This window comes from Electrophorus electricus, chromosome 9, assembly GCF_013358815.1.
Source record: "Electrophorus electricus isolate fEleEle1 chromosome 9, fEleEle1.pri, whole genome shotgun sequence".
Classification (NCBI taxonomy): domain Eukaryota; kingdom Metazoa; phylum Chordata; class Actinopteri; order Gymnotiformes; family Gymnotidae; genus Electrophorus; species Electrophorus electricus.
Genome location: NC_049543.1, coordinates 8,246,877 through 8,368,772, shown reverse-complemented (window position 1 = coordinate 8,368,772; position 121,896 = coordinate 8,246,877). Strand labels below are relative to the sequence as shown.

At 41.2% G+C, this 121,896-nt stretch overlaps 4 protein-coding genes, 2 long non-coding RNA genes and 1 pseudogene across 7 annotated transcripts in view; 5 read left to right on the top strand and 2 right to left on the bottom strand.

The window, feature by feature from the left end:
• The first annotated feature begins 662 nt into the window (after positions 1-662).
• gas1a (growth arrest-specific 1a) lies at positions 663-2,853 on the top strand. Its single transcript, XM_027028449.2, has one exon. The coding sequence runs from the start codon at positions 1,227-1,229 to the stop codon at positions 2,019-2,021; it is 795 nt and encodes a 264-aa protein (XP_026884250.2). The 5' UTR covers positions 663-1,226; the 3' UTR covers positions 2,022-2,853.
• A 23,232-nt stretch (positions 2,854-26,085) lies between these two features.
• Positions 26,086-34,538, top strand: LOC113589775. Of its 2 annotated transcripts, XR_004776498.1 has the most exons (4): positions 26,086-26,171; positions 29,969-30,404; positions 30,929-31,222; positions 34,353-34,538. It is a non-coding gene; the product is annotated as an uncharacterized LOC113589775 (long non-coding RNA). The 2 variants fall into 2 exon arrangements; XR_003412024.2 differs by lacking the exon at positions 34,353-34,538 and having other exon boundaries at positions 30,929-31,494.
• An 11,939-nt stretch (positions 34,539-46,477) lies between these two features.
• Positions 46,478-58,950, bottom strand: tars1 (threonyl-tRNA synthetase 1). The gene is made up of 21 exons (XM_035530122.1): positions 58,759-58,950; positions 58,115-58,198; positions 57,739-57,929; positions 57,369-57,492; positions 56,687-56,808; positions 54,467-54,584; positions 54,304-54,368; positions 54,124-54,202; positions 53,751-53,897; positions 52,667-52,765; positions 52,149-52,315; positions 51,518-51,680; positions 50,847-50,984; positions 50,530-50,607; positions 50,326-50,426; positions 49,996-50,100; positions 49,781-49,853; positions 49,551-49,665; positions 47,578-48,860; positions 47,038-47,102; positions 46,478-46,798 (listed from the first exon to the last, which is right to left on the bottom strand). Exons 1-19 carry the CDS (start codon positions 58,816-58,818, stop codon positions 48,712-48,714), a joined length of 2,178 nt encoding a protein of 725 aa, XP_035386015.1. The 5' UTR covers positions 58,819-58,950; the 3' UTR covers positions 46,478-46,798; positions 47,038-47,102; positions 47,578-48,711.
• A 13,778-nt stretch (positions 58,951-72,728) lies between these two features.
• On the top strand, positions 72,729-74,881 carry LOC118241992 (annotated as a pseudogene).
• Positions 74,882-82,033: 7,152 nt separating this feature from the next.
• On the top strand, positions 82,034-85,760 carry si:ch73-337l15.2 (glutathione hydrolase 6). The gene is made up of 4 exons (XM_027028647.2): positions 82,034-82,143; positions 83,157-83,458; positions 83,594-83,707; positions 84,493-85,760. The coding sequence occupies exons 1-4, from the start codon at positions 82,034-82,036 to the stop codon at positions 85,758-85,760; spliced, it is 1,794 nt and encodes a 597-aa protein (XP_026884448.2).
• Positions 85,761-90,108: 4,348 nt separating this feature from the next.
• tmem8b (transmembrane protein 8B) overlaps positions 90,109-121,896 on the bottom strand; it is a 96,660-nt gene continuing 64,872 nt past the window's right edge. Inside the window, exons 6-13 of the mRNA XM_035530385.1 lie at positions 117,921-118,300; positions 108,397-108,493; positions 107,659-107,782; positions 106,810-106,952; positions 105,389-105,567; positions 104,650-104,796; positions 103,926-104,042; positions 90,109-90,447 (exon numbers count right to left, since the gene is read on the bottom strand). Of these exons, the coding sequence (XP_035386278.1) occupies positions 90,109-90,447; positions 103,926-104,042; positions 104,650-104,796; positions 105,389-105,567; positions 106,810-106,952; positions 107,659-107,782; positions 108,397-108,493; positions 117,921-118,300 (1,526 nt within the window). The remainder of the gene's footprint in view (positions 90,448-103,925; positions 104,043-104,649; positions 104,797-105,388; positions 105,568-106,809; positions 106,953-107,658; positions 107,783-108,396; positions 108,494-117,920; positions 118,301-121,896) is intronic.
• The window catches only part of LOC118242042, a 41,617-nt gene continuing 26,520 nt past the window's right edge, over positions 106,800-121,896 (top strand). The window contains exons 1-2 of the long non-coding RNA XR_004776528.1: positions 106,800-106,837; positions 107,210-107,307. This is a non-coding gene — a long non-coding RNA (uncharacterized LOC118242042). The remainder of the gene's footprint in view (positions 106,838-107,209; positions 107,308-121,896) is intronic.

The window sequence follows — 121,896 nt, the reverse complement described above, 5'->3', positions numbered from 1 at the left end:
AGGCCAAAATATGTGAGTACAGAATACATTTTTCCAGTTGATTGCGCAATGGGAGATTTTATGTTTGCAAACTGTAATAATCTAAAAAAGAAGAGAAGACATTATGGCAGAGGCTACAGTTTCAGACATCTCTAAGATCTCTTGAAAGAAATCTATCAATACTTGATTTATGCTGTTGGATAATCAGATGCATCCCAATTATGCTAATTCAAACGTCTGATCAGGCAAGATAAGAAACGGCAGCATCACACCAACAGTAAATTATTTAACGAAAACAAATTAACGTGTTTACAAAAGAATAAACAAATTATTATACACACCTTTGTATATGAAAGTTGTAAATTTCTGTCTTTCCAATATTATATATACTTTTTGGAAGAGAACCCTGGAGGGTATTGGTTCTTAAGGAACCAGTTCTTACTATGATGATTGCATACCGTAAAAACAAATTTGCAGGTCAAAATCCTGTATATAGCTGCAGCAATTCGTGACAATGTAACAATGCTGAGCTTCGCTATGCTTTTCTCATGCTGCTGCAAGTTATTGGTAGGACGTTTTCTGCTCCACGTCCCGCCCCATACACCACCCACAAATGACGTTGATATTTACGACAACATATGGCCGGGCCAATAGCAGCCCCGCAAACTTCCGTAAGACTCGGATGGATGAAGCCAATGCGACAGGATAACAGAGGCAAGTACGTGAATTTGACGCGGAGCACTTTTATTATTTGTTTGCGTCCTCATGCATACTTAATGAAGGATGATAAGGGCACTCCCGTTTTTTCTTCAAACCACGGGTCGGTACAACTTAAGAAAGCGTGAACTTGCTCGCTCGGACGTTTAGTTCGTTACAGCAGCGAGAGCACAGAAGACTGACTCACAACTTCGCATTTTTCCGTTCTTAAGGGCTGTTCGGAGAATTATTTGAAGTTATGGAGGAACTTCTTTCAACGAAGTTATTGATGAATTGAGAATGAAGCAGTTTGTTTGGAACTGCTGAATAACAATTTTAAAAACATACATTTTATTGATTAAGGACTTGATCACCGAATATTTCCTGAGTCCCTACTGAGTGGAATCACCTCAGCGCACCATCGCATTTCAAAGCAAACTTTTGCTGGATCTGTCTTTCTATAACATGGTTTAAAATAAGGACCTTTGCACCCCGGTTGAAATGGAAAAATGAGATACACTTGTTCGACTTGACGCCAGCCGTACATAGCAATGGCAAGATTCGCGGGATCGATACGGGACTCTTGTATGTTGATCTGGCCTTTTGCTTGCGTGCTTGTATGTTTTGCTTATTTTTCCATCGCCTCTCCAACCCACGGTCGTCGGCTGATTTGTTGGCAGGCTATTTTGAACTGCCACTCGGAACCTGAATGCCACTACGCATATGGGCAGTATTTGCACGCATGTGATCCCATACTGAATGGCCAGAAGAAGAAATGCCCGAGTCACTGCATCTCCTCGTTGGTGCAGTTAAACCTGACTAAAAACGGCCCGGCGCTGGAGGACTGCAGCTGTGCTTCAGATAATTTTTGTAGGGACACCAAACGTGCCATTGAGCCATGCTTGCCGAAAACCAGTAGCATGGGTTGCACTGAAGCCCGGCGCCAGTGCGAAAGAGATTACCAGTGCCGGACTGCGATGGGTGATTATTTGCTTCACTGTGGTAAACTTTTTAGCGGGGCGACATGTACGAACGCTTGTCGAAATGTCATCGCAAATATGCGAAAACTACCAAAAGCCCAGCTCCTGGATACTTGCATCTGTGACGGGACAGAGCGGACTATATGCGAGTTTGTGAAAATAAGTATGAAAAATCTTTGCTTTGATTCTCCTCCTGTTGACGAAGAGGGCTCTAGTGGATCTGATTATGATGATGAGGATGACGAGGACGACACACCAGAGAGAACGTCTGTGGGGAGCACAGGTCTTCGCGCGGGGGCCTGGGGTGCTTTGACTGGGACGGCATCCATTTTGGTTTTGTTGCGGTTTTTTGGAATATTAAGTTAAAAATCCACGACTGTTTAATGAAAATGTCACATTCTTCTCCAAAGAATACATATGTAGCTTTGCATGACACTTGGGCGAGCTTTTGTCCTGACGATTGTCACATTTGTTATGTCACGAATCTCTATGCAAACGTATTGTTCAGAATCTGAGTTGGCCCGTGTAAACATACACTTTCGATATTTATTTCTGTGCTAAATTCTTACCTGGAAGTAATGAAGCAGTTTCCAAATATGAAGCATACATTAATATCTAAACACTACTGCATTAAAAACTATATTGCCAATATTATAAGTGCTATTTTTGTCAAACACAAACTTGAGAATGATGTATGTACACCGTAAAAAAATTATTTTGTTACCAAGAGAGTTAACAATGCGAAGCTTTAATCAGAAAGCTCTGCACTGTCAATATTAAACTAGATGTGTAAACTATTTTTTATATAAAGATGCAATTGACATTGAGTCACTGAACAACATCTGTAAAGGTATTTGGAATGCTGGAATGAGAAGTATGATAGTACTCAAGCATTCAGTTGAAAGTACTAAATATAAACATTTTGATATATCAGAGTCACATAAAAGCAATATTTTGTAATATAAAATTTCTATGAAAACAAAGGGTGATGATTCCAGCTTTAAAGGGAAGTTAGATATTAAGTGGCCTTGATTTTGCTTTTAAAATACTGTACAGTGTAAATAGATTTTTCAGAGGATCTTTAATTGTTATATAAAGATGAATTATTCACTGTGTAGAAATGTCTAAATCCACTGTATGACTGCCTCACTGTTGTACTTTTTATAGAAGGCATAAAACAAAAGTACAAAGACTAAAACGCCTATGTGTACTTTGTTTGTTGTTTGTTAATTGCATCACGTTAAGGTGATGCACTGTGTTAACAATTTTGAGAGAGCATGTTAATTTCCAGTGACTAACTCCTCTAAATTCAGGCTTACCCAGCACTGCTTGTGATGAGCAGATATAAGTATATACACAAAGAGCTTGAAGCATTGATACCCTTGGCTTTGCAAACAGAAGTGTTTGCTGAAGGTCTGAACTCTGACTTTTGGATATCTTTAGAACGTTAGCACCAAAGTGAATGGCTTTTCCCCAGGGTACATGTGCTGTGCCCAGACTGAGGAAAGACAGAGGTTTGTTTACTTTTCTATCATTGTGTTTGCTTAACAGCCTCTGTCTATATGCAGTGGCTGTGAACAAAGTTAGCCAAAAGGCAGACAGTAGCATCGCTACATGATGTGGAAGATAGATCGTCTTGATACAGGTTGTATATTTAGTCGTCTCTGAACCCGAGCGGATTGCTTTGTTAGACGTTTGAGGGGAAAGGCCTACCAAGTCATACTGCATAGGGGAGTAACGGGGTTTGGACAGTAGGCCTGACAAAGGTCGAGAGCCTTCACTAAGAAAACTTATGTTATGCTGAAGTGGTTTCTCTAAGAGAGTTGTGCCACGTTGCCCGTATGATGTGGTTTAAGATGTTTCCTTGGCATCCAGACTAAATTAACTAGCCATAAAGAGAGGATTTTGATTACCTGTTGTCTATATCGGTCAAGGATATAGCTTCCCTAAACTCAACTAAAAGCGCTATGTTTACCTTTTTGTCAAAATATTTGATCACGCATACTGTTTTGATCAAGTGCATTTAAGTACCCAGACTTGAAGATTTTCACATTAGAAGTATTCCCTATATGTCAAAGCAATGAATGATACTGGTCTAAAACCCTGCAACAGTGTGAAAGAAACCAATAAAATATATAGATTTACATTACAGACTGCCGAAAACCATAATATTGTGGGATAGCAGTTGGTTGTAAATTGTACACAACTAATTAAGTTTTAATAACATTGGCAAATTCAAGTATAACCTATGGCTTCAAAGTGAAGTAACACCCTTTTGTTAGATGGCATAAAAGTTGTTGGGAGTCTTTTCCCGTGGGAGGAATATGACAAGTTTTGTCTTTTAAAGTTTGTTTATACATTTTGTTTACTTTGTTACATGCAGGTCATTTAAGCAAAGCCACATGTCTCTCTGTCTCTGTCTCTGTCTCTCTCTCTCTCTCTCTCTCTCCTTCTTTCTTTCTCTCACCCCCCCCCCCCCCCCCCCCCCATTACCCTGTAAACTCACTGGTCTCCTCATTCTTCCCCTCTCGTCACTGTGGTCTGCAAAACGGAGGCGATTGCTGCAAAATGTTTTATTAGAGAGGGGACAAGAGGCCTTGGGTGTGCTGAATGGAGGAGAGGTCGAGTGGCACTTTTGTCATGGTAATCTAAAGCACATAATGGCCCTGGCCCCACAATACCCAGGCACTTCATTCCTCAGAGGCTCGCTGACACCTCTTCAGAGCCGAGCCACGGGGTAGCATGTGGGAAAGATCTGCTGGCTCCTGGTCCACACACTCCATGTGGGCATCACCACTGCCTGCCTGCGTCCTGTGAGACCCATCCACCAGTGGGGGCCATTATCGGAGCCTCACCCCCTCAAACGTCGATATTCTTTCACAGCGCAATGTGCTTGCTCTCAATTTCGACCCCATGAAAAAACATAAAAAAAGAAGGGCCCAGCATGATATGCATGAAATAATAAGAGAGGGCCTCGTTTGGACAACACGTGGGAATAGCCATAACGGAGCAGCTAAGTGAGTGGCGAGTGACGAATGCCAAGGCAGTTTTGTTTTTTTTGCAGTAAATTCTCATAAAGGGTCGAGGAGGTGGAGCGCGGAGGAGAACGACTGTTGGGCAGAAGGGTCCGTATCGGTGCGTTGCAGTGTCATCACAGGTATGCTTCCAGCCTGCTACACGTAGAGGGATGGATGACCTTAGCATTTGTTCTCTTGCTTTGGCCCACATCACCTCAGAGCCATGCATGGTAGACGTGTACAAAGAGTAACTAATGAAATATTACAGAAAGTAGATGTACAGCATCCAAAAGTAGAACATATGTATGGCCTACAGAATATATGTAATATGCCACAATAGATGGTGAAATCAGTGTGGAATGTTTATCTGTACAAACCTAACTATAAAACATATATTTTTATCATTAGTGGTTTCTCTTAAAAATCTGAGATATACACACTTTATGAACTCACCAATTGTAATGTAGTTAAAACAAGGAAATCTCTCTTTTAATTGTGAAGGAGTACATGTTCAAAGTCTTGAAAAAGGAGGAGCACATGTTACAAAGTCTTGTAAATTGCAAAGTAAATTACAAATACTCTATATACTCTATATGGTACAGTACAGTAGAAGAACACTAGAGCTATGCTAGAGTCAGGTCTGCATTGCCTATATTTAACTGGATGTAGAAGGTAAATCTAACTCTAGTTTAGTAAGGATGTTTTTTTCTAGCAGAAGAAAACTTCTTTTTTTTAGGTGCCTTTTTGTACCTCTTTATATTAGCAATTTGTAGTTATTACATGTCCTACATTCTACATTACGTCTTAAATGAGAAATTGTATTTAATGCAGTGTCATTATTTTTGAGGTGCTTCCCTAATATTATTAAACCCAATAGCTGATCTCTTATGAAAAGCAACAAACATATCCATATGGCATAGTGCCTAATGACTCTGCCCTGGTTTACAAAAAGGCCTTACTTTTACAGGGCCTGGCCGCAAGACTGATTATCGTTTACAAGAGGCCATGTGTGTTTGTGCTACAGGTCTCCGGGAGTTAAAAGTATCTGTCCAGCTAATCCGTGTTTCAGTGGCTCCCGCAAAATAGATGCAAGGACGTGCATGACTCCTCTTATCAATCATACTGTTGATAAGCAAAGTCTGTCTGTTATTATACGGTTGTGACTTTGGTACTTTCAGAGGTACTGAAATAGCACTGTTAAAGTACTGATCGAAATGACTAAGCTTTTACAAAGCCCACAGGCAAACGCTCGTGTCTGGTTCATTCGCAATCCGCAACTAGACCTTTAACAGATCCTCTGTGATCACAAAACAGGACATGTCATATTAATTAACCTGTTGCAGATACTTTAGCCCTTCTAATGCTCTTCTAATGCTCTTTTGTCATTCTTTTTAATAATAAACCAGCATGTTGGGAATGGCGGTTCAGGCCTTAAACTCGACTGTTCCTCACCACACTGTCAATTCCCTTGTAGCACTGTGGAGACGAATCACAGACTTCCTTTCCTCCTGCTGGAAAATAAAGCAAATTATAGAATGATTACAGGGAGCACAGCAGGGGTGATGAACCTGGAGTCAAAAGTTTGGCCCAAAGTTTAAACTGATAAGCCACCATCATAGGCCTTTGTTGGAGTAATTACTCTTAGGTTAGAAGCGGTGATTCTCAAGTGTCGGCCTCTTTGAGTCTTGGCAGGAGGAGGTGATGGAGAAACAAGAAGACAGCCGGTATGTTCAGGACTGGGCAATAACCAGTGAAATGGAAAGTGATTTGGATGGGATTTAGGATAATCCTTTAAAGGTAACACGGGGTATTTGATGGAAGGGGCCCCCTGTCGATTCTCTCTCAAGTTTACTAAATGACAAGTGTGGACTAGAGTGGTTTCAGTGTTTTAAGTGTAAGCTAGCAAGGCCTGTTTATGAGCCTGCTCTCATATTCTCCAAAGGGGGAAAAAACATTAAGAGGGAAAATATAGATTTTTCTTCCCTTTCCTTTGCGCCTGATTGGGTTTTTAATTTTATTCTCTGAATCTATATTTGTATTCCAAGGTTTTTAAACTCTGCCACTCCCTAAGGCAAGTAAAGGAAATTCACTAAACTCACTAAATCATAACAAAAAAAGAGGACCTACTTGAACCTTCCCTCGCTGTGCTTTTCACAGGCCTTTGGCTCTTGCCAGCCAAAATCGGATTTTTTTTCCCCTATCCGAGCTGCCACTTTGATTCCATCACGGAAGACTTCTGTTGAGTTCATGGCTCTTTGAAATGAGCAACTGATCCTGAGCCCAGTCTCTGCAGAGGGGTACAGCTCTTTCGCCTGCAAGGAAAAAAAGAAAAAAAAAGGAAAAAACCCACAGGATTAAGTCAGTCACAAAGAGATCACGTACCTGGAAAGTTAGTGAGGGGCAGCTCTCGAACGTTGGGTTCCTTATATGGTACTATCAGGGATCTTGTGCTGAGTTTTGCATTCTGATTATTGTAGACTCCGAAACAACAGTTCTATATTTGTTACCAAAGATGTAAACGTGCACACACATTGTTGAAAGTGGGGCATTCTTGTTCACTGTAAATGTGGACAGAGAATAATATTTTGAAATACCTTCACCACAGTTAAGAGTGTAGAGATGAAGTTTGAAGGTTGTGATTTAGCTTCAGCTGTGGGCAAACTAACATTGAATTTTCTTGAAATAGGTATGTTTATAATAACTACTAAATGTTTGAAGTGAAATATACAGTTTCAGGGGTAATTATAATCATTGCATTAACAGCTAAGTAGCAGGATTGATTAAGGCAAGGTTAAGGTTTATGCAAGATGTTCTTTGCAGGTGCACTTTCAGTAATACCTCTAATCATAGAAGAATTAGAAATGTGTTAAACCATCAGTTATGCGGCGATTCATTCTGACATAGCCAGCAAAGCAATTCTCCATGTGCTTTAATAACCTGGACCCAAAATGTTTAGGGGTTTTTAGCATGTAGTAAAGTATACTAAAATGTATCATGGAAAAAGTGTCATTCTAATGTACCTGTTCTCACTATCTGTACTTCAGGTAATAGTCAGGCTGACACAGTGGGAAATATCTTTTGCTGCTTGAATTTAAACTCCATTTCCCATCAATCTTCAAAACATGATATCAACTTACCAAAGCCTCTTCCCCCATCTTGGAGGAATAATCTGAAGTGAATTGTGAGTCTGGGCTTCCTCTGGCAGGGAATAATGGCTGGAGAAGGAGAGGCCTTGTTTTTTATTTGTTTTTAAGGGGATAATGAGATGATAGAGAGGAAGGTTTTTTTTGTTGTTGTTGTTTTTATTTTCCTGTGGGCAACTGCCATGTAATTCATGTGACAGGTTGGGGAGGAGCTGGCAAGCAATGGTCTGGTCCTTTGCTGCGGGGAGGAAGGGCACAGTTGGGCCGGTTGCACCAACGATGCCGTGGTGATCGTTGCTAGGCTTGGGAGGCATCACAGATCAGGTGGGGTTGCTGGAGTAACTCATGGGTGTGCTGCGAATGCTGTGGATTTTGTTGCACGTTTCTTTTTGTTTTGTTATTTGGGATGTCACTTCTCAAAGTCATAGCCTTTAGCTTCAATGGGGCATCCTTGTTTGACCAATTCATATGAAACATAAGCCTGAACTGGTTAAAGGTCAGGTCAAGAATTTTAGACTTATACCACGTGTGTGTGTGTAGTATACGGAAATATGTTTTGCTGGAAAATCTGGTTCAAAATCACTATTTTTTCATTCTCTGCTTCCAACTCACCATGTTAGCAGACATGGTCTGTTTCAGATCCCCACTGATGGCCTTGGGTCATGAGAGCTATCACCAGGTAGGGGGATGTGTCCCATGTGTAGGGCAAAGAGAAAGACATGCCCCAGGAGGGCGGTTACAGCCAGGAGAGAGAAGAGTCAGTGGAATAGGTGTGTGTGTGTTGGGGTGTGTGTGTGTGTGTGTGTGTGTGTGTGTGTATATGTGTGTGTCTGTGTGAAACCATTGCCCTAACACTAGCCAAGTCCAGGTTTCCACGGCACAATGCATCATTTCAATCCCTTTGCTCACCATTAGCACCATTTACCAACACTGAATACTCCAGCCAGCAGTCCACTGGGAATATTCTCTCACCACTCCCATGCACCAAATAAAGGAGGGTCCACTTAAGAGCAAAGATGGGGTGGGGGAGAGAAAGGCAGAGGCTGAGAGGAGGATAAAAAAAAGACAAAAAACTTGCTGACATGGGACATAACTTAATTTCCACGGTCGCAGAGTGGCCAGGGTGGGGCGGTCTGCTGTGGATGACCATTTGAACTTCAATGGCTCCGGTGACCCTGAAGGGCAGCTTGAGTTTGTGTCCCACATGGCTCTGGTGGGAGGAGATGACCAGTACTGTTTATAGGCGTGACTTCTGGAAGCGATCCTTGTTCTCAACTGATCACTTCCTCTCAAGATTCAAACTCTCAATGGCTGGTGTGTAGTATTGTAAGTTAAACCCAAAAATTAAATTCTAAACATAACTTTGTAATTCTCCAAATGACAAGTTAAAAATGAACCTCTTCTAACTTTATACATTTGTTTTTTTAACTTAAAGTAGATAAAAAACAGATTGCTCTAGCATGATCATTGTAAAAGGTATATGTGGTCCAGATCAAAGTGACAATATCTTAGTGTGAAAAAAAGTCGAACGTTCTGTTTAATGTCATGTAGTGCTATGTGAACCACGAGTATCAATTACAAGTCCTTCCTTATTCTCTTTGCTCTTCTAACCCCAATTGTTCCATAAGAGCCATTGAGCTTCTTGTAGCAAGCCCACTTCCACCTGAAGGACTGGCAGGCTTCACCCCACACAGCGTCTCTAGAAAGGGCTTTTACAGCCTCGCTCCTCTGCCTCTCCATGGCAAGTCAAGAAGGCACTCGACAGCAATGGCCACAACTTACAAACCGGGGCAACATCGAATGATTAACTAAGTAGAAAATCAATCAAAGACAATAAACTAGAGGACAGCAGCAGAAAGATGGAGGTTAGGTGGGTGTGGGGGAGGGGAGGGGCCCAAACAGAATATATAATGAAGCCCAAGCTGGGGAGTTGTTAAGAGTTAATAGTCTCTGAGGAGTTGAATGAGAGGCTGGGGGTCTCACTCTATTAAGCCGACCTCAAGGGCCAGGGGCCAAATTGCACCCAGTTGTTGCCCTGAAAGAATTCATCCTTCACACATTCAGTTCACCCATTATTTTGTCCCTTTTCATGGCTAAGGCCATGCAGGAGGACCCAGGATCTAAAAGAATCACTACAGGCCCTGGAGGTGTGTGTGTGTGTGTGTGTGTGTTAGAGAGAGAGGGAGTGGAAGAGAGAGGGAGCAAGAGAGAGGGTGAGGGAGAGAGAGAGAGAGAGAGAGAGAGAGAGAGAGAGAGAGAGGTAGGTCATAAATATGTTGAATTGAGCGCAAGTTTAACTGGCTTTGTGTAGCAAACATAAATGATCCTTCAGAGTAATTAATTAATTCAGCATATAGTGGTTTGAGTTATTATGTAGTGAGACAACAGGCAGAATTGATATGGTTCCCAAGGAGTTTTCTCCCTTTTTGTATTACTCAAGCAAAGGGGCTGGTAATAAATTATATTTGTTGAAGTGTGTGTGTGTGTGTGTGTGTGTGACACATACATGTGTGACTGCAGTGTGTGTTAAGATCTGTTGTTGTAGTGTTATTGCCTGGTTAAGTATTAACTGGACCATCAACACTCATCAAACCGTCATCTCAGAAAGAGAAAATGAAAAGGAATGTCTTACTATGTCTTTCAACAGATCTAGTTAAATGTCCAGTGTACTTTCCCATATTCTTTCATTTGTTCCATCCCATTGCTCCATTATATGGTACTTCCAAAACATAAGACACATTCTTATAATACAAGGTGTTGCAATACATTTCTGTATCTTTTCCAGTATATATTCATATAAATTTCAGTGCAAATTATTATATACCACCATATATGGTATATAATGCAGTGTAATATCATACATATCCAATCTACATAAAAATATTTTAGATTAATATTAATGCAACATAATAATATGATGTTGTATGATAGAACATAATAGACTACTGGCAACTTCTCTAGTATTTGGTAGTATTAACTGACTTTATCCTAATGGCGTGTCTATGGGTGATACCCAATATGACACTCCCCCTCTCAGTTAAAAACACCATCAGCAGACATGCCTCTCTGAGGGGTTGCCAGCTCAACCTTCCTCAAAGAAGTGAGCATGCGTTGGCCAGAGCACATTGAATGGTATTGTGAAAGAGGTAGGGCAGCATTGCTCGTGGTATACATGTCTTCGTTATCCCCCAGAGTCCCTCCGATGCCCTGGAACACAGATACAGGCGCATTGGCACTGCCCCCACTATGCATTCCTGGCTAAGTAAGGGAGGCCGACTGTGAGGTCGAGTGTACGGGGACACTTCCTGGGCTTAGTCCCTGCACAGCAACACCATGGTCGTGTGTTTCATCCATTGCTTCCCTCCACATCTATCCTATTGTTCTTTCTCTCTCCCTCTATCTCGTGTTCTATCTCTCTCTCGCTCTCTCTGTTTTGTTCTCACGCTCTCTCGCTCTCTCTCTGTCTTGTTCTGTCTCTCTCCATCTCTTGTTCTCTCTCTCGCTCTCATTTTCTATTCTTCCTTCATGGCTCACAAGGCCCAAATATAAAGCCATATTCGCACTCTCATTCCACATTCCCCTAAGGCCAGCCTGACTGGGAAAGACAGTGTTTTGACTTTGGCCTCTATTGTGATATGTTTAAGCTCTGTCATAATTCAGCTTGTTACAGCTTTTCCTGTACTTGTTCACAGCTGTGGACCTGCATCTGAGGAACATTTTGTGTTTCTCATCCTTCTAGAAGACAAAATAATAATATCAAGTTTCAAGTTTCAAGTTTGGTTTATTTGTCACATACATAGTCATACACAGTATAACTCGCAGTGAAATGGTTGAGTGCTCTGTCCAAACTGAGGAAAAAGAAAAACATGGGTGCATAGAGAAATATTATACAAATATATATATACAATGTATGTACAATATATGTATATTATGTTTATATACACAATGTACAATGTATACATGATATGTATATATGTATGTACACAATGTACAGAATGTACAGTCCCATTTTGTAATTGACATATTTACAGTTATATGTTACATGGTGGTAATTGAACATATTTACAGTTATGTTACATGGTGGTGGTGGTGGTCCCCACAAGCTATCAATAATAGCTTGATCATTCTTGTGTTATTCCCTTGAGTGCACTGGTGCAGAGTGCCATCTAAATGGCTTATTGTCACTTGAGCCAAACTTTGTTCTGTTTTAAATTAAATTAAGTTTAATTGCCAGATTCCTCTGGCAGTAGCAACAGATGAATTAATCATTTGAACACTTTAATTATGATGTTGTTTGCTTTTTAGAGCTTGGCGCAACTCTCCAGTTAAAAATTCTTTTCAAACATTTCATTCTCTGGCCTTGCCATTTTGGTCAAAGGCCTTGCCGGGCAGATCAGATCAGCGGAACAGAGATGTGCTCCCTGATCCATTTTGTTGTTTATCCCATTTATCTTCTTCAGCCTGGATGGCCCTATCAGGTGAGCTAAGTGGGTACCCTTATACTCTGCAGGCAAAGAAAAGAGAGAGGGAGGCTGGGAAGGGATGGGGGTGGGGGCTAAGGGCAACAGCTGTTGCTTTCACAGAAACGTTTTTAACCTCTCCACTTTGCCAAGGCGCGTCCGATGTTAAAAGGCCCGTTGCCTAGGAGACGACCCTCATCCCCCCTCCCCCCTCCTGGCCTCCCCTACACGCCCACTCGTTCGTCCTTGGTTTCTGTTTTTCTCTCTCTCTCTCTCTCTCTCTCTCTCTCTCTCTCTCTCTCTCTCTCTCTCTCTCTCTCTCTATCTCTCTCTCATGCTGGACGGATATTGGTTTACAGGGTTGTGTTGGGCTCCAGAGCAGCAGATCCCCATGTGAAGGCCCTTGGCTCTTTGTTATGGCATGCCGATGAAGGACGGAGCTGGAATCTGGCTGACCCACCTCGCTCAACGCACCTGACGGGTGAGTGGGCGGAAAGCGAGAAATTTTAATCACGGATTCCTGACATCCTGCCTGGGTTCCGGGGGCCTGGACCCTGAGCCAGGTGTGTGCGTCTCGTGTCCTTGGATATTGGCCATCGGTGCCAATGCTGTTTTATTAGACTGAGTCGAGTTACTCAGCGCCGTATGAGTCAAGTAATGGTAATCTATGACGGATGTCTCCCATAGTGAGTAATTATGGTACTGGTGGAGTTACAAGAAGTCAGAAAAGTCATGGACAATATTGCCAGTTCCCCTTCTTACTCACACACTTTACTCTTGGTATTTAATAATGAAAAACAAATCCTTGCCTGGGCATTTTTACACACTATAGACTGCTGACTTACAACAAAGCAGGATAATTCTGCACAGGGCGGAAAGGCCTGCGTAACACCATAATTTGTAGGAACTCACAAAAGGGCCTTGTTTAGGAGTCATATTAAGTTATGCCTTCAAAGCTCATTGAAGAACTAAGTTTCCATCTGCAATAACAATCTAAATTGCAAATACATTAATGGGGCATAGACATTAATGGGACTGTGTCATTAAACCATGCTTATTATGCAGGCTGGCAAGGTGCCTTCACTTAAATGCCTCCCAATTAAAATGTAATTTAGACGCTTCATTGTATTTTGAACTTTCCACTTATGCTGGCCAGAATTAATTAAACGAAAGACCTGCTGAGAAGGCCAATTAGTTGCATCTACCATGAGGCATTCTAACAACCCCTGACATCCATGGAGCTGCTCTTTATACAATAATAAGACAAAGAAGGGGAGAGTTAGTTTGGTGTTTTGGTACAGATTAAAGATTTTTTCTTTTCTAATAAAGTTCCAAACTACTCTAATGCAGCCGTCCCTATGTGCCGATGACAGTTTTGTAGTAGAATGATGCCACGCGTATAAAGCTTGTCTATGACAAGTTGAAGCTTAATATTCTGTGATTACATATGCATTCTTACACTATTGAAAGATTTAAAGGATATTTTAAAGGCTCATATGCAGCTTTGCTTTGTTAGTTTTGTTTTGTTCATTTGAAACAGATATCAGAATGTCTAGTCTTTTTTTAAGAGCCAATCACGTGTATCTTAGATTATTTTATACGTGTTGGTTGCACTTTTGGTACACAATACACTTAAGACACTATACGGCGTCACCATAACACCTGTGTTCCACCTCTGCTGTTCCGTTCCTCATAATCTGCAAAAAATTCCACCATAACCATTTTTATTATCCTCATACCAGCAATGTCAGCTTCCCTGAAGCTGGAATGATGTCATTCGGTAAAACCTGTGGTTATTGATGGTAGACAGCTAGAGAGCACACATTACAGCAAGTCTTTGATTAAAATCATTTGGCAAAGCCTTCCACATCTTAGACAAACAGCCAGTGGGACATTTCTGTGGTAAGAACAAGCTCAACGTTGTGTTACTTATTAAAGGCTCCACGCTGACATGGACATTGCTTTTTGTCGTTATATATAACAAAGTGTCTGCTGTTTCGTTCAACAGCATGCATATTGTTCTTGTTTTTGTGTTCACATGAAGCAGGCCTTTTTGCAAATCTTACAGGATTTCTCTTGAACTTGACAGCAGTCAGGACTTCCAAGACAGCCAAGGTCCATTCCATTTGCATTCTATCTTCTGAGACGGCATTACACAGTATGAGGTTTTGTTGGCGTAATTGATTTTGAAGAACCATTTTCCATTCCCCAGGGGCAAGAAGAGAAAACAAACTAATTACAGTGTAATATAGAGCTGGTTTAGCAATTAGGAGTCTGCGAATCATTTTGATATGGCGCGTGTGCTTGTCTCTCTGTGGGAAAAACCACAACACACATTCAGCTGTCTTCAGTTGTGTGAACCACAGTGCTCTGGGCACAACCATGGAAGTCTTCTGGGAAATAAATAACTAATAGAGCTTGCCATCCACTGTGATTCCTTCCTGTATAAGACCAAAAAAAAAAAGGAAATGTTACTAAGCTGCGTTTTATAGGCACAGTTGCTGTAGCAAAGCAAGCCAGTGCTATTGAATAGCTTTTTCCTGGAAAGATCCATCATTGTTCCTAGTCTTTAGATGTGTTCTTGTTATGATATGACCTAAGAGTTGGTAAGGACTTGATGAAAATGGAACAAAACACCCTCAGTTCCCAAGAGGATTAGTTCTCTTTTATTGCAACTCGGTATGACCCTTGTTTTCATAAGCAAAGGTAGCTGAACCTGGTGTTTGGTGAGTTAGTTTCATTATGGTTAAGCACTAGCAGCAGCGGTGGTCGCAGTTAGCATTTGAATGGTGGAACTCGGCATCAGGTCAGAGCAAGAAGGCTGGTTGCATGTTTCGTCATTGCTTTCCCTTTTCTCTGACACACGAGGTGCCTTCAACCTCACAGTGTGCTTGTACAGTGTTTTTGACATCCAGGGTTTATGACAGCTTGTCAGGTCGACCTATAGAGCAGTGTAAGGTGCCGTTTCTGCAGAACTTAATCCTGTTTTATGAGTGTGTTCCAAGGGGATGCCATGACTCTAGCTCTCTGGTGCTAGCTATTTAAATGAGCTAATGTTCAACCTAAATAATAATAAACAGCAAATATTCACACGTGTAGCTTTTCACTCCACTTCAAACCAAGCCATTCCAGGACTGACAATGTGCTCTCAATTGCCAATATCCTTTCATTTCACTTAAAGGCCCCGGGGGGGGGGGGGGGGGACCCCATTCATCCACATTCTAAACCCTCTCTGCTCCAATATTCTTAACCAAATACAGCGGCAATGAAGAGGTCAAAGGGGGAATGAGGCACGTTTGCCCCTTTAGCCCCTTGATATATACCCTTACTACGGAACACCTGTTTTCTTCCTCTCCCTCCTCTTGGTTTACTTCAACCTTGTTTACTTTGGGATGTGTCCATTTCCCTCAGGCATTTCGCAACTCCAACTCTAAAGTTAAGTTAGGTGACCAGCAAGATCAGTCGAATTTTTAAGCCCCCCACCCCTGAACAGCTGCATGAAAAGCAGTTGGGTACAACACCAGCTCAGCTACATGCCTAAACAAACTGTTTAATTAACAATTATAGAGGGCCTAGAACACATCCAGGTCACATCACCACTGCCCTACTCTTGCTTTGTGTACAAGTGTGTTTAGGGTGTATGCTAAAATTTGTCAGTGTCATGTGAGTGAGTATAGAACCTGGTAAATCAGCTGTCATTCTTTTTGAGGAAAGGAAAATGCATGCCGTGGTGGAACCAAAAAGAGGTGTGCCCAAGAAAAATGGAGAAGTGGGCTATCAAACTTGTAAGCAGCTTCCCCAGGTTTAGTCAGGTTTCTCAGGTTCCGCTCAGCAAGCAACTTCTGGAGTCTCCTTCAAAGGTGCCATGCTGAGTTTCCCTTTTGCTCTTCTCTCTCTCACACCTACCCAATGGGCCATCCCTGCACCCCTCTTTTCATCTCTTCCTTAGTGGGGAGGATAGAGTCCAAATGTACTCTCAGCTTCACATGGAGGCCTTGTTAGTGCATCCAGCTGAGACGAAAGTCAACACACTCAGGAGAGGTGAGAAGCAGGAACAGAACCATGGAATGGGTATTATTTGGTAACCTTAGCTTGATCCAGCACATGAGAACAAATTTAGTCATGGTGAGATATAATAGCAAAGACTGGAATACTACTTGACACACATATGAGTACAAGCACACACACACACACACACACGAATTATGCAACCACGCAGGATAATTCTGTGAGCTGCAATGTCGAAGGCATAATCATGTCAATGCAAACAGAAGTAGCACGAGATTAAAGCAACACAAACACAGTCCACAGGAATGAAAAGCCCTTACAGCCCCCGCTAAACCCTGTGTGCTAGCACTGTCAGATAATGTTTTATACACGTATCACTATCACCTCTCAAATCCCTCTCAATCCTAAACTAATTCTGTTTATTGACCATAGTAATCCCAACTGAGACACTGCAAATAGCAACTTCCCTCATAGAAGAATCTGTATCTAACATATTCATCTACAGTGATTGCCACTCATACTTATCTGTCAGTTTAAAAATCACTTTAATGGTTTAAGGTCACTTTAATGGTTTAAGGTTGACTTACAAAGTGAGTGACAAGCACTAAAATCTAAAATCCTCTTTTAATTTATTTTCATTTAATTTATTGAGTTTTTGTTTTTGTTTCATTATTCACTCATTTCTTCCTAAGGCAGGTATCCATTCAGGGGGCCATGAACAGGAAGAAAAAGATATGAACAAATTAACCACTTGATCATTTTAAGGAATTTGAATCACTCACTTGGCAACAGCTGTTAAAACCCTAAAATGCGTGAAATGGCAAATTAGTGGCAAAACTAGCTTCAGTTCTGTTCTTAAAATACAGCTGAGAGGCAATAAGTCCATAAAAATGCCTGGAAATGTCATTAAAGTTAATTTCACCCCAATCATAACCTTAACCCATTAATTTATCAGTGTCAAAGTGCTGCATTAAGATATGGGACTAATAATCAGAAGTTTGTCGGTTCAAGCTCCACTATTGCCAAGTTACTGCTTTTGGGCCCCTAAGCAAGGCCCTTAACCCTCTGCTTGAATTGTACTTGGTCACAATTGTAAGTTGCTTTGGATAAAAGTCTCTGCTAAATGCCCTAACTGTATATAACTTGATATGCATTATAAGTGTCACATGTTTTAAAAATGTGCCAGCTAAGTCATTCTGGGTTGTACCTTATGCATCAAACATGGATCAACAGCATACCTTAACTAAATGGGTAGCCACTGTGCATTAAATGAGTCTGCTGATTTTCTTATGGCTAACATGGTGCATCTTAAGGACAACTCTCTGTGCCTGTGGCAGCCCATGCTAGCCATGCAATCATACACCGAGGTGTGTGTGGAGAAGTCCTCATTGAACAGATTAAAGGACAGTCTCATACTGGTCATTTGCCCCTTTTATCTGCTATGTTCGTATGAAGTTAAACTGATGTGTTATCAACACTGTTTTTCAAAAACAGTGCTATGGTTAGAGTTTGTTCAAATACTCAATTATATTAACTGCAAATGGGTCCTACAATTTTATATTGTTTCTTATGAACCCTTATCTCCATTTTTGCAGTAGATTCTATAAAAACAGTTGAAGATACAATTTTGCAACACTTGGAACACTTGCAACACCACTTAGCCACATAACTGCACAACCTAAAAAATTCCTAATGGTGTATGATGACTCAGACCCTTTACTGGAAACTGAGGGTATGAACTACACACTGCAACCTGATGACTGCAGATTTTGTGAAAAAGACTAGCAAGCTAACAAAGGACCTTAGCAATGTCACTGGTTATTGTGTCTTTTAATCATAGCTCAAAAAAGGCTGCATCTTTTGCATTTATTCGAACATTTAATGAATACTATCATTGTGGTAGCCTTAACATTCATTATGAAGGCTAATCTAAGCATAAGCAATAGATCTAGTTGTATATTCCAAACACACTCTAAACCCCTTTTTTATTCTTAGCTGAGTGTATGTTTGTATCCATAACTGGGACTGCAGTACTATAGAATGGCCATGTTAGGTGATGGAGCGGGCCTCTGTGTTGTCACTTGGCTAGCGTTGCCTTCACAATGTCTGCCAGCAAGAGATTTGTGTCTAACCCACAGCTTGGAGCTCTCAAAGTCCACTATACAGAGACAGCCACTGCTTCCCCAGACCTGAACCCTGTCCAAGTTAAAACAGCACAACTCTGGCTTGTCTCGGGATGACACAGATTGACGGTGACAAGCGAAGCTTTTTCTCGTCTGTTTTGGCCACAGCTAACTGGTGTCGACCCATTTGTTGCCATGTGTGGTTGGGATGTTTCCAGGCCAGATCCTAAATTAGAGTTCTATTCCTTTTCACTTAAATGGCTCTTGAAAATCCATGAGGACTGAAAAATGTCATTGCCCTTATCTGAGAATGTCATGAACGAATGTAACCGACTGCAGTCATGGGCAATCTGCTAAACGCATTAACAAGAAGATGTGGAAACCTTTTTCTCTGAATAGCAAAACTGCAATATTAATCTGTGCAATTCTTTATAATCTGCAAGATGGAATCAAGGAAAGAGTTGTCCAGATCTACAGAAACATCAGCAGATGGGGGACTGTCAAGTCATATATTTCAACTCCCGGGTCTGCAAATATCACTAGCGTGGAAAAGACGTAGATCCACTTAAAGTGAAAGGTCCAAAGTTGGCAGATCAATTGTTTTTAACACAATGTTGCCAGTACTTGTAAATGTGGAAGTTAAGAACAAGCACTTACATAATACTATTTTATTGCTGGCATGGTAAAAAATCTCAGAGAATGCCATATACATTCAAAATGAATATGCTGTTTATTTAAGCAAGTGCAATAACAACAGGGATTTATCTAGCAGGGAGGATAAATAGACACACATCATGATAATAGGGGACATACCTCAGGTATTCGATTAAACTAAAATTACATGATTGAACCAAACTAACACATATGCACAAACCAACAATTATGAATATTAAATTAGATTAAAGCTGAAAATATGGTTGTGGAGAGGTACACGGGACCCTGGGAGCCTCGTCGTGTGCTTCTCTGCTCTCCCATTGGTTATCCACCTACAGTCCAGTGGCAGACACAAGACTATAAATGAGACACCAAACTTTAAGATACTTGGAATGTGAAATAAATAATAATTCCTTCATAACTGTTATGCCTCATAACACAATAACATTACATAAGTCCATAATTAGACAACATTGAACAAATTAAACATTAATATTACAGTGTACCATGGAGTATTGTTTCCTTCATAGGCACAGTGAACAAAAAGGAATCTCTGAAGTCATATAAGCAACTATCAAAGCTGTAAATCATACTTAAATCAATGTTATCCTTTGTGGTTTCCCAGAAAGTATGTGTTGAATACCACAAGGGATAAAGAGGGTGGATCCATAAAATGGGGCACATCCATAGGCCTGTTAGCTTATGACTTGCAGCCTACGCTGTCCCATGCTGATCCCTTCTGATATTACCATAGCTGACCCCTATGTCACAGATCACAGGAAACATCTGAGTGAAAGATAGAGGGAGAAAAAGAGCATGGAAACCACTGGCTATGACTCCTCAGAGCAATTAAACCCAACAATTACATCACAGCAGAGAACTTGACTGTGTGCAGATACCACAGTGCCCCCTCCCTAAACTGGGCAATCTTTGTTCAAGGAATCACTACCTAACAGGATGTTGAACAAACAGGAAAGTGGTCTAAGGTAGCACCTGATGAGCACATGAGACTCCAGCTGTCCACCTCTAGGGCAGTGAGGAAGAACTGCTGCAAACACATTGTACACCACTATCAGAGACTTGTTCGTGCACTGGGCTTGCATGCTGGGTCTCGCTTGGTGCACCAGCCCATGAGGATGCACTTTGCCCAGGCTCAAATATCACCACTCACGTGGATGGGAGCCTGGGCTTGGTTTGTGGTTCTCTTTACCACAAACTTCACATCTTAGGCTTCTGGAAGTGCCATGAAGGGTGTGGGATATTCATGTCCAATCGATTTGCCTCCAAAACCCCATCCACATTCTCTTGTCATTTTAATTACATGTAAAGCTGTTGCACTCATACAAATATACTGAGGGCCTTTTTCCCAAGTGAAGTAACTAGGGAAGGATTTTCTAGGATGAAGTGCTTTGAATTAAAACTACACAATTACTGGAAGCATTTTCTGAATGCATTCACACTCTAGTGAGAAGAAGGAGGAAGGAAACTGTTGCTTGCAGCTTTGAAACTAGTACACTATTGTGCAATCGAAATCTCAGACCTTCTCGAGACTTGCAGGTCCATGGACTCAGTGTGCATTCCCAAGAAAGTCCACAGCTCCACTGTTTTAAGCCAGAGGGTCCACTTTGGATGCAGTCTTCAACAGACTTGAACTGCCAGGACACAGATGTGACATATTTGACAACATCATTTGAAAAAGGAAGGATTTTATCAGAGATTTTGATATCAAATTAATTAGCATATGTTGTATATGGGATGATAAGTGTGTTTAATTATAACTGTTTTAAACTTTATTATAACTTCTGATCTTCAACAATAGGTCCACTGGCTATGACAGTGTGACCTATCCTGTAATGTGCATTATGATAAATTGCATGCCTCTAACTGGTACTGGAACAAGGGCCAGACTGATTGGAGCTGGTAATAAACCCCTCTGCCTCCAAATTCCAGATGCAGTTATTAAATTCACAATACTATACACAACAGCAACAGTGATAGCTGCTTAGGTCTTGCTTCTGGTATTCTATTTGGTGTAGATAACCATGGAAACCAATATAACTGAAGTGAGTACCACTTTTTATATACATACAGTCAGGCAGCCTCACAGATTTGATGTGATTGCATCAACCACTTCAGCAAAAGTCACAGCATGTATGTCCAAAGTCTGAGACTGGACTCTACAGTCTGGAGAATTAGATTTGGCATGTTTCAAGTGTGATATTGAAGTTACATCAGAAGCATGGAAAAACCAGCCCTGCCTGGTATTTCTTGGGAACACTAACTTTAAAACATACTGTGTTGAGCAATACAAAGGTTCTTTTTTATTCTCTGTAAATATACTTTATCAAAAGGGCAACACAAAGTGGAAACAGCAGAGGGGAAATACCTGCCTTGTATTACGTGTTCTGGGAAAGGACTGGTCATCTGCCAGAGTCTTTCTCTCCCTAATCTGCTTTTATTCTCTTCAAAGGCAGGATAGAAATATTACAAAAAAAAAAAAAAAAAAAGGTTCCTCATATATTTTGGCCCAGGGGAATTTTGAAAGTCTTAACAATGTCCAGCATTAAAATGGGATGGGTTCAATTGAAGTCAGGTATTTACAACATGGTCTCCAACCTCTTAACAGTGTTCCTATATTACATTCATATTAGGTTTGAAATAAAGCTCACTTACTCAAATACTACTGCATTAGATGAGTACATATTTTACTATATGCACTCATCTAATGCACTATTACCTGAGTGCATATTATCCACATTATCTTGGCAGATGTATCTTTTGCTAATTTGGTAATTTGGAGTGTGTAAGATTAATTTTCTGGTTTTGACATTGCCTGATCTCAGTGGTATGCAGAGCTATAAAAAAAAACCAAAAACATGGGAATAGTGCAATGTGAGTTACAATATATTTAGATTTCATGATTGCATTTATCTAGCCAAGCTAAGAGTTTGTACTGATTTTGGTCAAAATGCAACAATTAATTAACTAAATAATTAATTGAACAAAGAAAAAAAATCTCTTTAGTGATCAGGGCTGACAGCTCTTGGTTCTGGAACCTTTAATATGCTAGGCATAGAAAATTTCAGATGGAATCCGAACTGATTTTACAGGCCCAACTGAACACAGCTCCTACTAGCGTGAGCTGAGCTAGGCTTTCCAGTGTCAGTTCACTCTCTCACCAATTTTGCTTGTTTATTTACTTTCACCAGCTGTGCGATGCACATCTATAAAGCATTATCTCTCTAAGTATATGTCTCAAATAGGCATAAAGTGGTTTATTTCTGACTGAATGCTAATCTGTGGCAGAGCTTTACGGTCCACTGCGTAGCAAACCGTGGTTTACACTGACGGCTGTCCGTGGTCCTTCTGTGGCATGCAGACTGACTCAGCTAGGACCACAAGCTGCACACAGAGCAGGGGCAGATGCAGAGATAAGGGAAAGGCTGTCCTAACTTGTATGTCGACTCCTCAGGGAGAGACAGAGGCAAAATATGGCTTAAGGAATTCCTGAAATATTCAGAAGATGCAGGAAAAAAAAAAACAGTTCTGAAACATGTGATCCTGTCTAGTATTCTCTTCTCTTTATGGGGAGATATATATGCACAAAAAGAAAAAAAAACAAAACAAAACAAGAAAATTAATAGGAAAACTGGTGAAAATGTTTATGACCACAATGAAGGCTGATGAGGATGAATATTGTCCTGTCTTTGAATATGTTCATATTAGGTTTGGTTATGTGAATGTGCTGTTTACAGACAAGTTCATTTCCAAGACACTTCCAACACTCTGCACAACACATTCTCACATTCATGAATATAGCTTGTTTTTACATCAAGCAAGGTCCAGCATTACAGTGTTAGGCCTCCTTTAATTCTAATAGCACACTGAACTATGCCATACTGAATTTATTGAGCTCCTACTGCAGTTCTTTCAATCTGTCACTTCCAAGCTGGTGCAGTTAAAGCCAAGCCATTCACATAAGATATGACTGAAATGGAGAATGCATTAGTTTTCTACAAATGCTTTGCCCGCCTATCACTCCACTTTTCCAGCTGCAATTTCTAACATTCTTAGACCATCCCCCAAGTTCATAAAAAACCTCAGGAATGGCGTCTTTCTGGATCTTCACGTAGCTGCACTACCTTGTTTTATCTTCTCAATTCCCTTGAACCCACCTAAAATTGTAACTCTATTTCCAATTTTTCCCACAGACATGCCAGAGGATAAGACTTTACTCCTATGCAAGCTTGGCAGAGGGCCACTGCAGACAGAAACCTTTGCTCTTACAGCTGCTTTTAGCAATGGGGTGGGGAGGGTGCATGAGGACTGGCTCATATAGAACAATTTGTATTGGACTATGATTGAGTGGTTGCCTGCTCTCATTTGGGAATGATTCCAGAATTCTTCGCTTCCCAAGATGGAGGAATTCTTTTAGACAAGCCCTCCAGCGTTGATGTGAATGCACTTCATAGCTCCTTTTCTGAATTGCCCTAATTCAAGTTCTAAATTGCCTAAAAAACATTGCTTTAAATAGATTGGTCTTTTGTCTCCACAACATGTCCACTGGACTCATCTGATTTCTATCTCAACTTCCATCCATTTTTAAAGAAGAACGATGCAGTGAGATAGATAGATAGATAGATAGATAGATAGATAGATAGATAGATAGATAGATAGATAGATAGATAGATAGATAGATAGATAGATAGATAGATAGATAGATAGATAGATAGATAGATAGATAGATAGATAGGGGCTGTTTTTCATCATGCCCCTGTGAAATGGAATGTGGTGTCATTCATAAACAATACCGCACTGGCATATAATTTTCATCCATTCCGTTAATCCTGAGCAGGCACGGTGGGCTGATGTTGTACGTGACAAACTGTTGACGTGTTCTAATGCACCATGGAAAGGTTGCTGGCACTTAATTGCCTGCGTGGGCATCTCCTTAGCCCGACTATGGAAGAGGGCTCATATGCTGGGGAAATGCATGACTGAGAAAACAGAGAGAGAGACAGAGAGAGAGAGATGGAAGAAAGGAGGGTCCTATCCACTGAACTGCTCTCATTTTTAAGATGAGAAAACCACAGTAAACAAACAGAAAAGTACATAAACTGTTCCTCTATCAAGCATCACGGTGTTGCCAAACCCAAATCTTTTTTTCTTAAAGCCGCCTACAGCAGTTCATATGCGGTACAGCAGTTATTTAGGCATGGAGGGACTTTGAGTACTACACTGTAAAAAACTGTTTTCCTATTTTACAACATTTCACTTAACCATTTTGCATTGTGCACTGTTTTTATTTATTTTTTTACATTAAATCCAAAATGTCACACGCTACAACAACTGACCCTACTGTTGTTTGATTTATGCAGTTTGTCGTGTTTACATGTTATAAATGCAGGCATGCCAAGACTTTGAGTACTACATTGTAAAAAAATGTTTTTCCTATTTTACAACATTTCATTTAAACATTTTTGCATTGTGCATTGCTTTTATCAACAATCGAACTGTTATTTGAGTTATGTTGTCTTGTCATGTTCACATGTTATAAATGCAGTTATTACATATAAATAGATAATAAAGCCACATAATTTATCTTCACATCAACTCAACCATATTTAGTCACTCTTTCAATTACAGTTAAAAATTCAGTTAAAAATATTTCTCCATAGCAGGATTCTACAGTGTTCAATCTAAAGTATTCTGTGATATTAACAATTGTTATTGTTGTAAATTGTTATTGTTGTAAATTAATGCTGATAATAATCTGCTTATAATAAATAAACACTACCAATAGTTGAAATTTAATAACTGTAAATTAGCTGTGTGTGTAGTTAACTGTTCATTAGGGACTTCTTAGTCTGCCTGGGAAATGGGCTTCTAATTTTTTCTAAAAAGTCTACATTTAAAAAGTCTACATTTTCAAGTCTAACTTATAGGTACTTGTAGTCTGCATTAGATACCACTCTGTGTCATTAGACACCAGTTTGTGTCGTTAGACACCAGTCTGTGTCATTAGATACCAGTCTGTCATTAGGCAACAGTATGTGTCGTTAAGATACCAATCTGTGTCATTAGACAATAGCCTATGTTTTTAGATACCAGTCTGTGTCATTAGCTACCAGTCTATGTCATTAGATACCAGTCTGTGTCATTAGCTACCAGTCTATGTCATTAGATACCAGCCTGTGTCATTAGACAAGTCTGTGTCAACAGACAACAGTCTGTGTCAACTGCACCTACACGCTGTCCATTTGGATTAGACACACATTCCTATTGTGTAACAGTCATATTGTTACTTTTATTTACAACATTAAAGTGAGTAGTTACTAATTCGTTGTTCAACAACTAAGTATTAAATGAGCTCTATTGAATAAACAAGCTTTGATTTACTTGTAAGACTGTATTTTGTCACACTTCTCCATGATAGTGTGTAAAGTCCTCTGTCCACCAAGAACAACAATGAACAATGAATTCCATAAATGCTCTTCACCTAAGCAACAATGAATTATTTTTAAAAAGCTTTTATGAAAAGTGGTAAGTTATAAGTATTTTACATGGAAATGTGTCTGTAACTGTCATTCTGTTTAGCAAAAAATACTGGGATACACATCCCTGTCCCAAAAGATTTATAGTAAATGTTATAGTAAATTGTATCCAGAATAATGCATTCTAACAATTTTTAAAAATCTGACTGCTGAGTCTGAATTGTCAACCACTTTTAGATCAGAAATCAGGCTAGTATTTTGCACTTTCATAATAATGCACATTATTTGCAGGCTTTTTTAAAAGTTAGAGCATTGAATAATGGATAGACATGCAGGACTGCAGGTGATGGCTGATTAGCTCAAGATTGTGGCTGCACAAACGAAGCACATTAGCAGGTCATATATAATCGATCCCTTATTCACAAAAGGTCACATGTTCACATATAGCCTGTGGCAGGAGAAACAGGAACATTTAGACTTCCTGTTATTCTACAGTGATTGGCTCATTAGTGGGAAAAACTGTCTGGTGCTCATTTGTTAAAGGACCCGCTATGGCACAAAACAAAACAATAAATGTGCTGCACTGGGCATTTATGGATTACGAATCGCTTTGGCTGGTAAGTGAATGTTTTAAATGGCTACAGTGATGCAATATTGCACAATATTGTGCAATATGTACTACTGTTCTCCTTCACAATACCCATAAAACTGAGGTAGAGTGGTTTCTGCTATTCCGAATTGGGGATTTATTTTAAATCAATTTGAATAATATAATGTATTTCTTCAATTGTATTTTATTGAGCAACTGTTTTTTGTACAAATTTTAATTTTGACAATTAAGTCATACAAATATGGTAATATAATGTGGATCTGCTCATTTTAAAAATAAAAGTCTAACAGGCAATTTTAGTTAAACCCCCTTTTTTGCCTTGTGTTTGAAACGTGAGCTAGGTTTATCAGAGCTGTCAGGGCATTCAACATATACATTTCAGAATATCATCAGATCTGGCTGACCACAATACGATGTTCATCTTATGATGTTAATTATTCCACCATGACATCTATTTACTTTTCTTCAATAAAGAAAAGCCACTTTCCTGCTTACGGCACTGTATACTCGCACATTCTACTGACATAGCCGCGCAGGGCGTTTGAGTAGCTGTTCCATCCAGCTCTCTCTAACACTTCTCATGAGAAGGATCTGCTTTGTTTGCGTAACTGTATCCATATGGCTGAGGTTTGAGTTCAAAACTGACTTCTAAGGGTCTTGGCAAATTTCACCTAACCTTAATGCCTCAGGGAAACCATCAGGGGGAAAAGGGAATGAGACGTTGCATACACTCACGCGCTCTCTTGCACCCAATCTCCATCTAGCCAATACAATTTGAAATGGCGGCTTATCGAACAAAGATTTGGTACCTGTAAGGTTTTTCCATTAGCGAAATTCCTCTTTGTTAGAAAATTGATTCCCCAACATGTTAACGGTCTTAATGTTCAGGTGTTAATGATAAATGTTCCTCTGAATCTTTACAGTGTGTAAAACTTTGGATAATAACCTTAATCACAAAATCATAAGAAATAACAGTGGAGAGGTTAAGCATTTTTTGCAATGCAAGGTAGCATGCAAACACATACAGCTCCTATAAAGCATGGACCGTATCACTCGCATAAAGTCACAAGCACATTCCTATGAGGTCACTGTGTTTAATATGCTAACAGAGAACAGTAACTGCTACGCAAGTTCTCCCTGCCTTCACTTTGCAACCTGGAGAAAGACCAGAACCCACAGAAATGAGCGCTCGCATTAGAAGAATGTCTTGTTATCTTCCCTAAGGCATTCCTGTGGTTCTGCCAGTCTGGCCCATAATCCCATGTGCTGCTCACAACAGTATACACTGCTCCAATCTGCAGACACCCTCACACACACACACACACACACACACACACACACACACACACACACACACACACACACACACACACACACCCCTTTCATGAAAATCCTCATGTTTCTCACACACATGCAGATACAGTAGGCTAGGTACACAGAAAGAGAGAGCATATGACAAGAAAAGGAGACAGAGAGTGGGAGAGAAAGAGAGAGAGAGAATGTAAGAAGAGCCATGACGGCAGCAGTTCCCAGCAGTGTTTGTTTAGTAAAAATCCTTCCAGCGTGTGCATAGTGATGGAACGAATGAGTCTCATGTTTGCAGAGGGGTGTGGGTGTGTGTGTGTGTGTATGTGTGTGTGTGTAGCAGCAACATTATATAGTCAGAACTTGGGATTATGACTTGAAAACTGCATTAATTTCAAAAGTAATGCTCCATAGATAAGTGTTTTATAGCACTGGCTGATACATATGATAATTATACTTGGGATTTATTTCCCAAAAAACATAAATCACTGTATATTCTGAAAAGTTTCAATACTGCATTAACATACTGACAAAAATGTTTAAGCATATACTTAATTCTTGTTGATAACACTGGTCATTGAGTTTGCTTAAAAAAACAACAAATGAACAAAAAACATTATACTCCATTACACTCTTATGTCATTAAGTATTGTATTGAAAGTGGATGCTCTCTGTGTTGGCAGAATACTGCTGGACATTGAAGAGGGATGCTCCTGAGGTCAAATAATGGCATAAATCACACATTGTAAATTTTAGAAGTGAGTTTGTAATATCAGCCTTATTTATGGATATGTAATATATACTTATTGTGATATTAAATTATCCCATCACTTAAACACATGAGAGGAAAATACCAAAAACAGATTCAAATTAAGCATCAAAACTACTATAAGATTCATTTATTTTAGTTTATGAAACCAAAACTCATTTGGATTATGTTGCCCAGTGAAGTGTCTCAGGTTTTCCTGTGTCCAGCTGGGGCTACAGAAGGACTGGCCCACCTTCACCTGGTTCTCATTCTTGCTCAGAGTTGCCTAATGAAACCTGACCATTTTTAAAAGATCCTGAGTTATGGGCCCATCAATAAATACCATATTCTGCCTTTGAAGTTGCCCAAGCTGTGGAAAGTGCTAAGATGTCATGTGTTAAAGTTATGACCTGATTCATTAAAACTAATCTACTCTGCTTGACATAGCCACTTTTTAATGAATGTGTACCTTTATTTATCCTGACAACCCGTGGACCTGAACTCCCACTTCCCCCCTTCCCCCCACTTTAGTTTGGCCCACATGTCAGATCCTTTTTGTGTCGTTATATTTTTTAGACCGTTTAAGCCTGAATAACGACGAAAAATAGAAATGGCACGATGTGTATTTGAGCCGTAGGCGGGTTCACTGCTGGTGGGTCTTTTACAGATGTCTGTAAAAGAGTGCGTTTCATTCCAGTGAATAAGCACTGGCCTCGAACTCCTGCAGGTTTTGTTTCAGGCATTTTCTTATTGTGACTGCTGGTGTGGCATAATGTAGAGGAAAGTGCAAGAGACACATTGCTTAAATTTGAGAAATTATTTATCTGTAATATGTTATCTATAATCTGTTCCAATGCAGTCTAAGGTATATGAGCCCCTCCTTTTAACCCATCTGATTGTAATGCAGAGAGAGAGAGAGAGAGAGAGAGAGAGAGAGAGAGAGAGAGAGAGAGAGAGTCATTCAGAGTTTGTTGTTCACATGTTTCTTAGCACATTGCATGTTTAAAAAAAAACAAAACTCTGAGGATGTGTGCATGTGCAGAATCTGTGCTGTGCTGTAAAGATCTGAGCACTGGAGTAACACAGAGAACCAAATAGAAAAACAGACCTCTTACTACCATCTTTCAGGCCCTCGGCACCCATGTTTGACCCGTGCTTCACCTCAGCTGGTACTTTCAGATTAAGATCTACACTAGCCCTTTGACAGCTCCCAATGATAATATAATGTCTCTCCTTGGTTACGAGCCTTCCAGCTGTTTTGGATAATGAATGACAGTAGTCATGCAATGCCGAGTGTGAGAAATGCCAGCACTTTCATTACAGTGTTTGTGTGTGTATATGTGTGTGTCAGAAGGATGTTAAACTAGGAGGGGAGAAAGAGGATGTAACATGGTACACAAGTCCATTAGAAAACACTCTGTGCTGTCCTTGACTGACAGACATACGTAACTAATGTGGTGCTGGGAAAAGGTTTCAGAGGTTAATAAGGAAAATGTTCAATGATAACAGCAATGATTTAAAAAATATATCCACATAGCCTAAATTGTGTAATTCATTTAGTTCATTTTAATTAATTTATTGTGTAATTAAATTGTGAAAGCAACTGATACGAACCAACAACTTAACTGAAAAAAGTGTACATTGATATTTTCATTTTTTTCTACCAAGTTGTAACACTAAGGTTGCCTTTGGCATTGCAATCTGTGAGCAAACTTTGTATTTGACATTCATCATTGTCGCTTCTTTTGAAGGTGGAGAGAGACAGAACCCTCTAGCTACCACTCTCCCCCTAACCTCACTGCAGAGCTGAGGAAGTGTGTCTGAACGGCCGTGGTAGCCCTCCCTTACAACTGGGAGGATTTTGCTATCAAAGCTCTGCATTGTTCAGGGGAACCTCACGCCTGAGCCATGTTAAGATGCCTAATATCGCACGCTCTGCGTTCTCCCCTTCCCAAACACTTGCTTTCAGACACATCACCTTCTCACCCTGCGTATAACAAAGTAACCCAACCTTAAGGTGACTGCACGGTCACAGACTCAAAGGCTGCCCTGGAATCCGCAGCGCACCCTGCACTCTGAGCCTTGGAGAGGAAGAACGATATAACGTGACAGAAAAGAAGAGGGGATTTGAGGGATGAGCTATCGCCCTGAACGTCTGCCACACTGCAGATGCTTGTAAGGAGTAACGTAAGTGGTTATAGTTCTGGGAAGCAGGCGTGTTGCTAACTGAAATGGAATCTCTAACAGGGGAGTGCTGTCCATCAGCAGGGTAAAGATGAAGTTACTCACAGATTGGAATGGTATTATATTCAAGCCTGTGCCAGCTGGCCCTGTGTAGATCAGACCAGCTCCTAATATTACCTCGGAGTACTGGGACACACTGCCTCAGTGTGTTAAAGTAGCATTTGCCATTTTGTGAATTGTGAATTTGTGAAATGTAAACTTAAATGTAGAAAGTCAACATTCCTATGTCTTCTGAACTTGCCATTTATCAGTCACAAACATGCTAGTGTTTGAACTTTACTATATCAAATTCTGAATTACATGTTCACCCATAATTACAACTTCCATGGCCCTAGTAACTTTAACAGGCATTTTGACAAGTAGAACCACCCCTATTTTAGCCTGCTTTTCTTTCATCAACCAAATGACATCACAGCTACAGGGACGTTGTGTGATCCTGAAATACCAACTTCCATTGTGCTCTCCAGGTTCCAGGTTGCCCTGTCATCATGACGAATTGGAGGAGCAAACCATCAAGCAGTCTGATTACAGGGTAGAACTAGTCACCTCAAAGGGTTTGCAACAAATTATGTGACTATACCGCCATCCTGGGAAAAAGTGCACGTGAAGAAGAGCCTGTCTGTCTGTTGCAGGCTGTGGCCTGAGGGATCAGCTAAGACCAGAGGGTTTTGAAACAGCTTGGATTGATGGCTTCATCTCAGAATGGCAGAAGGGCCTCATGCGTACCCGTGTGATGGCATCTCACCTCCACATGACCAAAGGTTAATGCATGGCCATATGTCATGTGTTGCTGTGCTAACTGATGTTCAGAGGCTTCTGAATTCACATATTCTGCAATGCTGTGAAACAGAGAATATCTTTATGATCAACAGGCTTAACATTTAAGCTACCGCTACATATTACTGCAAGTTGTTTATGGAATGCAATTATTTTTCTGTAATTTTATTATTACATATTCATGTTAAATGATACTAGTAGGAGTAGTTCAAATTCATTTCCTTAGCATTGTTTTATTGTATGTAACATGCATCACTCTGCATAATAAAACTTTACTTTCCATTTTACATTCAAGGTAGACATTAGCAAAATTACTTTGCAAAAATCTGAAAAGATCTCCTGTTATAGGCAGTGCATATAATAAACATACTCTACAGTACAGACACAGTGTAAAGCAGTGTAAAGCTTTTTGAACTAAGAGCACATTAGTAAATTTTCTTGCACATTTCCGAGGACATAGAAAAATGCTGAAAACAAGTTTACAATGTGCCACTCATTTTGCAAAAACTTAGCATTCGAGTAACAGGGGACCATTTCATGCATTAAAAAAATACCTCAGCATGCGAGCCGAAACTACTCAGAACATGGAACCAGTTCCAGCTGCCATTACTCTTTTGTGTATGACTGTTCTCTAATGCATCTGTCCCAGAATGTCCTGTTTTCAATTAGCATTAATGCAAACGCTGCTCATTATTTACCAAAGCCCATTTAACTCAGTCCAGTTGAGTGGAACTGTATTTACGAGGCTGGGTCCCGTGCTAAATTATGAGCAGTGCATTTGTTCAGCCAGCTCTCGGTTGCTCTAATCTGATGAAGGCTCTCCCCGTCCCGAGGTCAATAATTGGGTCTCGCTCCCCTTTTTGCACCCTTGTCTTCTCCAGCTGCAGGTTAGGACCTGCATCACATGCTCTATGAAATGCATCTCCCTTCAGGCCAGCCAAAAACATGCTGTTTCAGGCTCCGAGTTCTCCCACCACTATATGCTTTGCAGGCTTTCAAGGTCTCCAGACTATTCGGATTTCCAATAAAATTGAAAAACATATCAATTGTATGCTTCACTGAAGCATGCTACACTGCCATCCTTATGTAGCTGATCGTGATTCTTAAGAATGTCTGCCATCAATCCTTCTTCAGTTACACTTCCGTCTAAAGAAGAAACATTAGATTACACTTTCTACTGGACTAGAACTGTGATGGATTGCTGTATTTACTACACACTGTGCATATTTCTCCATCCTGTTATAGTTTTCCATCCTGTTATCATCAGATATGGAATACTAAACTTCATTGTCCAAACACAGATAGTTCTCACTGACTTCTCATTCTGCTACATATTCATCTAACATCCAGACACACTGGTTATTAGACGTGATTTTTGGTTATTGAAAAATTCTATATTTAATTAAAAACATAATTTTGTACCTGAATATGTGAGTTTAAAATGCTACAATTTGTAACATTCAAAACTGCATATGAACAAAGTGAGGAAACCCATAAATGCCACAGCAAGACTTAACAAGAACCTAGAGAATGTACTTTAGCTAAGGGGGATTACTGATGGAATGTATATAGTAATAAATATGTCCATCAGTGATTTGTAACAGGAAAGGCATTGATTACTTAGAATTTAGAGAGTAGTTGTCAAGTGTAAGGCAAACAACTTCATCGGGTTCTGAAATTTGTAAGATATTTGTGTTGCAATATGTGCTTTTTAAACTACATGTTCAAACTCTAGTCTGAGAACAAGCTCACTGTGTGACACCTGACCTCAGAGCTGCTGTAATAGTGCATATTATAAACCCATTTAGACTGGCCCTTTCTGTTCCATCACAGGAAACTCTGTGCTAATGGTCACTTTTGCCACAGCTGCACCTAAAAGCCACTCACCAGCAACAATGGCCTCAGAGTTATTCTGAGACTTTGTTGGGGCCATGAGAGCATTCCAAATATTTCCCAACACCCCCCCACCCCCCGCCACATACACACACACACACACACCTCAGAACGTCCGATTCCTAATCCCCTCAAAGTTCCCAGCTCAATAAAAGGGAATGTTGAAGGAAGGGGAAAAGACGAAAAGGGGTTGGGGAGAAAGCGAAAGCAGTCGTGTTAACCAGCTTACCGCAATTAAAATTTATTTAGGGCTTACAAGGAATCCTTTCACAGGCGAATAAATCAGCTGAAATCACATGGCTCAGGTGGAAGTGCGGCTCTCGGCCGTGTACTGGCAGGGGCCCAGTCTCCCTGTAATTATCCAGTCCCACCTCCAGCTTTCGGGCCTCCAGTTTAGAGGAGGAACGCTCCTCTCTTGGGCCCTGCCTGGAAACTCACCCTCCCACCCCCCCACCCCCCCACCCACATATTATATATGTGTGTGTGTGTTGGAGCAACTCTGGACTGGAACTTGACTTACTTGACTGATGAGGGGAGGCACTGTACAGTGCTCTGAAAAATAGACGTATTACTTTATAAAGACTGCTGATAAATCTAATTTGACAGCAGCTCTTTGGCAGCACTTACTGGCAGGTCTAGGTTTTATCATCGCCACAGTAACCATGTGACCTGGAATCTCTGTAAGGCCTACTCTCCACAACCAACTTGTCAACACAAGGCAAAATCTTTCCTAAATAGGCCAGCTCAGCCTTTGGTCTATTACTTTGAATGTATTAGGAAACAATGCTGCTTGCATTCTGTCCTTGAACTGTACTCTGAAAAAGCCATCTTAAAATTCTCTGCCCACAGCAGGAATATTAACACCTAATTGACTACAAGGAAACAAACAAGAAAACAAACAACATTTTCTGCTTAAAATAGAAATGGAACCTAAAAAGAATTAATAATGTAATAATTTGATTTATATGACTTTTTGTTGATAATAAAAATCAATTTTAGTAAAAGTGTAACCAGCACTCTTGAATCAGTTATTGAAAATAAGTTAATTGAGCTCTATTTATTCTGTCTACTCTTTCTCACCAAGTCAATTAGCTGAAGTTGTTTTTATGCCTATTATACACCTTCTAAATAAAAAAAATTGTCACTTCAGATGTGATCATTGCACACTTGCACATTGATGACTGTTCTTTCTTTTTTCTCCCTTTTCCTTAATGTTAACAGCCTCAGAATCATTAACAGCACGTCATGCCAGAAGAAACATACATGGAAAACAAGCTGCAATCTTATTTCCATTTCCCAAGAGGTGAAGTAAGAAAACGTTGGTTAATGCTGACCAGGGAAAGCCTGACAACTGTAGGTGATCTTGCTGGGCCGTTATTTGGCACGAGGGAACTCCACCAAGAGAAAACAAAAGAGCCTTCTCTCTTCGCCAAGCACATCTGTCCAAGCCCACCTCTGTAATTGCAAGGGTTAGTCTTTGGTAATTGACACATAAATATTAAACTGTCAAAACGTAAGCATTGGTGACATGCTCCGGTCTGAGTCATTGCCCTCACAGCTGTGTGTGTGTGTGTGTGTGTGTGTGTGTGTGTGTGCGTGAGAGATAGTGAGAGAGAGAGAGAGAGAGAGAGACTTTCTGTCTTGCCTTGTTTGTCCGGATTGGGGAGGGCTAACTGATGAAGTCATCAGCCTTGGCCACGTTTGTCATCACATCATTCCATAACCACGGCGTGGCAAATGAACTCAGCGCCTGTACCCATCATTATGTCAATGTCCATCACATTGGCAAATTTGTTGATATACTGACTTGCCATCCATTTGCTTTTAAGAGTAGGTGTTTATGATCATAGGAGGGTTCATTTCCTATAAGAACATGTCTTTCCTATAAGCACTTGTCTTTCCTGGCTAGAGAGGTGCTGACTTATGGTTACTGTTCATTTGGACAGTGGCTCTTTGTGTCATGCAAGCATTTAAATTCACTTGGTTTTGCAGAAGCAGCATTATATTTAGAAGAGGTCCATTTTTAATACTCTTAAATACTACTAAATACTAGTATATACAATGCCAGCTGATATTTTTTGGCAATAATGTAATCAGAATCTATGCTTTTACTTCATAAAGTTACCTTATTGTTCCTGTGAGTAAATCCTTGTCTAGTCCATGGGAGGACATTGTGGTAATAAGCCTACTTATGTCGGTTTATGTATATTATTAGCTTCTTTCTAAAAAGTATATTTATGTAGAGAGGATATGTCAAATGTTAATTCTGTTACTGTTACTGGTTTCCTGTTCTTGACCAGTTGACCCCCAAACCCCTGTTTGAATGGTTTGTTTGAGTTGAGCCCATTATAAAACCTGGACATTTGCCTCAGACAAAGCAGCATCTGACCCGGGTCAGCTCTTCTCTCGTCCCGGCAACGTTCAGCACACCTTTGTCCTTTTCAAGCGCTTAGGCCTTGAAAAGGAGCCAAAGTATCAGTATGTGTGCAGAAGAGGGAAAGCCCAACCTTAATCATTTCCACAAAGTAAACAGGATCGCGGCCGCAGGCGGGCGAGCTGCGTGAATCTCACGCCGGACGGTTTTCTGAGGAGCTTCGGCAGCAGCTGGGGGGGGGGGGGGAGTCCGTTAAGATTGGCAAGGGACCTAAATAAACTGTGCTGACAAGACTGAGAGCTGTGCAAACAAAGGATTAGGCGGGAGATGAAAGCAAGAGGAAACGGGCCGAGTTGCTTGTCTGCGGTACGGGAATAAAGGCCAGGCGACTGCCGTATGCGCCGCTACTGCCTGGGCGTCGGGTCCACACCCTCTTGTGACCTGCATTATTACAGTGGGAAGTGGGTCTTCAGTTGCCTCATGGAAGTGCTGTATTGTACAGGATTTGCCCATTTCCTTAGCACTGGTTTTGTATATGCAGTATCTCAAATTTCAGGACTTAATCGATGGGATGAAAGTATTAGAGAGAAAACCATATTTAAGTATGATAACGTGTGTATCATGAAATTCTGAAACTCACAGTGTTTATATTGTCAACAAATCCCTCAGCCCTGTGTTTTGTATGCCCTCACCTCCTCATTTCATACACATAAACCCCCCTGCCCAATGCTCTTTGTCAAATGGAAAAGTGCCATCCCAGAGAGGTGCGAAGCATGCCCCCCGCCCCCCCCCCAACAACTCCGTTGCTACCCGACCACACCGGCATCCTAAGCTAAAGAACCATGGTGCTCTGGCTCCGGGACCCCTGGGCGGCCTCGGCAGGCCTGCTGAGAAGCGTGACAGCAGGGCCTGACAGCTCCGGGGCCCTGGGCCTGGGGGACGCCACCGTCATTGGTGCACAAAAGAGCTCGACTGGCGCGCACCGGCCGTCACCAGCATCCAGCTGCCCCCACTCCCTGCGGGAGGATTAGTGGGACCGGCCGGACAAAGGGGCGTTAAGCGAAAAAGGCCCTCACTAAATTGGGCATCAAATATAACATTCAGTCACAGGGTCGTAAGTATTCAGTTCAAGTTCATTGAAAGAAAGAGGGTTGATATTAAAGGATGAGAAGGCCAAAAAGAAAAACAGCAGGAACAGTTCTAGGTCCTTAGGGCAGGATAACGTGAATCAAAATTCCATAACAGTACTTGCAGTCCTTCCTATTTGCATAGACCATTATAAAATACCAAAAAGAACTACAAGGTCTTATTGAAGCAAAAACCAAAGAATGTGCCACTCTTGTGTAGTCCATGTATAGGGGGTTGATTACTAAATTAAATTTGGGCTCTTGCCCAAATTACAGGGGTTTAATTAATCCAAGATTCGAGACAGACACATATTTGGACTGGAAACACACTACCGATGGCGTCCTAAGCCATGGAGCAGAGGGGTTTAGAGAGGGCAGATTTGGAAGCTGGTGAAAAAGCTTTCCACAGTCGCTCAGCGGAGCCGCATAAAGAAGCAGAGGCTCATTAAAGAGGGGCAGCAGGTGGATACACTCCCTCCGAAAAGGAAAAAAAAAAAGAAGAAAGAAGAAAAAGAAACCCAAAAGCTACCAGAATACAAGGCTGCTACTCCGCCTAAGGTTGCAGCTGTGGTCTCCCTGGTCAGGCCCACACTCACGCTCCAGCCGGCTCTCAGGCTCTGGGACGGCTTGCAGGGCATCCCTGTTTTACTTTCTGTCAAATGCTGCCCCACAACCACACTAGAATAAACACCGCAGAAACCTCTGCGACGACTCTGCCGTTGCACTACTTTAGTCCGTCTTGGAGTTAGCACACCGCTGGAATGGAGGCTGCTCGCATCTCCAGGAAATACAGGAAAACCCCCAATACACATACCAAACACGCTTAATGTGTTGAGAGGTTTACATTATTACGATAATTCTCAGACAGTAGAAAACCTTCTTTTCCATAGCCTGCTACATGTTAACTGCTACATTTAGCCAAATTTCCTGGATACATAATTCTTGCGTTTGCTGATTAGCATCTGATTAGCGTGTAGTCACCGGGGAAAGAAACCACACTGATGGCTTACGAACACTTTCGGGTCTTTATTCCGACAGATCCTACTGACTGGAATTTTTAATAAGATTATAAAAAGAAAAAAACATGAGAAAAGAAAAATCATTTCAGTCTATTACAGGGGATTCATAAACCTGGGACATCAAATATTATGCATTCACCTCTCTATTGAGCTTAAGTCAGGAACCCGTAAACAAAATAAAAACAACCCTAGTACTGTGTTATCACCGACACTTTATATTGGTATCACTCGCATCTGAGGTAGCTCTCACTCAGCTGCCTGGGCATGGTGCTACTCTACAGTACTCACTTCCAACCTGTGAAACCCTAAAGAAATATTTCCCTCTCTCCGTCCAACACGGTCCTAAATAATCCAATCCACTCAAAACACGGAACGTAACTTCTCCCCAGTGGAAGTCTACCCAACTAGCTATATACTCCCAGTACACAATTTAACACGATACCATATGCCAACACGGAACAATCGGCATCCCAGTACACAATTTAACACGATACCATATGCCAACACGGAACAATCGGCATACATGGGCCAGAGCGCTACCATAAACGCACACGGGATAATAGGGCAGCAGTGCCAACCTGTTGGGAGTTTGAAACACACAATAATTATATTCTCCTTGACACACACACACACACACACACACAGAAATGTTCACACACTCACCTCTGCTCACACCCTTTGCGCTAGGAATTGCTGACTCGAGCAGAATCTCTCTGTACCTCACAAACCTACAACGTGGTCAACCACATGGAAACGCGCCACATGTGAAGTACTCAATGTATTTTTCCATCAGTCATGTTTTCCATCAATATACCATATATACAAATATTTACATATACTGAGGTTCATTACCATTGTACATACAGATAATCCAATTTTATTTCTTCTTTCTAGCGACATCCAATCAGGATGACTTCCGATAACACTTATGGCGCAACCATCAATTCTATTTTTCCACCTTCTATCAAGCTTTCAGCGAGCAATAACGACATCACGCATTTTCCTTCTCAACACCTATCGCCACACCCATGTTCTGGTTCACACACACTTCGTATTTTATCACCTGGTTCTAAACTGATATCATTACACATTTGGCAAAGTTAAATTTCAACCATATTATAGAGATAAGGCGAATGTTAGGAGTATTGCTGTAGGACTCTTATTGCCGTAGGACTCTTATCTTATAGTATGGTGCATTTGACCAGTCCCTCAAAAGAAGAGGCAGTGTTGTTGACCGCTACATTAAACTATAAAGCATGTTTGAACCACGCCCAACATGGCACTCAAACCCATGACACTCAGATTAAGAGTATCATGCTCTACCAACTAGTGAGGCAAGCACACGTCTACTTTCTTAACAATATACATTGTTACATTCATATATAAATATCATCGAGACCTCAGGGAGCTCAGCAGAGAAGCTACAATACCTGATCTCCTCAGTTCTGTAGCTCACCGATTGTGTCTGCTTGGTTTATTATATTAATGAGATCCAGCAAGGTTAGGATATAGTCTCCCAGATCCCAGATCACTCATGGCCTACAGCATGTAGTTGTTTGTAGTAAAATATAGGATGAATAACCTAACGCTTTTTAACAAATCCACAGGCCCATATTTTATGCATTATAAAGTTAAAACCATGGTCTATTTTAATCCATTATGGATGTATGATAAAGCATCCCCTATTTCATGAAAGTGGGCGCTGGATTTATGACCGCATTTGCATGGCTTGATTTATTTTATCCTGAGAAGCTCCAACTTGCCTCCTGAATTTCTTGCTTCCTATCCAAACAGTTGGTGGTGGTGGGAGCGTAGCGATGCAGCGCCTTAACTTTCTGCAGTGTGTTTATGAAAACTGAGTGGTTGCTATAATCGCTCGTCCTCACTGGGGACCGTATGTGGCCAAAGCTGTTTGCATCTCAAATAGAGCTAGTGGTGACACAGAAGCCTGATCATTACCGCCAATTTGGTATTTTTCCCCTCTCAAACGTGCGCACAAGAGACGCATTGAAAAAGTTCACGAATGGAAACACGTCACTGTAATTGAGTCTGAAGCAGCGGCCGTCTCGTGGGAAAACTGCGCGTGAGCAGATTCTCGTTTGACTTTGACAGGCTTTGACATGCGTGCGCATTCCAGCCAGCAGAAAAATATATGACAACTATCATTCTGGATACGAATTCAAAACAGCAAAACAGAACAAAATAAAAGTCTCGCACAAGGTTTAACATGCCGTTTAGTCATGCCATTTGTCAAGTCTAAGAACAGTGAGAATATTTCATTTACAGTTACTCGGAATCCAAATTCTTGAGTTATTAGGAATAAGTTACTCTGTCTAGGAAGGCATCATAATTCAAGGCTGTGTTAATAATTTCTACCACATCCACAGCCAACACACTACAAGTCTAATGCAAATTGTTTTACAGTGATGTTGGATCCTGTGAAAAAGAAGGAAACAAACAAGAAAAGGTACAAACCAGATTGTCAGATTTTGTGATGTGGCAAGAGTGAGGTAAAAGTTATAAATAGTCCAACATTTGTATCTTATATAAATATATTTTGAACTCACCCCCCCACATGTATATATTCAGTTTAACTTTTGCACACACACACACACACAAACACACACACACACACACACACACACACACACACACACACACACACACACACACACACACACACACACACAACTGCACAGGCACAAACACAAGAAAAAAAATTCAGAAATTAGCTTCTACAGGGTACATTGGCAAGAAGTATTTAGTGTGACCTCCCATTACACTTGAGCAATATCAGAACTCTGAGAAGTGCTGAAAGAAACCTGGTATAATATAACAGAAAATTACCTCAGAAAACTTCATGACACTCTACTCAAAAGACTTCAAGATGCACCTGTATCTTCATGTATATGGGTCTTACTGTGAAATATATATATATGCTACCTATAGCTACTAAAGGTCCCCAAACTGTGAACTGTGGTTTTACCAAGTGTATGTTAAGCACTGACCAGTTTGACAGTGAAGTGAAAAAGTGCAGACAGTATCATCTGGAGCTGTTTCAGAGGAGGTATGGGCTCTGTGAATAACCTTCAAGTGATTCATAGGGCTCCTGGAGGAGAAAGATGGTGTCATCCCACACGCTGTCCGAGGCTTGAACCCCAGCTAGGGGCTGTAGCTGCCTCTTGCACACTCCAGTGTGGGTGCCTGTGAACAATGCTGTTCATGTTTATATTATCATTTAATGTGCTCATAACTATATTATGGTCATAACACTGCTTTACATTGTTTTATGTTTAGATACGAAAAGTAACATCATGATTTTCAGAACCCCTTAACGAATGCCCTTAGGGCCAGGTTTGGGGATGAGTCCTTTAATGAATTACAGGAGGGTTCAGAAGGTTGCTCAGGGAGAGAGGAGAGTCTGTCAAATCTGATCAAATCAGCCTGGGACCCCAGGATTGGACCTGGGACACACTTTTTTCACAAGGTTGAGAAATACCATGATGAGCTCTTGGGGTCCAAAGGAAGAAGAGGCCTGCTTTTGCATTACTCCATGTATGCTGACCTGGTTACTACGCATCACAGTGCAACAGAGGCTCATCCATTTTTTTTGGTGGGGGAGCTGGAAAAAAGCAAGAAACAGTTCAAACTCAGTGCTTCAGAAAAATACTTTACCCCCAATTTGGAATGTTTTACCCTAAAATTGTAATTTCTCATGGTGAAATACTTCTTTAACCTACATTTATTGCCACAAGACACACAACGCTGTCTATCAGCTTACATGGGCCCCCGGTCTTCTTCAGAGGTGAGCATGCGACTCTTCGGTACTGGCATTGAAATGTTTACAGGATTTTCTTCCAAAAAAGCAAGAGAAAAGGAGCAAGGAGCTAAGGTCCATGATAGATCCAAAAGCTGAGGCAGGGGCCCCTGAAAAGCCTTTATGGAAGTGCCAAATATGAATCACTGTAGTCCGGATGCCAGACGAGCCTTTCCTGTGTTGCTAAGAGAGCCCCCTAGCTGAGCTCCAGCCACAAGGGGGAGGGGGGTTGGGGGAGGGGGTTAACTCCCTCGGATGGCTGTACAGTTTCAGCCACGTTTGACATGACAAGATGCTCCTATTCCTGTAAAGGACTGCCTGGGTGGTCTCTTTGAGTTTTGGGATGGGGTAGGAGCAGGGTGGGTGGGGTGGGCAGAGCAGGTGGGGCAGGCAGAGGGGGTAGAGGGGTGGGCTGCGTTTTAATGCCGCCATCTATTAGCACCATCAGACCATGATTTACACAGCTGTCAGCTTGGACTTCATCGGACCCTTCGCTCCTGGTGAGTTGTGGGCATCGCAGGCTGTGGTCCGACCTGCCGAGCCTGGTGCTTTAGGAGCTAAAGTAAACCGTCGACCAGGGGTGGGAGAAAGAGCAGAAAAAGAACAGGAGGGGTGGAAGAGGAAAAAAAAACAACAGAACAGCCCACGCATACTTCTTGCATCCCAGAGCCTCTCCCAGTGAAATATGTCCTCCTTGAAATGCCTTGGTCAGCCAAAAAATAAAGCAATGTGGAGTGCTGGCGGTGCACAAAGGTAAAAGGTGAGAGCGAGCGAGAGAGAGAGAGAGAGAGAGAGAGAGAGAGAGAGAGAGAGAGAGAGAGAAATTGCTCTTGTGCAAAATGTGAGCACTTTAGAGTGTTGAGAGGTTTATTTACAGTCTTGGCTAATGGGGGGTAACTTCCTTAAAGTCAGACATCCAGCTGCAGCTACTTTGGTTAAACAAAAGTAAAAATATTTAATCTCTTTAAAATGCAACAAAGCATTCACTGCTAGAGTTGTACTATCAGAATGAACTATAAATAAAGACCTTGATGGCTTCTTTAACAATCTCAACTTTGTTCTGAAGAACAACAATTTGTGAGTAGAGTATTTTGTTTTAGCACACTGTGGATGTACGTAGACCAAGAATACAGGTTCCAATGGTTTTAGAAGTACTATTTAATAATGGTGCTACTGGATGGCATTCCTTTAGTGATTCAGTATTTTGTTGATATTATGGTTAATTAAAAACCTCCTAAACTCCAGGCTTATTTTTAAGTAATTAACCTTATGGCATATTACTTACTAATTGTGGTGAATGATTCAGTAAATACAATGAAACTAACATGAAAAGTAAGTAGTTACAAGAGAATGAGAAGGAGCAATGTAAAAGTGAGAATGAGTCTACACCCAGTCTACACCCATTAGGGGGCACGAACGGGTAAACCTTATGAATGTAAAACATCACATCATTGTGTAGGACGTACCTCATCTAAACTCACAAGTGTCAAATGCTCCATTCTCTCTATTATACCGCATGTGGGAAACTATACGGCACAAAACCACAGTACCTGCTCTTACAATGTTACTCAGATCAAAGATTACAACCTAATTAGCCGTCATCCTAATGTAAACCATAAGGTCTATAAATTCCTTTTTTTCCCCCCCTCCGTTCATTCCGTGAAGGTGTTAGTGTTGGCACAAGGCGCTTGTTAATTGACCCTCAAGATGCTTATTACGTGGCATTTTCTACAGCGGGATTAGGGGTCGCTGCCGAGATGCTGCGGCACATTCTGATTGGCCGTGCTCCTGACAGACGATTTATCAATATATCAATTAGGCCATTGACGGTCCAGATCATTCAAATTCGTGTATCTTAAGCCAGCACTGTTTCACAACCTTGGTCATACTTAAGACAGTTTTCATTCATTTTATGAGACTTGGACTGTTTTTTGAAACCATAAATAGCCGATATTCTTCAATTTAACCACCGCAAAACGAAAAAAAGTCCAAGATAAACTTACGTTAGGTTCGTTTAGATGCATATTGGTTAACAAATAAAGTCGGTTCAGAATACGGTCTGAGGGAAGTTAGTTTCTCTGCGTTTCTTCTTAGGTTAGACTCACAGCACGGCTGGTCTTCGGGGTTGAAAGCGCTGGAACGAGCGCAGGGTGTGAAGCCCGGTGTTTTGCTGTTTTGCTTAATTCGCGTCAGGTCACGAGTAGAATCTTAGTCTACTTTTTTGGTCAAGTTCGGAGAAAACGAGCTTCGCTTGATGTCACCGTCAAACTTTCCAGATGCGCCAGCGTTAGATGAAGCAATTCATAATTAGAACCATATAATTTGAAGACATTATAATATTAAAGATGGCAGTTAGGTTTGCCGAGCAAAAACTAACTCCATAAGTGGCTGACCATAATTTAAGGTTCTGTTCGCGGCGTGCCAGAGAGCGGGAGATTCAGTAGCCTCTAACATAGACCTGCTCATGTCAGTCTGTTTCTAGGTAGGTTAAGTGCTAAAGGGAGGTGTTTAAATTACGTCCATCGCCTATTTACCAGCCATCTTACAGTGCTGATGCTGATCTATGATGATCTGTCCTGTATGGTCTTCACGGAAATGTCAAAGGTTGAAACAGATTCAGATCAGCAGGCTAGTTTTTTTAGAAATAACAATCTTATTTTATACGGCTTTTCTCAATCCCTTTGGTATCTTTACTTTGCGAACCTGAAACAGGTTATTATTTATTATAATGTAATGCACTTCACGCCTATCTAAATACTATTTCCAATATTTCTTCTATAAACGTAAGGACTTTAGTTACACAGGTTTCGTATCGCTAATTCAACCTGCTAACTGACCCCCCCCCCCCCCCCCCCCCCCAAAAAAAAAGCAGAAAAAACATAAACAAAGATTTTTTAAATTACACATTTCGTTACAGACTTCTTCTATCACGGGAATGCGTATCGGCCGCTGAAGACAGCAATCGACTCTCTGGCCCCGTCCGTTACTCCAGAGCCATGTTGATGAGCCGTGCACTGGTGCACTGGTGCACTGGCGCTCCCTCATCCAGAACTTAACCCACTCAGGCTGTGCAGAGTGCCTTCTGCTCCACGAGTCGTGTGCAGAGGAAGCTCGGTTTATGCAGCTCAATGGACCATTATGACCCTTCGTGGCCAGGTGCCCAGTAGAGCATATGGGGAGGATCTGCCTCGAGCCAGGGAGATTCCTGGATTCATGAAACCCGCATTGGTTCTCTAGTGTAGCCTATGAAATCAGGGCAGAGGTCGCGTGAACAATGTTCTCACCAATAGGATGCGCTCGTCCGCTCATTTTTTTCTCTTACCACACTGGCTTCGTCTCCACAACCAAGAACAAATGTTTTTCTTTCCCACACTTCTGGGTGATCGTTTTACGTGTTTGGGCTTGTGGCGCCATCGTGTGGATTCAAATGAAAGACCAAATGCAGAAAACGAAACAGAACTGCACTTTATAAAATCAAATTTCTCATTAAATATACACATTATTATTTAAAAGTACAGGGTGTTCCGCACTAGTGGAGGTAACGCAGAAAACAGCGGAATTGCACTTCAAAATGCTGACTATTTGCTGTATGTGTGTTAGTGCTTATAGTGAAAGAATATCAAAGTTAACGAGAATAGAAAGTGTATGAGAACTTCAGAGCATATCGCACGTTCCATAGATTGTTTTAGACTATACCCAGAGCTATATGAGAAGCAAAGACAATGCAGGAATAACTGCATAATAAGAAACCACCATCACACATAGAGGTAGACATGGTATTACATCTTAAATCATAAGAAGACACACACAAGGTCAGCTGATTTTTGTAAAATACACAACTGTTATATATGCTCATATTGTACGGATGAAAAGAAATACCTCTGATGTACTGACACTTATCAGATGTACTGCATGTGTTAAGTCACAGTCCTGCTTCTTATCGCTGTTTTGGGAATGAAAGGCCATTCAGATGCGGACGCGTCGTTTCACTGGTGCAAGGCTGTAAGTTCCATGACAGAATCACAAATTGCATTTCCCAGAGAGCATCCGCCCCTTTGATTGAGCCGAGAAGGGATCTGAGATGCTTTAACCGAGCACAATGACTCACAGGCGTGCGCCAGCCGACATTTCCCCAGTAGGGTTTGTCTCTGCGTGTGCATTTATTCTCTTTCCCATGATCCATGGTCTACTAGTGCTTGCCCATCTAGAGCCTCGGGGTTTCTTTGCAGGACATCTGGAGACCTATTATATTTAATGGTGCCTTTGTCATTTTTAACACAGAGGCTACTGACTGCAGAATTATAAACTGGAATAAAAAGAAACTGGGCACAATGGTTTTACGTCTCATACATTTATATATAGATCATTTTATAATGGGACTTATCCAGACCAACTTACATATTTGTCAGTATGACAGTATGTGTGCTCCTTTGAGAATGAATGCTATGATGTCATCTTGTTAGCACCTTGCTCTACGTGCAGGTGAGCTATAGTAAAACATAGACTACTTAAAGCTCTGATAGTTAAGCCATGATCCTCAAAGGCAGCTTCCTGCTTATTCTCGATGCTGCCTTTACCTAAGAGTTGGGTGTGATGGTACAGTGACCAAATACACAAACTAATTGTTTAGTGATCGTCAATATTTGGACCGGGGATTGGATTCAAAGGCATTATTGGTACCATTTATGCAATTACTACACTGGAAGTTTTCCATCTATGGAGTAAACTTGATTGTTCATGACTAATATTAATTACTAGCCATATAATTAGGCTAACATTTCAGGTATGTCTCATGAAATCAGGATTCAGGTTTTGGCACACCCCAAATTTATTTACATTATGTTAACTTTTCTGCATTGCAGCTTCAGTAGACTACAGTCAAATATTGCTCTTACAGAACAGACTGTAAACATCTTGAAAAGCATTACTCTTTAAGACACAGCAGTTTTTTGCACTGCTTCCAGATCACAGATTTTAGTTTTAGGCTCAGCAGTTTTGTTTGTGTTTTCTTTCTTTCTTTAAAAAAAAAAAAAATCAAAGCTGTTATCTAAAAAAAATGTCCAAGGGTTTGTACTTGGATACTTCCTGGAACCAGTAACAACACTGTCTATTCCACTTTATTTGGTGACTACTTAGCCGCACTGGTATAGAATAATGCTGCTCCTTTCCAGTGTGGGTTTCTTCAACATGTCCATGGAGATGTCAATGTCTGTCAGTCCAAAACGTATAGAAGCCATTGTCTGGAATAGCTGGGCTTCAGTTTCCGTCTTTGGCCTAGCTAATTCACTCAAGGACTCTTCTACTGGAGTGAGTTTACCATCTTCAGGTACCTACAATGCAAGCATGGGATTAATATGAATGTCATTACTGTGTCCGTGAAAGTGAAGCCTAAAGTATTCAACAACTAAGATTTTCAAGTGACAGAGAAGATTTAAGAGTCTAACAATGAAACATCATATGCTCTACAGGCCATGTCAAGCAAAATCGTATAGCCTACCTTCAACAGCCTCCACCCTGCAGGGTGCAAAAGCAAAAATAATAGAAACACAACACCTCTACACAAGCTTACCTCTGCAGATATGCTCAGGAGCCATAGCTTCTCTTCATCTGTGAACTCCATTGTAGAACGGAAAACTATAATTAAGAAGAATATTTATGTGGTTAGTGGCATAAAAAAATCGCCAAACAGCTGATCTTGTTTTTCGGTCGAAAACAAGGTGCGACCAGCAGAAAAGCATCAAAGTGAAAGTGAAAATTAAATAACTTTTCGTATTTTTGTTTTTATTTTCATTGTAAATATATATCTTTTAACCACTTTACTTGGTGTCTATCATCGTTCCTTTGTTCCATTTTACATTCATAAGTAAATAACCTTCGATCATCAAAGTCAAATCTTGCGTTAAACTTACATTACACATACGGCATTTGGCAAACGCTTGATTTACACAATAAGACAGTTCATGCTTTGCTTTTACACTAAATGTCCTTCACATCAAATATTGGGGTACACACAGTATTCAGCCTATTGTTGTCGTAAACTATTTTTGCTGCGTAATACTGCAGCAATACCAGCTTGCATGCTGGTGCAATAGAAAGTGCAATGACTTACCGTTTTAATTAGATAATAACGTCTATCCCTCAGCCTCACTTGTTATATTATTGTCCCGAAGGCGTCTTGTCTCATTTTGGGAGTAAAATCTGTGGTGTTCTTGGAGCGTTGGCTCGTTTTATCTCCTAAAATGGACTGAAGTGTATATATTTTCGATTAGCTCTTTAAATGTATTAGAAGTCTTTCTCTTATTGCAGTCGGTTTTGCCTCGCAAATTAATTTCGATGAACTGACGAAGTTATCCTGAGAGTGCACACACACACACACTGCTGGGAAAATTCCGAGAAATGGAACGGATTTTAGGACGTCAAACAGAAATTGAAAGTGATACTATGTAGGGCAGACGTAGCTTTCGCTTGTCACTAAGAATTTGATGCCGTTGATACTGAATACTGTTGACAGGAACTACAAGCAAATATTGCAAGAATAAGATTTTATTTGCATAAGATTTCTAACTCACGATAGAGGTATCTTACAGTTTTAAACCTTATACCAAAAGAAGAAATTCCCCAATTTATATAATTAATAACGGTTGCCCACAGCATTCACTGAGCATTCCTTCAAACATCACTTAGATTTGAAAGTGTTATTTACAGTGATCAACGTGATACTACTGTACTACACCTTTAAACTTGCATTTATATCCAAAGCAGGATAACTATTTTTTAAAAACAAGTATAAGTATTTCCAGATAAAGAGCAAGAGAACATGACAAATGTGATCTGTGATTTTAATGTAAACTGTATAGCGAATGTGGAGAAAATTATTTAGCAGTGATATTCAAGTATACCAATGGTAACTGAATTTTCTCAGGGATGAATTACCCGCATGGCACACAGGGCACAACAGCTATTATTAAAATAAGAACCATCATTATTACTACAGCTGTATGACTGAGGGACACCATTTTTCATTACTGTGGTGGGAATAATATGAACCTGCATCTGTGACTTTGTGAGAGCCATCCTGCTAGCTGTCTTAGCCACAGTTAGCCAATGACACATTTGAGTGTGTGTAGGTGTGTGTTCGTTCAAATTGGCAGGAGAGTTTTGCCCAGAGCCTCAGTATGTAGTGACCCCATATCCCTGAGACTGTGAACTCCATTGTCAGATATGGAGAGAAGGCTGGAAGAGCTCAGAATTCCTCCTCGGCATTGCGGGCTCTCGACGCCTTCAGCTGCCTCAAGCGCTCCATGCATTCAGTCAGGCTCCTTTCTCCGTGGACCTTGTTGTCGCGAGTGCGGACGTTCACTGTGTCGCTGCTCTTTTCCTTCTCTCCTACCACTGGACATGGAATTAGCCATAAGAAAGATTAACGCCTGATGAGTCATGGCACCACAGCATTCCAGTCATCTTTATAACAACCACGGCATTATGGAACTAAGAGGGATGGCCAAGATCTAACGGGAAGCTCGTGTTCCTAAAAGCACTGCTGGAGGAGAAAGGAGGGCGGCTGCACAGAGCAATACGGGGACCTTCTTTCTGACCCGCGGCTACAAGCTCCAACTGTCTGAAGACGCCTTTTTTTGGCACGGACGCTGTGGCACGCAGCGCAACCTGCCCTGGGCGGGTAATCAGCGGAGTGCCATGCACGGCGAAGGCTCGCCGTTTCCGCCTTCCAAGTTTTACAAAAGCAATTAGGGCCGCTAATGTACGTGCGGCCTGGCACGCGTCAGTGGCTCGTTCTGCAGACTCTGTGCCAAGCAAGGATGAAGCTGTCCTTGGGGGATCCAAAATGCCTGCTTTACCATTCTGTACAAATTTGACTTTCAGTTCAGTTGGTTTGGGGGTGGAGAACAATAAAAAACAAAAACAAAAACATCCCCGCTCCCCTCTCCCAGCCCCATGCAAAAAAATAAAAATCCCCCAAAGCAAACAAACAAACCCACACACAAAAACAGCAACAAAGTGCAGGTAGGCATGTGTGAAGTTCCTGACATGCTGACAACACACGTCAGTGTCAGTCACGCTTACCTAATATAAAGTTGTACTGAGCTAGTTGCGCGTTTCGGATCTTCTTGTTCAGAGTGCAGCCGGGATCCAGGTCGACGTCCGTCATCAGGCCGACACTGTGGAACTCCTGACGCACCTGCCGAGAGAGAGGAGCACATTAGCGCTCCGCGTGGACGACTTGCCCTGGCCATGCTCGGCGGGGCTGGAGGCTCACCGAACGCTAAGACACCTGGCAGGAAATGAGGCCTTACCCTCTGGGCATACTCTTCACAAGCAGGTCCAACAGGCACAACCATCAACTGCCGCGGGGAAAGCCACAGAGGCCTGCATGCAAACAATCAGGAACTATTAACCTTGGGTCACACGAACAAAGGAATGGATATCGGACAGCCTTTTCTGCAAGATACTGCTACTACGACGCAACACTGCAGTCTTGCCTTCACAGATGTACATTACTCGCATGTACCATTTTCCGCCGTAGTTTTCTGTCAGGATGGCGATCATCCTCTCCACAGAGCCCAAGATGGCCCTGTGAATGATCACCGGCCTCTTCTTATCATCTCCATCATGACTACAGAGAGGGACATTAGGGTAACGAAGACCAAATGATTTCAAAGTCAACAGTAAAGATGCATTGGCCTGGCCATTAAAAACCAGCGCAATGAAAACAGGTGACCACAAGATGTCACTGTTGTACTGATAACAGCATATGAACAGCAGCACTCAGATTAAGAATTGGACAGCCAACCAGCAGAGCAGGCTACATAAACCTTTAAATAAAGTGCATGTAGCCTACCTGACGAAGGTTAGATTGAAACGAATGGGTAGCTGGAAGTCCAGCTGGATGGTGGCACACTGGTGGTATCTTCCAATAGCATCCTTGATCTGTATGTCAATCTGAACCAGAGAAATAATAATAATAATAATTTTTTTTTTTTTAAAACAACAAGAATCTATGCATAAACTGGGAATTGTGTGGCGTTTGAAGGTCCACTGTTACCTTTGGTCCGTAGAATGCTCCATCTCCAGGGTTCAACACCCACTTCTCCCCAAACTCATTAAGGCTGTTCTCCAGTTGCTGTGGTAATCAAAAGAAAATAAAAATGTTTTTTTTGTTTGTTTGTTTTTTTTAGGTACACATAGATTAACTGATTTAAACATTATTAAAATCTGAATTGTTTTTACAATGCAGATTACTGCAGATTTATAGCACCAATTCCTAAAATTCTGCCTGAGGTGGACGCTGGACTGAAACTAGTTAGTCTACACTGCCAGTAGTAGAAGTGGAAAACGAGGCAGCTGGAAGCTGATGGTTACCTTCTCGGCCTGATCCCAGAGTTCAGCTTCCCCGAGGAACTTCTCTGGCCTGGTGGAGAGGTTCAGCTTGAAGGTGAAGCCGAACACGTCATACACGGAACGCAGGAAACCCAGGCAGCCCTTAATCTCTGACTCGATCTGATGGGTACAGGACGCTCGCTTTCAGTCTTGCGGCTTTGTTGTGAGGAACTGGGTTCTAAAGAGTTGATTTAAATGCTCTGACTCGAGACAGAGTAAACGGGGCCAAAACAAATTCTGCAATGAGTAATGGGATCAAAACAGCAGATCGATGTACTAAATGAGGCCAGAAAGACATTTGGCTCACAATCTATCACTTTCTCAACCATGGAATCCTGTCCCAATGATTTTTTTTCCTGCTTATCAGGGATCATGAGCTAGGCTATAGTGGGTGCACACACACAGACAGACAGACACACAGACAGACAGACACACACAGACAGACAGACACACACAGACAGACAGACACACACAGACAGACAGACACACACAGACAGACAGACACACACAGACAGACAGACACACACAGACAGACAGACACACACAGACAGACAGACACACACACACACACACACAGACAGACACACACACACAGACAGACACACACACACAGACAGACACACACACACAGACAGACACACACACACAGACACCTGGTCCATGGAGCAGAAGATGTGGGCGTCGTCCTGCTGGAAGCGACGGACACGGGTCAGGCCGGTGAGAGCCCCGGAGAGCTCATTACGGTGCAGCACGCCAAAATCCGCCAGGCGCAGCGGCAGCTCCCGCCAGGAGCGCGGCCGATGGTCGAACATGAGACTGCAGGGGACAGGCGTTGGGGAGGGCCACGTCAGCAGAGCTTACCGTGCCAGATATGGGGCAAAGGCCTTTTCTAACAGTACACAGTTCCTTAAAAATGAATGTACCTGTGAAACACTGGTATTGGGTATCTATAATAAATCAATTTGTCAAATTGTGTTAAATTATTTTTAAATGATTAGCCAACAGTACTGACAGTAAATAAAACTCAACACACCAGCCAGAATGCTGTGTGGAAATGTGGCAATGTTCACTGGAATAGATGTCAGCAATCTTATTTAAAGACAGACTTCAGGAGTCATTTCTAAAGGCAGAATTCAGGATGTTTAAACACACTACAGCTCACAGTGAATGGAACTATGAGGTCAGTTGCATCATGCCTAGACCTCATTATGAGCCACAGGGGCATTTTCAGATGACTGATCTCAGGGCTCATTTTTAATGCATCACAAGGGTGGGTGACCGCACCAGTGTCCAGGGCAATTCATGGGTTTGAGGGCGAAGATCTCCTTCTCCACCTCGAAGGAGAACATGTTCTCGCTGTAGTGCTGCCAGTGGCCGGACATCTGCCAGAGCTTGCTGTTGTAGATATTCGGGGTGACAACTTCCTGGAAGCCCCTCTTCCTGTATTCGCTCTGTGTATCACAGTGAGTGTGGGGTAAACCTCAGCCAGACTGCGGCCCCCTTCCTGAACCTTGCACGACTCCTATGATCATTGATTACAATTGTGATTCAGCATAAGACACTTAATCTCTACGATGGCTGTGGGAATCATCTCAACAATTTATGATGCCGTAGTGGCAGTACTGAAGACACTAGATTCGTCCTGTACATACTTAAACACAGAGGGGTTGCTTTTTCAGCTAACCTTTTCACTAAAGATGTAATGCAGGCTAGCCAGTCATCCCTACTCTGACAGAGTCAGGGTTTGGTTTACTGTGCATGAAGGCAGCAACATGGCCATAGAGCTAGGAGAAGCAGCTTACCCGTATGAACTCTACCAGCGTGTTATAGATGTATGCCCCCTTCGGGAGAAAGAAGCAGCTACCAGGGCTGAGTTCATGGAAGAAAAACAAGTCCTGCTCCTGGAAAAAGGCACAAAGGTGTTGGTGTCCGAGAAACACAGAGGGAAAGAGTGTGTGAGAGCGTGAGTAAAACAGCCAGGCAGAGGGTGACGACGTGCGGGTGTGTCTGATTAGCCCTCTCCGTTTTGCTGTGACAAACCAGTCCGCGTGTGCCCAACGGTGGGCCCGCTGGCAGATGGCACATTAAGCAAAGGGACATCTGCTAGCCTTGCCCACACCTTCCCCCGTCGGATCTGTTGCCGGTTAACGGAGAGGACACAGGGACCCTGGGAGCCTGAAAACATCGCTGTTAAAACGAGAGCGTGGACAGCTTGCAGCCTAAGTCATTAGCGTACCTAGGAGACGCCCATCGCCACCCCCCCCACACCCCCCCGTGCGTGTCCGCTGCTGTCTGCCGGTTTGTCACCTACTGTTCGATAAAGCGTGCCGTTTCACGGCTAAGTCGTTTTTCTCCCCGCCCTCAGACAGATGTTAAACCAGGGGCTGAAATAAATTGGGCTGCTGCTGACCGTGCTTCTCCAGCAGAAATCCAATAGGTCAGGGCATAACGCATGGCCAGGTAAAGCACGTTCGGGGTATGCCATGGAAGAAAAACATGCTATTCTTGGCAAATGGGGACAATAAAGTAAAAGATGGAGAAATTCTCACAATATACTGGATGTACAGGTGTTTAAACTGTTGCTGCTGGCATGTTATGGTCTATGCACACGGTGTACACACAGCATCCACCTCTGAAAAATCACAGTGTAACAATGTTTTTTTTTTTTTTTTCCCTTAAAGATACAAAATAACCCCAATCAACTATAAGTATTCATAGCACAGAGCACAACCTGTACCAGCTGATGGCAACACCGCCTGCATCTGCCAATTTAGTTCTTACGACTGGCATCTGTCCTGCACCATCACAATAATCCTGCCTCAGTTTAAAAAGAACAAAAATATCTGCATAAATGGTGTTTATACAAATCTGCAGCTATGCCCATACCCGTCCCAGTTTGCGGTGGTCCCTGTTCTTGGCCTCCTCTTGAAACTTTTCCCAGTCCTTCAGCATCTTGAGGTCAGGGAAGGAGATGCCGTAGAGACGCTGCAGGCTCTCCATATCTGCCTTGCCCTCCCAGTATGTGGAAGAGTTCTGTAGCAGCAGAAGATTCCTGTTAGACAGTATAAGTGTTCTGGAGGACATCACTATATGTCCAAGCAACCAGCAGGACACTGAGGGTTACTAGAAATTAGTAATAAGGCAAAACAATTGTCTGTTAGCCCATCTTATTGGCATGCTGACAATGACAATTCTGTGGTCAGCTAGTCTGGACTTAATCTAATTAAATCTCAGAAGGTTAAAAAAAATGGGTCTGTACCTTATGGATCTTCAAGGCCTTGATCTTTCCGGTGTGTCTTACATGGGGGCCTCTACACAGGTCAATCAGTGGACCACACCTTCAGATGAAGGCAAAAAACAGCTCATGACACCAACTGCTTCCAGGGGTGGCCTGACACTAGAATTTCAACATATGAGCGAGTGCACGCCGTGGTTGTACCTGTAGACTGTAGTCGTCGGGGTGGTGACTTTCTCGTTCAGAATGCGGCACTTAAACTTGTTGTACTGCGGGGAGACGGAAGAAGACAGTTCAGCCACGGCGAACTCACACTCGCCTTTCACTGGCTCCCATGCCTCTTCAGTCGAAAGGCAAGAGCTCCTACCTCAAACATTTCCAGGAGACTCTCCTTCTTTATCTCCAGCCTCTCAAAGGGCTGCTTCTCCTTGATGATCTTCTTACACAGATTTTCCAGACACGGGAAGTCATTACTCGACAAACCTCTAAAGAGGTGTGCGCACAGGGGTGGAAGGTAGAGCCAGGGAGAGGAGAGGTAATGAAAAGGTTTTCAGGAATATTGGTTTCATGAATATACATATACATACATACATACATACATACATACATACATTTCATGAACATTCCTGTAAAATATATACATTAATGGATAAAGTGAGGAAGGATTAATGAATAAAGTGGTGAAGAAGGATGTTAGACATCTAGGTGCCATCGACAGAGGAAATGCTTTTCAGTAACCTTGCTGGGCACTCTGCAGCTCCTGTTTTGAAGCCGACACATATACACCATAAACAAGGTGCAGCTTGACAGTCAAATCACCTCGTAGAATATCATTAGCATAAATTGGCTTTCAGTAAGAAAATAACAGTACTTATTATTTCCTCTCCACACACTAATTTAAAGCCTCGGTAAAAGCTTGCAGTCAAACAAAAGGTCAAATAAAATAGTTTATAGTCAGTCTCTTCAAACTTACAGACTGGCACGATGGCCTTTGAAATTGTATTCCCCCCTAGCATCCCCTTAATATTCAACCACTGACAAATTCATTAGATTTAAAAGCCTCACCTACTCACAAGAGAATGGAATACAATTTGAAACCTACTCACTATTCAACCCCTGTCCTATAGTTTTTTCCTCCCACAATGGATATTAGACTAGCAGGTAAACAACTGCCTTTAACAATGTGTCTACCATATAAAAGTTATGAAAAATCTCTTAAACACAACAGGGTATATTGGTTCAAAGACCAGAGATTAAGTGCTTTAGCATTAGCATTTAGCAACATGACTGTCAAAAATACAGCTTTTCTAAAATAGGAAAAAATTAATTTCTTCTGTGCATCTGGAAGCAACATTTTGTATGCAACCTGTAGCATCCATTTCATCACCTTACTTTTGCTCTAATTACAAACATGTTGTAGAAATGAACAATATTTAAAAGTGCTAGGTAAGAATTAAGATTCAGAGCATGCAAAATGAACTGTATTACTGTGATAAATCAAGACTCTTCAGCTGCCCCATAAAACACTTAAGGCCCCTGCATACCTCATAGCTAAGAGCAACGTTCATCTGGCTTTGGCGGGCAATAAGATGGAGTTACAGAGGACACAATCAACCCGATGCATCACATGAGACTTCGCCTGCTGCGCTGTGTGTGCGATAGCACGACAAACTCCACTACGTAAGTGAGCCCGCGCTTGGCTGCTGCAAAAGACGTGTGCTGATGCCTTCTTTCTCCTTCCCTTTTCTTTGTAAACATGGAAGAACACGAAGGCTGCTTCCTCATCCTCGTGTTCGAACTTTCGCTTAGACGTCAAGAACTGCTGAGTCTCCATAGCCACTGCTGCCATCAGCACTTGAGCGGTAGGCAATCTTCTTCCAATTACTGTAAAAGTCAGAGACATTCGGACTGCGCCATCTTCAGTATTTGAGTACTCCTACGTGGCACCCCAAAAAGGTGGTTTCATCTTCATGCGACCCTAAAAACACTTTCGCTGGAAGCATACCGACTGCTTTGTGCTAAGCACAATGGTAATAATTATGCTTAAGAAATAATCGCAGCACTCCACTGATGCATTCAATCCACTCCCTGTAGTTCCCCGCATCAGATTTAAAAAACTCGACGCTTGCCGACAGTCAAAAATGAACCTGTCGATTTGTCTCCTGCAAGCATGCGTCTCAACCTGCACCTGTTGCCTCTTGTACAGCGCGACTCGAACCACCGAGACAGGGAAGACTCGCCTCACACCTCTTTTCCGTAACCAGATGGTGGAATGAACACCCACTTGCAGCCCATATAGATCTCTTGCCCTCTTCAAACACAGACCCACCTTTTCAAGAAGCACTTGAGTGAGCCATAGTCACTTCAGTGCACTACACTAATCAACATTCCTTCACTTCTCTACAAGAAAGAAGTACTTCCCTTGTGTGGATTCCCTCTGACATAGTTCTGGCTTAATGGTATCCTTAGCCTCAGGACTAGAATACTACCATAAGGATTTCCATGGAGACAACTTGCTCTGGACAAGAGCGTATGCTAAATGCTGAATTAATGTGAATTACACGGTGGTGCTTTAATGGCCACTTACTCATTTTCGAGGTACATGTCGTAGTAGAAGCCGCTCTCGATGGGAGGCCCGTAACACAAGCATCCTCCATACACTCTCTCCATGGCCTCCCCCATAATGTGGGCGCTCGAGTGCCAGTAGACCTAAAAGCAGACCCTTAACTATATTAGCTGTGATGACGCCCAGCAGCTGACTCACACGAGTCACCTCCACGTAAATGAGGGGTGCACAACTTCAATGACAATGGGCCTGGCAGCTAGTGCATTTTGGTCAGTTTTCTGCTCTAACAATCCTACTTGACCTGGTGTTTGTCTTAGGAGTTAAATCTGGGGGTCTTTGAGCAGGAAGGAGCCAAACTGTGTCAGACCCTGACCCTTAAGGACATGCCTTGTCTACTGCTAACTTAAATGGTGCCGCAATATCCCAAAGACTTCCACGTTAATGAAAGGTACCTTATCAGGCACTGAGATGTTACAGAAAGGCGTTTATGCACCAAGGGTCACACTTATTTGGGACACCAAACTCCATTTTCAATTACATTTTATGTAATAAATTATTAAAGTGCAAAAGGTTCTCGACCACTCCATTACACACTATTGGTCACAGGCATAAATCCAATTTAACACTAACCAAAAACACTTGGCTGAAGGGCACTGGAAAAACCACATGGAAAAAAGGGTAAAAAGCTTGAAATTGGACTCACTGCTTGAGCCTCCTCATCCTCAAATTTGAGAAGCTGCAGGTTGCAGTCACCCTCCAGGGCTCGGTCCAGGTCCCACACATCACCGTTCACTTTGGCAACCACCGTATTATCAGCAAGGCCTTGGCTGTTTAGAGACAGGTTGACAGAAAACACTGCACTCAGATTACGCACTGCAAAAAGGACCCAGAGGATGTTTAGTACGGTTCAGAAAACAGCCTTCAGCCAGGCGAGTGCGAGCACCAAATGCGGGTTGGGACTGCTCTTAAACCACAGCCCATCGAAGCAATAGGGTGGTGAGGGTTCCTCATTCCCATGTCTGGCATTGGATGGGAGTGGAAAACAACGGCACGCCTGGTGGCGCCATGCTCACCTGATGCTGCAGGCGACCTGGTACGGTGTGGTCTTCCACGACTCGCCATCCACCACCTTTCCGTCAGGCAGGGTGATCCTAATGGGCTTGCTATCCTTCGCTGCCCTCTCAGCCAACAGGGCATCATGCTCCGTCTTCAGCTTGTTATACAGAACCAGGCGGTCTTCTATATACTGAGGTGGGGGTTTCAGCTAGGACATTCACAGGTGAACAAAACAGTATACATGTTGAACATCAAAGTTCTTATTGTCAATCAGAAAAATGTTGCGAGTTGGATACCTGAAGAGCAACAAACAGTCTCACTAAAACGCACAACACTTAAGCCTACACATGATGTATATGACGTGCGAAGGCCAATCCCAAGTTCGTTAGCTACCTCGGTTCTGACGCCCACGTCTCCTCCCGCACCTTTGTTCTTCTTCTTCACTCCATCTTTACCAGCCTTGTCTGGCGTGCCACCCTGACAAATATGAATAAAGGGCGAGTCTGAGTGCTTCCACAAACATTGCAAACATGTTAATTAGCTTCTCCACCCGTTACACAGAGAATCGTATAGTTAAATACTTATGAAACATGAATATGGAATACGAATATGCTATTAAATATAAAGAAGACATCTAATTTGATTTAAATAACTTGCTAGCTAAGAACAACTGGGTAGATGGACAAGCTTCACGTGCCACTTTATAGCCTAACCTTCAGCAACACCACTATACTAGCTAGTGAGCTAAATACAAACTTAAAAACAACAGTATTGATTGCTCTTTTTTTAAAGAATAAACTAACTATTGCCAGCTTGGGTAGACTCGATAGATCACTAGTTTGTACTATGGTTAGAACCAAGTAGCTAGCGTTAGCTAACTAGGCTAGCATCTGTCAAGAACAGGAAGGTGCTGACAACGTACGACTAGCTAGCAAGTTAACCGCTAAACAAAACATGCACAGGCTAGGTTAGCTAACTAGTAAGCAAATATAGTAATGAAAGCTACATATGTAGCAAACTGTAAAACATAACGTTACCTGCTTTCCTTCCTCAACTCGCAAGCCTTTTATTTGTTCGGTGACAGCCTCGTCCGACATTCTAAGATGAAAAATAAACGCTATAATACGATACAAAAATCCGCCCAATCAGTTTTTGCCTTAAAAACCGGCTTTTAGGTAGCTAACCTAGCAGCGTGTTCTGGATATAGATATAGACAATGCTGATGCAACTGTATTGGGCGGGCTTTCTACGACTGACAGCCAATCACAACCAATTACGTAGCCGTAAACTGCAAAGGTTGGCGTCTCAGTGAAATGACGCAATGTCCAAGTGGCTTTGTGTACAGTGTGCATGAAAAATAAACGTTATATATAGTTTTTTTCACTTAAAAGTAAAGTATTTAATTGGCAACCTATTATATTCAAAACTTGAACTCTATCTATCTATCCTTGTGTACTTCACTGCCTTTTTTTCTACCTCTACATTGCTCCTTTATATATAGCCTTCATATTAAAACCATTGACCGGTGAAGAGAATAACATTGACTATCTTGTTACAGAGACATATCAAAGGTTAAATCTATGTAAGTAAACAGTCAATTCTTGAAGCAGGTAAAGCAGTAAAATAAGGATATGACTGATTTTGACAAAAGTCAAATAGTGATGACTATATGACGGGGTCAGAGTATCTCCAACACAGAAGGTCTTGTGGGGTGTTTCCAGTATGCAGTGGTTAGTACCTACCAAAAGTGGTCCAAGGAAGAACAACTGGTAAACTGGCAACATGGTCATGGGTGCCCAAGGCTCAGTGGGGAGCGACACCTATCCCATCTGGTCCAATCCTTTAGAAAGGCTACTGGTACACAAATTGCTGAAAAAGCTCATGCTGACTGTAATGGAAAGGTGTCACAATGCAGAGTCCATGGCAGCTTGCAGTGTATGGGGCTGCGTAGCCGCAGACCATTGCCTGAAATTTGTGCATGAGCATTAGAATTGGATGCCTCAATCTCATATACATAATGCATATTATATTAATATTATAATCCCACTGGAATTGTTGCAATGTTACTATGTAACAATCCAGGTATTATATTATCCCCATATTTTGAAGGGACATGGGTGACAGTCAATTGCAGCACAAGGCTCGACTGTTTGCATATCCACATGTTCAGTCCCCTCAGGGTGCCCATAACTGATTTGTCCTCATACCAGGATACCCATGTTTGGATGTACTCTGCTCGAAGGCATTCTGACTCAAACAGCAGAGACTCAGAAAATATTTCCTGACGAGGATCCTACTAAGGATAGAGTGAGAGCCAAACTGGCATCCTTTGTGAAAGAGGACAAGAGACCATGGAAATAGACCAAATTCACAAGATCTGGCAGCCGCTGAGCAACTGTGGTTCCCTCGAGAGGAGATTATATCGAATTTCTTTTAACATATCCAGAAACCTTTTACCCCAGAGTTCAAGCATAAACTTGGTTGCATGGGTATGATTAGTCAAATAAGGACCTGTCAGAATTATCTGACTGCAGTGTTCCAGCAGTGGAGTCCTGGTAAAGGCTGAGTTTGGGATAGGACTGGTTCCCAATAAGGTTACCTCCCTATCAAGAGGGACAACCCGAATATCAACTACCATGGCACAGGAAATACTACAGGAGAGGCCTGGTAAGAAACAAGAGAAAAGTTTGAGAGAGGGAATAAGAAGAATAGAAAGGAATATGTCACTTAGAGGAATAACTTGGGAAAAAAAAACTTGTCTACATACTGCATGAAAAGCCCAGCGAGTGGAACAGAGAGAGTTTTTTTTACAGAGACAGCAACTTCCTGTACAGAATTGGAGGCAGCTATTAGTACTCTACTTATTAGGATTTACCACTATGTAAGGTTAAATGTCTGTTCTTCTGTGCCTTTGGAATATTCTAGCCATTAAAAAAAACTATTCAGGTTTGAATTACGTATGTAGCTGAATACTGCAGATAAAATGGGCATGAAAGCCTGTCTCAGGTATATCTGGAAATGGGGAGAGAAATGATATAGGACAGCTCTATCTTCATGTAGACCAGGTCCCAGTTTCCAAGCCAAAGACATGATTTCTATATTAGAATGTCTGAATTCTCTTCTGGCTGGAAGTAGCCAAATGACCTAGACTTGTTTAATAAAAAAAACAAAAAAAAAACATTGCTTTTAATTTTTAAACAAGCCTAAGGATGTCTAAGACACTCTGCTTACTGATTCCAACAACTAGTAACAACTAATAATTTCAACTTTTGCATGTCCTTCCAAATCAGCATTTTAACCTCCCAGGTAATGACTGCTTGAATATAGTCCCAACCAGGTAAAACCTTTCCCGTTTCTACCAGATTGTACCACTACCACTATGAACAGTGGCTGAAAGTATGCGTCTTCCTTCAACAACTGATAGCTGTTGAATGAGTGCATATAAATATGCCTCTTTATTACCCAGGTGAGCCAAGAGAGGTGAGAGTGTGTTCAGGTGCAGACCGAGTGTGAGATTCAATTTCATGCACAGACACTTGCTTAAGAAGGTGAAGCAGTGTCAGATTGACCTGCGCTCTCCCAGACAGCTCTTGTAATTTTCCACACACTTGATTTGTCTCATGGGCCAGTAAGTGCATTTTGATGTTATATCACAGAGTTGTTACCTGAACGAGACTAACACTTTGCCTATGCCTACTTCTACTTTAGCTAATGGAAGCTTGAGCTGGAAGGACTACTTGCCCCAAGATTCTAAACAGTTGTGTGTTTTTCCTCTATAAATGTCAACAGGGAATTTAAGCTTAGAAACTTGCTTGAATGACTTTGTGATTTTTTTATTGTTTGGACAGTGTTGTCTCTATTTTAACAACCACCCTCTGGCTTCCATTATAAGTCTTAACTCAGTTGTGCATTCCGTGCTCGTATAAGCCATCAAATGTTTCAAGTCAATGGGTTTTTCGATTCTTTCTCAAGTAGAGGGAAATTTTTGGAAATTATTGTCTGTGGTAATCGACCCTATGCTATAGATGCAGTAGATAGATTTTAGATTGAAAAATATTGAAGTGTTCCTTTAAGCAAAACTTTTATCATTTTAATTTAATTTAAAATTCCCCCTCAGGGCCGTTTACTTATTATACTTGTCCGGTGGTTTTGCAGACACCTCTGAAGGTATTGCATTGCTTGAACCTTATAAGCTATTCATGAACTAATCAATGTAAGATGCCACTCAAAATGTGCACTTCTACTCTCATGTCGCCTGTGTCTTAGAAGCTAAAAACAATCACAAAATGTTAAGCCATTTAATCTACTGAATAAAGTGGATGAAAATGGCATTCTCACAGGCTAGTTCAAGGAGTCCTGGACTATAATTGAGCTCAATAATTCCCCATCAAAAATCTTTGAACTCTTTTCTCAATACAGGAGTCATCTTCCCAGGGAAACATGAAAGAGCCTGCTTTTTGCTCTCCTGGTTTGTTTAATTCCACCCATTTAAACCACTTTGGAGGAGATTAGCTTAAAGAGGTGATGCTGGTGAGTTTTAGATGGGGGTCGAGGGCCTCTGTCGGCTTTCAAAACAGCCAGACTCAAAGGACAGGCTGATGGCTTATGCAAATCATCCTTGAGGATGTTGGCAATTTATTCTCCCGAAGTCACCTGGGCCACAGCCTCACTCTGGCCTATAGAGGAAGCAGTTTTTCGAGACTCTAAAAGGAAAAGGGGAAAATAAATAAATAAAGGCAGCAAATTGTGTTTTGGGGGATTATTTTTTCGTGGTGTGATATCCTTATGCTAATTGCACAACTGCTTGGTGTGTCAGTTTTGAAATTGATTTTTAAGGTCTGCAGCTTCAATGGCCTTCAAGCAAACAAAGCTAAGAAAATGAACGGCTTAAATGTGACCCCAAGGAAACTTCAAAACACACATTGTTAACCTTAACTCAGGGGACAAAAATGAACTTGAATAATCCAACCTGTTCATCCCAAAAGCATGTGTCTTTGGAAGGATACTTAAAAGGCAGACAAAAGTTTGGGTGGACCAAGTTGTACTGTTTTATTGAAAATTTCAATTAGTTCTCTCCCCATATAAGGTCAGTAGCCTAAATGAAAAATGTAGCTAGCATCCAAGAAGTTCTACAGTGTCCAAATAATAAATGTTTGCAATGAAAATGTCAATTTTAGCAAAAGGTAAAGATTAGGGGAGATAGAATAACATATAATAACACTGAATTACACATAAAGTCTTGAAATAAACCAAGATGAGAAACAAATACCCACCAAGTCTATGTAACTGTTTACAAAAGAATGACTGACAAAAACAATTTGCATGATGTGAAAAATGAGTGGACTATTATCAAATCATGGTCCATTTTGGAGGTTCTGCCAGCAAAATATTCTCTGCTGCTGAACTCCGAGAGCAAACGGCCTTAAACACGGCCCCACTATATAATATATAGTATATAAAGCTATAATATAACTCCATCAGCTGTCAGTGGCAGAAGCCAGCAGCCATCATGGAGGACCAATACTCCAAATGCAGCCCACTAAGATTAACCACCTTAAGCACACCAAGCAGACAAACTTCGCCTCCTCTCAGTGAAAAGCCACCAGCAGACCTGAACTCTTCACCTTCTCGGAGGCAAACGAGGGAAGGAAGGAGCTAAGAGAGAGCAAAAACCACCACTAGCCTTTCCCTGCTGTACTTGACATAAGAACTCCAGGCTGGGTAATGAGTTCTTCTGTAGTGGGAAATCTCTCAGCACAGGAATGTGTTCTGAGAACACTGTGGCACTGAAGGGCAAGGGAAGACATCTTTCAGATGCATTTCAGACACTGTGCCTTATGTTTGTTTATTCTGTATTTAGGCTCCTTTTCTCTTGTATGACAACAGACTTTTCTTTTGGCTACTTTAGGGGCATTACTTCTTTTTGCTCTTGCTATTGGCTGGTAAGTAGTCATGTGCACTACTGCAGTCCAGGTGCTGTATCCTGGCATTGATTCTTCTTTAAACTGAAAATGTGTGTAAGTGTCCATTGTGCCAATTGGACTGGGAGTTCTGCACACATTACATTTTAAGTGAGTTTATATAGTTCATTAACTCCTTTGCCTAAGTACATGGAAAAAATCAGGGTTTCCACATAATGTGCTCATACTGCATAAAGCTGCAATATAGAAATGCAGGGCATGGACAGACTGCTGGCTATAATGCACTACATATGTCCTACTTTCCCTCTCTCCTTCACTCCTCACCCTCCTCCTCTCCTGTTTGTTTTCTCTTCTGTCCTCTTTTCTCCAGGGAGCATCACAATCAGCAGTGAATGATGAGAAAGGAGACCCTGCAGTGACAAAAAACATCTGCGACACCTGCCAACCTGCCATTCAACCACACACACACATGCGCACACACACACGCACGCACACAGACACACACGCACGCATGCATGCACACAGACACACACGCACGCACAAAAATAAACACACACACACACACACACACACACATGCACACAAATGCACACAAGCATGCGCACACACACACAAATGTACACACACACACAGACACACACACACACACACACAAATGCACACACATGCACACACACTGTCCAGTGTCCTCCCTCCACCTCTCCCCATTCTCCTGCATGTCTGCTAAAGCAGAGGGCCAGAATCCCCAATGCTCCAGGATTTTGTGCTCGTCAGCAAAAATATCTTTCCCATCTCCCACTGCGCAGTGCTGCTTTACACACTCAGCCTCTTAACTACTCCACCCAGGGACGACAGTGCACATGGATGCAAATGAATGGAGACAAGTTGCAGACCTGGACTGTGCTAGTGTTTTTTTTTGTCTGTGTGTGTGTGTGTGCATGTGTTTATGCTTGCATGTACACATATGCATGTGTGTGCGTGCATGCACGTGTGTGCGTGTGTGTGTGTGTGTGCGTGTACGCGTGCGTGCATGTGTGTGTTTGTGTGTGTGCGTGGCTGTTTGTGCTATAAGGGCCAACCTTGCTTCTCTCCTTGTAGTTTGAGCAGGCGCTGGTCCTCTACCTGTCATTTCCATTACACAAAGCAATCCATATTCCTTAGTATGTACACCGCTGCTGACAGCGGTGATGAACCTTTGACCTACTTTAAAGAAGAAGATGAGAGAGAGATGGAAGGAGAGTCAAAGTTATATAGACACCAAGGGATATTACTGCGGTTCCATAATATTTCATTTGAAGTATTAAATGCACAATATTCTGAATATCTTAATATTCCACCACTGATATATTCAAATTTTGTTTTTAACATTAGAATGTGTTTGACACAAGACACAAAACACAAAAGAGGGGGGGGGACCCTCCCCCAATAAGCAAAGGAAAAAACAAACAAACAAACAAAAAATCCAGAAGAAAGTGTTCATTGTATTTATTCAGGTAGTACAGATCTGAGATTAAACAAAGATGAAACTTGACAGCAGGTGGCAGTAAAGGTACTGCCAGTAAAGGCAGTAAAAGCACATGCACACACGTACACACACACACACACACACACACACACACACACACGCACATACACACTCAGACACACTTGCATGCACAGACATGTGCACACACACACATACACACTTGCATGCACACAACTTAGATTGCCAAGAGATGCATTCAACAACAGAACTGCTACATGGTGTGATTGCACTGCATAAAATCACTGAGGCGGGTGCACAGAGCATCACAGAGCATGTACAGCACGACTGATAAAGTATCAGTTAGAGTGTTAGTGTGCATGTTAAAGTGCTTACATGGCAATTTACTAGAATTTGTGAACACCATGTGCCATTAGTGGTCTTGCTCGTCTCTGGGGAATCTACAGGTGTTTGTACATGTTCTCAGATTTGGCAGCTGTGAATATTTGCTAGTGAGAGTCACTGAAATAGATTTTTGGGGGGAGCGGAGAGAGGGGGAGAGACAGATTGGTCACCCAGTTGACCCTTTCAATTTCCCAGTTCTTCAAAAAATCTACCATGCCATTACAACCCCATGCTACAACTCTTCATTACCTTCTCATGAATTTTACATCCACTGCTGAACGCAACGATCTGGAGTTGCAGCTTCACTTTTAGGCTCCCATTTTTCTTCCCCTGGACCCCTGTTATCCCACTGTATGGCTTCACCTTTGGCAAAGGCTTAGATAATAACAAGCTAGTCATCCCGCTTCGACTATTACTCAATGGGCCCTGAGTGAGCTCCCACCCGTGTCAGGTCTCTCAGTAGGAGCTGTCAGTGTATAGTCTCCAAGTCTGTGAGCCCTATTGTGTGCCCTTCTCCATGCGAAGCTGGAAATCCAGGGCCACAAACTTAACATGCCTAAAAGAAGAGAGAGAGAGAGAGAGAGAGAGAGAGAGAGAGAGAGAGAGAGAGAGAGAGAGAGAAGGACTGAGAAACAGAGAGAGAGAGACACAAAGACAGAAAGAATGAGAATGCGAGAGAGATGGAAGGAATGAGACAAAGTGAGAGTGAGACAGAAAGAAGGATGAGAATGAGAGAGAGAATGAGACATAATGAGACTGAGAGAGTGTGTGTGTGTGAGAGAGAGAGAGAGAGAGAGAGAGAGAGAGAGAGAGAGAGAGAGAGTGAATGAGTGGATGAGACAAAATAAGCAAGAAAGGAGACAGGTGAACAGTCCTGTGTAAAATAAGCGTTCTGGAGGTGTGGTGCTTTACTGTTAATATGTTTATTTCATCAGTGCATGAGCAAACAGAAGCATGCCATCTGAAAGCTTGGCTCTCGGGGAGCAATTACTGCTCAGCACGAAGACAGAGCACTTAGTGAGCGGAATGCCTTTGCCAAATTTGTGAATAAAATGTATCTATTGTCTCTAGATTAGTGTGAAGTGACAATGAGTATATTTATTTATTGCGTTATGCCCATCTAACATTAGTCTTAAAAATGTAATTTATTTTAACACATATAAAAAGTTGTCATCTAAACAGAAACCCGATAAAAATAACATGGTAGGGTGTATACCAAACAAACAAACAAATAAATAAACCAGTTACTGGTCACTGTGCTTACAGCTTTATTTTAAAAGCTGTTATAATATAATTTGAGACTAGTATATCCCTTGCACAGGGGTCGAGCCACTTCTTCTGAGTCCAGTGTCACCAGCAGTCCAGTTCAAGTCCAGATGGCTAGCCTATATCCAACACTGTCTTCTTGCATTCACTGCTGCTGCACACGATCTCCCCATTCTTATTCAGCGCACATGCTGCCATTAGAAGAAGAGCCATCACGGAAGACACGTTAAAAGTCGTCTTTTTTTCAGCTTCTTAGTCTAATTGTATAAGTTTGTATGCCTTATCGGGAACATTACTTTGATAAGGCAGGTCAAATAAAGCACCTCAAGGCAGGTGTGTGGGTCGGTTTTCCATTATGGGATCCTGTCAGCCTAGCGTCAAAGGCTGGTAATAGAAACGACAATTTGGCAGGTATTAATTAGTGGGACTTAAGATATCAGTCAGTGGAGTGAAATGAGTACTGTCACACATGTTTAAGACTGTGATTTGCGATTTTTTGAGATGGTAAAAGCTTTTTTTTAAGTAGGCCACACTTAAGGGTGGTGAACCAAAGAGGAAAAGAAAAAAGAAAAGAAAGACAAAGTGAAAATGGGTTCATAATTAGGGGGAATTGTTTCCTTTAAATGGCAATCAACCCGCAATTCAAAAGGCATTCGGCTAGGTTATAGTTACATTGATTACTATTCTCTCACTGGCTTCAGAGCAAGACATGTTTAAAACCAGAATTCTACTGATTGGCCAATTTAGGATTCAAGCAAATTAAATTGAGGTTTACAATAATGATAATTATTAACTGCAACTATTCATTACAATTAAAAAAAAATGTGTGTCAATTATAACTGCAACTATCCATTATATATTTTTTAAATTTGTAAAGTACATCTTTTGGTCATGAACTGCCTAAATAAATAAATCTATGTAATGCACAACCCAGTGGCTCTTGTTAATGCTTCTATGAATATATCATCCACTTCAAAGCCTACAAAAAGATTTCTGTGATCATAAAAATAGTCATTGTGTAAATGACATACAAAAAATGCAGCAGATTGCTTTGAAAACTAGATCTGCTACCCTCTCAGACTTTGCCATTTTCTCAGAGAGAATCATAACTGGAACTAGCCAAAATGTCACAATGCAGCTATTTGAGGACATGCAGGTGAGATGGCCAGCACCTGAACAGAGGCGTTTGGCTGTGGGTGACAACATTGCACACGAGACCACAAAGTCTGTTATTCTCAGAAGGCTGTCTCAAAAATGTCATGTCCACACATTGCTTAATCATTTGTGACTCTGCACGTATGTATTAGTTTGAAGGACAACTGAGTCAACGTATAATTGATGAACCAATGACAGATCCATAGATTTTTAACACAAATATTTTGTGTGTGATTGTGTTGTATTAAAGTGTGCCCAACTTGTTACTATAAAACATGGAGCCTCGTGCTTCTGCTAAAGAGCTGGTTTGAGATACAATATAGTAATCCTCAGAGGAAACCTGGCACTGTGTTAAACGTGATTGTAACAGTGTCATCCTATACTCCGTGCTGATCCTGAATCTGCACTGGATGTGCACTAATGAGGTCCCATGCTTATATACCACAGCTTCAGAGTGGGAGCACCAATCCAAAACAAAACCTCTGAACCGAATGTCGCACTGCACCATCCCATAATGCTCTCCTGCATGTGTGTGTTTCAGTGAGAAACATTAACAGTGATGTGAGATTTCTCTTTTTCTTCCTATACTGTCACAGTTTTACTTCTAATGTGTCCAATAATTTTGGGGTTCAGGTTTTATCAGTGTGAGTTTATTTACTTGCTCCAAGCTCATGGGTGACTAAATGAAATTCCCAGCTCGTCATCCCTACGTGCCGCTCAGAGACAAACAGAGCTCTCAAGGCTGTGCTGTTGACAGTTTTTGGTATGGGCCAGAGTTAGATGCAGTTAAATGGCACATTATTGACCGAACTGTTAAGAAGATGATATAACACTATATAATACAGGCTGGTCTTGGGGACTTATCAAGATGATGGTCTGGACCTCTACTAATCAAAACTATAAAACATCTAACCCATTCCTTAAGTTGTTATGACATGCTAACTACTATTGGCAACATTGATTGGGGGTATATGTCTGAAAAGCATTTAGGTAGAGTAACTGCATTTGCTCAATAAATCATATCTAAGATCACAGTATTTGGACTACTGTAATTCAGATAGGAATGTATGGTGAACATAGTTCTTTAGACTGCAGTTCTAATGTGGTACTCTCTGTAAATCTTGGGAAGCAAAAATATCCATTTTTGTCACTGAAACACCTAGGAAAGTGTCATGCATATGAAGTAAGGACCTATGTATTGTTAGCCCTGAGAAATAGTTCATCATGTATTTTTATGTTTATGTTCATCGTTGTTCTTCCATGCTACTTAATAATCAGTCAACACCTCGCTGTTGAATTTTTGAAGGACACTTCCATTCCTCCCTGTTTGCATTTTTGCATGAATAATCATAAGCAGCACTGACAACCATTTACTGGTCTAAATGGCTTGTGTTTACATGCATGGAATTCAAGCATCATGCCTTTTTAAAATGCACAGGCAACATATTTCCTATTATCTAAAACTTATGCACATTGGAACCTTCTGCAGTGGCTGTGTGAGGGAATGCGATGTCAGCAGGGCTCAAACCTCAACCTAATCTAACTTGTCTGCTTCCTCAAGGCAGAAAAGAAAAAGACCTCAGCCATCACTTGCCATTCTGTAGAAATATAGTGATATTCTTTTTATTTAATGTACATTCTCTGCCAGAGAGGGCCACAAAGAAATATTCAAAGCTTGCAAAAACGCTGTGGATTTAACTGTAACAGTGAACAGGGGAATGAAAAATTCACAATCGGCTTCAAAACATTAACCATTAGCAGGAATGAGGGGGTAGGAAATGCCTGGCACAAGAGTAACGGCTGCTGTGGCAATGGATCAAGTCTCTAGTATCTCTGGCATCGTTAAAAGCTTCTCTCCCCTGATCGTAACTCAGAGGATAATTGACCTCGAGGGCCCTTAATGAACATCACACATCGGAACCCACTGAAATGACAGTATCTTATCAACCAAGAGGCCTAGCAGAATGCAGCAGCCCATAGACACCAGCGTTCCATGAGCAAAACAACCATAGAAACTGGATAAGCGATAGTATTTAAAACAAGATCAACGTCTTTAATTAACACAAGGGGTCTTGTCTCATGAAAAAGGTTCTACGTTCCAAAAAGCTGCCTTGCTATTCGGAAGGGTTGGGCTGCTTAATTTATGCTGGCAGGCTAAAGTTGGTACGCGCTAACCTTTTCACCTGCATCTGAGCCGGTATCCTCACGCCGACGTTGACTAGGATCGCGTATTGATTGTGCGGCAGACACGGGATGCCCTTTGTGCTCTAATTAGCAAAGGCTTGAAAAATGAGTGCTGCTGTAGAGCAGATGAGAGCATTTGTCAGAGTCTGACGCTCGCGCTGCATTAACCCGAGCAGCCGCCACGCAGCTTTCTTCCTGCCGACCATGATCGTGGGGGAAGCAAGGCGTAAAGGAAATGACCTCAAGATTTGCCAAGAGAGCACAAGTCCATGCTGATATTAAATTAGATAACAAACTGGCAATATAATCTGATGGCAAATTATTTGGTATTAGGTTAGGTTTTTAAAGGAAAATGTTTATCTGAAGGCAGCTCTGTGGATGAAGATGTGATATCTTTCAGCCTATTGAAGTACTATATAGCACTGTAGATGTGATCCCTACTGATGACATTTAGGTTTGAGTCCCAGTGGTGCCGAGTACCAAGAAACCTGGTCTACGGATATGTTCATCTATGTTGACTTAATTTATTGAGAGGACCACATTGCACATCTGATTTTTAACTCCAGAGTCCTTCACAAGATGGACTAAAAGAGAAGGAATATTTTATTCTGCAATTAAATATGTAGGTGCAACGGTGAGCGGTAAGGAGGCGGACGCATGTGCTGAGAGGAGCGAGATTTAACAGGGGCAATTCCAAAATCAGGGTCATCAAGGCAGTCCAGGGTCACAGAGCCGACACGGAGAGTACTGGGAAACATCACAAAACAAAAACACACGAAGGCTAACTAGGGAAGCAGGCTAGGAACTAAGGCTAGGGAACACTCAGGACTAGGAAACACAAAGGCTAAGATAAACATGAAGACATGGAGCACAAAGAAATAACCCTCAAACATTAATTCAAATCATGAAACAATGAAACAGTGAAACCAACAAACAAACAAACAATGAACAGCCACAGCCAAGGCACATAGCAGTGTTTAAATACATGAACTAGAAACAAGGGACAAGTGTACGCAATCAGTGTGAGGACAAAACAAAACTATGGAACAAAACAAAACACAAGACACGGAAAACATGGTACATGGAAGGGACTGATCGTGACAGTAGGATGTCAGTTTCGACTTAATAATGATATTTGTTTATTAAACTATCATTTCCACTGAAACTGTTTTGAAGTTTTGAATGTTTTGTTTATATCATACTATCCACTGAAGCTAAATTTGATAAATGGCAGGAAAGCCATTAACTCTCATTTATAGTTTTCATTTTAATGTGGTACTAAAAGCCCCTTAAATGCCTAGTCAATGGGCCTGCAAATTGTTTGATCGTCATTGTTTCACTATTAATCTTACTGTTCTAACCATTCTTGACTAAGGCCTTAATAATTTGACAACACAACTGAAATGCTTGCAACACTGCCTAAGAGACAAAATATCTGCTGCCTCTCTGCTAAAAGGTTGCAGCACTTCCCAAGGACTGAGGCAGTTGTCTGCAGCTACACTTTAAAAGTTACGTGTAAAAGGTGCAAAAACAAGGCGTGATGGGAAAAGGACAGGATAAGTGTAAGCGGGACATCACGGAATTTCCACATGCCACCCTAAATCTCCATCCATATCTGAAAGGAGACACCCTTACAATAGGCTATATAACTACTGCGATATCTTCAGGGAGGGGTAGTAGTCTAATCTTGTAATGGCAGAAACCGAATCGGAGCCAAGGTCCGTGTAGCATTGTGAAGAAGACATTGCGTCAAGCTTGGAGGCATTAACCATTTAGCTCTACTCTGGCTGAGGGGGGTGGGTGGAGGGGGTGGCAGACAGAACTGCCAGATAATGGACAGGCAATCTTTTATTTAGCACAGAGAGATGGATATGAGAAAGACCTGCTGTATCTTCCCTTTCCTTGGGGACACCTATGTCTGTATTATCCTCTCAGCTAATTTGAAAATGATTCATGGTAGAATAAGGAGGCTGTTATCACAGCTGGTACAAATCCTATGCAGTTTGCATGAAGGGACAAATATGCTGTCTTTGCATTTTGCTGTAGATGAAATGGATGGCAAAGGTATTGGTAATTTTACTTTAACTTCATTCAAAGATTGCTCTATCGGCCTCTCAAATGGGTGAATGGTAATAAATCTGGGCGTTTCACATGGGTACACGTGATCAAAGGCTATATGAATAATTGCATATAGCCTTTGAACAAAATTGGGTTTATTGCTGCCAAGGAGATGTGTTTAGCATAAAACTCAATTTATCTACCAAACATTGAAGGTATATATATAGTCCTCTGCCAAATTATCCAGCTTTTCCTGATGCAAATTTAGGAATGTCTCTGCTGTTGTCTTGCTTTTTATTTATCTCTTTGTTGATGGCTGATTGTTGATTATTGTAGAAAGACTGCATTCTGTGGATGGAATCAACAATAAATATTAAACATTGTTGTCATGGGAGAAAAAGCTCACCCAAGCGCCGGATGCAAAAGGAGGAGGGTTAGGCGCTGGGCCAGCAACACGGCCCTGTGAAAACTTCTACCGCTACGAAAACAACAAGCGAATATTCTAAACTGTTCCATCAGCAAAGAGGACCTGGCTCTAACTTGATGACGGTGCTGGAGCAAACCCGCGAGGGTGTCCAACGCCCGATGCAGACTGGAACCTTCGATGCAAAAATGATTTCCAAATTAGGCACCTGGAATGTTAGAACTCTCTGCGAAGGTGGGAAGCTCGCCCAGCTTCTACACGAATTTGACAACTACAATCTTGACATATTGGGCGTCTCCGAAATGCATTGGACTGGATCGGGAAAGATCGTAAGTGATGGCAAGTCAGTCCTGTATTCAGGACATGAGGAGCACCATATTCATGGTGTCGGATTGGTGCTTAGTAAAAAGCCATCATGTGCACTGCCTGGATGGAAACCTGTCAACGATCGCATCATCACGGCGCGATTTCAATCAAGACATGCTAAAACTTCCATCATCCAAGTATACGCCCCAACCGAAGACTCCGATGACGATCAGAAGGATACGTTCTACGGACTGCTACAAGACACTATTGATGAAATCCCGACCCATGACGTTAAACTTCTCATCGGTGATTTCAATATGCAAATTACCGATGACTGTCGTGGCTTAGAAAACGTCATTGATCCACACAGTTCGGGGCGACAGACCAACGATAATGGTGAACGACTTCTACCCTTTAGCAATATGAACAATTTCTGCATCGGTAACATATACTTCCGACACAAAAACATCCATAAGAAAACCTGGCAATCGCCAGATGGAGCCACATACAATGAAATTGACTTTATCTGTATCTCTCGGCGATGGCGTTCAGCACTGTTGGACGTCAGAGCCTATCGCGGAGCGGACGTTGGATCGGACCGTTATCTCGTACGATCCTCAATTTGGTTATGGCTCAAACGGAGAGAACAAAAGCAACAACAACGTCCTTACGCTGTGGAGAAGCTGAAAGAACCTTCCGCGGTCCAACAATTCCAACTGGAGTTGAGAAATCGGTTGGAGCTACTCCAAGATGCGGACGACATCGATGAATATTGGATGGCATTCAAACAAGCAGTCATAGAAACAGTAAAGGAAACCGTGGGTTGCCGACGCGGGACACAGAAAGAACGTTGGATACGGGACCCAACTTAGAGCCTGATTAACGAAAGGAAAATCGCAAAGTGCCGACGCAAACAGGCAAAAGCTGACCATGACAAGGAAACCACAGCAGAGCGATATCGGTAACTGGATAGGGCAGTCAAACGAAGCTGCAAATCTGACAAGAAGGCATGGTTGAAATACAAAGGAGCTGAAGCACATGAGGCGGCTATCAAGAATGACAATAAGACGCTGTACCGCATTGTAAGAGAGTTGACTGGGGCATGGAGCAACTCAAGTGCACCCATCAAAAACAAGGACGGGGTGTTTCTGCTCACCAGAGAAGAACAAGACGCGCGCTGGGTAGAACACTTCAAGGAAACCTTGAACCAGCCCACCCCTGCCAACACCTATGACTTTGGCGCCACACTGCCACCTCCACACCTGGTAGTTAATCTTGATCTAATTACTATCGAGGAAACTAAGGTGGCTATTCGAACACTCAAAGCCAACAAAGCACCCGGCCTAGACGAAATAGCACCGGAAATGCTAAAGCACGGTGGAGACGCATTGTAAACACCCTCACAGTGCTGCAAATGCTGGCAAGATCAGAACATCCCAAGTGACTGGAGGAAAGGAGTAATCGTTAAACTCCCCAAGAAAGGCAATACCGCCGATTGCAACAATTGGCGGGGCATTACACTCCTCTCGGTTCCTGGGAAAGTCTTCTGCAGCGTTCTATTACGGTGCCTACAACAAGCAGTGGACGGAATTCTCTGGGAAGAGCAAGCCGGATTCAGAGCGAGCCGATCATGCAGTGACCAGATTTACACGCTTCGTAAATTCATCGAACAGTGCATCGAATTCCAGTGCCCCCTGCTCATCAACTTTAGCGACTTCAAAAAGGCTTTTGATAGCGTCCACAGGGGCTCCTTGTGGAAACTTTTACAAGCCTACGGCATTCCACAACGGTTTGTCAACGTCTTCCAGAACCTATATATCAGCTGCTGCGTCAGGACAGACGATGGCTACACAGACTTCTTCAACATTGAAACCGGAGTCAAGCAAGGATGTATCCTGTCACCAATTCTCTTTTTGCTCGCAGTCAACTACGTCATGAAAAAGGTGATCAACCTTCATCGTCGACCTAAAAACTATTGACATACGCTCATTGGACGAAGCCAGAGACGCTGCAGCCGATAGGACCCGTTGGAGAGCGCTTGTTGCCCAATGCACCAAGGAGTGCGGGAGGAACTAAAAGGCTAAAAAAATACAGCTAATTCTCTTTTGAAAGCATACTGGTAGTTAGCTGATGAGAAGTTTGATGGATGGTCTGAGTTGCTTTGTAAATGTTTGAGGGGAAAACCAATGAGCCAATGTGTTCAGACATGAGTGAAATACAAAAAAGCATGTTCACAATCTTCTTTGTATTACTTAAAAACAACATGTGGAAAGAATTTTAACTTACTAATCCAGAAAAAAAGTCAGTCACCATCTGAAAGATGCATGCCATAATCTCAATGGTATGGTAGCATTTGGTAGCAAGAAAATTTCTGTCCAAGATGAAGACATGAAAACCAGGCTGCTACCATGTGACTAGATAAACCTGTGAAACTTACTTGAGAATATATGATGTGGACAGCACATTGGCTTGTTGGTTAACATATCTGTCTCTGAGGACTAAGGTCTCTGGTTTGAGTCCCTATCTGGCTGGACTTTCCATGATCTTCCAGTGTATGAGAGAATGGTTTATTCCAGAGAATGTCTCTGGTTTATTCCTACAGTCCAAAAACATGGGGGTTAGGTCAACTGGACACCCTAAAATTGTCCTGGTATGACTGCATGTTTGTGATGGATAGAGCTCTGTCCTTGGTGTTATCCTCCCTCCCCTTCCCTGTATCAAATGCAGTCCCCAAAGCAGGCTGTGGTTTCTGTTTGAGGATACTTTTTGGTGATTGGCTGCTGCTTCTCATTGGTGTGTGTGTTGTTTGTATGTAATAGCTGAGTGTTGATTGTAAGGTGTAATAATGCAAATAAGAACTAGGTTGCGATGTGAAACCCCACCATTTGTACATTTTGACACAAATCTGCATGCCTATCCTGTCGGTATATACTGTATATAATAATAAACATGTCTGCTAGGATGATGTTGTAGTGGAGAGAAAAGTTTTTTCAAGAGAAAAGTAACAAAACAGATTCCATCCGGCTTGGACTCTCAACCAAGAGGTTTGCTGATCAGAAGACCAGCTAGCTGCAGACATAATAGAAGCATACAGAAGAGTTATCAGTTCAAACTACCTCCTGTTGGGTGCCGCTCAGCTTCCAACACATCCCTGTCTTTAACTGTCCATCTGTCTGAATACAGACAGTGTGACCTAATGCAGCAGTCTCTGTTTCCTTTGGCAGACATGTTGTGCTTCTCTATACTTTGCTAATGGAAAACCGAGGAAATACACAAGTTTAGATCGGGAAAACTTTTTGCGGCACTGTGAATTCATGTATTTTGATTTATAAAAGTCAAATGCCATTACACAGATTAAGATGTAAATCATAATAGAGTTATTATTAGGAAATGCAGCTCCATTAAAATATAACAAGACAGATGTTTAGTTTGGAAATACAGATTATTTCCAAACTATGTTTGGAATATTTATGTTCCAGATGAAGGTGAAATCTGTATTTCAAGATGACGGTGAAAATAGATTTTTCATGCATTTTTGTGCTGCATGTTTAAATTGTTTATTCCATTCCTTCAACACTATTGACAGGCATACCAGGAATTTACTTAAGCAGGTTGTTGCAAGACAGCCAACATTCAAGGACACACAAGGCGATGTGCAAAATGAACATTCAGACATTCATGAACATTCATTCTTCAGAGAAAAGATGACTTTCTTGACATGCTTTTCCCAGCAATGAAAACAGAAATGCAGCCCATGCAAGAGGTGCAATGCATAACTATATAAAAAGCATAATTTGTGTGACTAGTCTTGAGTGTAATAACTATTATTGATGTAGGTGAGGTGCAAGGGTGAAGAAATGTGGGTAGAGTATGAATAAATAGTGGTACAAGTACAATAGTGGTAGTAGCAGCATGTAATTGAAAATGAACTCCAAACAATTTTCCAGGTTACAGCATAACCACTGAATGGTGGCAGTGACAAAAAAATAGCACAAGAACTTAGCTCAAGGATAACGAACATGTCAGATAATAGAAAAGAAGAAGCATGTAACCACATGTAATTGTATAAACCATTTAACAGTCTATGAGCCAGCTACAGTTTAGCTTGGAAGACATTAAGAAACAGAAAAGAGGAAGAGTGAGACCAGATGTGTTCAAAAGCTGCATTCACAAATAAAACTGCACAGATGACACCTCTCGAACCTTCGCTGTGATGGCAGAGTGGTAAAGACTTTGGATGGGTGGGGTCATTGTCATTCTACAAGGCCCTGATGGAGGGGAGCTGGCAGCCAATCGCCTTCTCAGCAGCGTGAAGAACACACTTCTCCCTTGCACTGGAGAGGATAGAAGTGTGGAACCAGACAGCGGTCGAGGTGGGGAAGACACGCCCAGCAACACTGGAGAGGTGAGTAGGGACAACTTTGTGAAATTAGAACTGCATCCACTAAGCTTTCCTTGACGAAGGTGGACAAGTTACAGTCCCACTTCAGGGTGCTACAGACGGTCGCATGACTTGACCAAATTCATAGCTATGGCCAGGGCTGGGGTGGCAGGTGCACTGCATGCAGACGTCCACCTTCATTTCAACTGAGCTGAGCGTGGGGAGCTGCGGGTTGAAGCATGAATCAGAGCACCACTTCCCTGTAAACAGATTCATCTTTGCGGGAGAACCAGCTTGACCAAGTCCATGGACCAGCAGTCAGTACAGTGAGAACAGAAGAGGTGAAAGTACACACTGTAAAGATTGGTACAGTGTAACCATGCGTTTTGGCAAAAGACGTCATATAACTTTTTTTCAAAGCAACTTGTAGCAGAGGGTTTGTGCTTGAAGGTAGTCTATGCATTTATTCTTAAGATATCCTTTCATTTTGGCTTGATCAAACTGTCAAAAAAACTTTTCAACAGAGCCTGAACACAGAAAGCAAAAACCATTTTACTGCCCTTTCTGAAAATGAAAGAAAATATTTTTTTTACTACTACAAAATTTGCAAATGTCCTTAGTGTTGACATTTTTTTGATGACGCACCTTTTCTGGGCTCTTTCGCAGGAATAGTAGCTATAAATATGTTTCTTGGCTATGTGGATTTTATTACTGGCATTGGTTTCTCACAGTCACAAAAAGTCTCCATTTAAATATGCATGTGCAGTTATCAGAAACATCCATCTGTCTCAATTTAAACATTCACCTATCCATCCATATCTCCATCTATACCCATCTTACCATCTATATATCCACATCTCCATCTATATATCAGTATCTCCATCTATCTTCCTATCTATCCATCCCAAGTCTGTGAGATTTTCTTCTTCTTCTTTTTTTGCCCATGGGATGTGATGTTCAACATGGTGATGATGTAGTCAGTGAAACCTGGGGATAGAATATGAGGCCAGTATCCAGAAGGCGCAAATGAAGTGTTGTTCTTGAAGTACTTGTAGTATGTGCTAGTGTGAGGGTTCTTCGACAAGGGCCTGTCAGCGCACTTTAAACATATATAAAGCATGTGTAAATGTGTTAGAGTATATCAAACATCATTTGCTGCTAACTCAAAAATAAACCCTTAACAATCCAAAAATAATTATGGTTTTAATTATTCAGCAGTTATTACATTCAACTGCTTTTTAAAATTAATCTTTTTCAAATGACATTGCTCTGTTTTTTGTTTGTACATTTTAAGAAACTACATGAGACTTGAAGAAAACTACCACACAATCACAACACTTCAAAGCCAGCAGGATTGAAGACCTTCTGTCTTTTTCAACGGATTAAAAGCATTCATAGGCAAAAACAGACATAAAAGCAGTCCATCTAATAATACTGAATTATTAGTATTGCATAGTGTTTTATACCAAGGCCTGTGTGGTTTTAACCTTGGGCTTAGTGATGAGTGTTTCCCACTGGCAGGCCTTGCAGGAAGGAGGCTTCATCACTTCTGACATCAGAGTCGCTGCAATTGCAATAGGAGAGTGAAAGGGATTTATTTTACAGTGCCAGGCTCCGGTGGCTGTGGTGGGCGAAAAGGAGAACGGTGGAAGGACACCCAGAGGTGTGAGGGGAACAGGTCCCCACAAAGTACTGTCTGAATGAGTACCTGTCTGCACCTAACCCCATCAGACAGCTTCAGCTTTTGATCACTTTCCCTCATTCCTTTGTCACGCCACGTGGCCATGGTGTTGGAGAATATTTGTCCTGACAGCTCATTTTGTCCTGATTAGCTCATTCTGTTACAGACACTCAGGTGTTTCAAGGTGCTCTTTAAAAATAACGGGAAACAAAACTTTTTTTTTTTTAAAGTATTTGTTCTGTAACAAAATATATTCACTTAGGATTAAAATCTGCAAGACCACGTGCATATTTGTTTATCTCTTCAAAAATACTTTTTTCATTTCTTTGTTTATTATTTTGACTGTTCTTATAAACTGTGATTGTGTAAACATTCACAGGCAATTTAAATGCAGATGCTGAAATTTAAAAATACTGAACTTGTTTAAGAAATTAATATAATTATATATTATAATGTAGTCGCCGGGGAAAGAAACCACACCGACGGCTTACGAAAAGAAAACAAATGGTGTCATTCTATTACAGGGGATTCATAAACCGGGGACATCAAAAAAAAACATCTTAAGTCTTAAAAACATCTTAAGTCAGGAACCCGTAAACAAAATAACACAGTAGTAGGGTTGTTTTATCACCGACACTCCATATTGGTATCACTCGCATCTGAGGTAGCGCTCACGCAGCTGCCTGCGCACGGTGCTACTCTACAGTACTCGCTTCCATCCTGTGAAACCCCAAAGAAATATGTCCCTCTCTCCGTCCGACACGGTCCTAAATAGTCCAATCCACTCAGAACGCGGAATAGAACGTAACTTATCCCCAGTGGAACTCTACCCAACTAGCTATGTACTCCCAGTACACTATTTAACACGATACCATATGCCAACACGGAACAATCGGCATACATGGGCCAGAACGCTACCATAAACGCACACGGGATAATAGGGCAGCAGTGCCAACCTGTTGGGAGTTTGAAACACACAATAATTACACTCTCCTTGAGACACACACACACACACAGAAATGTTCACACGCTCACTTCTGCTCACACCCTTTGCGCTAGGAATTCTTTCCCTTGCTGACTCGAGCAGAATATCTCTGTACCTCACAAACCTATAACGTCGTCAACCACATGGAAACGCGCCACATGTGAAGTATTCAATTCAAGTATTCAATCAGTCATGTTTTCCATCAATATACCATATATACAAATATTTACATATATCGAGGTTCATTAACATTTTACATACACATAAGCCAAATTTTATGACCTCTTCTATCGACATCCAACCGGAATGACTTCCGATAACACTTATAGCGCAACCATCAATTCTATTTTTCCACCTTTTATCAAGCTTCCAATGTCACGAGGAATCGCCACACCCATGTTCTGGTTCACGCACACTTCGTATTTTATCACCCGGTTACAATAATAATACATTTCTAAGCTCTCCAGCTTTCCATGCTGTATATGAGGCAGTGTCATTTTTGTTAGACAAATAGGCTATTTTTAATAATTAAAAATGCATGTGCTCAGTAATATAAACTAATCAGCCTATTTTATTACTCATCATTTCATAGGAACAATTGAAAACGTATGGCCTAGCTAACTGAAATTACTCAAACAAAACTTGAAAAAGTGTAGATGATGTTCGCGTCTTTCACATTTACCATTTAAATAAACAGGACTATCTCACCTAAACAATATAAAGCATGCACCTATATCTGAAATAATTATTTGGGTGTTTTGTGACTGCTACGTCTACTGAATGATGATGTTACATTGCATGATTGTAAAACTTGGCAACTGATAATATTTATGTTTTTACAGTAAAGGTGACACGCTTCTGATCAGTCATTGCCATTGCATTAATGACTCACCTAAGTTTCCACGTGAGTTTCTGTTATGATTTTGTAAGCTTTGGTCTGTCAGGCCCCGTCCAGAACACAGCTTCACAACGAACTTGATGAACCTTCTTGAAAGTTCGATCGTGCCTTAGGGGACTGTGATATTGCTGAGAAACTGGCTTTTGTTGTTCGCCATTATTAATATACATAAACCTGCAGACTTCCATTCTACTCATTCATTTCTTTGTAGACAAGTTCCAGCAAAAACAATGTGTGGACACATTTCTTTGAATACATAATATCCAAATCACTCAAGTTCTAAAATCTCTAGAGCGCAATACCAACCACCCACGGTAAAAGTAAATTCTGATAAACTTTTTTTTTCGGTTGCAATGATAAGATGCACTGACGATCAAACTTATAGCAGACATTTGAAAACATTGTCATAACCTCACACCTGGAATGGATGTCGAAGCAGAGTTTGGACGAACACAGACGTTACGCGCATAGCCACGTGGGTGGCCTTTTGCTGTCTTATTCTTTAGTATGTTCGCTTCTTCTTCAGTGCCTTGGCGTGTCAGTGCCCTTACGTGATCGCAGTAGGGACTTTGCATTGTGCATGCTCACAAATCCCTCTGCAAATGTCAACAATAAATAAAAGGAGACGCTCTCCACCACGGTGTCGTTGAAGACGGAGCTGTGGAATCACGGACTACCTTGAAATTCACACCCCCGCTGCTCCTTTCCAGGTCACCAGGATATTGTAAATTGTAAGACATTCTCGTGCCGAAACCATCCTTCGCGATTCTAGGAAGGCCTTGTGAGACACGAATATATATATATATATATATATATATATATATATATATATATATATATATATATATATATATATATATATATATATATATATATATATTCTAGATAGATTGATTTATTGGCGCTCATCTAAAACCGACACTACATTTTATATAGTTTTAGTATAATTTAAGCAGAAATCGAAAATACGCATACCAGAATTTGCATTGCTCATCCTAACCGGTTGGTTTTGTTTGTGACAGGTGTGTCTACCAGGAGCGTGGTACTGTCAGGTGTACCAGGAAGTAAAAAGAAATCGTGTACAAAAACATAGCTTTCTATACTCTGTCATAGTTACGAGCAGACCTGCATATTCTATATAACAATATTACAGTATTAATGTCAGCCTGAACGACACGTTAAAGTAATGGTGCAAAGTACTGTTCGGTACACGAAACTAGCATCAGAGATTCAAGATGAAATAGAAACTGCTCATGGTGGCAGCGATGAAGACCAAGTGACAATCTACTTAAAGCAGTGAGTGACAACCGAAACGAGCGAGAATTTGATTTAAACCGAGCAGTATTAAAACAAGCGAGCAAAAGGCTTGTTTGATATGTCGTCATTGTAGCCGTTTACCAGATCCCATGTACTAAGTAATAATTTTTTCTTCGTGCTCAAATAGTGAAATCGTGTACGTGTGCGTCGAAATGGTTTAAATGCTCTTTGGCGATACAGACTACGCTGCTTAGAGGAACAAACTAAGCCACTGACTCGCAATAAATAGTGGAATAGCCTAATCACAGCTGGATAAGATCACTTTTCTTTGTATGGAGCTTTTCACAGTATACAGTGTCAAAAAGCAGCCTTGATTCATGAGAAAGCCTAGTGATCTTTTCATGGCCGCCACTGGATGGTGATCGTCTTTGAATTTCTTTACTGATCAGTATTGATCACACGGCCCTTCTAGTGTAGTAACTCCACTGCTAACGCAATATTTCATAAAAGAATAAACCACCTGCAAGGTATTCATTTTTTCTCTTCTCATCAAGCCTCAAGTTTCTCCGTTTTTTAATTTTTTTTTCCCATATTCTTATTTTGTGTAAAAGCATGCCCTTTGTATTATAATTTTGTCTGAGAAATCTTGAATGCTACAATAAAATCACATTCAGATACATACAAAGCAGGCCTTTTTATGGATCAAAGATATATTGTTCTAGGATATTCTGAAGACAGAGCCACCACAATTGACAGCCATAAGCCTTTGAATAAGTGTCCATCTTTTCAGCTTTGTTTACTGTGAGATCTTATGGCAGCTGAGAGGCTCAAAGTGATGGGCCATCCATAGAGATGTCTTGACCTTCTCATGTATTCTGAGCAATATCACAGACTTGAGCTATGGAGTGGCAGAGTGACATATACATCCGGAAAGACTCAGCTGTCAATCTGTATTGTCGGTTCATTCTTCTGCAATTGTCCATCTCTCCAGCCTTCAGAACTTTTCCCTCTCTTTCTTCTTCCATGCTGTTTGTCCCTCTCACATCCCATAGGCCTACCAACGGTCTGCAGGGAGAGGCGGGGAAGAAAGACACATGGGTCCGGGTGGTGATGGCCCTCGTTCTGCTGGGCATAGTCTTGGTCTTCATGATTCTTGAGTGCAATGGCTGGTGGTCAGGCCTCCAGGGTGCAGGGGGCAACAGTTCCTATAGCAAGATCATGAAAACCCAAGAGGAGCATGACCACCACCTCCACGTGGGGGATGCCAAGGGTGACGACCACAAAGGCGGAGATCATCACCATCATCATGATCACGCTTCACTGTACCACCATGCTGTTGTCCTGACAGCCTCAGGTTTAGATGATATGTTTGGGGTTTTTTCACTTAGATGACACTGTCTTGGCACTGTTATGGTGGATGATGAGAGAAAACACAAATTGTTGTGTTCTTGCCTGTCACTGCTTTGATGAGTCTTGGTTGTGTCTGTAGATAACTGTTCCAAGGTTGGCAAAGAGCTTCTCCAGGAGGGAGGAAATGTTGTTGATGGAGCAGTTGCATCTCTGCTCTGCTTGGGAGTTGTCCACCCCCACATAGCAGGAGTAGGTCAGTAAAATATCCTCCATTTATCAATTACAAATCAAATAATTTAGTAATACACAGCCCTAAATTGAAATAATGTGTTCCCACATTACAATCTAATTTGATTGAATTGACCATTTGGACCTTCAGACTTTGATGATATTACATTTATTTGGACCGGATTAGGTCTTATATGGCACTGATGCAATTTCAGATGCAATATGAGCAAACATTTGTTGTGCTTGGAAATGTCCTTTCAACATGCCACTGGTGATATTTGCATCTAAATTATAGTGCTTTTTGGTCAAGCTCATAATCAGTATAACATGGTAAATTTGTTATATTTATAATATACGCTCAGTCAAGCACTTAAGTAAAGTGGTATAAAAAGACCATTAGAGGTGTGTGTGTGTTCTTAAAGTGGAAAACTCATTTGTGAAAGGTCAAAGCAGATGTATAAAAAAACATGGCTATTTCAACTTCCGTAACGCAAGATCAAGTCCATTAAAGTAAAAACCCTAAGTTGCTTAAATAATATATAAATATTTGAACTTCTTACTTAAATGCATGTTTTTATTCTTACCAATTAGACCTGTAATTGTTTTTAGAAGATTAATAGGAGACTATAAAGGACATTGTGCATAATGATCATTGATTATTCACTTAATATTATAAATGATGGTTTTCATGTAATGGACTTGGAATAGTCAACTATAAATGAGAGGAAATAACGGATCTTTGGAACTTTGTGCTATTTTTCAAACTGTATAAATCATTCGAATAATTTTCACATCCCTTTGTCTTTTAAGGTGGTGCATTCTCGGCCATTCTGTACAACGGCACAACAGGATCACTCAAAGTAATATATTCCACTGGACCACAAGTGCCCTCAATGCCTTATGGAGTCCCATCCATACTGCAGGGTGTCAGAGAGCTGCACTCTCGATGGGGACATTCAGAATGGCGCAGTCTTTTCCAAGGAGCCATCGGCTTAGCTGAGGATGGCTTCCTGATCGACGGCATTCTCGGAAGGGCCTTGGAAGCTCACGAGGATGAAATCACCACGTCCGATCTATGTGACCTGTTCTGCAACGAGAGCAGACATCTGAAATCAACCGGCATGCTCATGTCCAACCGGAATCTTGCCGAGCTCTTGCGGGGTGCCAGCCTAAATGAGTCCCATTTCCCAGAAACGCTGGCCATGAAATTGGCTGAGGACCTCTCCCTGCATGAGAGGCCTGCTTTCTCCGCTGCCGTTCAACGAAGCCATGGAGAAATCAATGAGCCTCTTATCGCTGAGGGGGAGAAATACACTGTCCTTTCAGACACCTCCCCTCTCACGGGCTTGATGCTATCTGTTATATTAGAGCGAGTCAGGGAGCAAAGCGTGGCCTTTCAGGGAAGCGGAGATCTTAACAGTGTTGCTGCCTCTTACGCCAGCCTCTTTAACTTGACTTGGGTACTCAACAATACGGGCGAGAAAAACCTGGGCTCCACAGAGTTATTTGGTCTTAACATGCGGGGCAGTCACATTGGGGTGCTGGACAGGCGCGGCAATTTTATCATCATGTCGGCTTCTCTGAACGCCACATGGGGTTCCAGGCGGCTCCTGCCATCCAGCGGGGTTATCCTCAGCAGTTTTACCACAAACATCTCACACTCACCTTACGTCAGCTTTCCGTTAGTTATAAAGATCAGCACTGACAGCGACCCTGAGAGCGATGGCGATGAGGGAGACAGTGAATTGGAAGTCATTGCTGTTGCCGGAGGTCTTTCTGCTGTGTTTAATGCTGCCATTCTGCTGCATAACAGGGTTGACTTTGGAATGCCTTCGGCGGAGGCTGTTGGCAGTCCACTCCTCCACCTGGAGCAGGGAACCACTACGGCTGTGGCTGTTTGTCTGTCTGCCATTTCAAATGGCTCTGATATTTATAGGCTGCTCCCGGAGTGGGCTGGGAGGTTACAGGAGGTGGAGGAGTGCGCGGATGACTCCGTGTCCATGCTGCTGCGCTTCCATGCGGACCACGTTAGCACACATAGTGCCCCTGCTGTCACTGACCACACCGATGGCTACTGAGGGAGGCTCAATTACATGCCTTAGTGGTCCAACACTGCAATTAATTATGATATCAGTGCACTAAACAAACCTTCCTCCACAACAGAGGCACACTGTTGTCTTTGATTTTGATAACCTGAGGCTAATCAGATCGATGTAAATCAATCATCGATGTAAATCAATCGTCCACTCATTTACAGTCATCTACAATGATGTCACCAATGTGTAGTTACTTTTTGTTTAATGTATTAGCAAAGGTCAGCTGGGGGAAATGTGTTTTGCAGAAAAAGCCTAAGTGTGTTTTGCAGAACGAGCAAATGGCAAATGCAAAAAAAAGCTATTAGCTTTGCTTCTCCCGCACGTGGCACGGTTCAAAATCCACGTGGACGGGTACCAATATAAGCCTGCCTCCCAAGAGCCGCCTGCTCGTTACGTTAATTTAGACAGATGCTTGCAAGGTGTGTATCGATGCCTTGGTTTGCGTGCCTGGCTCTTATCAGAGTGCTGCCTAAGGGTTTACCTGCATTCCCCTCCTCCCTTTGATAAATCACGATTTTGCACACAGTGGGTGAATGGTCCTCGCTGATGGAAAAATTGCTTTCTTCGTTGGTGCAGTATCAGATTCGCCCCCTCAACCCCCTGATTGTAAAAGATGCGGGCCGTCTGCCACTGCCTTTGATTTCGACTCTCCTCTGCTTGGAGGTTTCAAATCACAAGTGTGGCAAAAAAAATGCAGGATGGAATATGCTATGGCTCAGGCTATTTTGTATTACAATATGCCAAGCCTGCTATGAGCCCTATCTGTAATGCCATGTTTAGGGTGAAACTATTGTCCTAGCTGATACTGATCAGAAAATGGTAATGGTAGTCTGATTCATTAATAATCTGATAATCCGATTAGTAATAAAGTGAAGTGCCATTGTCATCATTTTTTAGCTATCTGTGATGACATAAAAGCAGCAGACTTTTTCTGCCAAAGTTTGAAATGTTTACTTTGTTTTTAGTCTGTCATGATGCACTGAAACTATAACAATATGTGAATTTGCAATGAATTATCTAATTTCAAGAGGCAGATAATACAACTAAAAATAGTGTGCTCTGTGTTGCACTGAAAAGACTTTCTGTATGATCTGTACTGAATATCACTGCATACCCTGAAGTAAATAGTATGTTCAAATAATTTTTCAGTCTTTTCCCCTTCTGTTTTTGTCATTTCTTCTGCAGTAATTTTGAAAAGCTTGTCTGTATCAGCAGTAGTAGTGACTAGTAAGTCTGCTCATTTGCCATGCTGGCGCAATACATTTGCTTGTCACTCTGTTCTCAGTGGCTGCAGGCGCTATGAATATTCAGATTGTCTCTTAATTAAAATGTTCCATTTGTCTCCACCCTTTTGGCATGTTGTGACTGGGTTTCTGCCAGCTCGACCTCCTGCTGAGGTATTGTCACATAGACTCTACTCAAGAATACCGGATAATGAATATGGAATAAGTTAGGAATTTATAAGCCCATTTAGGGATTTCAGAACAGTGTGGCAACCCTATCCCTTAATTTTCTAGCCCTAAACACCAAAAGCTCTGAGGCATGTTTTTCTTGTAGGGTTCTTACAACTAATTTGTGTATATGCGTGATGTTATTATGAAAGGGCTTTGGCTCAAATGGAGTAGAATGCTTGGCTTTGGAAAATAGGGCATCTGGAAGGTACAATATCTGAGATTCAGTGAGAATGTAGCATCAAAAAAGATCTTAACAGCTTCATAATTGTGGCCTTGGTAGTGGATTATTTGTATCATTGTAGATTAGAAGTTCATCATCAAAGGACAGGCAGTGCCTCCAGCAAAAGTATGCTAGAAAGTAATCTGTTGACATGGCTCGGAGCGCATCTTTTATGTGATTAGATGCCCATTTCTGTTATCATTCTTGTCATTCACTCATATCAGCAGGGGAGGCTTAAAATGAGACCTCAGCTCTGCTGAGTTCCTCCCAGCCATAGTTACTAATAGCTACTGAGCAATGTTAGGTGACTGGTTCTGTATGCATGCGTTGCACAAGTATGATTATTTCTGTAGACAGCGTTGCCTTTCTGGGCACATGAGGAAAATAGCTGTGATGCATTTCTTCGGTTTTTATGGCTTCCTCAGTGTCCCTGTGCTCCACGCCATCGCTACACTGTTCCGCTCACCCATTATTATTTAAAAGAGGGAAGCAGACGAGGACTTTCCCCACGTGACAGGACCGTAGGGAGCGTGTAGCTGAGAAGGGAATCTGCACGATATCCAGTCCGCCCGTCGAAGATGGGCATAAACTGCGAGATTCATTTGTGCAAGAGGCATTTTGCAGGAGGAGGGCTGAATTTGTTTTTGGTTGTGGGAGGCCATGGTTTGTTAGGCAGATAATCCCCACACACTGCATGTGGAAATGGGGAACTAATGCATATGAAACAGATATGCTCAGAGAGCTCGCCTGTATCGGATGTGTCATAATTGGCAGTTGGCGATTCCACGCGGACGAGCATCTCTGCCATCATCATCGTAATAGCAGTTTAATTTAGAATCGCTGTGATCTCAAAACCCATGCAGTGCGTGTTCACACTGAATATCGTACTGTTTCACAATGGCCATTAGGAAGCTGATTATTAGAAGGAATGCTTTGATTACTGCTAGGTTGCTAAGCAATAAAAGGGTGTGGGGTGATTGTCAATGTGTTTACTGAGGTTCAACAACCCTAGTCCTAATGGAACATGGTATAAATACAACATCACGTGAGCTTTCTTCATACTTGTCAATTGGTTCTGTAGGGAAATGCTCGAGTAACTACAGAGCATTAGCAAGAAACTGAGGTTATTACGATTTCCTTCAAAAATCATCAAGACTGACACCTTGAGCACACGTGAAAGGCCAATGTGCTCACTGCATGAACACATGGCACGACTTATCATGCTCCTACACAGGGCCTACCTCCCAACATCAGTGAGCAAAATGCTCTTGTACCTTCTGTGAGTCAAAATAGTTTTTATTACATAAGGTACAAGTGCGCCGCTGGGACATGGCAGACCACAGATAAAGTGTGGACTGCACTTATCTGCTGGGGAACGTTCAAGGAAGGAGCACGCTCAAGGCTTTGCTGCCATCGTCATGAACAGCGGCAGTGTCAACACCACACGGAGGCCGACTTCGCTCCGCCGCAGCGGTGCGAGAGCCTCGTCTAGGAAGAATTATTTATATGCTCTCCTCCTCTGAGGCCTAACCCTGTAGACTCCCATCTTCTCAATATACTGGAGCATGACGCCAGAATGTGGTCCTCCGTTAGGAACTGAAGTGTGGCCCACCATGTTTCCCGACAAGGGTCTCACTTGAGAAACACTTGAGAAGCTACTTTGATAAAGAAAAAATAAAATGTTTATTTGTTTTATCAGTTGATAATGCATTAAAAGTTACCCATCTGACCTGATCCGCTCCAGGCAAATACAACAGCAAATATGAGGTTATTCATCTGAGGTTTGTTTTTTTTTTTTTTAGAAAAAACAAAAACAAAAACAAATAAATAACAAAACCCTGGTCTTGGCAATGGACTCTCTTAATCCTTCTGTACAGTGACTATTAGCAATTCTGCCAAGGCATTAAAATGCAATCCAAAGTACAGTCAGACATTCCACAGAAAACAACTATACGTTACATATCGTGTCACATAGCTATACTTATTTATATAAAAAAATGTACAGTATCACATTTTTGTGTCTCAGTGCAAGTTTAGGAAAGAAAGAAAAAAAACAAAAACAAACCTGTTACCTTCCTAAATACTCCTATGAGCTCTCTTTGCTAATGTCTTTCAAACCCCAAAGTTGTTTTGGTCATTTAAGTTTCCAGAGAACAATAAATAATTACATGATACATTTGTACTGTCAAATAGCAGCAGCATGTTCATCTCAGACTTTGAAAAGTGTACAGTAGTTACGAAAAACAGTGCAATACTGTTACCGCTATCGTCACAAACAACAGTGCATTACTGTTACCGCCACTGTCACAAACAGCAGTGCAATAATGTTACTGCTGTTGCCACAAACCACGCCAACATACTAGTAATGCAAAAAAAAGACCATTATAATAGTAATCTGATTAACAACATCAAAAGAAAAAATACCAAACAAACCCCCCGAATAAAACAAACAAATAAACAGCCCTCAAGTGTCTGTACATGTCCTCTCAGTCTGATGTTATTTACAGTGTAGTGACAAGTTCTCTGGCTTTGTTTTCCTTTTGTTGTTGTTGGTTTTTTTGTATTCCAAAGGGAGGAGTGAGAAGGCAAACGAGTGTCCTTGCGGCGGGCGTCGTTGGGGGTGGGAGTTGGGAGGGGCGGGGGAGGGGGGATGCTATCAGCTGGTGCAGATACTGTTGATGGTGATAATGGCTGGGTCCACCAGGCCCATCTCCTCATGCTCGTTGACGCAGAGCTGGTAGCCGCAGCCCCGGCGGCGCTTGAGGGGCGTGACCTTGGCGTCGGACTTGGTGCGCGGCGGCGGCAGCAAAAAGCCCACGCTGCCCGCGATCAGCATGTGCCAGATGCTGTGGATGTAGAAGTAGTTCTCCTCTGTCTCCACGAAGGCATAGAGGGCCACGGCTGAGGCGGCGATCATGGTGCCCGGGAACAGGAAGAAGACCCAGCGCTTCCAGGTGGGCGGGTAGCAGCGGCGGCGTCGGATGGTGCGCACGGTCTGAAATGTGCGCACATGCACGCATGCACACATGACCGCACGCACAACAGCACACACGCGCACACACATGCAAACACATAGATACCCAGGAGTGGGTAACAGATGCCATTTAGAAAAACAGTGCTGCTTGTCTGATAAAAATGATGCTCAGTACGGTTAAGGCTAAAGGAGGTATAGAATAAGGGTCTAATGTAATGATGTATGGCCAAGTATGTGTCATTTATGACTGTTACCAATTTCACTATATCACCTTGATTTTATCTTGAGTATACACAGCAAGACAGATACTGTAACATCAAAATCATCACATATGCAGGTTGCAGGACCAACCCAATCAGAGATTCTAAGTTTTACCATTAACTTCATGTCATGAATCTGTGTCATATGTGGAATCGATAGCCATAAAGTACTTCAATCTCCATGAAGCCAGATAGGAAAACTGCCCAGCTACAGTCTGTGCTGGAGACCAGTCCATGCCCAACTCACAGAGGCTGTCTCCCTAGACACCACAAACTCCATTATTCCCTATCACCCATGCTTTCACTGCCAACCATTATCGGTAATGCAAGCACTTTGCGCGGGACCAGTTCTCAAATGAGCACTCCCTGCATCGGGATGACCTACAGTCATGAAATCCACCTCCTTCTCAGACCCAGAGCTTCCCACTCTCCATGTCATTCCTTCCCCTGCCCTGCCACAACAGCATGGACTTGCTTGTTGTGCTTTGACCCTTTTTTTTTTTTTTTTTTGCTGCGAGCGGTTTCCGGGACTCTTTTACGCTGGTGGCTTTATCTGGCGCATGGCTTTGCCAAAGGCTGTGTGAACAGACTGGGGTGGCTAGCTCCACACTCTGCTCCAGCAGAAAAATACGTTGTGCTGTCTTCCTTGGTATTCGGATGTACTTCCACTCTCCACTGCCTAGTGTTTGCTCCCTAAAACAGCAGAACTAGTCTCTTGCCTGAGGTTATAAATCCATGGGCAGACGGAGGCTGTCCCTCAAGTCCCCCAGTCCATCTCGGAGTATGAAACAAGTGGTATGAAACATCCTGTGGCGTCATCGATTTAATAAGTCTTTGGCTGTAACTACCCCAGTCAAGCAATTATAATAGTCATTACTTTGGATCTTCAGAGAAGGACAGACTGCCTCACTTAGATGGATGTTTCATGAAAATTATGGAGTTAACGCTGTAAAAAAAAATAAAATAAATAAAATAAAATAAAAAATTACATGAGAAAAGTAGAAAAAGATGAAAAATCTTTTTAGTATCCAATTAGCATTCAATTAATCACTTAAACTCAAATAGGTTAAAGGCATATTATTCAGTATATCCTGAACTTTATTGGGTAACACATTCTGAAGGGCACTGTTTAGAAGGCTACATGACACCTTCATGATAGCTGACTTATAAATGCAGCTGAAAAGCAGTTCTCATAAAAGCTGCTTTTGTCAACTTTGATGTCAGGTTCCTATAACAATGTGATACAGATATTGGGTGATATTAGCATGTGTCTTGACACTGTGTAGTGTGCATTATGACAACACACTTTGTAGCTCATTAGTTTTTTTGGTATGTCAGGATGATGTAATGCTGATAATATGGAATAGCACCTTGCCAGGTGAGGCTGTTGTTAAAATTAAATAATTATGAGGCCTTAAATAAGATGCTTTGTAGTATCTCCTGTACTTGTTTTGTATGTTTGATTATGTATGCTTAATGTAAATGATTATGTTTTTGCCAGTTGTCATGACAACTGGCATGACAACTCAAGGCTGTAGTTACAATACATATTGGGGTGACACGTCCCCCCCAGTATTGAGATATAATCAAAATGCCCCCCCCCCCCCCCCCCCCCCCAATATCATAGCGGTTTGCTAAGTTACCTGGAAAGTTAATTAGCCACACATTCATGAAGCGTCCAACAGTCACGAGTATATTCAGCTAATGTTAGTTTTTATATTTCATTACATTTGTTAGAAATCCCACGTGAAGTCTCAGTAATGTGTCATTGTAGTGATGTATGTGAACATGTAGAGAATAATTTATTGTATACTCGTATAATATCCTGTGTAGCTGTACCTGTTTATGATAAATGGCATTATTAGTGTTTGCTTGAAAGAGTGAAAGCAGATTTTTATTAGTCAGCTTTTGTCAGCTTTCATTCACTGGAAGTCATAAGAGGAAGGGGGGCAATGACATTCAGCAGTTTTTTTGGGCAACCTCAGAAAAAAAGAAAATAAACTGTAAGAGAATGAGTACTAGACAGAGGATAGAAGTATAGACGAGAGTTGTGCTAGAGTTGAGTCTTTTTTTGACAAAAAATGGTCAATAATCCATTCCTCAGGATCATGGCAAGAAATACCAGTTGTGTACTGATAATATTTTTCATGTTCATTCAAAGTAGAGAGAGAGGGAGAGTATGAGGATACTGACAGGTCAGGGAGAGCAGTTGACTTGGAGGAGAGTGAGAAAAGGAGCAAATATTGATAGTGAAGCTCACATAATGCCATTACACTAGACTCCTATTAGCCTTCATAAATGTATCCAGATTATTTATTGTCCCCAGTTTAGTGATATTTCTTTCTTGTCCTCTCTGGTTTATTCAGAGTAAAGAGAGAGAGGGAGAGAGTATGAGGATACTGACAGAACAGGGGGAGCAGCTGATATGAAGGTGAGTGAGAAAAGGAACAAATATTGATGGTTATGATTAAGTAATGACTTCATAACATCCTAATGTTAATTTAAGATATTCCTCTAGTAGATGATCATAATAATAATAATAATAATAATAATAATAATATATTAAAAATAAATATGAACCATAAAGAAAAGCCCTAATTTTAAATAAACCAAAAACATTAAAACTAAAAAAGTAGTACCCCAGTGTATGTGTGGGGGTGTGGTAATTAATAAAGCAATTAAATACATAACTAAACATGAGAGAAGAATAGATGACTAGAGAGGAGAAGAGAAAATAGTACCAGAGGAGAGGAAGAATGACATGGGGAACAGAGCAGATGAGAGACTTAGAAAGGAGAGGAGAGCTGAGGAACAGAGAGAAGAGATGAATGTAGAACAGAGAAGAGAGAGGAGGAGAGAAGACCTAGAGAGGGGGTGGGTGGGAAAGAAAGGATAGGAGAGATGACTGGAGAGGAAAGACAAGATATGACTGGACAGGAGATTAGAACATAGGACCAGAGGAGAGGAGGAGAGCGGGCTGGAGAGGAGAAGATAAGTCGAGACATTAAAATGAGAGGAGAGCAGAGCAGATGTTCCTGATGCCCTCCCAAGTGTACTTGTAAGTAAATAAAAATATCAATTTCCTAATCCTTGGTCAAAATATCTTGACCCATTTTTTGGTTATATGAGTATCGTTATACTTTATTAGTCCCTTAATAATAATAATAATAATAATAATAATAATAATAATAATAACTTAATTTCATGAGTTAGTGAATTCCATGCCCCCTGGGTTGATTTGGTCCCCCGCAAAGTTCAGTTCATGGCTAAGGCCTTGTGAGAACTACATGTAGGTGTCATGTAGCCTTTAAAATGGTGCCCTTCAGTAAGTTATATTATAACTTAACTTAGTTATAATATTATATTATATTATAATATTTTAGTTATATTTTAACTTATATAAAAGATATGTAGTTACAATAGTGAGGCATGATTCTGGAACCCCCAGACTCTGAAGGGGTTAAACGTTACATTTGTTACATTTATTAATAATCAGTTATTATTGTCCATTTAGAATGTAACAATGTTAGCAACTTTCACTATTATTTCCCATGTACTGAACTGCTATATCAAAAAACAAGAAAATTGCCATTCACACTGTGACAGTACAGTCAGACATACTATGCAGATACACTTAAAACCTCAGCTACTGTCTCCCCACTGTTGCGTAACCCTCTACTTTTCTCTCGTACGTATGCCTCTATTAGTCATGTAGGTCTTTCCTGACAGTACAACACAGAAGAACCTTGACAGTTATTATATTTTATTATGGTTTTTTTTTGATGGTATTTCCAAATGGCTCATCAGTTTTGCTTTACCCATCACCTTTGTTTCCACACCCACACAGCTGCCAGGCTACGTCCAACCAGGTTCCCCCCTCCCCCAGTCCACAGAGCTATATAAAAGTCTTCTCCAGGTTTCCTCCTTAATTGCTGAACTTTTGACATAGCTGTGTTCTCTAGTGCAAGATTGCATTCCCTGCCATGCCGGGCTGTGAGTCGTGCATGCAGGCCAGAAAGCCCCCTCCTGTCTATTGTAGAATGCAGAATATATCCCTTTAACTGGTATTGGTTGACTTGAACTGTTCTGTGTGGTGGTACTTTCTGGATTTCACTCTTCGTGGTTCGATGCGTGCCTTATGACAAAGGTTGTCATCTGTGATTGATGCCCATATCTCACGCGCTGTATGACTGCTCATACTCAAAACAATGGGAAAGCTCCCATCACAAATTCATATCTCACACCTGAAAGTCTTTCATACCAGCACCACAGGATTTTCTCCTACCTCACAGAGAACCTAATACCTCACTTTGAAACTCAATGTTTATTGAGCTGGTTTATGTGAACTGACACCATTGAAAATTGCTTTAAGGAAAGTTGAGCTCAGTTAAAACAAGTTCACATGAAATGACAAATAGCTTTAAAAGAACTAAACTTAGCTCCTTGGTTGCTAAATATAAGCTCAGTCATCAAAGTGTCTGACAGAATGCCACAGTAATAACAAAATAGACCATTAGTACATCAGAAATGTTCTTTTATGTTATTTATTTATTTGCTTTATTATTATTATCATTAAATGTATATACATTTTGTGGGGATTCCAGCATACACTTATCAAATGTAACACTCATATCCCTGAAAACTTCATCTACTTTCCCCCAACCCCTCACCCTAACCAGAATTTACATGAAATAAAACCAATTGATTTAATAATGTTAGTAGTTTGTTTTTTTTAAATGATCAAATATAGCTTCAAGCCTCATTCCAGTGCATAATATGTATACATGTATATACTTCAAAAATACCAGGATTGTACTCATTTCCTGACCACCTAGCAGGCCGGACTAGGAGAGGCATTTTTACTGACTGACTCCCATTGTTGAAAGTTGTACACAGTAGCAGTAGCTAGCTAGCAATAGTCAGCTAGTAGAAACAAGGACAAAGACATCTTGGTGTCTGTGAAGAGTCATCATTGTCCTCTGATTAATCTAGGTAAGAATGATTATTTTTGCTTACATCTTTGCTTTGCTGGAATGTAGCGTAATAATGACTTTAATGGTGATAAGGTTTACTGTAATATTATTAAACTAGTATATTCTGCATTTTTAAAGTAAGTTTTTCCTCCTCACAAACATGAGAGGCCACAGGTATATTTATTGGCTAGCTCTCTAGGTTGCCGCTTTCAACATGATTATGAAATATGGTAGCTGTCCTCCATCACCACTGTGAAGTGTATGTATGAAATTATGTTTATGGAAACAGGGCCACAACTAGCTATGAGAAAACTGTTTTTCCCCTGTGCCTCCAAATTTGAATTTGAAAATGGAAACAGTGACGTTCCAATAATTATGGCTGTGTTATGTAGCCTACATTGCATAAAAGCTTATATCCGAAGATTTCCCGAACAGTAGTGACTCAGTTGGTTCTCTACTGACTTCAGAGGAGTTATCTAGACTTCTAAGTGTCGTGCTGCACTTAGCTATACTTAGCAGCTGTGTGTTATACTCAGCAGGTCAGCTAGAATTAGCTATCAGGATATGACGTGAACTGAGACTAGAACTCAGTGTTTGTACCTGTGAACAAAAAAAAAAAAGTGAGGCTTGATGTGATGCTTCTTTTACCACATCTTATTGCTAAAAGATTATTCAAAATTATATTTTTTAAAATGAATACTTTTTTTGTGATCAAACTACACAAAAACTTTACAAAAAACTGTACTGTCACGGACTGCAACTCCCCCATAAGTCACGTGGTACGGCCCGCCGCGTGCAGGGGGGCCCACATGTACTGTTTGTGTTGTAACCACGCCCCCCCGGGATTGCACACACGTGTACAGGGTTTAATGTTAATGTTTTCTTGCTAATTAAACCCCTGTCCGTGTGTGCTTCCTTTGTTGGTCATTGCCATTACGTATGTGTCAATCCTGTGTATTATAGCCGAAACGTTGTTTTGTGTAATCATATATTAATGTATTGGTGTTCTATGTTTAACGTTAAGTGTACAGTCATGTTTTATGTCAGTGCTATGTGTGAGTGCCACCCTTGTTGTACATATTTAATGTCATCAAATGTTTCACATTGCCAAGGGAGTCTGTGCGTCCTGACCCCCGTCCAGCGGCACTTGGGCCAGCAGCAACGTTACACACACAAAGACAGACAGGGAGATGCAGAGAGGTAGGCTAAATGATCCGGGTTTCACCTGGTATAAAACTACAAGGATATTAATATTAAAATCAGAAGTGTCATGCCTCTTCAAATGATCTGTAGTTAATTTGAATGATTATTTGGTTGTGGTAGCATAATAGACAAGCCCTTGTGCTTTCTAATAACATGCCGAATCATAGCAGAAGGTGGTGAATCAAATCCTCACCTTGAATGCGTATCCTAGATCACTCTGAACAAACAGCATCCACTAGCCTAAACTATCGGTGCATCTTGTTTGAACTCCATAGGTCTTCTTTCAGTTGCAAGTATCCTAAGTAAATGAGTTAATATACAAGCTATCATAACTAACATCAGTTATTATTAACAAGCGAGCTGTTTGGTGTGAAAATAAATGCTGTTCTGAGAGGATTTGCATACCTGCATAAGTGTTGGCTACTTGCACTCCTTTTAATGTGCTTGCTGTTGGAAACCTACCTTGTATAATAAATAATTCACTAAATGAATTTAAAAATATATATGTATTCAAAGATAAATACATAACTAAATAACATCAAATAGTCTAACAAGTCAAAGCTGTTTATTAAAGTAATTATGAAAGAATGGAGTGATAAAATAGAGTGTAAGTGTAAAGTATAAACAAAATTAGGTGTGCCACAGTTTTGTGTTCCACTTTGAAATGAAGGAGTAAGAGGGGTTTGAGGAATTAACTAAACATTATAGTAAAAACAAAGGAACAACACAATAGTGAATACAGTGGTGATTAGAAAGTGGTGTACTGGACCTACACCTGATCTATACTTATCTGGAAATTATCAGACAACCGCCACCTCTTAATGCACACTCATAATGTACTGTTATCGTGCATCTCTGATCCACTTCCTGCTGTTTGTATGAGCACTGCTAGCCAGTGTCACCCAAAAGAGGGTTTCCCATTTTACTCTGGTCCTCCCAAGGTTCCTTCCTTACACCCAAGGGAGTTTTTTCTTACCACTGCCACCTTTGGCTTGCTCATTCTGGGTCTAGACCTGGTTCCTGTAAAGCTGCTTTCAGACAGTGCCTGTTGTTTCAAACACTACATACAGAAAAATGAATTGACTTGAAAAATTACTTTGTCAAGTAACCTAGATCACACTTCTACAGCATGGACCTTTTTGATCCTGGTTACAGCCCTGTATGGAACAAAAATGTGAAAATTCGCATAGCTTGTTGATTACATAGTGGATGGAGCATTTTAAATATGATACAACCCTGCTTTGTAAGGGACTTGTTTTTTCTTGTAGGTGTCAACACTAGCTGGGTGACATAGAGTAGTCACATTTTAACGTAGCAATGATTTCTTGGAAACTGCTGTCAAGGACTTGAGGGGAAAACCTGCATTATAATTACCTTATTTTCCAAGATTTAAAGTTGTTAAAATTCTTTTTAGATAAGTGAGTACCTCCCTTTTGTTCAAATGTGCATACAGGAGAAACCTAAGGGCCTTGATATTTAACATTTATGGTTCAATGTGGCTGAAAGTAACAACTGAACGTTACAAAGCAGACTAATGGTGTGGCACTCTACACCTCAGATTGCTTGCAAGATATCTTCCAAGAACTGAGACAAATTTTTTGATAAATGCTGTGCACTGAACAGTAGTAGCCTGGTTAAACCACACTTGCCTGTTGTTCTGATTTTATTTTATGAATAGGATTTATTTAAATCATTAGTTTTTAATATTTTAAATACATTGGGTTCAGTTTTCACATTCTCAGACATATAGTCTAAATTTGTAAGGTTCTGTGGTTTACATCCATGATCTTGAATAAAAGAATAAAGTGCACTGCAGAATGGAGAAATTCTGACATTTATTCATGGATCCAGTATATTCACCAGAAGCATTCATCAGCAAAATAGACTTTATCTCCCACCATCAGGAAGGGTCTGAGCGAGAGTACATATTGATTGAATGATGCATAAATCGATGGTTGCTTGACACTTGGCATGTTGGAATACTGGCATTTTGCACCTCAAATCTAGTTACCACTTTCTGAATGCTCAATGCTGAAAACAATTAAACCACATTGAGAAGCAAGAACATCTCATACAGGCGGGCTATTTTGGGAAAGGTTTTAAGGCTGTTCACACCATCACTTGGCTGGTTGTCTTTTCTTCAGGCGCTCTGCCATATGAAAGCTATGCCTAAAATATTTATTTTTTTACTTTGGCAGCTGTGATTGAAGTGTTAAAAGTTCAGTGCTTGCTTCTATTTTGATAGAAGGCTGTGCAGGGCTCAGGAAGGTCCTCTACAGCAACAGCAGCTATGCAAATTTATCACAGGCCTCTTTGTCTGCTTTTCTCTCTCTCTCTCTCTCTCTCTCTCTCTCTCTCTCTCTCTCTCTCTCTCTCTCTCTCTCTCTCTCTCCTCCTCTAACCTACTTTTGTATCTCTACCTCTTCCATTACACATTTCTTGCTCTCTCTCTCTCTCTCTCTCTCTCTCCCTCTCGCTCTCGCTCTCTCTCTCTGTCCACCTCTTCCATCACACATTGCTACTGTGTGTCTGAAGTTCCCTGCTCTGCTCCACTGATCTAATCAGAATTGGTCTGTGCACACTCTCAATGTGAGGCATGGCAAAACAACACAGCCAACAAGCCAATATGAACAACATTTAACAGATAAACCCATTTTATATGCACTGGGCACTGCTGCGTTGTTACAGGCTAGATGAACTGTAGTTTTAGACTAAAAAAACAGAACAGAGGTATGCTTTCAGATATATCTTAACATAGGATCAAAGAAATGAGAAGTGAGAAGTGTTAACACAGGGCACAAGGCCATAAGCATAGGCTATTATGTACCAAATGTATGATGGTTTGGCTGTTGTTATGACACTGTTCAATACCTAGGGTCACATTTCATTCCATTTTCCCCCTTGAGTTGAACATGAAAGGAGCTTGCAGGACATTTCAGAACAAAGACATGTTAATACGGTTAAAATATGCTGTAAAACTACCTTAGTATGCAATAGATCTGTGTTTTCTTTCCTTCTGTGACATATTCCATCGCTTCCATTTTCTTGTCACTTTTATCATTTGAAGAATAGTGTTCCCTTTTTCTATATTTATCATTCTAAACAATCAATATTTCATAAATCTCTATTGGTTTCATTTCAGAAAAAGGACTATTAAAATTAGTTTGAGACAATAATACATAAACAGAATGGGGTCATTAAACAAATAAATAATCAAACAAACCTTGTGGATATGTAGGTACAGAACACATGTAGTATTTATCTGTACAAAACACATTCTATAAAAACATAAAGCTTTCATTGCTGTGATCCAACAACCTGCTGCATTCACATTTTCTGTAAATAAATCACCAGTACAACACAGCCCTTGCAGTTCTCCAAACCATTCCTCTGCTGTATATGTAAGTGTATCCATTTTTATATAATGAAACTCCTGATGCATGCTGGGTACAATGCTTTATTTCTAACCTTATTCAGCCTTCATGTTTTTCATATAAATGCAGAGGTAAGGGGAAAAAAAATAATCAGACTGAAAATGTCTGACACTGTGACTTTTGCTTTGATTACTCTTGTTCCCGGCACAGACTGTACAGACCGTTCCCTACCTTCCTCTCTCTGTCTCTGTGTTTCTCTATTGATTTGTGTGGTCGGTCGCCATATGCGACGCATGATTCATACTCGTCATTGCGAGCGTACCTCACAGAGTCAGTCATGAACTTCCTGTTGGGTCAAAATAATGCGTGTCGCCACCTCTTTGTCTAGCTAAACATCTACATTAGTGTCTGTAAAACATCACTGTAACGACTGAAAAATGAATAGACAAACACTATTTCTAACCAAATGTCTGTCCTAACTCATTGCCTTCGTGACCTTCAGGTTCATGTCATGAACATTCAGCTGTGATAAGGTACAATGGAAACAGCAAGTTTATTAAAAGGTTAATTGTAAAATTAATATTCAAATAAATCTGCAGTATTTTTTGTACAGTAAAGTGAGTAGTGTAGAAAATAGTATATATATATATATATATATATATATATATATATATATATATATATATAAAATCAGTGAATAGTATATCATATACTGTACTTACCAGTTACTAGTGCTGTATCCACATCTATAAAGGTCTGCATATATTCAGCAGATTCATTATAAACATAGCAGTGATCATCTGGCCATGTACTACATCCTGTATCAGCATTTTCCAATAAAACTGAGTTTTCTTCCAGTGGTATTTAAATGGCAACCAGTATAATATCTGATATTGTACTTTAACAGAAAAATCTGGATGTAGGGTAATCGAGCTTCATTCCTTAAAATTAACTTAACTAATTAAAATTAAATGCACATATGCAAGTTCACTGTGCAGTTTAACTTTTCGATAAAAAACAAAACTTGGTAATCCCAAAATATAATCTAACAAAATAACCTCCTGTTGTATATGTTTCAGTCATGCCCATAAAGCAAATCTTGAATGTGAGTGGAGGGCAAGGGGATCGTTTCCTAAAATAACTAGGAAACAACTGACAGCAGCATTATGTGCAATTATAACACCACCATTAGCTCACCATAAACCCAGCAGGTTTGTGTGAAAAAAGGTTACACAGACCAAAACTGAATTTTTGTGGAAAACACAGTACCATCCACTAACGCAGTACTTCATCTCAATTATTGATTTGGTTGATACTCTTAACCACAGAAACTTAAAATCAGTTTTCTAACCCAGAGGCACATGTCTTTGAAGCATCAGGGGGTCAAGTGCCAAGCACATGGGCCTTCCAGGCCTGGGATTCACATCCACAACCTTTCAAGTGCTGTGCTGTCACTAGTGTATTATTAAAATGGAATACTTGTACTCTTACTTAATTGCATTTCCAATAAAAATCCACACTTTTTACTACTTACATTTTCATCTAGATCTTTAAGCAAATGAAACAGAAACAGACTGTCGCTTGCTTGAATGATTACAGAGCAGTAGCCCTAACTTCGTTAATACTCGTTAAGTGTTTTGAAAGGCATATTTGTGGAAGTGCAAGCTGACTGACTGACACCCTCCAAGACCCCTTCCAGTCTGCAGACAGTACACTTAATTCTGCAGCTCTCACACTGATTCGCGTATTCTGTTTGTAGATTTCAGGTTAGCTTTGAATGCTACCATCCCCACAGAATTAACCAAGAATAGGAGCCTACAACACACACCAACTATTATTTACACGTCATTTTTATCTAAGTTGTAAACTGACTAAACAAGGTCCCATACCACATCCTTCCTCTCTGACGAGTGGCAAACATACACTTTACTGCATAACAATAATGTTTGTGGTATATTTTACACAGTCACTACTATTCAGATTAAAATTTATTTCTTGCTGCAAATGATATTAATTTGAGATGAACTATTATTCAATACTATGAATTCAATAATATTATTCAATAATATGAACCCTGCATTTTTTGCCAAACTGGATAACTTATGCAAGACATTGTGTACTGCAGTTTGGAATTGTATTGTAAATTAGTAAAAAAAAAAAAAAAAAAGGCACATTGTTTATGACAGTTCTGTATTATATTATTTTGCACCGTTCTTCTTAAGTTGTACTTTTCTGATGAAAGTACTTGGACATTTCTTTTTATTTTTACAACTGGCATGGATTTGTTGGCGAAGTAAATTTTTTATTGAGATTTATCCTTTGTAGTTTTCATAAACATGAAGGCCCTGTTAAGTTCATATGCACATCATATAGCATTTAAAATCATGAGTAGCGTTATTTCTTTATTGTAATTATTACTTTTATGTCGCCAATGTAATTTTAAGAACTGTTTTAGAAATTCCTAAGTGTGTACACGAACATAGTTTGACTCTTATTTTGAAAGGATCATAGACGTAGAGGAGCACAGTTATTGCTGAGGTGTGCAATTTAGGTCAAATTTCTGCCTATGACATCCAGGGCCTCATCCTGCCAGTGTGTGATGGAACACGTTATGTCAGATAAGCATCTGACACACATGCCTAATGTGATGCCTCCGTATCGTAAGCCCACGGCTTATGTGACATCTTCATTTAAAATAAACGAGGCAATACTCAAGGCAGATAGATGTTAAGGTAGACGAAGGCGCTAAGGCATGGGCGTTAATTGGCCCGAAAGAGACTGCATATCACTGTTGACACCATTCTAATTTATCTTGCTTCGGATCACCAATGCGTATGACTGAGAGGACGCTGCCCCCGATCCATTGCAGAGCTAATATTACTGTGTCTAAGGTTACGGCTAAGTTCTGTCACCTCCCCACGGCCATTACTTTTTTATCTGCTCACTCAAGGAAGCACATTATGGTGCAGAGGCGAGTTAGCGAAAGAACAAGTCGGCTGGTAATTGAACTATGAGGGCATGACTAATGCCGCTCGGATGAAGTAATGTCACTGCCCTGCGTTTGTCCTAGCTAGCATACTGCGTGTGATGAGAGTGTGCTACATTGTTCCACGCTAGTGTGTTCAGAGCAGAGCACGTGGAACCTGGTGGCCCACAGTAACTAAACAAATCGCAAATAAACAAGCCACATCCCCAAAGCGCCAGGTCGAGAGAGGTTCCGCACAAGCACTTAGCATTAGCACTTTACTGTCGACCCCCAGGCAATCAGAAAAAAAAAAACATCAAAATTTAAACTTTTTCTAGACTGTGCTGCATTGCTGTTCTGTTCACATTAAAAAAAATTACTTATCACATAAGCATAATATGCATTCACTGGGCACTGCCTGTTCTAAAGTTCAAAGAATGTTACTTTTACAACTTTGTCTTTCACAACTCTGCAGTTGCAGGAAACCATACAGACCTTCCTAGACCAGTTTCAGCTTGAAGAGGGTTTCATGCCAAATCTTTCCAAATATAAAATCCTATTTTAACAAAGCCACAAAGTCCTGACCTCATAACATCTACACTGTACGGCTGTGGATGCCCAGTGACGCATCTACCACACTTGCATTGTCATACCTTTCTGCTAACAGCTTTACAAAAACCTGTGAATCATTTACCAGTCTGGCAGTATTATCAGAGGCTCTTACCCAGGCAATGGCCATTATGCCCAAGGCAAAGAGGCTGGGGCCGAGTAGGTTCCACAGGCCGTGGCGGTCCAGCTGCAGGGCCATGGAGAGTGACATTGCTCCTAGCAGGTACAGGACCTGGTGGAGAGGAGAGGCATAAAGTCTCATGTGCTGAGTGTCCGGTTAGGAGCAGTCCGCCTGGGCCACCTTCAGCCTGCAGGAAGACTGCCGGTGGAGGCAGGTTCTGCTAGAAGCACCCCCAAGCCCATTCTCTGCTCCCTGCTACTATCGCCAAAACCCAGTTTTGGTATGATTTGGGAGATTTGATTAGCACGAACGTATTGAATCTCTCAGCAAACACACACACACCCACACACACACACACACACACCCTAAATTGCTCTGTCTGTGTACTGCAAAATGACTGTGAAATGTTCTTACCCATGAAAACAAATGTGACAAATTGCTAATATTAATTTCCTATATTACACTTCTAAATAAGGCTAGATAAAATATGTTCTCCTGCATATCTTAAGAAGTTAAGAAAAAACCTGTCCACTATAAATTATTCCAGTTGATGGAATCCTTGGTAAAAAAAAAAAAAAAAAAAGCAACATGTTATGGTTTTAGTGAAAAGTACTGCATATTCATTACAGTGTAATTGTCAAATAAACTGCAGCTGAACAGAACTGAGTTTCTGTATGACTCAACAGCTAGTCAAGCAGCCCGGTGTGGTGAACTTTACCTGTTTGATGATAGATTTGAGCCTGGCCATAGCAATGACAGTGACCCACACAGACATGAGGGAGCCGAGAAAATCACAGAACTGAAGGACATCATACTCCATAATGCAGAAGACCACTATGCCAGGCTGATCACAAGCATGGTAGAACTAGAGAGTGTAAAAAAGAAAGATAGCGAGAGAGTGAGAATCAACATTGGACAATGTGTTACTTTTCTTATCTTCCAGCAATCAAGGCCAAACTCCAACTCCCAAAAAGGCCTGCCCCCGGCCACAGCTGCTGCTCCCATTACCTGACCTTCTCCAAACCCCTGCCTGCTAATCATTCTCAACTGTTCCTTGGTTGTAATTACCCTCTGTATATTTAAGCCTGTCTTACATTAGATTGTTGCAAAGTCTTGCTCTGTGAATCCACTGCCATTCTGAGCTATTGTTGGTTGTTCCCACTAGTAATCTCTGCATGGTGCCTTCTTGTTCTCCTTCCTGTTTTTGCTCTTTTGGTATTCTGTTGTCCTCACTGTTTGTCTTTACTCTGTTTTTGATCCTTTGCTTCTTTTTGTTTTCTCCCTGCTGTCATTTTGGTTTGATTAGCATGTTCAATAAATTATGCACCTTGTTCAACCTGCTTGCTACTCTGCTGTCATCTTCAACCCTGACAATAGCTGAACAGTTGTAAATATATAATAGCCTATTTGGCATTTTATTGTACTACATGCAGTGAGGTATGTACAGAAGTTCTTACAGTGGAGAAGAACATTGTGAAGATGTAGACAGAGGCTTCCAGCAGGTAATGGCTGCGGATAGCGATGGCCACAGGCGGTACGAACATCAGGTTACTTAGGCAGAGTAGCAGGGTGGACAGCAGCTGAAATCCATATGAATAAGCTTCTGTGTTGTCTGTACAGGCCCAGCCATTCCAGCCTGGAACACACAAGACAGGTGTTAGAGGACTTGCTTTGAGGCTGAAGCTTTTAAAAAGGCTCCAGTGGAAAGGCAGTTGCAAGATCACTTGCAAGATGCTCCACCCGAGCAAACAACAACAACAACAAAACACCATCATTATGATGGTAAGATATTATCAGGGCTATTATTTCTGATTGCCAGCAGAGTGTGTAACACCACAACATGCACTATATTGCTTGGATAACTTGCTGAATTTAAATCCACACACAAACATGCACAACCATTAATATAAAAACTCTCTCTCTCTCTCTCTCTCTCTCTCTCTCTCTCTCTCTCTCTCTCTCTCACACACACACACACACCTGAATAATACCTCCACAACCGACTCAAACACCGAGACAAGAGAAGCACACATACACGCACAGCAGGTTCATAAATATAGATTGGATCCTGTAAGCCTGTCGTTATGTAAACTATGGCGGCAAAAAAGAGACGCATTGCACTCCTTTCTCACCAGCACCTTCCTTGCACATGAAATATGACAACAACCAAAACACTTTATAGCTGCCTAATCACTACAACCCCAAACAAGAAAGGCACAGCACGCTTTAAGATTAACCGGGTGTCAAAAGCGACGACCAGTCGTCGCTCTTTAAGACACTTGAGAAGAAAGGTTGCACGCGCACACAAAACCTGAGCGCTGCTTGCGCGAATTAAAAAGGGATTTTTTTTTTCTCCAAAACGGGCTGTTAGCTCGCAAATATTCAAGGACAGATCGTGCAACTGACAATAGAATTCGAACACCAGAATCCAGAGGGAGAAACAAAAACCACGACGCACGAGGGAGGTAATTGAGAGGCCGTGATTAGCATTTCTTAACATTATCGCGTGTCCTCTAATTAAACAACAGTTTGATTTGGGAGCTCTTATTCACAGGAAGATATGAGTGACATACTCGTGGGTGAATCATTAAACTCCACCTGCCAATTACCATGTGATTGGCGTTAGACTGTCGAGAGGGGCGATTGCGGTGAAATTACAAAATAGCTCAGCGATTAAAATCACATTAACCTTTAAACTGATTGCAATACGAAGTGTAGTGATATACTGCATAGATTGAAACGGGTTGAAAGCCTCTTGAAATTCCTAACATCGCATTCGTGGATGGATTATAAGATTCATCTGAAGGTTTTTTAAATCCCTAAGGAGCGATTCTATTTACAAAGCGGGGAGAAAAGTTTTCGTTTCAAGACTGGTCACCTGCTTTACACTCGCATGCAGCATACAGGTAGTTATTGGTCCGGAGGAGCTTGCACTGGCCATACGTGCCGCAGTCGTTAATACACGGAGTCAGATATGAGCGTAGATAAACTTCTGATGTTATATTGGAGCATGCCTCGAACCTGCAGTAGACAACAGTAAAGGGCATTAGACAGTATTGCAGATAAGCGTTCTCTCGGGAGCTTGTTTTAAGCAACCTTCCTCTGACTTTGAGCGAAAGGCATATTGAAACGTTCACCTGAGAATAGCTGACATGGATCATTGGCAAGTTTAAAGATTTAGGAAATATAACTATGTAGATTGCTCAAAATCAAAAATCAAGATAAAACTAGATGAAAAGCGACCTTAGGTTTAAGGACACCTTTCACATCTTTTGAAGCAGTGCGATATGGGGGTGTATTCCCCACTGTGATGGCAAGGACCGAACAGCATGTTGTCAGCTTTGAGTGACTGTTTCAAACTCGCTCAACTCACCAGGTCAGTTATAATTTCATGTTTTTCTTGTATGGTTTTTTTTTTTTATGTCTGCTTGTTTTTGAAAGCGCCAAATGGTTTTAGCATGGTAGTTGCCAACACAGAATAGCAAACTCTGTCAACCTTGATACATCTTGAAGAAACAAATACAGTAAAATGATCAACTGCCACAGTCTTTAGCTTAAAGGATTTTACTAAGTAAATGCATCAATATTACTTTTATTTAGGTGAATGCATGACAGTACCCAGCACAAAGGACATATAAAGGGGTTTGCTATGCTTGTGCGGAAGACAAAATGCAAGCCTGTGTTCCCTTAAGTGGATCTGAATTTGGCAGACATGTGTTAAACTCACCCATGCTCTGTGGAACAGAGAGATCGAAGGCTGAGGTACCAGGTTCCTGTCTGGGGGTATGGGATCCGCAGCTTAGTAATATTTGTAGTGGTGTTCACGGATAGAAGAAATCCCGAAACAGATTCTGTAAGATGTATTAAAAAGATAAAATACCACCAAGTCATCTCAGAATCAGAATCACTTTATTTCGCCAAGTTCATTACACATACAGAGAATTTCTCTTGGTGGATGCTAACAGAAACATGACATTTAACTAAGCAAATAAAATAAAGGGTAAGAAGAAATAGAAGAAAGATTAGAGTACATATAAAAAAGATATGATGTATGCATGTGAATATGTACATATGTGTGGTTCTGAGCAAAATTGGGGAATTAACTAATATTTGCAGGATATTAGAGGATGATATGAATGCGTCATTGTTTAGAATCTTTTGGTGTTTACTGCAGTTAATGAGTGTTACAGCACTGGGGAAGAAGCTCTTTGCATGTCTGGTTGCGCTGGCCTTGATGGCCTTGAGTCTTCAACCAGTATCTGGATGATGGTGATGTCCAGAGTGAGAGGCACCATCTATAGTCTTGCCAGCACGCTTCGTGACCCTGCTTTTGTAAATGTCCTGAAGACATGGAAGGCTAGATCCAGTGATCCTCTGCTGTACAGATCTCTGTTTATCTGTTTGCTTTGTCTGTTTGTCTGTCATGACAAAGAACTACCCCAGGTTGTACTTAAACGTTTCCTACCAGATTCGCATTTCACAGAGGAGTTCTCTCGAAGGGATAGCGGCATTCCATGATTCAGGCAGCCGAACACGGTAACATTCTCTCCTTTCACCGAGGACTGTTCAAAACAGTAAAACACGTTTGTTAAAAATAACGTCATACAGTAATGAAGGTAATAAAATAAATAAATAATAAATAAATAGATAAATAGCGTGTTTAAAACCAAAATATATATGGTACGCAGATCATTTAACACGGTATATTTAAAATGTCACATTTTTATATGATACGTGCTTTTGGAGTTGCTTGTGAGTAGAGATAACGGGGAGAGCATCTGGCAGCATATGCCCTCTGAATGTCCGCAGCCATCTGAAAATAAAGATGTTCGCCCTCGTGTCTCCCTCGGCACATGAATAATAGAAAGGGCTCCGCGAAGAAGCGAATCCAGGACACGAGGCAAATTAGCGGCTCTTGCGCAGGCATTTCAGAGAGAAAGCGAGAGCGCGCGAGAGAGACCTAACGGAAAGTGTCACGTCCTTTTCAGCTAATCAGAGTTGTTAGAAAATGCCGCGGGGCGCTAACCTCGCTGGGTGATGCAAAGTAAAGGGGTTTAATAATTGAGTTACTTGTGTTGTTGCTGCTACCTCATTATAGCGCAACAAGACATGATTGACCCCAAAAGAAGTTGCATTCCCCACTGGCTTCCAGAAAATTGAGCTCCCATTCTGTAATCGAGGCCTGTGAGCTGATCACTGCTGAAGGGTTTTAGGATCTATATCCAGACCCACATCAACTCAAGCCTGAAGGTAGGCATCAGCCAACGCAGTGTATTAGTCATTCCAGTTTCGAAAACAAGCCGATATAAAAGGGAAATTAATTTATATGCTGAAGAAAAGGAGTGGATGGCAGTGATGTGATTGTGAAGAACTACAATGTCAAACAGAGATATCCATAACGCTGAAGCCTTTATATTAATCACCATTACACAGATTGCCATTTTCTATGTTCACTGTTGCTTTGTATGCACCAAGCACCACTGAAATGCTGACACTGATCCAAGCACCTGTATTGAGCTGGCCTCAGACCAGACTCCAATCTGGAAAGTACACTTTCAAACAATGACTGATGGCAAGAGGAGCTGAGCTTAGGGCAGTCCTTGGCTATCATTCAAACCACTCTGAGAATTAACAGCTGGCAAAAGTGTCCACTCCCACCCTGCCACAGGAGAGACCACAGCATAGTGTACAAGTCAGCCGTCAAGCTGGAAGACCACACTTACCACAAAATGGCCATTATGTACACAGGAGAGCTCCTGCAGCCAGTCACTGACACTGGCCAAGGTTATTGAGGGCAACAGTTGATGAGGAACCAATGGTTTTTCATGTTCATTTTACACAAACCACAGTGCTGTCACTAGCTGGTGTGTTTTTTTACAGTCAATGATCACGGATGTAAATCACAGTGCTCTCTTGACAGGAAATGCTCACATTCTTTCACTTCATTTCCTGTGATGTAAGATGTTCTAAACACATATTCTACCTGAAATTCAGTTCATCACGGTTATTTTTAATCTGTTCAGTTCTGGTTTTGTTTTGTTTTTACAGTACATACTGTATGTTCAGTTCTTTTAAAAATTAATTGATTTTATTTACCATTTTCCTAACCCTTTATTTCAATTAATTTAATTGTCATTATATTTCCAGTGCATAAAGACACAATATCATTTAAAAGAATGTACCAGTCAGTACAATGTATTAGTGACTTCAGTTTCACAAAGAGTACAAGCTCACATGACAAGGAAATCCATTTATGTTCAAAGGAGGTGTAGAGGACACCAGCGATGTTCTTGTAGTGCGGATCTTCCAGTCAATATATCTGAAAAGATCTATGTATCAGATATTTATGCAACTTTAGAATAGCATAACTTAAATCTAAGCCTGGCAAAATTAATAATCATAAGGATAGTGGAACAGATATCACCACAGTCATACATGCATATAATATTGGCATAATTTTTATAGACAATACAAAACAATAAATACTGTGTGATTCCAGACTCTTTCTCTTTACAGTTAATATTAATACTTTTGGGAAACTGGTCCCATATTTATTTACAGGCAGACATTTATTTACAATAAGTATCATTCACTAAGTATCATATACTAAGTATTATGTACTATGTATTAATTAACCATTGTTCATAGCCATTGCTTTGCTTCCAGCTATCGAGCCTCACTCTCCACAGACCTTGTTTCCAAATTATCCTTCTGGAGGCTCACTGCTGTTCAGCTAGAAGGATAGAATTACCATGACAACATCAGGTTCTTGGACCTCACAGTAGATGCAGCAGAGCTGGTGGCAGGTCTGAATGAGGTTCAACATCAAACTGTCTAAAATAGTCACACAAAGCTCCCTGGGGGAAACATTTCTGCCCCTGCTCTCACACACAAGCACACTCACTCACCTTCACAGAGTGTGGTTTCTCTCTTTCATTTAATTGTGCACATGTGGACACATGCGCAAAGACAGACACACACATATGCCCACAAACGCGCATACACACACACACACACACACACACACACACACACACACACACACACACAGAGGTCCTGTTCTGGCTTTTTGCTATAGCTCATTAGCCCATCTCTCCCCTGCTTGCATCCAATCAGGTATGAGTGTCTGTTTGAGGACACACTCTGTAGCTAAGTGTACAGTGTGTGTGTGTGTGTGTGTGTGTGTGTGTGTGTGTGTGTGTGCGTGCACATTGGCCCCATCATATTTATATTCATACAGAAAAGAGGCCAAGCCACTCAGCTAAACACTCTGTTTACATTTCCACTGGTCCAGAAAGTCAATAGGAGGTTAAGCAACCCCTATGTGATTTTATTTTATGAAGGAAAAATCAACAGAGAAACAAGTTTGACCTTGTTCACCCAGCTGTGTCTCTGTGGCACAGGTGATGAGACAGTTAGAGCAACAGCCAAACTTGTCAAGTAAGTTAAATGCTATAAGGAATTTAAAATGTACTGTCATTTCTTGTCAAGTATTTCATTACATGTTCAAATACACAGAGGAAAACAATCACATTTTTAACATCAAAATACTTTATAATGGATGTTAACAGGAATTAATGCATTGAGTAGCCAGTTTAGGTATATCTATTCTACAGCTGCACCTATAGGCCAGTCCTTTGTTGAGGAATCCATGTCTTTAGATGTTAACTGACTAACTATAATTTCTCTTGCCTTCTGCACAACCATTTCCATTACCTGTTTTGTAAATAAGGGTAGATGATGTCTTATGGTATTATGCTATTATGTCACATTCATAAGTGTTTGTATAAACAGTATTTATGAAAGCATTTGCTGTGTAGATGCATATTAAATGTTTTCAGCTAACACTGTCCTTTGGTCAAAACACGTCAATCAATAAAGAGGGCAGTAAAGGCTAACAATGTACACAGGATACTGAACTCTTGTAAAGTCAATGAACTGACTTCAGAGTACAATACTGGTCCCAGGAGTGGTGGAGTACACATTACACTTGAATGTACGGCAGCCTGCTCCAAACATCTGTAGACTAAATATACCTAATGATGTAATCAGTCAGTGTAGGCTCATATGCTTGTAAGTGCCAAACAGTGTAAAGGATTGTGGCACTTAATGTGAACTAGTGAAGTCAAGTTGAATCAGTCTTATGTGAACAACATTAAAGATGAACACAGAAATATATATACAGCCACCAACAGCCACATTAGAAACGTTTATTTATTAGAAACACCTTGTAGGTGTCTGTTGCCATCTGGCACTGTGCATATTTTGCATTAGCCACTCTCCAGCTTTTGTGAATGGTCAATTTCAGACCACAGGGCGTCTTTTGCCTGGGTTTTTCTGACTGGGAGATAATTCTCAGCACAGCGGTGGCTTTGACTGCTGTAAGAGCTCCAGCAGCACAGCTGTGCCTGATGTACCAGGACAGCACCCACTGTGATGACACTGCCATGTCAGTGTCTGTGCCATGTTGAGAATAATCTGTCACCCAATACTATCCAGTCAGCAGTGGTCCTGCGGTCAGGAACTAGCTAGTTGTGAATGGGGTAGAGGGTAGCTGAAAAATTGTGGATAGCAAGTGTGATGACAATCTCCAGTTGTAAATCTGTAGAATGCACCTCTAATATAAGTATCCATAATAAAATGAATAGTGCAGACTGCCAAGAAAATACTTCAGTTTTGCCTTATCTTTATTCAAAAAGATATTAGTTATTTAAATTGCTGTAGATGTATTAAATTCCTATACAAACATTCATTTAGGATAATTTATTTATTTATTTTTATTTTTTTTACAGAAAGGATAGCTAGTTAGCCTGGCTAGGATGTCATCTTGAATGTGATACACAAATTAAATCATCCTCAATTTATTTATTTAATCCTGTGTGATTATGCTATCATGCTGTAGATCACAACATGCTCACAGTCAGCAATGAATAATCCCAGAGTAATTACCATAATGAATAATCTCTGTTTAATTAGCATAATGGGTCTTGCTGAGCAGGCAACATGACTGTCAAGGAGGCAGGACAGTAAATTCACAATGACTTGTACTGCTTGATATTCTGGTGAGCCAAAACTGCCAAACTGAGGAAGTGGCTTTGTGTGAACTAGCCATAATGTAGAGTAAATTGTTAAGTGTCACGTTGGGGCTGCATTTGTGCACAAAGCATGCAGTCATCAATATGTATCTCATAGCAGAAGCGTATCTAGGTTTCAAGATAACTGTCGAGACTGCCTAAGAAAAAGGATCCAGTGCTGCTGGATAGACTTCACTGTTAAATAAAGTTGTTTAGATAATAATTTTGCTTAACACATGCATGTGTGAAGTAGGTTTGAGGGTGAGGTCTTACTTAAAGAGAAGATTTCCAGTGAATGGGTGAGAACATCTGTTCTCTGTTCATCACTCTATTTATGACTGTTTACTCTGTTTATGACTGTTTAAAGTAACTGAAAGCCAGGACAAGCCTAGAAGAAGTACATACAGGTGTTGAAGAAGATAATATGACACTTTATATCTATTTTTCTCTAAACGTGTAGAACTTGCACCGTTTTTACCCTGGGCTCCTATAGGTACATGCAATGTGATTCCCCTGCTGCTAAAATATTTCTGATCCTGGCAAGATTTTGCCAAAATAGATAATAACGTAGGCTCCAGAGATATACATTGCTGCATTTAAATTTAGCTCTACTGGTTACAAATCTGAACATTTTGTCCACTGCTGTAAAGTAATCAATGCCAACAGCCCCAGCTGCTGTGGGAATATTCAGTACTATTTATTACATCTAAGTCTGAATAAAATATGTGACAATACATTTTGTTTGAGAGACCATACTGGTTGACAGGCTCTGTCAAGAGACACACCACAGCTTGGGAAAATTACCAAGCTGTGCCTCATAGCCTATAATATGTAAAATCATTATCTCACCAGGGCTTGCTATTGGCATCATTATAGCAGTTCTAAAATTGAGATGTTCCATTCTAAGCATCAGTATTACCACTTGCGCAACACTGAAACCACTGGCCAACAGCATGAATGGCGCATTGATTTCATGGAAAGAAGGTTCCCATTTTCAAATACAGGAGGCTACTCATTTTGCCAATCTGAGGCCATCACTTCGAGTGTACCGAACAAACGAAAACGAGGTCCTTTTTCTCCAGCTGCCTCTCTTTATGCCTATCCAGAAAGTCTCATTAGTGCCAGGTAATTGCATTTTTCTTCCCAGACCAGAGCTGGCTGCCCTCTAATGGATGCCATTTTCCATTAATTACAGAGTAGAGGACGCTTCCAGGAGGGCGGACAGGGAGGGATGAGGGACACAGACAGATAGGCATGTCCTCCATTGATTTCCTCTGCAACTATGGACCGTGCTTTTGCACCAGTGTCACACCATATGTGGTCGCAGGCTAACCTGGTTCTGCATGAATAGTGCCATTGCTGGGAATGAAGTTCAACCCTGAAATGTCAGCAAGCAGAGGTTAATCAAGGAGAGGACACCCACGGCTGTGAAGAGCAGGGAGTTTCATTGTGCCCCATGGTAGACAGGAATCCTTCAGCCAAGCTGCATGGAATACTGATTACAGGAATCATATATATACATGGGAAGTGGGAATGCTAGTATGCACCTGGAGTATATTACCTGTATATGTACCTGGAGTGGTTTCTGACCATGCAGTATGAAGTGGTAACAGCTATCATAAGTCTTTTGGATTTACACAGTTGATTTAAACAGCCCTTTTTAAAAAAAAGTTACCATTGTTTTATTTTTTTGATGAACACTCATATTTTAGTCCAATTAGAGTCACATCAAATTGATTTATTATTGTTATTGTCAAAATGACAAAAATTAATTTTCCCACCAGAAATAAGGATGTTTTAATAAATTTACTCAAACAATGAAATTGGAAATCAGCAATATATTCAGAGATTTATGAGCAAAGTGGGCTTATTTGGCTATTCATTATAATGTCTAGAAGCTGTTGCTTCAAACAAAAAACAAACCTTTCAATGCAATTCATGTAACCATAGTGTATTTTTCTGATGCTGACATGGTACAAGGTATTGTGAGGAAAAATACAATTGCAGTTCAGGATACAGCATTTTTTTTCTGCCCAGATCTGTAGGCAGTTGTTTCACAGCAAACCTGTCTCTCACCAATATAGCAAAGTGTGATGAGGCTGCTCCTTTGACAGAAATGACAGACCCCAGTGTTTGCCCTGGATGCGAAAATGAACCCTGACCAGTAGTTTCATCGTGCCACCACTACCTTTGCCAAGATTAAAAACATAAATCCTTTGTTGCTGGATTGTATTTTGGTCACTGTTCTAACTGACCACTGTATCATCTTTCAGTGTTGTTAACTTGCCAGTTCTTAGCTTCAGCCTTTTGTGAGGGCTTGACTCACGGCACACTGAGCCAGGCTACTCTGTGTGGTGAACGCCTTCAAAATCGGTCTGTTCCAAGTGTATTATTCTCTTCATCCAAGTTGCTCGTGACTAGTCCTGAGTCCAACAGAGCCAATAGCTAAAATGGCTCCCATTAACTGTCCTGCTCATAAACCTGCAGTACAATATCCATCACCTCATCGTCCTTGTAGGATAATTCCCAGGTGCCATCATATGGCAGCAGGCGGAAATCATTTGCTTTACGACAGCAGCACACACTCAAGAGGCCAGTCTTTACTCCAACTTTAAAAGAGGCCCTTTTTCACAATGCCCAGAGCTGCCATTAAAAGTGAAAAGTGAAAAGGCAATCTACTGCTAGCTTCCAAAGTGCTGATTGAGGAAAATGACTTTTTAGCTCACCGATGCAGGTCACTTTAACTCCTTTGGCTGCCTGGACTGACACAGGACTGTTTCTAATAGCACAGTGCTTCACATGAGCAAGTTTGATTTTAACAATAGGGAAAAATAATTTCAGGAATATGCAAAGCACATAATATGTCCTTTTGAAGTGAACAGTTGTGTTTGAGGACAGCTTCCTACTCTTTCTCCATATGGTACGTGAATTGTGATCATCCGATCATTTTTGTTTTTTTGCATACTGCTTTCCTTGACATCTACAGTTTAAAAATTGCACAAGACTGGATATGTGTTGAAAATGTTACTGGATTCAAAGGTTCATCTGCAAGTGTATAATTATAGTTTCTGAGCCTTCTGAAACCCAATTTTCCCATCTATAGAACTTTTATTTTAAAAGGATACAGTGCTATGAAATGCCTATTCTCACATATACTGTTTTGTGCATTTATGGTGTCAGAAGAGAAAAATCACTCATCACTCTTTCTCTTTCACTACCAACAATCATATCCTGTCTCTGTCTGGTCAGGACCACTCAGACACACTTCAGCATTCCCTCTTAGCACCTCACGTTCCACCTCTTGGGTATTGAAAGCTTCATATTTGGCGTTTTAAAATAAGCCCAGCCAGTGGCAGCTTATTTTCTTTGCTGATATCACTCCAGGAGATATCACTCCATTAACGCACGTTGATGAAATCTCAAGAGGAAATGGAGGTGAGGAGGATGTGGCTGCGCTTTTGTGACTGAATGGGCCCAAGATCGAAGGGCTGCTTAATAGATCCCACCTCCCATTCCGTCTGACCTTTTGAAGCCTTCCACTGACATTCAAATCAAGGATAGAGTACATTTCTGTTATCGCCCCCTTGATGTTCGCATGGAACCTCTCCAGGTGATCCATCGTGATTCAAGCTGTGATTAAAGATCATATCCAACAGCTTATATATTTTTTTGCCTCAGAAACAAAGTGAAGTTCAAGACTTGACGGCAGAAAATGACAGTGACATTTGCAGCAGCACTCTTCAGGTGTTACCATTCCCACACTGGCTACTGCCTGGCACTCAATTGATTGCTAACATTTGTTATTAATCAGGCTAAAGTGCACACATTCTCATCCGTCCATGTGCAGTGCAGTGTTAGAAATTTCCACAGACCTAACCTTGAGCCTTTTGAAATGCCACACGTGCCTATTCCTTTCAGTTGCAAGGGAAATGGGAAGAACTGAATAATTCAGGCTTTAATCCTTCAGACACCTCAGAGGTGTCAGAGAACTCATTGCTTCTATCAAAGCTTTCTGAATATCGGTGTCTCACTGGAGGTTTCGCAAGAACAGGCTGATTTTCTCACAATGTACCGGAATACTGCATTAAGAATTTGATTTATCAGAAGATAATATTTTGTGGTAAAGAAACTGATGTACAATTTTAGACATACAAGATAACTATAATTTGAGTTCCACAAGGTGTTATCCTTGCAGTTAGCAGCCAGTGATAAGAGAGGAAGGTGTGAATATCATTCCCTGAGAATGACAGTTATCTTCATCCTTGCTTTGCCTTGCTTCATCCTTGCAACTCATTTTACATGACTTGCATTATCACGATAGATATGAAGCCATCAATCATAATACCCTGGTGCAGGGTCGCCATGGGGGGAAGTAGGGCAATTCTAAGGGCCTGTGACTGATAGGGGCCCTAAAAAGTATTAGAACATTAGGCCAGTTTTGTTTTTTTTTGTTTGTTTGTTTTTGGGGTTTTTTGAGGGGGGGGGGGGGGGGGGGGGCAATGTTATATGTTATGCCCCCTGATACAAAGAGGGATATTAATCTTGTGTTGGCTTCAAAGTAACCATAATGTCAAACTCCAAAAATTATAGGTTAAAGAAACTGTGGCAGCAGTTTCTGTGAGGGATCTTAATTTCAATATGGTATTTTGAAGCCTTTGCATTGACAATTTTATAATTTTACAACTAATCTACTAATGTAAAGTTGTCCATTCCACAAATGTTGCTATTTATACATTCTGTTTTCCTGTACAGAAACTTCAGTCCTAGGCCAAAAATAGGATTCATAGCATAGAGTCTCTATCATCTATTTAGTCAAAAGTACTGGGGCTCACCTTTGCCAAGAGTAATCCTGAGAAAATGGTCTATAATAGATTAAAGTCTTTCTTTCAGTACAGTGTGTTCCATCAGTACTCACCACATTCAGTTTGAGCTCCATGTTGAGAACTCCTCCACTGTCCAGGACAGGCATCAGGTTGATGGCAAACACTGCTGCCCGGTCTGGGGGAATGGAAATGTTGGGCCCGAAGAAGATGTAGAAGTGCACAGAGAAGGTGTCCAATTCATTGCGCAACGTGGGTCGGATGGGCCAGCACTTATTGGTGTCGGCGGTGGGTGCCAAGTAGATGATGCTGTCTTCAGCTGTCAGCAGCAAGCCCTGATCTGAGGCATTTCGCGACAGGTTGGGCAGGCTGGCAGCAGGCAGGGTTTCTGACAGAGAGAAGCCCATCGCTATGCCAAATGACTGGGGCATATTCATGGCAGAGGAGCCCTTAGTGATGCTCGGCTTGGAGCAATCTGGAGAGAAAAGATCAAAAGAGGGTTTGAGCTTGAAAGTCTTAATGTATGCATCGATTGATCTGAGGAAGATGGGGGGATGAAGGAGAGGGATAAAGTAAATGTGAAATGAAGATGTTGTGCTCTGAGGAAGCTCCAGATTGAATATGATGTGGTAAACTGAGCATACAGGTCACAGCAAGGCTAAAAGTATCCACCTGTCAGCCCTCCATGTCCAGGAGCTGCATCTGAGAACCTTTCTTTGCAGGAAAAGCGCAAAGCCTTCCTTTCCAATTTTATCCAGAGAGTTTGCATAGGACTGTCAAGATGTCTCAGTGAATCACTGCAGTAATGCAGGAGTAGCTCAGTGAACCTTCCACAGAGGCACCAGTCATATCTTAGGGACGCATGACCCAAGGAACTCTTGACGGAATACAAAACCCCTCAAATTCAATATGCTACATTTTTAACCAATATCAATTTCTTGTCTCATCTCTGGGTTCTGCAGTGTTTTCTGATGCAGTACATAAAAAAAATAAAAACCTGCAAAGCCTCCTCTGTGTTTGGAGTCTTTAATCAGATTTGAACAGCTGTCTTGCATTTCAAAAGCTCACAATGCTTTCATCGTCGATTTGTGTTGGTACTCATGGTTTTGGCAGTCACAACCTAGAGGAATACTTTCGTTAAATCCATAATTTAATTAACTCACCAAGACCCTAAACTATATGGCTCTATTCAGTTCAAGAATGACTTGGTAAAACATCATTACAGTATTTATGCCACCTCTGTTAACTTGGAGCTCTTCTCATTCATTAAGCAATAAGAAATATTGTAATTGCTGACGTGCTGATAAAGCAAATTCTGTAATTCCCCCTTGTATCTCATTATTAATAAACAGATTTTATGTCTTATGATTCATGCTACTAAACTATCTATAATCAAGACCGGAGAAGGAATGTCTGGTGTTAATTTTTTTATGGCTCAACAGCAACTTATCTGAGTACCTGAGATTATGGAACAACAAGTGTTTTCTGAGAACATCCAAAGGAGAAACAGGATCAATCACTTATTTAAAAAAAGCCTTGATTATTCTGTTAATCATGCTACATTTACGGGGTGCCTCTGACTGATCAAATCATGCCTTTTCCACACTCCTCTATAATTATCACCATTTTGCTCACAATGTCATTACCGCACAAGCCATTGGTACATCATGATGGGCAGAAGCATGCAATTATCGAGCTGCAGAGGTCTGAAGGAGGCAGACGTAGCGACATGTGGCCTAGACTGGGGATGTCTGGCTTGGCACCCGAAACAGCTGGCCTCCATCTCCTGCACCTGCATAGCCACAGGTGGTGTAGCAGGAAGTCTACATGCTGGCTCGAATGGGAAGCTCTTACTGCAACCACGCATGAAAAGAAAGTATAGCTCGTGTGACACTTCACCCACAGGGACTCCGTAAAAGACAAACAACATGTCACTTTTGCCCAACAAAGGCCATGGAAAATTGTAGTCTGGGAAAGTACTGCGTGAAAACAGTCACCAAGGGAAAAGTAAGTCTCTGTAAGTCGCTGAAACTCTAACTGAATGAAAGCATTTGGGAGTTTATAATGCAATTGTAATGCGGGCATAGCAGTACTTGAGGGCCTCACCACCCATGTCATAAGAATTCACAGTAGGCACTGAAGTTGCTTTAGTGAAGAGTGGCATTGTTTAATTAATAAAGTCTAGCAAGATTCAAAGACCATGTAACATGCTAATGTTGAGCGCTCCCTCTGCTTCCAGCCAGACCCTGTAAAAACCACTGCTCCTCACCTTCACACCGAGCATTTGCCTTCAGAGAAAGATAAAGTGAAACAGCAATTTTCCGTAGGAATCCTCTCCCAATCTGACATTTTCAACTCAGCAACTGAAATGTTTAAATGCGGGTGCACTGACAAGCCATAAACAAGCACAGATTATCAGAAAAAAAGAAGCTCAGCAAGACGCTGAGAATGTGGAGGTATTTATTTTTCATGAGGTGCTACTCCCAGAGCCCCAGAAACTCTCGACCCTGTAACATTCTATTGCTACTGCATTGGCATACAATTGTCTGCCTCTATTGCAGTCTGTTTCACTCTTATTGTGGATTACTCTATTTTCCTTTTTATCTGAGACTTCCATTGTGCACATATATTATAGATACTAGATGATGAACATTTATAACCAGAGTGGCATCCCTTAACGAATAAGTAAGAATGCGTACAGGAAGTTAGCCAGGCCTGACATCACACACTTATACTCAGTTCCTGGGAAAAAACTCTTGTGCCAGCATCAACTCGCAGTTCAAAGTCTTAGTGGCTTCTGGGTATTTACAGCAAGGCTAGCATCTGTTCATGTAAATATATGCAAAGCAGACTTGCTAGATCAAAGATTCACTTATTGGCTTTGGCTCGAGGCTAATACAACATCAATTTAACAAAGCACCGCTATAATTGCCCTGCTTACAAGTGGACAATGGTGAGAGGCAGAAAAGATGGAGATGCAAGCACACACACCAAAGCACATGTCATATTTAATGCTTCTTTGTTTTGGAAATTATAATGCATTTTATCCTTTCCATATTCCTTTTGGGCTAATACATAGAATTCGGGTGGAATAACATGATTCTTTTGTACAGTAAATGATAAAACAGTTTTGTTGGTGGTTATATTCCCAATATTATCTATGGTAAACAATAATCAGATTTGTCACAAATTAGTTAAAAAGGACATGATGTAATTAAGAAACTGATGTTATCCTTGGCTAGTCATGTTTAAACATTCATCAATGAGCACAAAAGAGGCAAAGTAAGTCTAGTGTAACAGTAAAGGCTCATGCTCTATTACAGTGCCAAAAGACAGTGGATATAAAGTGAATTACCACCTCATCTAGACTGATTTAGTGTAAGGACCCATCTTCTATGCATCTATGACGGTGGACACTGGGGAAAAAAGGGGACAGTCAGTGCAGATTTACTGGCACCGTCCACTGCGTTATTGTTCCTCGCTCTGTTCATGGCTTCCTCTCTCCTCACACGGGGCGCCAATAAAATCCAGCTGCGCGTTATCTTTTGCTGGATAATGAAAGGAGCGGCAGGTCTGATATTGATTTAAAAGTAGTGTGTGAAAAGAGCGGGTATTGTCAGTGAGATTAACAGAGCAATAAAATGTCCGCAAGGGTTACTGAGTAACTGTGGGGGTAAAATGTGTTTGCTGAAAATCATGTTAATGTCTTGTGACAGTAATGTATAATCTTGTGAATCATATTAAAATGATAACAGGAATCTAAAGGTTGGGGTGAAACAAATACATAAATAATGATATCAGTCATAGGGCTGTTCTTTATTTGCATTTAATTTCAGGCAAAATTACTATCATTACCCTCTAAGAGTACACCAGTATGTTCTATGTTCTAGGGCATAATATATAATTAAACATTTCTTGAATGCTTAATATAGCTAAATATTTCTAACTGACATTAGGTGTGATGGTTTTCAAAATCAGTGGTTGCATAATATTCATATCCAAGCGATAAATAATTTGGTGATGATGGCAGAAGTGCGAGCTGCTACTGGGCGTGAGCTCCAATTTTCATTA

Bases quoted from the DNA above. Each gene is read 5' to 3' on its own strand.
- gas1a (XM_027028449.2), top strand. From the start codon at position 1,227: ATGGCAAGATTCGCGGGATCGATACGGGACTCTTGTATGTTGATCTGG.
- si:ch73-337l15.2 (XM_027028647.2), top strand. From the start codon at position 82,034: ATGGTGCAAAGTACTGTTCGGTACACGAAACTAGCATCAGAGATTCAA. The intron at 82,144-83,156 runs GTGAGTGACAAC...CACATCCCATAG, and splicing joins GTGACAATCTACTTAAAGCA to GCCTACCAACGGTCTGCAGG. The intron at 83,459-83,593 runs GTTTAGATGATA...TTGTGTCTGTAG, and splicing joins TGTTGTCCTGACAGCCTCAG to ATAACTGTTCCAAGGTTGGC.
- tars1 (XM_035530122.1), bottom strand. From the start codon at position 58,818: ATGTCGGACGAGGCTGTCACCGAACAAATAAAAGGCTTGCGAGTTGAG. The intron at 53,898-54,123 runs GTACAGACCCAT...CTGCTGCTACAG, and splicing joins AGGCCTTGAAGATCCATAAG to AACTCTTCCACATACTGGGA. The intron at 52,316-52,666 runs GTAAGCTGCTTC...TGTGATACACAG, and splicing joins CGCTGGTAGAGTTCATACGG to AGCGAATACAGGAAGAGGGG.